This window comes from Coregonus lavaretus, assembly GCF_964263955.1.
Source record: "Coregonus lavaretus genome assembly, chromosome: 23".
Classification (NCBI taxonomy): domain Eukaryota; kingdom Metazoa; phylum Chordata; class Actinopteri; order Salmoniformes; family Salmonidae; genus Coregonus; species Coregonus lavaretus.
This window is the reverse complement of record NC_140010.1, coordinates 35,026,761-35,138,371: the sequence shown is the minus strand read 5'-3', so window position 1 is coordinate 35,138,371 and position 111,611 is coordinate 35,026,761. Positions and strand designations below refer to the sequence as shown.

The 111,611-nt window shown below is 44.6% G+C and overlaps 2 protein-coding genes across 8 annotated transcripts; one reads left to right on the top strand and one right to left on the bottom strand.

The window, feature by feature from the left end:
- Positions 1–12,306: 12,306 nt before the first annotated feature.
- On the top strand, positions 12,307–85,426 carry LOC311099082 (guanine nucleotide-binding protein G(I)/G(S)/G(O) subunit gamma-12-like). 7 transcript variants are annotated; one of them, XM_084139703.1, is made up of 6 exons: positions 12,307–12,571; positions 15,251–15,312; positions 41,941–42,073; positions 83,228–83,274; positions 83,395–83,503; positions 83,748–85,426. In XM_084139703.1, exons 5-6 carry the CDS (start codon positions 83,411–83,413, stop codon positions 83,871–83,873), a joined length of 219 nt encoding a protein of 72 aa, XP_083995829.1. In that variant the 5' UTR covers positions 12,307–12,571; positions 15,251–15,312; positions 41,941–42,073; positions 83,228–83,274; positions 83,395–83,410; the 3' UTR covers positions 83,874–85,426. The 7 variants fall into 7 exon arrangements, with proteins under 7 accessions (XP_083995829.1, XP_083995825.1, XP_083995831.1 ...); XM_084139699.1 differs by lacking the exon at positions 41,941–42,073; XM_084139705.1 differs by lacking the exons at positions 12,307–12,571; positions 15,251–15,312; positions 41,941–42,073 and adding an exon at positions 15,328–15,649.
- A 2,829-nt stretch (positions 85,427–88,255) lies between these two features.
- On the bottom strand, positions 88,256–90,824 carry LOC311150773 (growth arrest and DNA damage-inducible protein GADD45 alpha-like). The gene is made up of 4 exons (XM_084188298.1): positions 90,675–90,824; positions 89,870–89,971; positions 89,508–89,724; positions 88,256–89,149 (listed from the first exon to the last, which is right to left on the bottom strand). The coding sequence occupies exons 1-4, from the start codon at positions 90,722–90,724 to the stop codon at positions 89,036–89,038; spliced, it is 483 nt and encodes a 160-aa protein (XP_084044424.1). The 5' UTR covers positions 90,725–90,824; the 3' UTR covers positions 88,256–89,035.
- Between the last annotated feature and the right edge of the window lie 20,787 nt (positions 90,825–111,611).

The following is a 111,611-nucleotide window of genomic DNA, read 5'->3' as shown; positions in this document are numbered from 1 at the left end:
TGTTGGCCAGGCTTAGCTCCTCTAGAATAATTTGAATAGCTGCCTTATCAAGGACCTGGCCAAAGATCTGGTCTGCCAGACAGAAGGAGTCATGTGAAGTCCCAGATGCTGCAGTGTCTATGCTGCTTAAGGAAGTGAAGCTTCCACTAAGTGATAAGGACAGGGAGCTGTCGTAGGCAGCGTAAGCATACTCATGGATTCCCACTTGTCAAGATCAAGGTAAAAAAATTCAGGTGAAATCCGGTCTGAAAGAAACACCATGGCAACACAAACAAAAAGCTGGATAAGAAAACTGATATTCTCATCCATGACTTTTTTTCTTTCAGATATCATCAATAAAAAGTATTTATTCATGAGACAAGAAATGTAAAACTTTAAATGGTAGTTATGTTTATTTGGTATAGTATAATTGCTTGGTATACAACAAGCACAGCCAACATACCTGGATTATATATATTGTTTTGTTATTTTAATTTGTTATCCCACTTTTACTCAAAAATGTTCTATAAATTCGGGCTTTTTACATGAGATAAAATTAAAATGTCTCACCTGACATGAAATTGTGGTCCACATTTGAAAGCTAACTAATCTTTGGCAAACAATTGTTGCTGTGTCTTTGTTGTGATTGTAGAAGGAACTGAGAGTTTGAGAAAGAACTTCCCCATTGGTCACACACTGGTTTAATCAACGTTGTTTCAACAACTGTCAATACATTGACCTAACCGGACTAACAGGTTGTTACATCAATGTAATTTCAACATAATCATCAGAACTATGTATATGTTGAGATTCCGTAAAAAATTCCACGTAGAAACGTACAAAATCTTTTAAATCCTATATTTGATATTATCTGGCCAGTTTATTAGGTAAACCACCCCGTTCACGAAAATGCATTGCTCCTACAGACAGAGTCACGTGGCCTTGGCTTGCTATATAAAGCAGGCAGACTGGCATCGAGGCATTCAGTTACTGTTCGTTTGAACGTTAGAATAGGCAAAATGAGTGACCTTAGCGACTTTGAGAATGGTGCGACAAACCAAAAACATCCAGTCAGCGGCAGTCCTGTGGGTGAAAACAGCTTATTGTTGAGAGGTCGAAGGAGAATGGCAAGAATCATGCAAGCTAACAGGCGGGCCACAAACAGACAAATAATGGCGCAGTACAACAGTGGTGTGCAGAACGACTTCTCGGAACGCACAACTCATCGATCCTTGTCATGGATGGGCTATTGCAGCAGACGACCACACCGGGTTCCACTCCTATCAGCTAAAAACAAGTAGAATTTTACTGGGTGACTCACTTTTACTTGAGTCATTTTCTATTAGGTATCTTTACTTTTACTCAAGTAACTGTATCCATGTGGAAGAGAGGAGTTGGTCCATAAGGGCAGCACAACATTTAATTTATGGATGTTGTTTGTGTCTATCAGAATAAAAGATCAACACAAACCCTGATCCTTTGGTCATATGTAAGCTGATCAAAACACAACGCAGAGGAAATCTACACCGGTCACACTTACGGATCTACAAGATCATTGCTCGCATGATCGCCGGGTTGCTCCATCACAATTGGACTCCCTTCCTTTCTCTGCTACTGGGCCGTCTGCACTCCGCTGTGTGTGCAAGTCTATGCACCAGAGGTACAGGGCATTTGGCGCGAGACAGAGACATTCAGTACTTTGTTTGGTGTTAACTACAGCATAAAAAAATCATAAAAAGTTCTTGATTTACAGTGTCTGATATTCTATCATTGCAGATATTTGTTTTTCTCAAGTTGTCATGTCTATTTCAGTTTCATTAATGAATGTTTTTGCATGTGAATGTGCATACTGAGTTTTTAATTTCTGATCTACAAACAGTTTTGGGTATTTTGCTTTATTCCATTTAGTCTGTTGATAGCCCCAACTTTTTCTCTCCTTAATTATTATTATTTCTGCATATGAATAGGCATTGTTTCCATCGTGTAATGCTCCAGTGACACTTATGAGCCGAGCCCCGGTAGTCAGAACTTGTCAGTTGGGTATGGGAGAGGTCGTCCAGTTGTTACATCTGGGTTTGGGAGGGGTAGACTTGTAGCCCCATATGAGGTGGATCATCGTGACAGTTAACCAGTCAGTGTTACATTCCCCAGTTGGTCCAGCTGCTAGTTCCACTCCATATACACACACAGCCCCTCACCCTGCTAACGAGGTCATTACTACAGAGGCGCTCAGCGGTATGATTTCTGTCCTAGCCAAACAGATTGGTGAGTCTATCACTGCCAGTATCCACACCATGCACCAGCCTAGTGATAATCAGTCCCAGCCACCAGTCACAGTGTACTGATGTATCAAAGCTGAATGTTTATGTCCAATCAGACATAAAACCACCACCGTTCTTCAGAGGTGACCACACAGATCAGTTCTCAATCCATGAGTGGGAAGAGATGATGACTGGCTACCGGCGCAGAGTGAATTGCGCTGAAGGTGAGATGTTTGTCATACAGAGTAGACTCACTGGTAAAGCACGAGATGTGGTGAAGGTGTCACTACACAGTAACCCTGAGTTGAGGTCTGACAAGAAACCAACTGCTCTTTTTGACATCCTGAAGAGACATTTCAGTGAACTGACATCCTCCAGTATGCCCATGGCAGACTTTTACAGCACCAAACCGAAAGCTGGTGAGAGTGCGATGGATTACTGGATACGTCTGAAGAAGGCCATTGATGTTGCTGATGAGTGTCTGCGCAGGCAGGGTAAGAATGTTGATGACTCCAGTGCTGACCTTGTTATTATGTTCATCTCCCACAGTCCAGACCCCAAGCTCGCCCTGTCTTTCCAGTTTAAGCCTGCAGAGGAGTGGACCGCATCAGAGGTCCAGGGACGGTTGGATGGCCATCAGAGGGATCTGAGGAGAGGCAAAGCTTAATCTGCAGTGCCGCTGTCAGCATGCAGTCAGCCCCTTCCCCATCACAGTGAGCCACGTAAGTCCTCTGAGGTATTCAGCCAGTCTCAGTGCTCCTTCAATACTCCAGCTCCACCACCGGCCCCTCCAACCAGTCTCACCACAGAGGAACCAGGCCTTCGCCATATGGTTGGCATGTTGGACAGAGTCCTCTCACTGTGCACTACTTCTTTGTCACACCAAGCCCAGCCTGAACCACCACCACGCTCACGTCAAGTCCAGCCAAGTCCCCCATGCAAAGTCTGTGGCACCACTGAGCACACAACATATGCATACTGCAGGCAACAAAGGCTCTGTCACCACTGTCTCAGCCCTGGCCATTTCAAGAGAGACTGCCCAAAAGTGTCTCAGCCTCCTGTGACGTCAGCGCTCCCCTCCGACATCAACCCGTTTTTGAACTAGCCAGCCAATGCAGTGCATGGGCAAAGATAAAGTGACCCTCACAGGTGAGCCAAACCTGCAGTCCATCTACGTAAATAGCTGTAGGCTGCTGTCAGATGACCAGAAAGCCATTTTTGTTGGATCTCAGAGACTAGAAGGGGCTAGTGAGCTGTTTTATACCCCAGTACTAGTTAGTGGTCAGTTAATGTTGAATGGAATCTTGGACTCAGGCTCTATGTCATGCACAATCAGTGAAGGGGGAGAGTCGAGACTGAAAGCTGCTGGTGTTCTTCCCTGTTCTCAGCTAGCCCCCAGCAATGTGGTTCTCGTTGGTTGTGGTGGTCTGATTACGAAGCCCAAATGTACACTGCTCAAAAAAATAAAGAGAACACTAAAATAACACATCCTAGATCTGAATGAATGAAATAATCTTATTAAATACTTTTTTCTTTACATAGTTGAATGTGCTGACAACAAAATCACACAAACATTATCAATGGAAATCAAATTTATCAACCCATGGAGGTCTGGATTTGGAGTCACCCTCAAAATTAAAGTGGAAAACCACACTACAGGCTGATCCAACTTTGATGTAATGTCCTTAAAACAAGTCAAAATGAGGCTCAGTAGTGTGTGTGGCCTCCACGTGCCTGTATGACCTCCCTACAACGCCTGGGCATGCTCCTGATGAGGTGGCGGATGGTCTCCTGAGGGATCTCCTCCCAGACCTGGACTAAAGCATCCGCCAACTCCTGGACAGTCTGTGGTGCAACGTGGCGTTGGTGGATGGAGCGAGACATGATGTCCCAGATGTGCTCAATTGGATTCAGGTCTGGGGAACGGGCGGGCCAGTCCATAGCATCAATGCCTTCCTCTTGCAGGAACTGCTGACACACTCCAGCCACATGAGGTCTAGCATTGTCTTGCATTAGGAGGAACCCAGGGCCAACCGCACCAGCATATGGTCTCACAAGGGGTCTGAGGATCTCATCTCGGTATCTAATGGCAGTCAGGCTACCTCTGGCGATCACATGGAGGGCTGTGCGGCCCCCCAAAGAAAAGCCACCCCACACCATGACTGACCCACCGCCAAACCGGTCATGTTGGAGGATGTTGCAGGCAGCAGAACGTTCTCCACGGCGTCTCCAGACTCTGTCACGTCTGTCACATGTGCTCAGTGTGAACCTGCTTTCATCTGTGAAGAGCACAGGGCGCCAGTGGCGAATTTGCCAATCTTGGTGTTCTCTGGCAAATGCCAAACGTCCTGCACAGTGTTGGGCTGTAAGCACAACCCCCACCTGTGGACGTCGGGCCCTCATACCACCCTCATGGAGTCTGTTTCTGACCGTTTGAGCAGACACATGCACATTTGTGGCCTGCTGGAGGTCATTTTGCAGGGCTCTAGCAGTGCTCCTCCTGCTCCTCCTTGCACAAAGGCAGAGGTAGCAGTCCTGCTGCTGGGTTGTTGCCCTCCTACGGCCTCCTCCACGTCTTCTGATGTACTGGCCTGTCTCCTGGTAGCGCCTCCATGCTCTGGACACTACGCTGACAGACACAGCAAACCTTCTTGCCACAGCTCGCATTGATGTGCCATCCTGGATGAGCTGCACTACCTGAGCCACTTGTGTGGGTTGTAGACTCTGTCTCATGCTACCACTAGAGTGAAAGCACCGCCAGCATTCAAAAGTGACCAAAACATCAGCCAGGAAGCATAGGAACTGTCCAAAACCAGTCCTTTATTTGGGGTGTCTTGCTAGTTGCCCATAATTTTCACCTGTTGTCTATCCATTTGCACAACAGCATGTGAAATGTATTGTCAATCAGTGTTGCTTCCTAAGTGGACAGTTTGATTTCACAGAAGTGTGATTGACTTGGAGTTACATTGTGTTGTTTAAGTGTTCCCTTTATTTTTTTGAGCAGTGTATATACTGTATGACCTGGAAGTAAAAGTTTACGAATCAAAGTTCACTGTGCCCACCCTGGTTATCCCTGGCCAACGAGATGAGTTTATCATCGGAACAAACGTGATCAAGTCTGTTCTTCAGAAGATGAAGTCCAACAAGAAGTACTGGGAAGCCATCTCCTCCAGTTACATTGACCCCGAGGGTGAGCAGTTCCTCAAGCTCCTCAGCGGTGTCTCAGGCAGGGCAGGCCCCGAGTCAACAAGCAAGATTGGTATGGTAAGGCTTAGGCAAGCTGTTACTCTCCTTCCACAGCAGGAGTACCTCGTATGGGGGAAGTTGGCAAGTGGTGCTCGTGTGTCACCTGGGAGCACTGTCATTTTTGAGCCCACCTCCGCCCACTCAGCCCCAAAGAACATTCTGGTAGGGAGAGTCATAACACCTATGTGGGGAGATCGCTGGGTCCCAATGAAAGTCCTGAATGCATCAGTGGACCCGGTCACACTGCGCCGCAATGCCAAGCTAGAGGATGTCTCTCCTTGCCTAAAAGTGGAGGACCTGCCCCTCACTCAGGGGCTGCAACATCAGTGTGACACCCCAAGTCCTGCCACTTCTTCACAAGAGTCGGCTGATCCCACACAGCTGCTGAAGGACTGTGGTTTGAGCGATGTGGATATCGAGGCATATGAAATATCTGCTGAATGGAAAGCTAAGCTGGCCGAGATCCAAGGGAAGTACCAAGATGTATTCTCAAAAGACAAGCTGGACTGTGGAGAGGCGAAGGACTTTGTGCACCACATCCACATCTCTGATGACCGCCCCTTCCGGCTTCCCTATCGCCGCGTCCCTCTTGCACACTATCACAAGTTGAAAGAAGTGTTGAGCGAAATGGGGGAGAAACAACTCATCACCAAGTCAGTCAGTGAATACGCCTTGCCACTGGTCATGGTCTGGAAAAAGATCTGGGACCTGAGGATGTGCACTGACTTCCGCTGGCTCAACGCGAGGACCATCAAGGACGCTCTCCCGCTGCCACATCAAGCCAACTGCCTGACTGACCTTGGTGGAAACGCCTATTTCAGCACCATGGACCTCACATCATGGTTCTACAATGTCCCTCTCCATGAGTCTGCCCGAAAATACACAGCCTCTACATTAGCCCTGGGCTTGTACAAATACAATAGGCTTCCACAAGCCTTGTGCAACAGTCCCGCGTCCTTCATGAGGATGATGCTACCTGGATGATGTGCTCATCTTTTCTCCTTCCGAGGAAGAGTCTTTGAGATACCTGAAGTCGGGTTCAGTCGATTGAGAGCTAACAACCTGATCTATCACAGAAGAAGTGTCTTTTTGCGCAAGTCTGTGAGGTTTCTGGGCTATATCATCGACAGCACTGGTGTCTCTGTTGACCAGGAGAAGATCAAGGTAATCTCAGGCTTTAAGAAGGAAGATCTGATGAAAGACGACACCCACACACCATCACAGAAGAGAGTAAGATCCTTCCTAGGGATGGTCCTGTTCTACCAGCACTTCATCCCTGGATGTTCCTCCATCGCAAAGCCTCCTCTTCACCCTGACTGCGGGACAGAAATATGAAGGCAAACAGAAAGGAAATGTTGCCGGAGGTCATAAGAGAGCTGGAACCCAGTATCTCTATTTGCACATAATCTCTTGCACATCTAGCATTCCAGTGTTAATACTATTGTAATTATTCTGCACTATAGACTATTTATTGCCTTACCTCCATAACTTGCTACATTTGCACACACTGTATATATATTTTCTGTTGTATTTCTGACTTTATGTTTTTTACCCCATATGTAACTCTGTGTTGTTTTTATTGCACTACTTTGCTTTATCTTGGCCAGGTCGCAGTTGTAAATGAGAACCTGTTCTCAACTGGCTTACCTGGTTAAATAAAGGTGAAATAATATAAAATAAAAACCTTCTGTGAGCTGACCCCTCAGGACTGGAGGCAGAGCTGCGACACTGCGTTTGAGGAGCTGAAGAAAGCGCTGATCAATTGTGTGGTGTTGGCCAATCCAGACTTCGACAAGCCTTTCATCCTGTCCACCGACACCTCCCTGGATGGACGGAGTGCTCTTCTCTCCCAACTGTGAGATAGCGAAGAGCAGACCGATTGCGTTCGCAAGCAAGTCCCTCAGCTGCAGTCAAGCTAACTACCCTGCACACAGACTGGAGTTCCTGGCCCTCAAGTGGTCTGTGTGTGACAGGTTTAGTCATTGGCTCAAAGGTCACAAGTTCACAGTGTGGACTGATAACAACCCTCTCATATACATCATGACCAAGCCCAAGCTTGATGCATGTGAGCAGCGCTGGGTCTCCAAGCTTGCACCATACTGCTTCTAGATCAAGCACGTTCCAGGGAAACTGAATGTTGTGGCCAACACTCTGAGCAGGGACCCGTTCGTGAAGCCACTGAGTCATTGACTCTTGTCTGAGCCATATTTGGAGCTGCTTAGGAAAGTGTGTGATGTGGAAGATTGATGTGTGCAGGATGCATTACGCCTGACGTGTCAGACGCAAGTCCTAGATAACTCCTCCCTGTGTGTGTCTGCGGATGTGTCCTTGTCTGAGGATGATGTGTCAGCCTTACTCTCCTCTCATGGAGACTGGGAGTCTGCGTCTCGTCAGAGAGCTGCTTCGTTTGTGGGCCACATGAGCATATTAGCACCAGCTGGCCAAGAGACATTCCCCTCCTTGTCCGTAGAAGAGCTCAAGTCCCACCAACAACATGATGCCGCCATCTCCAGAGTGATACACTATGTTGAGAGGAAGTGCAGACATCCAAACGTGAGCGTCACAATGAGAACTAGCTCGCTCTGAAGATTCTCAAGCAATGGGAGAAGTTCACACTGCTGAATGATATATTGTACAGAGTTTCCAAAGATCTGCTGACCAAGAGCAAGAGATTCCAATACGTCCTGCCTGAGACTCTGAGGAAGGAGGCTTTGTCTGGTGTTCATGACTTGGCTGGCCACCAGGGTCAGCCCCGCACCCTCTCCCTCGCCCGTCAGAGGTTCTTCTGGCACGACATGGAGAAAGATGTACTCAACTATGTCAAGACCTGTCAAATGTGTGTCCTCAGCAAGACACCAGAGCCTGCAGCATGACCCCCACTGGAGAGCATCAAGACCACTGCCCCACTGGAACTTGTATACATCGACTTCTGGTCTGCTGAAGACAACAAGAACAAGTCTGTGGATGTCCTAGTGATTACTGATCACTTCACCAAGCTGGCACATGCATTCCAGCAAAGATAGTGGCAAAGAAGCTTTGGGACAACTTCTTCTGTGTGTACGGATTTCCTACCCACCTCCACTCAGACCAGGGAGTGAATCTCCAAAGTGAACTCATTGCCGAATTGTCGAGATGTCTCGGACCTCCCCCTATCATCCTATGGGGAACGGTGGCACGGAGAGGTTCAACAGGACACTAGGCAACATGTTGAGATCCTTGACCCCAAAGTCAAAGCAGAAGTGGCCCCAGATGATCCAGAACAAGTCCTTTGTGTACAACTATACTGCTTATGAGACCACTGGCTTCGCACCCTTCTACTTGATGTTTGGTAGAATACCCAGGTTGCCTGTTGACCTAATGTTCAATAACGTCTTCCAGGACGAGACTGTCTGTGGCTACGAAGTCTATGTGAAGTCCCTGGTAAGTGACCTCCAGTCTTCCATGCGCCAAGCTCAGAAGAAGTCTGCAGTGGAACAGAAACACCAGTCTGACCAGTACAACAAGAAAGTTGAGGGCCAGCCTCTCTCCACTGGTGACCAAGTTATTGTGGCTAACAAGGGATGCAGAGCAAAATGCAAGCTTGCCGATAAGTGGGAACCAGACGTTTACACTATCATGGCTTCAAAGCCTGCACTCCACATCTACAAGATCCAGGGTCGTGCCGGAAATGAGAGGGTGGTGCGCAGAAACCTTCTGCTCCAAGTCAACTTCCTCCCCTTGGAAGAGACACAGGATGTGTCTGACCCCAGCTTCCAGAGTGACAATAGTATGGCAAGTGACGTGACAGATGTTCCTGAGACTGAAGCTTCTGGATTGGAGTTCAACAGTGCAGCAGCTGAGCCTTCCATGCTCTCTCCTGGCTAGATGGATGTGCTGAGAATCGCACTACTTCCTGGGTCTAAGAACAGCCTTCGGCTGAAGACGCTGATGAATACACTGGCAGCCTCAACCCAAGTAATCCACAGATGAACATTCACTCAGATGAGTTTCCTGTGGCTGGTGCTAATGGTGCTGGTGCCCCTTCATCCCCCTCCCTTATCCCTGCCCCTAGATGCCTGCCTGCCCCAGAACAATCTAGGCAGAGCCCCCATGAAGGCAATCACCCCACTTCTAGGTTTGGGAGGGTTATCAAGCTGGTGTGCAGACTGATAGAGTCTATGGTACAACAAATTGTAGACACTAAAGGACATTGATTGGACAGAGTCCCCTGTTGTTGATAAGGGAATCAATTTAGATGTTGAGAAGTTTTAGTTCACGACAGTAGTAGAAGTTATGGTCTAAGTCCGTGTGGTGTAAAAGGCACCTAATTTTTCTATAGGGAGCTCTGAGACCTGATCAATCTCTATTCTCTCTTAACCTTTTATTAGGTAGCAATTTAGCTGATACAGTGGGGAAAAAAAGTATTTAGTCAGCCACCAATTGTGCAAGTTATCCCACTTAAAAAGATGAGAGAGGCCTGTAATTTTCATCATAGGTACACGTCAACTATGACAGACAAATTGAGAAACAAAAATCCAGAAAATCACATTGTAGGATTTTTAATGAATTTATTTGCAAATTATGGTGGAAAATAAGTATTTGGTCACCTACAAACAAGCAAGATTTCTGGCTCTCACAGACCTGTAACAACTTATTTAAGAGGCTCCTCTGTCCTCCACTCGTTACCTGTATTAATGGCACCTGTTTGAACTTGTTATCAGTATAAAAGACACCTGTCCACAACCTCAAACAGTCACACTCCAAACTCCACTATGGCCAAGACCAAAGAGCTGTCAAAGGACACCAGAAACAAAATTGTAGACCTGCACCAGGCTGGGAAGACTGAATCTGCAATAGGTAAGCAGCTTGGTTTGAAGAAATCAACTGTGGGAGCAATTATTAGGAAATGGAAGACATACAAGACCACTGATAATCTCCCTCGATCTGGGGCTCCAGGCAAGATCTCACCCCGTGGGGTCAAAATGATCACAAGAATGGTGAGCAAAAATCCCAGAACCACACGGGGGGACCTAGTGAATGACCTGCAGAGAGCTGGGACCAAAGTAACAAAGCCTACCATCAGTAACACACTACGCCGCCAGGGACTCAAATCCTGCAGTGCCAGACGTGTCCCCCTGCTTAAGCCAGTACATGTCCAGGCCCGTCTGAAGTTTGCTAGAGTGCATTTGGATGATCCAGAAGAGGATTGGGAGAATGTCATATGGTCAGATGAAACCAAAATAGAACTTTTTGGTAAAAACTCAACTCGTCGTGTTTGGAGGACAACGAATGCTGAGTTGCATCCAAAGAACACCATACCTACTGTGAAGCATGGGGGTGGAAACATCATGCTTTGGGGCTGTTTTTCTGCAAAGGGACCAGGACGACTGATCCGTGTAAAGGAAAGAATGAATGGGGCCATGTATCGTGAGATTTTGAGTGAAAACCTCCTTCCATCAGCAAGGGCATTGAAGATGAAACGTGGCTGGGTCTTTCAGCATGACAATGATCCCAAACACACCGCCCAGGCAACGAAGGAGTGGCTTCGTAAGAAGCATTTCAAGGTCCTGGAGTGGCCTAGCCAGTCTCCAGATCTCAACCCCATAGAAAATCTTTGGAGGGAGTTGAAAGTCCGTGTTGCCCAGTGACAGCCCCAAAACATCACTGCTCTAGAGGAGATCTGCATGGAGGAATGGGCCAAAATACCAGCAACAGTGTGTGAAAACCTTGTGAAGACTTATAGAATACGTTTGACCTGTGTCATTGTTTAGTTTGCAAGGCCCATAGGTTATACTGTACATCGCACAATATTGTATCGTTATCTAACTAGACGATTGTTATTCTTATTTGCGGCCCTGTCTACTGTATCCATGCGGAAGAGAGGAGTTGGTCCATAAGGGCAACACAACATTTCCTTTATGGATGTTTGTTTCTTTATCAGAATAAAAGACACCAACCCTGATCCTATGGTCATATGTAAGCTGATCAAAACACAACGCAGAGGCACACCAACATCCCTGTGGAACGTTTTATGAAACCTTGTAGAATGCCCCGAAGAAGTCAGGCTGTTCTGGAGGCAAAGGGGGGTTCGACCCGGTACTAGATGGGTGTACATAATAAACTGTCTGGTGAGTTGGGTGGTTGAAATGTATGTATGTTGAATTTCATATTTGATTAGACATATGCTATTTGACCTTGTTTCAATGTTGATAGTAAAATGGTATGTTTGAATTAACGTCATTGTTTCAACGTCATGCCATCAACCTAAATAAAGAGATATATTGAAATAAAAAGTAAAGCTGCAGTCCAATGATTCCTGCCTGAACAGTGACTCCTACTGGTATATGAGGGGTAATGCACTTCTGTGAGAACAAGTTGACCATCCAGATGCCTAACTCTTATGTACCCTACTTAGCTTTAGAAACAAGCTGTGTTCAATTCAGCTGCGCTATCATGTCAACACATTTAGACATTGATCAGCTTCCATACTCATGTGTAGACTACCTAAATAACATTGAATAGTTTAAAGTAACACCTCTAACTTTTCTTACACAAGCTGTATGTGAAAGTAAATTCGCCTGGAGTGAGGTTGGGTTTATGTAGGCTACATTGTCATCTGATTTGCCCAAAGGACACCATTTTAACGTGAAGCTATGTATACTATAATTTGTCTATGGTTGATTGGATCTTTGGAAGTTTAGAAGTAGTTACCATTAGCCTTATAAATAAGATTCCAACGAGCCATTAGTGCTTACAAAAAGACGCTAATAATGTTGCCATCTAAAGACTTAGTAAATACTGTTCGAATAGAAACGCTGTTGCGCAGACAGAGTGCGCCTGGGAGGCGCCAATAAACAAAGGAGCAGAGACTGCAAAACATAACATTCTCAAACATCCACTATGCTCCTTCACACTATTCTGTGAATCTCCATTTCTCCACCCTTCTGGGTTCGTTTGTTTTCGTCGCAACGCGGAGGAGAGTGTAGTCCTAGGGTCAAGTAGGTGGAGAAAATAAAAAGTTAACGATATTGACGATAAGCGACAGACAACAGTGAGAAAGTGGCACCAGTTGGCATTCCCAAAGACCGTCGTTTGATCTGAGTGAGGTCTCCTGAGGAGTGATGGGTGATGGGTCATGCGCACAAGCATCGGCTCTGAGAGCCGGCTCTTTGTAGTGAATCAGAAGAGCCGGCTCGCATCGAGTGAGAGCCGGCTCCCAGTTTTTTGCCCATTCGCTGCTTAGGTTTCACTTTCACAGAGGTCTGTTATGATTGGCCAGCATGGCGACCAGCATGCGGCATTCACGTGAGAATTAAGGATGTGTAAACAGAGAGGGGGCGGGGCAGACACACCACTTGACTCCACTGCAAGTGAAGAGAGAGACAGAGCGGACTGAGGAGCGTGTGTGCGTCTTGCATTGTCGTGTCGTTTAACTATGAGTGACACTAGAAAGCGAAGCAGCATCTGGCTGCAGTTTAAAGATATTGGGAACAAGAAAGCAGAGTGCCTTCACTGCAAAACGAAGGTCACTATAAGAGCAGGTTCCACCACAAACCTGCATAGACATACAAGAACTGTCCATCCTACAGTGCAGTTAGAGGAGAGAGGGCAAGCCAGCTCACCATCTACTGATCCTGGTGTGTCTCATACCAGAACAACAGCTGCTGTAACGTCTACTGCCATCCCCATGCGTGCAAGTATAACCTCTCCTACTGCAACTCAAAGCAAAATAAGTCAGTTTTTACCTAAACTGATGACCCCAGCCAAACAGCACAGTATTGATGATGAGTTGGCTAAAATGGTAGCTTCTGATTTTCAACCCTTTTCCATTGTGGAGGACAAAGGAATGAAAAACTTTGTCAAAGCCCTAAATCCCACATACACTCTACCCAGTAGAAAAACACTTTCCCAAACAATGATCCCAAAACTATATGACACAGAACGTGCATTATGGCAAGAAAGGGTGACAAAAGCTCCATCAGTTTGCCTGACAACTGACTGCTGGACCTCCAGAACAACCTGCTCTTTCATGTCTGTCACTTGCCACTTTATTGAAGATTACAAGATGACATCTTGCCTTCTGGACTGCTTCGAGTTCACCGACAGACACACTGCAGAAAACTTGGCAGTGGAGCTACTAAGAGTGGCAAAAGAGTGGCAAGTAGAGGACAAAGTGGTGTGCTGTGTGAGTGATAATGCTGCAAACATCACCAAAGCCATAAAAGTTTTGAAGTGGACCCATCACCCATGTCTGGCGCATACACTAAACCTGGTGGTTAGAGATGCTCTGAAGGTGATCAAAACAACCGTGGATAAGGTGAAGGCTGTTGTGGAGTTTTTCCACAAAAGCACAGTAGCAGCACAGAAGCTAAAGTCCACACAGCGCCAAATGGGGATTCCTGAACTGAGGCCCAAACAAGAGTGTGCCACCAGGTGGAACTCAACATTTGATATGTTGAAACGAATGCTTGAAATAAAAGATGCCATCATCTCCACCCTGGCCCTCATCAACGCATCTATTGAGCCATTAAGCCAAGAGGAATGGGAGCTGGTGAAAGAGGTCTGCGCCGTCCTGCAACCATTCCAGGAGGTGACTGTGGAGATAAGTGCAGACAGGTACCTAGAACCATTGAAGCATTGTTTTCTCTACTACTATTCAGTCACTATTATACATTGCAAACACAACACATACAGTATAATGCATCACGTATAATATGCCACATACTTTTAAAAAACTAAATTCTAAAAGTTGCTGTTTTCTCTCCTTCAGCTATGTCACAGCCTCGAAAATGCTCCTGCTTTGCAAAGGTCTGCAGCTGGTGACAGCCGAGAACCAATGGACAGTAACTGTGCAGAAAGTGAAGGAATTAGTTGCAGCTCTTTGTTCAGCCATGGACCGCAAATTTCTGCGGATGGAGTACAACACTGTCCTTTCAGAAACTACCTTATTGGATCCAAGGTTTAAAAAACTTGCCTTCAGTGATCGTAGAGCTGTTGATGAAGCTCTTCAGAGGATTAGTGCAGCAGCAGCAGCAAAATGCACCCCCAGCAGCCAGCCAGCTCCACCATTACAGGGCCAAGTGGAGGAGGAGCAGCAAACCTCTGCTGTTTGGAGGCTTTTTGATGACAGAGCTACAGGAGATGCTTCAAGGAGAAATCCGACAGCTGATGCTATAATGGAGGTGAGGAGCTACCTTGAGGAGCCCCTCATCCAGAGAGCAGAAGACCCACTGAGCTGGTGGCAGGCCAAGGCCTCAGTCTTTCCACTCCTGGTGAAGGTGATGGAGGGGAGACTATGTATTGTTGCCACATCAGTTCCTTCTGAGAGAATCTTCTCCAAAACAGGGCAGATACTCACGGAGAGGCGAAATCGTATCAGCCCATCCAAGCTGAGGCATCTGATCTTCCTGAATGCCAACCTGCCCTGAGGACTAATGCTGTTTGCTGGAGTTTGGTTCTGGTTTTGATTCTGTTCTGTGGATTTGTTTGAAGTTTATTGTTAATTTGTGCAATAAAAAAGTTTAATTGAAATAAACAAATGTAAGAGTGGTTTTGTCACAGAATAAATGCACAGAATTAGGCATTATAAGGTCTCTCATAAAAACACTGAAAGCAAAAGGGTTTTCAACACATAAACCATGATTTTTTTTCAAAGTTAAGGTAAAATATAGGCTACAAAAGATCCTAAATAAAGAGCCGTTCGGGAGTCGAAAGAGCCGGCTCTTCTTTGGGAGCCGAGTCAAAAGAGCCGGCTCTCAGAAAAGAGCCGAACTTCCCATCACCAGTCTCCTCCTAGTTGGTGACGGTTACAGTAGGCGACACGGAGCCTCTACATTACCCTGGCCAGGTAAGTGTGTCCTGTCAGTGTACGGTGGAAGTCATAAGGGGTAATCAATAGGCCTATAACATTCACAGTATTAAGCGCTACGAAACGTTCAGAAAGTTAACTGTCTTCATTTATACTCCTGCGTCACCTGTATCGATAACATAAAATATTGACATTGTTGCCAATTTTGCGTGGATTCGGACAGAATGTGTCACATTTGTAGCGTGCGTAATATGCGCATAACAGTTATTGCCGTGAGAATGCCATGCTACGATTTTGGGTGTCGACAGTAATCGCACTTCTGACCAAGAACGAATTGCAATAGCCTTATTGTGAAATAGGAACCGCACAATGTACAGTGAGTCTTTCCAATTCGTCTATCGACAGACCATGTGGGTCGACTTGTTAGCGCAACATTGTTAATCATATGCATACAGTAGAAAATCTGATCTCTTGTGAAAAGTCAATAAATAGCCTACTGTAGTAAACCAGTTAGTCGAGCAACCATTACATGGCATTAGTCGACAAAATTAAACTCCAAGAGTTACGATGGAGTTGAGCGGCGACTAGTGTGGGCGGACTGGAGCTCCGATATCACATACAATTATTTTTTGATCGAAAACTACGGATTTCAGCACCCAAAGAATATCATGCAATATTGTCCGATTACAGTCCGCCCACACTAGTTGCAGCACTATATCATGTCCAACAGATTATCTCTCTCGAGGAGTACATGTGTAGAACAATGTGAAGAGCTTCATTCCAAAATGCTATATATCCAGTTTCAGAAATGTTTGTAAATTAGATTTTTCTTTGAAGAATTTATGGAAGAGATTGGTTTGTTTTTTCTCATCTAATCATGGCATGGGGTTGTTAAATGACAGACTGTTTGAAACATCACTAAATGGTTTTATTTCAGAGAGACAAACAATCATGTTTTATCGCAAAACAAGATATATCCACCTCACTCTGAGAAAAAAGTAGCACTGCAAGGTTTTACACAGTCAAACGTGACAAATATTTATATTTTTAATAAAGAACTGTACAAATGATACATTTGTGACGTCAATGTTAAAAAAACATATATATTACCAAATTAATCAATACAGTAATGTGAGATCTGGGCTCTGGTCAAAAGTAGTGCACTATATAGGGAATAGGGTGCCATTTGGAACGAGACAAACTAACCAAACACTATTGAATGAGGCTAGATTAATGATGGGTTTAATTAAATGTTAAAGGGTAACTCTCAACCCCAATTTCAGCCTTTTCCCAACCCCTTCAAATAAAATAAAAAATGCACTCAGGTGAGAAGTTGTGGGTGGGGGGCAATTGACACTGACACACTCTTATAATAAAATTATGTGCATTGCGAACACATACAGCACTGGACAGTTAGCTCACAGTGGTAAGGCGTAGAGTTCCTGACATCTATTATAACTTGTGATGTAAATTTTAATCCCCCATGGGGTGCAAAAAAAAAAGTTTTAAATGTGAACTCACATTTATTGCGGGATTGTGGTGGGAAGAAAAGTGCAATCATCATCTTGAAGATGAAGATTATGGGGTCAATTCAATCCGCATTGCAGTATTTACGCAGTAGCTCTTTTTCAAATTAACTCACAGATTGGTCTTGGGTGCTGTATAAAAACCTACAACTACTACCAGGGCGACCCCTATCACATGTATGCATTCACTTTTCAGAATTAGAAGTGTGTGGGCATGGGATAAATATTGTAAATAAAGGATTTAAAAATAAATTGTATCTGCCCCATGTGGGATTAGAACTCACAACCATTGAATTATGAGCCAAACTGTTTAAGCAGACTGCACCCTCAATCAGAAAATACAAAGAGTTGACATGACGACCATTGTCATCCATTTCTTGTTATGATGGACGTAGCTACAAATATAAACGTATAATCCTCATAGCCTGCATGTTACTTTTTCTTTGTAAAAGCACATAGATGTGTATGAAAGCAAAAACGTTGAATGTGGTCACATGCGAAAATGAGCCTTACTGTCTTTTGAATCTTTGCACACTCAACTTACCAAGACCATTGCCAAAAAGGCACGCTGTCACCTGCTTTTATAGTAAGCCTTGAGGTGGTACCACCCAGCACATCTAGAAGGGAGTGTATTTCATAACGAACCCCTCCCTTGAGATGACATAGTTGTACCGCTAAGGGCAAAAAGACAGATTTACTACCTAAAGACCAAAATATATAACTTTTTCAACGAACTGTCAAAATGAAGACCAGAATTGACATGTTTCACTATAACATCGGGTTTTCGATGAAAAAAGGATAAGAACATTCCATTCCAGCTAAAAAAAATTATATATAGCATTTTGCATCAAAACCCATTATTATTTTACGCACACATAAAGTACCCATAAGCATTCATTTCTGTAGTTCTCAGGTTTGTGTACGAGGAAGGCCGAGCTTAGAGAATTAAACATTGTTTAGGCTTAGGCTATGTTTCCTCATACTGCAATGGATGCCATGCAATCTTTGCTCGGTTGTTTGTTTGAACTTGAGGCCTCAAGTTCTTGTTGATACAGTTTAATACTAACTGTCTTGCCAATAATCCAAACATGTGTTAACACACTCTCTAACTCACTTCCTCTCTTCCAGTTAGTCCACGTTTATGTGGGTGATCGATTAACCTTCCTAGTAATTAAATCTCTCTTTCACTTGTCTAGTATTAGTCAGAGTATATGACTGCTCACTCCACAGCATAATGAAATCCATCAACTGGTGTCCCCAAGACAATATCATAATACACTAATACAAATAAAATGTATTTTTTTCGACATAATGTGGAACTAAGCCCTTTGTCATCACACACAAATTGCATTGACAAAACAGTGCAACATCAATAGCACCTTTTCAGCTGAGTTTAAGTTTAAGTTGAGTTTAAAAATGAATCCCAAAGACAATTAAATAAATCCAACAATAGATTATTAGCTTTTATTAGTGCTTGCAAATCCAGAGTCACATTTCGTCTCATGTTTTTAGTGGTTGGTGCAGTAGTATGCTAGGGAAAATCTGTCCACCCCACCGAAGAACATAGATGAACCAACACGGGTGTTGACATTACGGATTTACAGTAGTCACACCCAAAACGATAGATTTGCCTAAGGAAATCAGTCAATTCAAATAAATTAAGTAGACCCTAATCTATGAATTTAACATGACTGGGAATACAGATATGCACCTGTTGGTCACAGATACAGTATCAATGCCTAAGGTATCAATGTACCAAGAGGGTGATATTTAACAGACAAAATTGTGTTATGACAACCTTTGTGCCCTGAGAGTTGTTCCCCTTAGAAAGTAACGATTTTATAAAGAACTACATACAGTGAGGGAAAAAAGTATTTGATCCCCTGCTGATTTTGTACGTTTGCCCACTGACAAATAAATGATCAGTCTATAATTTTAATGGTAGGTTTATTTGAACAGTGAGAGACAGAATAACAACAACAAAATCCAGAAAAACGCATGTCAAAAATGTTATAAATTGATTTGCATTTTAATGAGGGAAATAAGTATTTGACCCCCTCTCAATCAGAAAGATTTCTGGCTCCCAGGTGTCTTTTATACAAGTAACGAGCTGAGATTAGGAGAACACTCTTAAAGGGAGTGCTCCTAATCTCAGTTTGTTACCTGTATAAAAGACACTCTTCACAGAAGCAATCAATCAATCAGATTCCAAACTCTCCACCATGGCCAAGACCAAAGAGCTCTCCAAGGATGTCAGGGACAAGATTGTAGGCCTACACAAGGCTGGAATGGGCTACAAGACCATCGCCAAGCAGCTTGGTGAGATGGTGACAACAGTTGGTGCGATTATTCGCAAATGTAAGAAACACAGACTGTCAATCTCCCTCGGCCTGGGGCTCCATGCAAGATCTCACCTCGTGGAGTTGCAATGATCATGAGAACGGTGAGGAATCAGCCCAGAACTACACAGGAGGATCTTGTCAATGATCTCAAGGTAGCTGGGACCATAGTCACCAAGAAAACAATTGGTAACACACTACGCCGTGAAGGACTGAAATCCTGCAGCGCCCACAAGGTCCCCCTGCTCAAGAAAGCACATATACAGGGCTGTCTGAAGTTTGCCAATGAACATTTGAATGATTCAGAGGAGAACTGGGTGAAAGTGTTGTGGTCAGATGAGACCAAAATCAAGCTCTTTGGCATCAACTCAACTCGCCATGTTTGGAGAAGGAGGAATGCTGCCTATGACCCCAAGAACACCATCCCCACCGTCAAACATGGAGGTGAAAACATTATGCTTTGGGGGTGTTTTTCTGCTAAGGGGACAGGACAACTTCACCGCATCAAAGGGACGATGGACGGGGCCATGTACCGTCAAATCTTGGGTGAGAACCTCCTTCCCTCAGCCAGGGCATTGAAAATGGGTTGTGGATGGGTTTCCAGCATGACAATGACCCAAAACACACGGCCAAGGCAACAAAGGAGTGGCTCAAGAAGAAGCACATTAAGGTCCTGTAGTGGCCTAGCCAGTCTCCAGACCTTAATACCATAGAAAATCTGTGGAGGGAGCTGAAGGTTTGAGTTGCCAAACGTCAGCCTCAACCTTAATGACTTGGAGAAGATCTGCAAAGAGGAGTGGAACAAAATCCCTCCTGAGATGTGTGCAAACCTGGTGGCCAACTACAAGAAATGTCTGACCTCTGTGATTGCCAACAAGGGTTTTGCCACCAAGTACTAAGTCATGTTTTGCAGAGGGGTCAAATACGTATCTCCCTTATTAAAATGCAAATCAATTTATAACATTTTTGACATGCGTTTTTCTGGATTTCTTTGTTGTTATTCTGTCTCTCACTGTTCAAATAAACCTACCATTAAAATTATAGACTGATCATGTCTTTGTCAGTGGGCAAACATACACTGCTCAAAAAAATAAAGGGAACACTAAAATAACACATCCTAGATCTGAATGAATGAAATAATCTTATTAAATACTTTTTTCTTTACATAGTTGAATGTGCTGACAACAAAATCACACAAAAATTATCAATGGAAATCAAATTTATCAACCCACGGAGGTCTGGATTTGGAGTCACCCTCAAAATTAAAGTGGAAAACCACACTACAGGCTGATCCAACTTTGATGTAATGTCCTTAAAACAAGTCAAAATGAGGCTCAGTAGTGTGTGTGGCCTCCACGTGCCTGTATGACCTCCCTACAACGCCTGGGCATGCTCCTGATGAGGTGGCGGATGGTCTCCTGAGGGATCTCCTCCCAGACCTGGACTAAAGCGTCCGCCAACTCCTGGACAGTCTGTGGTGCAACGTGGCGTTGGTGGATGGAGCGAGACATGATGTCCCAGATGTGCTCAATTGGATTCAGGTCTGGGGAACGGGCGGGCCAGTCCATAGCATCAATGCCTTCCTCTTGCAGGAACTGCTGACACACTCCAGCCACATGAGGTCTAGAATTGTCTTGCATTAGGAGGAACCCAGGGCCAACCGCACCAGCATATGGTCTCACAAGGGGTCTGAGGATCTCATCTCGGTACCTAATGGCAGTCAGGCTACCTCTGGCGAGCACATGGAGGGCTGTGCGGCCCCCCAAAGAAATGCCACCCCACACCATGACTGACCCACCGCCAAACCGGTCATGCTGGAGGATGTTGCAGGCAGCAGAACGTTCTCCACGGCGTCTCCAGACTCTGTCACGTCTGTCACATGTGCTCAGTGTGAACCTGCTTTCATCTGTGAAGAGCACAGGGTGCCAGTGGCGAATTTGCCAATCTTGGTGTTCTCTGGCAAATGCCAAACGTCCTGCACAGTGTTGGGCTGTAAGCACAACCCCCACCTGTGGACGTCGGGCCCTCATTCCACCCTCATGGAGTCTGTTTCTGACCGTTTGAGCAGACACATGCACATTTGTGGCCTGCTGGAGGTCATTTTGCAGGGCTCTGGCAGTGCTCCTCTTGCTCCTCCTTGCACAAAGGCGGAGGTAGCAGTCCTGCTGCTGGGTTGTTGCCCTCCTACGGCCTCCTCCACGTCTCCTGATGTACTGGCCTGTCTCCTGGTAGCGCCTCCATGCTCTGGACACTACGCTGACAGACACAGAAAACCTTCTTGCCACAGCTCGCGTTGATGTGCCATCCTGGATGAGCTGCACTACCTGAGCCACTTGTGTGGGTTGTAGACTCCGTCTCATGCTACCACTAAAGTGAAAGCACCGCCAGCATTCAAAAGTGACCAAAACATCAGCCAGGAAGCATAGGAACTAAGAAGTGGTCTGTGGTCACCACCTGCAAAACCAGTCCTTTATTGGGGGTGTCTTGCTAATTGCCTATAATTTCCACCTGTTGTCTACTCCATTTGCACAACAGCATGTGAAATGTATTGTCAATCAGTGTTGCTTCCTAAGTGGATTTCACAGAAGTGTGATTGATTTGGAGTTACATTGTGTTGTTTAAGTGTTCCCTTTATTTTTTTGAGCAGTGTACAAAATCAGCAGGGGATCAAATACTTTTTTCCCTCACTGTATTACTTCACAGGAAATGACACATAATAGATAAACACATCTTCCTCTCTGCAGGATGCAGGAAGTGTGTCTGGGCTGATATTTTAATCTGATTTCAATGAGGACCAAACGTGTGCTGCGCTAACTGGGGGTTGTCGTAGCAACTGTCTGGGATGGGTAAAAGCCAACTTCATTTTTCTTCCTAATTTGTGTAGTCATCATCTCCGGTGTTGTGTAACATGTTGTGTTTCGTCCTTACAAGCCCTGTGTGACACTGTCTAGTGTAATGTATTCTTCCTCCCTTTCTAACCATTTCTCTCGCTATCTCCATCCGCTACATTGGTCATGTATTCTATTCTATACTGAACAGAAATATAAATGCAACATGTAAAGTGTTGGTTCCATGTTTCATAAGCTGAAATAAAAGATCCCAGAAATGTTCCATACGCACAAAAGTTCCAAAAGCGTATTTCTCTAAAATGTTGAACACAAATTTGTGTACATCCCTGTTAGAGTATTTCTCATTTGCCAAGATAATCCATCCACCTGACAGGTGTGGCATATCAAGAAGCTAATTAAACAGCATGTTCATTACACAGGTGCACCTTGTGCTGGGGACAATAAAAGGCCACTCTAAAATGTGCAGTTTTGTCACACAACACAATGCCACAGATGTCTCAAGTTTTGGGGAGCCTGCAATTGGCATGTTGACTGCAGGAATGTCCACCAGAGCTGTTGCCAGATAATTCAATGTCTCTACCATAAGCCGCCCAACGTCGTTTTAGAGAATTTGGTCGTATGTTCAACTGGCCTCACAACCTTAGACCACGTGTAACCACGCCAGGCCAGGACCTCCACACCTCCACAAAAACTAATTCTGATTGGGTGGGCCTGGCTCCCAAGTGGGTGGGCCTATGTCCTCCCAGGCCGACCCATGGCTGCGCCCCTGCCCAGTCATGTGAAATCCATAGATTAGGGCCTAATGAATTTATTTCAATTGACTGATTTCCATATATGAACTGTAACTCAGTAAAATCTTTGAAATTGTTGCATTCTGCGTTTGTATTTTTGTTCAGTATAGATGCTCATTCACTGTCTTTGTTGTTCTCCTGGAGTGAAAAAGCCCCCGTTCATGAAGTTGAGTGGATAGTGTTTGTTTGTGGAGCAGAATTGTCATTGTATTCTTGAGTCCAACAAGTGGTTCAACCACCATACAGATCCTCATTCTCTCCCAGTTTATTGAGGGTCAATCTCTAAACATTTCATGATTTTCCGATCAACCTCCAAACATTATTTGATTTCCCCAAGCAGAATTCCAACTATACTGAACAAAAATAGAAATGCAACATGCAACAATTTCTAAGATTTTACTGAGTTACAGTTCATATAAGGAAATCAGTCAATTGAAATAAATAAATTAGGCCCTCATCAATGGATTTCACATGACTGGGAATACAGATATGCATCTGTTGGTCACAGATACCTTTAAAAAAAGGTATGCGCTTGGATCAGAAAACCAGTCAGTATCTGGTGTGGCCACCATTTGGCTCATGCAGTGCAACACATCTCCTTCGCATAGAGTTGATCAGGCTATTGATTGTGGCCTGTGGAATGTTGTTCCACTCCTCTTCAATGGCTGTGCAAATTTGCTGGATATTGGCGGGAACTGGAACACGCTGCTGTACACGTCGATCCAGAGCATCCCAAACATGCTCAATGGGTGACATGTCTGGTGAGTATGCAGGTCATGGAAGAACTGGGAAATGTTCAGCTTCCAGGAATTTTGTACAGATCCTTGCGACATGGGGCCGTGCATTATCATGCTGAAACATGAGGTGGTGGCGGCGGATGAATGGCACAACAATGGGCCTCAGGATCTCATCACGGTATCTCTGTGCATTCAAATTGCCATAGATAAAATGCAATTGTGTTCATTGTCCGTAGCTTATGTCTGCCCATACCATAACCCCACCACCACCATGGGGTACTCTGTTCACAATGTTGACATCAGCAACCCACAGATTCATCAGCTGTCCGGGTGGCTGGTCTCAGACGATCCCGAAGGTGAAGAAGCTGGATGTGGAGGTCTTGGGCTGGCGTGGTTACACGTGGTCTGCGGTTGTGAGGCCAGTTGGACGTAATGCCAAATTCTCTAACACGAATTTGGAGGTGGCTTATGGTAGAGAAATTAACATAATTATCTGGCAACAGCTCTGGTGGACATTGCAGTCAGCATGCCAATTGCACGCTCCCTCAAAACTTGAGACATCTGTGGCATTGTGTTGTCTGACAAAACTGCACATTTTAGAGTGGCCTTTTATTGTCCCCAGCTTCTTGATATGCCACACCTGTCAGGTGGATGGATTATCTTGGCAAAGGAGAATTGCTCACTAACAGGGATGTAAACAAATTTGTGCACAGAATTTGAGAAAAATACGCTTTTTTTTGCATATGGAAAATTTCTGGGATTTTTTATTTCAGCTCATGAAACATGGGACCAACACTTTTACATGTTGCGTCAATATTTTTGTTCAGTGTAAAATACCCTTAAAAAGTAATTTGAAGATGTCCATTAGAAAGGGGGATAGGAGGAAGAGAGGATGGATGAGAAGACATAGAAGGGAGGGATATGACAATGGGTTATTTCTGGATGCATGCAGCATTGTGCCATGTGACGTTGCCGTGACCACATAAGTGGTTGCCATGTAGAATCTGTCCTATGCAGAGACCTGTTCAGTGGATGAGCTTTGTCTTCCACCTGGTGCTCTCTCTCCCTCACTTTCATGTACTGTACAGTCATGGTCAAAAGTTTTGAGAATCACACAAATACTAATTTTCACAAAGTCTGCTGCCTCAGTTTTGATGATGGCAATTCAGATGAATTGCAATGTCCCTCTTTGCCATGAAAATGAACTTAATCCCCCCCAAAAAAACATTTCCACTGCATTTCAGCCCTGCCACAAAAGGACCAGCTGCCATCATGTCAGTGATTCTCTAGTTAACACAGGTGAGAGTGTTGACAAGGACAAGGCTGGAGATCACTCTGTTATGCTGATTTAAGTTAGAATAACAGAATGGAAGCTTTAAAAGGAGGGTGGTGCTTGAAATCTTTGTTCTTCCTCTGTTAACCATGGTTACCTGCAAGGAAACATGTGCCGTCATCATTGCTTTGCACAAAAAGGGCTTCACAGGCAAGGATATTGCTGCTAGTAAGATTGCACCTAAATCAACCATTTATCGGATCATCAAGAACTTCAAGGAGAGAGGTTCAATTGTTGTGAAGAAGATCGTCTCCTAAGGTTGATTCAGCTGCGGGATCGGGGCACCACCAGTGCAGAGCTTGCTCAGGAATGGCAGCAGGCAGGTGTGAGTGCATCTGCACGCACAGTGAGGCGAAGACTTTTGGAGGATGGCCTGGTGTCAAGAAGGGCAGCAAAGAAGCCACTTCTCTCCAGGAAATACGTCAGGGACAGACTGATATTCTGCAAAAGGTACAGGGATTGGACTGCTGAGGACTGGGGTAAAGTAATTTTCTCTGATGAATCCCCTTTCCGATTGTTTGGGGCATTCAGAAAACACCTTGTCCGGAGAAGACAAGGTGAGCGCTACCATCAGTCCTGTGTCATGCCAACAGTAAAGCATCCTGAGACCATTCATGTGTGGGGTTGCTTCTCAGCCAAGGGAGTGGTCTAAGAACACAGCCATGAATAAAGAATGGTATCAACACATCCTCAGAGAGCAACTTCTCCCAAACATCCAAGAACAGTTTGGTGATGACCAATGCCTTTTCCAGCATGATGGAGCACCTTGCCATAAGGCAAAAGTGATAACTAAGTGGCTCTGGGAACAAAACATCGACATTTTGGGTCCATGGCCAGGAAACTCCCCAGACCTTAATCCCATTGAGAACTTGTGGTCGATCCTCAAGAGGCGGGTGGACAAACAAAACCCCACAAATTCGGACAAACTCCAAGCATTGATTACGCAAGAATGGGCTGCCATCAGTCAGGATGTGGCCCAGAAGTTAATTGACAGCATGCCAGGGCGGATTGCAGAGGTCTTGAAAAAGAAGGGTCAACACTGCAAATATTGACTCTTTGCATAAACTTAATGTAATTGTCGATAAAATCCTTTGACACTTATGGAATGCTTGTAATTATACTTCAGTATACCATAGTAACATCTGACAAAAATGTCTCATAACACTGAAGCAGCGAACTTTGTGAAGACCAATACTTGTGTCATTCTCAAAACGTTTGACCATGACTGTACTTATGGTGAAGGAATGGTTCTCATTGAATTTACACATGCACTGACACCGCACACACACACACAGCTGATATGAAACAATGGAATTTTCATTTAATTGAAGGCAGTCTATGGGAAGCTCATATCGAGCCCTAGGCAGTCATAGGCATTTTGAAATCATCCGAGTGAGGTGAGCAGCTGTGGATACTCAGGGGTGATGCCAATGATAACTGATTGCTTGTCCAAACCCAGGGAGGATGTGTTATTAATAATTATAAACTGGGTGGTTCGAGCCCTGAATGCTGATTCAGCATTCAGGGTAAGACAAGACATTTATTTTTACCCTTCTAATTACATTGGTAACTAGTTTTTAATAGCAATACGGCACCTCGGGGGTTTGTGGTATATAACCACCTCGGTGGTTTCGAGCCGTAGCTACTTGAGTGGATGTTGAACACATTTCTACCGGCAAATGTGTTAAATTATAGTCATGGTATAAAAGGGATAATCAACGAGGGGCTATGCGTTCTACGCAACATTTGTCATAGAACGCACAGTCCCTCCATAGAACGCATAGCCCGTCGTTGATTATCCCTTCTCTGACAGCATTTTGTGGGATTGTGAGAAGGCTAGTAGTAGCTGAGAGAGTGGAGGGTGGCTGTATGACATAGCACAATAAGGAAATGGACGGCAGGCTATCTGGCAGTGTTTGGATAATGATTTATAACCGCTGAGGTTGATATAGTGGATCCAATCCAAAACAGGGATCTCAGGAAGTGTGATGTTCATTCCCTAAAGGCAGACACGTTGAACCAGTCTGAGTGGGATACAATATTGCATTTTAATTTGTGGTTCCTGTCATAACAGTTGAGTCTCTCCTCCGGTGAGCGGCTCAGGCTAATGTCAAGCTAACGTCAACATCCTTCTGTTGTTGAAATGGAGCTCTGGCCTCAGACCACGACAAGTGTCCTCGGTCACTGTTCTAATGCTTTTTCTTCTTCTTCATGTTGGAAGACTAGGGCCAGGATTCAATCTAAGGCACGTTATAGAGTGGCACATTGCTCGACTTTTAAAGGTAATTTACACTTGAGCTGACATAAATGCGCAGCGTTTTCCATGAAAGCGATTTCCGAACCTCCTTGCTGTAAATCCTGGCCTAGAAATAGTGTTATGCCACAAGTTGCCAGGATAGGTCAGAGCCAATGTAGACTTGAACTGGGTACAAAGTTAAATAGATATAGCACAGCACATGTTAGATTACACAGCAAACTAGCACAGCAAACGTGAGGATGCCACACAAAAGTTGCAAAGTTAATCACAATAAGTACAACTACTAAATATTAAGGCTCTAGGCCAGGGTTCTTCAATTCCGGTCCTGGAGGGCCGAAACACCTCTGTTTTTCATCCTCTGCTTCTAATCAGGGGCTAATTCAGACCTGGGACACCAGGTGAGTGCAATTAACTACCAGGTAGAAATAAAAAACAGAAGTGTTTCGGCCCTCCAGGACCGGAATTGAAGAACCCTGCTCTAGGCAAATGTAGAATGTAGCCTTCCGCTTTAAGCGTACACAGCATGAAATGCAATAAAAACTGTGCGCTTTACCTAGTTGTTCTCCAAGTTGCCAAGCAACAACCAATACTCTTTACCTTAATATCACTTTAACAATGACGCTCAATAACAACACTAAAAATTGCCCTTGCGGGAGAGCGGCATGGCAGCTTGGATCCCACACCATAAAGGGAGCTCAATTACATGTAAACCTGCAAGCAGGGAGACAAACATAGTCAATCACAGAGCACATTCAAAACAAATGCTAAACTGTATGGATTATGCTAAATATGCAAAATAGTGTGCTATACAATGTGTTAGTCATTGTATTAAATTACGTAATTAATATGTTGTGGTGCTGTCTAGAAATAATTCCTAGCCCTGGCCCCGGACACTTGTGTAGATCTGAAAATATTGGATCGTAAAATTAATATGGCAGAAGTTCCACTTGGTCTGTCGGAGGGCAAAATTGAGCTTTTACCATTATTGCTTAAAACCGATCAACACGAGTGTCGTGGCTAGCTAGGGGTTGTTTCTGTCTCTGTGCTCCTCATGGAAAAGTGATTTTACTGTGGAACTTTGTTGCTGAAACTTGAGTCTCAGACTATGGATCCCTGCATACAGCCCTCGAAAGGGCCACTTACTCAAAGTTAGTAATTCTTTAAACATTGTCCTGACATGAAATTTACTTAGGAGAAACATAGGTAATAATGAAATTAACACTTTATTTTCTTGAAGGTCCATTGCAGCCGTTTATATCTCAATATCAAATAATTTCTGGGTAACAATTAAGTACCTTACTGTGATTGTTTTAAATTAAAATGGTCAAAAAGAAACAGAAATAGCTTCTTAGCTAAGAACAATTCTCAATCAAGACTTTTGCTAGGACTATCTGGGAGTGGGGAGGGGAAAACTAAAAACTAGCTGTTATTAGCAGAGAGGTTTGGAACTCTCTTTCTTTCTTTTTGGTCTATTTACTAATTTACCATCTGGTGATGTCACCAGGCAGGTCAAAACTCCATCCCACCAAAACAGGCAGAAATTTCAGGCGTTACACTAAAAGGGCATTATCATAATTTTCACAATTTCACTGTATTATTCCAACCTCAGTGTGGAAATTAATATAAAACACAGGAAAATCATGTTTTTGAGTGCACTGGGCCTTTACAATCAGCCGGAATTAGCATGATGGTTTAGGTTAGGTTTGGCATGGCTCATGTAGCAATTCCTCTTTATGGCCACTTAGTGGCGCAGTAGACCACATTCCCTCCTGTCTCACATTGTCTTTGTAATCAGGCAGTCTAAAATGTTCCTGCAGCAGAGCATTGTATCTTGCTTATAATGAGCTATGTCAACAAACAACAAGATATCCAAATATTATAATACATACATCATTCTGATGTTGTGCGTATGTGAGGATTTGCCGCCTTGGAAGAGAAGTGAGTAGTGTGCGTAAATGTGGCTTAAAGAATGTAAATAAACTAAAGTCACAACCTTAGACTAAATAAATACCAGAGGTGGGACCAAGTCCCTATTATTCGACTCACAGGCAAGTCACAAGATCCGATTCTCAAGTCGAGTCCCAACTAGAATGGGTCGAGACTCGAGTGGCGCAGTGGTCTAAGGCACTGCATCGCAGTGCTAGCTGTGCCACTAGAGATCCTGGTTCCAATCCAGGCTCTGTCGTAGCCGGCCGTGACTGGGAGACCCATGGGGCGGTGCACAATTGGACCAGGGTAGGGTAGGGGAGGGAATGGCCGGCAGGGATGTAGCTCAGTTGGTAGAGCATGGTTGTGGGTTCGTTTCCCACGGGGGGCCAGTATGAAAAAATATATATATATAATATATGCACTCACTAACTGTAAGTCGCTCTGGATAAGAGCATCTGCTAAATTACTAAAATGTAAATGTAAGGCCAAGTCGTGCATTCTAAGAGGAAGTCGAGTCAAGTCAGACATTTTCAAGTCAAGTAAAAAAAAAATATATACATGCAATGACTTGTTGAACTTCAAAACTTTGGCTATTTATTAAGGCTACCATACAGCCCTTTTCATTAATTTGTCTACAACACATTTTGATTATGTAATTGTAAAATAGGGACCTTGTAGCAGTCATAAGGGCATGAAATCAGCAGACGGCAGGTTGACGTGCTCAGAGTGTAGATGTATTTACAGGTCTTGGTGATCCAATGGTGAAAGCGCCGCCGCCATATCATCTGAACAGACACAGGTAGAGGGAAGCCCCTCCCAGGATCATACAATTAAATACCCAATTGGCAATTACAACCAATAAACTGGTTCTACAATGTAAAAGGCAATTTCCACATCCATTGTTACATAGGTACATTCGTCTTAATCAGACTTAATGATTATTAATGATATTTCATCACCATTCATACATGGAACAATAATTTTCTCTAATTCAACGTACTGACTCCAAAGCTAGCCTATTTCGATGCGCGCTCCTATCACACACAACCAGAATGACAGAGAGACATAGATGCGGTAAAGTAGTAAATCAAACTCGACCAAAATGGAATTGCCATGGAAATGCATGGAGGAAAGGGCTGTGGGGACAGATCCCCAGTCGCCTCATTGCCCCTCGCAAAATTAGTGAGTTCGCATTTAGCAGTCACTTCTAAACCTGAAAAGGGACAACTTCTACATGTTATGCAGCGAAAACAGCCAAATATATCCAAATCGGACTTAAGTAACCACATTGTGGGCCTGTTACAATAAATCAATCATGACGGATTTGACGAATATCCACTTAATTAGATCAGATTTGTTGAATGTGCGCCAAACTGGTCAATGGAATGTCTGCGTTCCATTGACTCCTTTACCGCATCAAAGGACACATCCTGCGTTCAAAACAACTCAGAAATATCACATATGAGTGACATAACGTTACAAAACCTCGCCAGATAAAGTCGTCAAATTAGAGTCCCGAGTCTGGAGTCTCCAAGTCCAAGTCAAGTCTCTCATGTTATTTTATTTTCTATCAAGTCAAGTCTCAAGTGATCAAAATTGTGACTCAAGTCCAAGTCATTTAACTTGAGTCCACAACTCTGCTAAATACTCAAGTAAATACTTGAATGAGCTAAGGTGTCCTATGCCCCCATTCTTGAAACGAGGCTGCTTTGTTTGGTAGAGGACAAAGTTAGGTTAATGTGCATTAAGATCAATGCACTTAGTCAGTAGGGTAAAGTTATGCATTGTGGATTTCTTTAACCCCACACCACATGTTACTATGGAAACAGGGACAAGGGGCTTTACTACAAGCTCCAGGTGTCCTGACAATCCCCCTCTCCCTCCCTCCCCGTTCTGCCAGCTTGGCATTGCCAGGTGGGCTAACTTCAACCTTTACTGAGTATACTCATCCACTGCCCTTTCATATTGTTTTCTCTCCTATCCTCTCTCAAACACACACACACGTTAGAGTAGTGTGCGTCTGTGTGTTATACAAATGACAGTTGGGTCACTGAGGTAACGTTTACCCTGTCTGTGTATCCGGGCGGCCTGGCGCCATTGAAGGAGCCTCTAGCAGCCCTGCAGTGAGTGTGTATAGTGTGTGGAGTGTGTGTTTTTATCCCGGAGGACTCCCCACGCTCCTAGAGATATGTGTCTCTCGTTTATTGATCCCACTATGCTGTCACCAGCTCTGATAACACTGTCGGTTGCCGGTGGATCAAATGGTGTTTCGTTTACTCTAAGAACACATGTGTACACTGTATAGTAGGCCTATAGCTTTGTGGTTTGCTTGATAAAACACTGGCAGGTGTTGTTTTCTATTTTAGAACTCAGATTGCCAATGATAACTTTCTCATGAAATGTGTTAGGCTACTGTCATTTTTCATTTTCTCTTGGGGATTTGAGATGTTGTGTTGCGAGTGTTAAATTTTGCAGACCCAATTGCATTCACCTGTGATTACCACTAACACATTTCCTGTCAGTTTGCAATTTGCTCCTTTTTGGATCCATACATTTTGATGGTTTATAGGTCTCCTTTGTGTAGGCTGTGTCAGAGTTGCGTAAAAGGCTTCCTGTGAGTGTGTCTTTGGGCCCAGAGTTATGTAGACTGCTGTCAGGGCGACACAGGAAGACACACCTTTCATAAAGACGTCAACTCTAACTTACCTGCACCAATATTAATATTGACCCTGGCCTGTACACTACAGTATTTCATAACCCTATTTTCCTTATATGGGCATTTCCCCCTAAGGGGAGGAGCCTCTAGCAGCCCACATTAACTTCCTGCCAGAAAGGTAAAGGTAAATGTCATACAGTAGATATGACTTCCTCTGGGATGGGCCGATCAGGAGGAAGCAGTATCAGTAATAACAATGACGATGCATTTTTAATGCTGACATTCAAATACAAAGGAAGTTCAAAGGTACAAAGGGTGGCAGGTAGCCTAGCAGTTAAGTGCGTTTGGTCAGTAACCTAAAGGTTGCTGGTTTGAATCCCGAAGCCCACTAGGTAAAAAATCTGTTGTTGTGCCCTTGAGCAATGCACTTAACCCTAATTGCTCTGGATAAGAGTGCCTGGTAAAATGACTCAAATGTACATGACAGTCAGTCAAGTTGGTAAAAGCATGAGCAATGAAAGTGATACAATAATGAGCTGAAATTGAAGTGTTTCTTGTGTTGCCAATTGGCAGTGCCATCTTCTGTAAACTATTGTCTCTTTGTGGAGCTCAAGCTTCAGATTGCTCAGAATTGATGTCGGTTTGTTGATTAATTTCATTTCTTTAGAGACTTCAGGGAAGTCGACTGGCAACCCAAACAAAGGGAAGAATGTGGGTAACTTGTGGGTCCTTGTTCAGGCCTATTCATTGACCCTGTGGTTAGAGTGTCCGCCCTGTGATTGGAAGGTTGTGAGTTCAATCCCTAGCCGAGTCATACCAAAGACTGTGGTCCTCTGTAGCTCAATTGGTAGAGCATGGCGCTTGTAACACTAGGGTAGTGGGTTCGATCCCTGGGACCACCCATACGTAAAAATGTATGCGCACATGACTGTAAGTCGCTTTGGATAAAAGTGTCTGCTAAATGGCATATTATTATTATTACTGTAAAAATGGGACCTGATGAGTTTTCGCTTGACACTCAGCATTAAGGAGATAGATTGGGGCTAAGGCTCTGCGATAGACTAGCATCCAGGGGGTGTACTTGTAATCAAGCTGTTTCATGCTACAGAAACAGGAGATAGGCTCCTGCCCTATGAGCTGATTGTGCAAGGCTTCTTATGTTCAGGCCTGGGATAGTTTTCAGCATTCTGTGTCTAAGGCAAGAAATGAAATGGCTCATATGGAGGTTTATGTGAGAGGGGACATCACCCTTTATGCTCCTTGGGCCCCAAAGGTGTCTCTTCTTCTGTGTTGAAGAGGCACACACGTGTCAGAGATGCACAGACACTCATGTCCATCTCATCCTACACAAGTCAGGTTCTGCAATGACATTCATCCACATTCAAAGTGCACAAAACTTGATTTGCAACTCATAGAATCCATTCTGCTGCCTTAAGAGAGTGTGCTTGTACACTAGCACCGTATATTGGCCCAGTGTTAGTAGACACTCACTTTCTGTGAAGGTCGCCATCTTTAAACAAAACTTGCTACATCTTTATGGAAGTGTGAAAGGGGCAGCCTTGACCCAGCCTCATGTAGCGGTGCAGAGAAAAGACAAGAGAAAAGGGTTAGGGGATGTAAATCATTATGACAGATATCAGGGTGGTCTCTCCAGGAAGTGACCTCAGTTTGACCCCGTGGTGTCCGCCCCCAGTCCCTTGGATCCCTCACGTTACTGCAGGAGGAGGAAGAGGAGCCGAAAACAGAACCATTCATCTGGGCCCCACCTACACTACCCCACCAGTGTTTCCTCTAGATAAATGTGTAGCGGGGGGGGGGAAGGACTAAGAAAGGTTAGGAGTTGGGCTTGTAAGGCCTCTTGGTTGGATAGGAAGGATGTGGTGGTCTGGAAGGGAGATACAAAAGGAAAACATTAAGTACACCACATAAAAAAGGTAAACTGAGGACTACCAACACAACTAAAACAAAGGAGCCATAGCATTTAGCGTCAATAGCAAACTTAGGACATGGCTATACAAAGGGATATAACATAGGGCAACAAGTATACTGAACAAAAATATAAACGCAAACATTTAAAATATTTTATTGTGTTACAGTTCATATGAGGAAATCAGTCAATAAATAAACAAATTAAATAGAAATGGGCCTCAATCTCCTCACAGTATTTCTGTGCATTCAAATTGCCATCGATAAAATGCAATTGTGTTTGTTGCCCGTAGTTTATGCCTGCCCATACCATAACCCCACCATGGGGCACTCTGTTCACAACGTTGACGTCAAACCGCTCGCCCACACAACGCCATACACGTGGTCTGCGGTTGTGAGGCCAGTTGGACGTACTGCCAAATTCCCTAAAACGACGTTGGAGAGAAATTAACATTCAATTATCTGGCAACAGCTCTGGTGGACATTCCTGCAGTCAGCATGCCAATTGCACACTCCCTCAACTTGAGACATGGCATTGTGTTGTTTGACAAAACTGCACATTTTAGAGTGGCCTTTTACTGTCCCCAGCGCAAGGGGCACCTGTGCTGTTTAATCAGCTGCTTGATATGCCACACCTGTCACGTGGATGGATTATCTTGGCAGAGGAGAAATGCTCACTAACAGGGATGTAAACACATTTCTGCAACATGTTAGAGAAATACGCTTTTGGAACTTTTGTGCGTATGGAACATTTCTGGGATCTTTTATTTCATCTTATGAAACATGTTGCATTTATATTTTTGTTCAGTGTATATATTATTTAGGACTTCTCCAAACAGTATAATAACAAAGAGCACTTACTTCATCTCACGCACAATGGGAGGAAGGATAGGGCCGCCCGTGGCATCACCAAGCATAAACTGAACTAGTAGGAAGGAGCATGCAGCTTATATGGGGAATGAAAGTGATCTTTTAACTAGTGTGGCGTACCGCGGACAAGCCACCAGGGGGAGACTCGTCGAGGCCTGGTGACAGACAGTCTACAACACGCGGCGGTGGCTCCCTCTGCTGGACATGCCAGGTCTCGACGGGTCCTCTGGCCAGGACTAATTGGGGCTGATTGAGGCTGGTGAGAAATCAAGGGGCTGATTGCTCACCAGCCGTACGGGGCCCATAAAGCTGCCAGGAGGGCAGCACACGGGAGGGTTGGAGGTAGTGAGAGGTTGCTACCGGATAGACGTCCTCACGTTCTGATAGAACCAAGGGGCTCGGTGTTCTACCCCAGAGGAGACAGCATTCCCCGGAGCCCAGAAGGCGGTAACCCGGAAGAGGTCTTCTGGAGACCAGTTTATTTTCTTTTTCTTTGTTTTAAATAAACACCCTTGAAACTGAGGTATCACACTTGTGTCTGATCTGTGTAAACGTCTGATCTGTGTAAACCACAAGTGGTGGAGAATGCGGGCAAGTCTGACAACGTGGTCAGACCAGGATTAACGTTTATGCAGTATCAGCATGGACGAGTTGATAGCTCAGCTCGTTCGGGCCCAACAAGCGCAACAGGACATTCAGGAACGAACGCTGGAAGAACAGTGTCTACAGAATGTCCGCCTGCTTGAGGAAGTCAGGAAGCTGCGAGGAGAAACGCAGACCGAATCGCATCCCAATCAGTTTTTAATCAAGCTAACGGAGGATGACGACATCGAGACCTACCTCTGCACGTTCAAACGGACAACACTCCGGGAAGGATGGCCCAAGGCGAAGTGGGTGAGTCTGCTGGCCTCGTTCCTGTCTGGAGACGCCCAAAAGGCATATTATGACCTCAACACCGAACAGGCGGCTAACTACGACTGTCTCAAGAGGGAGGTACTCAGTCGCTACGGGTACAACCTGGCCCGTCGGGCCCAACTGGTCCACGACTGGAGGTTCGTGGCCGAAGCTTCCCCCCGAGCACAGATGAGCGACCTACTATGCATCACCAGGGCATGGCTCCTCACCGACATAGCCACCCTCCCCGTTATCGACAAAGTGGTCATAGATCGCTTCTTACGGGCGCTACCTCACGACATGAAGAGGGCGGCGAGCCTACGTGCGCCCCAGACCTTGGAGGACCTCTTGGGAGCCGTGGAGATACACCAGAATACAGAGGCCCTGCTGAAGGGGACGCAGGCTGAGTCCGGGAGCCGTCGGAGGGGACAGAAGGACGACCCCACCACCGTACTCCCCAATCCAACAGTCAGCTGGGCTAAAGGACTGCAGACCCGCGGAGAGACAGCCGGTGGAGAGTTGACCCGCCGCCGACGACCCCAGGTGGATGAAGACCAAAGGAGGTGTTTTGAGTGTGGCGCCCGGGGACACCTCGCACAGAATTGCCAGGGTCGAGAGGAGTCGATGCCATCAGCGGGCCCCAGAGACGAGCCGGGCCACGCAGTAAACTACGTCACCTCCTGTTGGGCCCACAGCGATCCACCAGCGCCTATGGTCCCGGTGAAAGTCGACGGTCATGCTCTGTTGGATTCCGGGAGTGTGGTAACGCTTGTAAAAGCGCGCCTGCTGGCCCATCCGACCGACCGTGGTGAGGCGATGTCCTTCTCCTGTGTCCACAATGACACCAAGAGGTATTAGACCGGGCAGGCCACCATCGTGACGCCACAAGGGAGCTGCCAGATGGTGGTGGGTGCTGCATCTGAGTTGCCGGTACCCCTCCTCGTGGGATGAGATTGTTCGCTGCACTGTGGAGGCACGGGCTGGGAAAAAGAGTACGAGCCGGCAACCAACGAGAGCGGGGATGGACCGTCGCCTGCGCTGCCCGGAAGCAAGCAGTTGCCAACCCCATGTCTATGGACCCAGAGTCCGAGGGGGCGCCAGAACCAACCTCACCTGGTAAACAACTGGAGGAGGAGCCTATGCTCCCCCTCCTCAATTTTGAGGGACCCGCCGAGACACTTGCCCTGAGCCCCCTGAGGGGACAGTTTGGGACCGCCCATTGGGAGGATCCGAACTTGAAAGCCGGCACGGCCTAAGTGATAGCGGTGGATGGCCAGCTTCTTCCGGGGGTGAGTGACTGGCGATTCCCCCATTTTCAAATCAAAAATAACCTGTTGTATCAGGTGTCGCATGAACAGGGGCACTTCGAGAGGTGCTGTTGCTACCCCGCCGGTACTTTAGAAACGTTCTTCAGCTGGCCCACACCCATTTGTTGGGGGCGCACCTGGGAATGGAGAAGATCCGGCAAAGGATTGCCACCCGATTCCACTGTCCCGGGATGTGGAAGACTATTGCCGTGGAAGACTATTGCTGCAGCTGCCCGGAGTGTCAAATCACCGCCCTAAAAGCACACACCCGGAACCTGGTTCCCCTACCGATCATCGGAGTGCCGTTTGAAAGCATCACCATGGACATAGTGGGCCCTCTGGTAAAAACGGCCCGCGGACACTGGTACATCCTGGTTATAGTAGATTATGCCACCCGATATCCCGAGGCCATTCCCGTACGGGCGGCAGGGTCCAAGGGAATCGCCCAGGAGCTGTTCCACCTCTTCAGCCGGGTGGGCATCCCGAACGAGATCCTAACCGACCAAGGTACCGAGTTCATGTCCTGACTAATGAAAGATTTGTGTGCTCTCCTACAGATAAAGCAGATCCGGACCTCCGTCTTTCACCCGCAGACGGTTGGGCTTGTCGAACGGTTCAATAAGACGCTCAAACAAATACTGCAGAAGGTCATTGAGCGTGACGGGAAGAACTGGGACCAGCTACTACCCCACCTAATGTTCTCGATCCGAGAAGTGCCCCAGGCCTCCACTCGGTTTTCCCCTTTTGAACTCCTCTACGGGAGGAGATCACGTGGCCTACTGGATCTCGCCAAGGAGGTGTGGGAAGCCCAGCCAACCCCCTTACGCAGCATGGTGGAACACGTAGAGACGATGAGGGAGCGGATGACAGCCATATGGCCAGTGGTAAGGGAACATATGGAGAAGGCCCGGCTCGCCCAAGCCAAGGTCTACAATCGGGGTACCCAGCCCAGAGAGTTCCATGTGGGTGACAAGGTGCTAGTTTTAATCCCCACCGCAGAAAGTAAGTTCCTGGCTACATTGCACGGGCCGTACAAGGTGACAGAGAAGCTGGTACCCGTACATTACTGCGTACGGCAGCCGGGGAGACGGAAACCCCAACAGATTTACCACGTGAACCTAGTGAAGAGGTGGCACGTGAGGACAGTCTTGGCCGTGTTGTGGCCGTGTTGTGTGACGTCAACGGGACCAGTGGTGGTCCCGAGCAATGAGGACCTCGAACCGGCCCAGAAGCAAGCGCTCTGGGAGCTCATCGATCGGACACCGCCGAGAAGCCGGGCCGAACAACCCTCATTGAACACCACTTCCGCACCCGGCCAGGAGAAACGGTACGAAAGAGGCCATACCGGATCCCCGAGGCCCGAAGGAAGGCCGTGAAGCAGGAAGTGGAGGCTATGCTGAGGATGGGAGTCATCGAGGAGTCCCCCATCGTGTTGGTGCCCAAACCGGATGGTAGTCTGTGTTTCTGCAATGACTTCCGGGGGGTGAGCGACATCAGTTTGTTCGATGCCTACCCCATGCTGAGGGTGGATGAGCTCATCGACTGGTTGGGAAAGTCCCGGTACATCAGCACCCTGGACCTGACCAAGGGATATTGGCAGGTACCCTTGGCAGCCTCCTCCTGGGAGAAGACTGCATTCTCGACACCGGACGGCTTATACCAATACCGGGTCCTCCCGTTCGGTCTCCATGGGCCCTGCCCACGTTCCAGAGCCTGATGGACCGAGTCCTCCAACCCCACCAACAGTACGCAGCGGCCTATTTGGATGACATCATCATCCACAGCCAAGGTTGGGAAGAGCAGCTGACGCGCCTCCAGGCGGTACTGGACGCACTCAGGCAAGCCGGGTTGACAGTGAATCCCAAGAAATGCAAGCTGGGGTTCGAGGAGATGGAGTACCTGGGGTATTTGATCGGACGGGGAATGTCAAGCCACAGGAGAGGAAGGTCCAGGCGGTTCGTGACTGGCCCGTTCCCCGCACCAAGACACAGGTGAAGTCCTTCCTGGGGCTGGCGGGATACTATAGCCGGTTTATCCCCAACTTTGCGGCTATAGCCTCCCCCCTTACCGATCTGACCAGGGCCCCCCTCCCCAAAACAGTGAAGTGGTCGGATGAGGCCGAAGCGGCGTTCAGGCGCCTGAAGGAAGCCCTGTGCTCCCATCCGATTCTCGTGACGCCCGATTTCCAGGGACCGATGCTGGTGCAGACGGATGCCTGCGACACGGGACAAGGGGCCGTCCTGTCCCAGGTACACGATGGGGGGAACACCCCATCATGTACATAAGCCGGAAGTTGATACCCCAAGAAAATAAGTACTCGATTGTCGAGGTAGAGTGTCTAGCGTACCACAGACAAGCCACCAGGGGGAGACTCGTCGAGGCCTGGTGACAGATGGAGTCTAGTGGTCTGGTGGTGGCTCCCTCTGCTGAATGTGCCAGGTCTCGACGGAAGAGGTCTCCTGGAAGAGACCAGTTTTTTAAATTGTATTTATTGTTTTAAATAAACACCCTTGAAACTGAGGTATCACACTTGTGTCTGATCTGTGTAAATGTCTTGATCAAACCCCCTGGCCTGCCAAACTAGTTAGCATCCTATTGATTAATTTTATGCCCCAAAAAAAACGGGCATAAAGACAGTGAATATAATGTATTACATGTTAGTGCAGGGTTTCCCAAACTCGGTACTTGGGACCCCAAGGGGCTTACGTTTAGTTTTTTTGCCCTAGCACTACACAGCTGATTCAAATAATCAACTAATCATCAAGCTTTGATCATTTGAATCAGCTGTGTAGTGTTAGGGCAAAAACCTAGGACCGAGTTTGGGAAAAGCTGTGTTAGGGTAACTTGTACTTTTCACAGAAACCACTTAGTCACCATTTTCCCCCCAACACTTTTCCTGATTACCACTACTCTTCCTCAACTAAAAATGTAATCTGTCTCATCACAATTTTTTAAGTCACTCCCCAAAATTATTTTGAGGTAGGGTGGCATTTTACCCATATTTACCCTACAATTGACCCATGTTACATTTAGCCCCAATCTCCCCTATGCACTCACAGCTAATTGCAGAGGGGTAACATGCTTAACCATGGCACTGCTAAAACCTCTGGGATTAAAAATATGCAGTTTGTGCATATTTAGGAGTTGAGAAATAAATAAAGTAGGAATGGAAAGCTGGGATTCCCCTCTTTTTAACAAAGGCCATCAAAACAGCTGTTTTCAGTGCAATTGCAAGATGGCACTCATAAATTGAGTATGCCTTGAGAGGAATATTTATCTTGCATAGAACACAACAAAAAGCAAACTATGTAACTGGATAAACTATTCTACTATGGGGTAGTCAGATTTTTCTATTCATTACTCGTTTTGTTTGCAGAGGAAAAGTAAATGTCAACTGTTCTAGGATCTTCAAAGTGTGCCTCGGCAGAAATAATTGTTCATGTTCCATATTTTTGGGGTGTGGCGGCAATGATTTTGCCATGGCGCAGCGCCACATATAAATGACTGCAGCGGAAACACTGTACCCCACTGTCTCTGTCTGGCTGGCGGGCTGGCTTGCTGCTAACCTGCCTGCCTGCCTGCCTGCCTGCCTGCCTGCCTGCCTGCCTGCCTGCCTGCCTGCCTGCCTGCCTGTCTGTCTGCCTGTCTGCCTGTCTGTCTGTCTGTCTGTCTGTCTGTCTGTCTGTCTGTCTGTGTCTGGTTGTCTGTCTGTGTCCCTGTGTGTCTGGTTGGCTATCTGTCTGTCTGTATATTTGTCTCTGTGTCTGGTTGGCTGTCTGTTTGTGACTGGTTGGCTGACTGGCTGTGGCTGGCTGTACACTGATGGATCTACAGCTGAACCAGGGGTCCGAGGGGTCAAGGATTTACCGCTGATGCAAGATAGGGAAGGCATGGTGTATTCTCCCTTTCTTTGTCTTGCTCATGCTTTTTGTCTCTCTTTCTCTTTCTTTCTCTCATGTCTGAAAAGCAAATCCAAAAGTGTTGTTGTAGCCTACAACTTCCTTCCTCTGGGTCTCTTGTCCTCCACCTCAATGTCTGAAAAGCAAAAGCTTTGACATGTTTTCTATTATTCTGTAATATCTGTGGGATTTTGAGCAGGTGATACATTATTGGAAACTTAATGTGAAACCCACTTGAAAACATCTTGAAGTCTTGGCACATTGGTTGACAGTCCTAGGCCTACTTTCTTGTTCTGTTACATTCTTCTCCTTTCGCTTTCTGTTTTCCCTTAGTCAGATGTTATTGGGTTAGACTCTCATGACCTGACCCATTCTCGCTCTTAGTTTCAAACAGTCCCTGACCTGTCCTTGAACCTGTCGTAAAATCATAAAATCTGTAACGTGCCTTTAACATAGCAGCTGTGTAGTACCATATGAATACAAACACACTGACGACATGATATTGCAGCAAATGCAATACGGCTGCTCTCTATTTTTATATTTCTACCTTTTCTGCTGTGTGTTGACTTTGTCAGTGTTTCACCTAGATGTTTGCATAGGCGAGGGGCAAAGGCACCTGAAGCAACTTTCATGGCTGCCATGCCAATACCCAAAACCTTCAGTTGAGATCAAAATAAGCCAATTTTATTATTTAATAGGTGGGGGCAACTGTAATGGTAGGGCAAACACTTCTCAGAGTGACACTTTTCTTCCTGATACACTAATAACCAGGGATTTCCATTGATAGGTCACAGTTCACGCATGTCCTACAGTAACTCTTGAGTCCTGACTGACTCTTTCCTGTTATGGGATCCGCCTTGAACATTCCTCATGCCAGTTAGAGCATGGCTCTACAATGTATAGCAGATGTTTTACTGGCTCCTGACCTATTTTGTGTGTTTTTTTGCGATGATCTTAGTGATGCACTATGCAGAAACCGCACCGCTATTTCCTATTTATGTGAGAAAAGTAGCAAGTTTAGTGTAGAGAATCATTGTACCATTTAAACCGCTGTGAAATATATTTTCCATAACCAAACATATTGTATTTTCAGCTGTTTGAAGCTGGTGTACAAAACCGAAAGTAAAAGACGCAGAAATGAAACTTAAGAACGGGAAGCATAGAAATAGCGCACATAGAACAGATCTACCGCTTCTTAGACTTGCTTTCAATGAGAATGACAGATCTATAAGTCACATTTCAATGTGAATTTGGTCGGTTTGCCCAAAAAGTTACATATTGCAGCTTTTTTTGTACATAATGTTTCCGCTTCTGGACATCAGAACAGCGATCACTTACCTTGATTTGGGTGAAGATTTCTACTTCAAGGAGTCGGAGGCGCAGGACATGCTGCTCACCCTGGATAAGGCCCTAATCCCAGAGACTCGAAAAAGACAAAGGCGGCGTAATAGAGGCCGAGGTGGCGGCACCTTGACGAAACTACGTCGGTGAGTACATAAACCGCCTCGACCCTCCGTTCTATTGGCCAAAGTACAATCACAAACTGGACGAGCTCTGTTCGAGACTATCCTATCAACTAGACCTGAAGAACTGTAATATCCTATGTTTCTCGGAGTCATGGCTGAACAAGGACATGGATAATATACAGTGCATTCGGAAAGTATTCAGACCCCTTGACTTTTTCCACATTTTGTTACGTTACAGCCTTATTCTAGAATTGATTAAATTGTTTATTCCCCTCATCAATCTACACACAATAACCGATAATGACAAAGCAAAAGCAGGTTTTTAGAATTATTTGCAAATTTACAAAAAAATGAAAAAAGAAATAGCACATTTACATAAGTATTCAGACCCTTTACTCAGTACTTTGTTGAAGCACCTTTGGCAGCGATTACAGCCTCGAGTCTTCTTGGGTATGATGCTACAAGCTTGGCACATGGGGCGGCGCAGAATTGGCCCAGCGTCGTCCAGGGTAGGGGAGGGAATGGCCGGCAGGGATGTAGCTCAGTTGGTAGAGCATGGCGTTTGCAACGCCAGGGTTGTGGGTTCGATTCCCACGGGGTATGAACAAAATAAAAAATAAAAAAACATGTATGCACTCACTAACTGTAAGTCGCTCTGGATAAGAGCGTCTGCTAAATGACTAAAATGTAAAATGTATTTGGGGAGTTTCTCCCATTCTACTCTGCAGATCCTCTCAAGCTCTGTCAGGTTGGATGGGGAGTGTCGCTGCACAGCTATACAGCTTTACAGGTTCTCTCAAGAGATGTTTGATTGGGTTCAAGTCCGGGCTCTGGCTGGGCTACTGAAGGACATTCAGAGACTTGTCCTGAAGCCACTCCTGCGTTGTCTTGGCTGTGTGCTTAGGGTCTTTGTCCTGTTGGAAGGTGAACATTCACCCCATTCTGAGGTCCTGAACGCTCTGGAGCAGGTTTTCATCAAGGATCTCTCTGTACTTTGCTCCGTTCATCTTTCCCTCGATTCTGACTCATCTCTCAGTCCCTGCTGCTGAAAAACATCCCCACAGCATGATGCTGCCACCACCATGCTTCACCGTAGGGATGGTACGGGATTTCCTCCAGACGTGACGCTTGGCATTCAGGCCATAGTTCCATCTTGGTTTCATCAGACCAGAGAATCTTGTTTCTCATGGTCTCAGTCCTTTAGGTGCCTTATGGCAAACTCCAAGCGGGCTGTCATGTGCCTTTTACTAAGGAGTGGCTTCCGTCTGGCCACTCTACCATAAAGGCCTGATTGGCGGAGTGCTGCAGAGATGGTTGTCCTTCTGGAAGGTTCTCCCATCTCCACATAGGAACTCTGGAGCTCTATCAGAGTGACCATCGGGTTCTTGGTCTCCCTGACCAAGGCCCTTCTCCCCCGGTTTTTGCTCTGACATGCACCGTTAACTGTGGTATCTTATATAGACAGGTGTGTGCCTTTCCAAATCATGTCCAGTTATTTGAGTTTGCCACAGGTGTACTCCAATCAAGTTGTAGAAACATTTCAAGGATGATCAATGGAAACAGGATGCACATGATCTACATTTCGAGTCTCATAGCAAAAGGTCTGAATACTTATGTAAATAAAGTATTTCTGTTTTTTATTTTTAATACATTTGCCAACATTTCTAAGAACATGTTTTCGTTTTGTCATTATGGGGTATTGTGTGTAGATTGATGAGGATTAAAAAATATATATATATTTTAGAATAAGGCTGCAACGTAACAAAATGTGGAAAAAGTGAAGGGGTCTGAAAACTTTCTGTATGCACTGTACATCTAGCTGGTTTTTCTATGCATCAGCAGGACAGAACGGCAGCAACGGGTAAGCTCAAGGGGGGAGGTGTGTGTCTCTTTGTTAACAACAGCTGCTGCATGATCTCTAATATTAAGGAAGTCTCAAGGTTCTGCTCGCCTGAGTTAGAATACCTCATGATAAACTGGAGACCCATACTATTTACCAAGAGAGTTTTCATCTATATATTTTGTAGCTGTCTAATTACCACCGCAAACCGATACTGGCACTAAGACCACACTCAACAAGCTGTATAGGGCCATAAGTAAACAAGGCCATAGGGTTGCATCAACAGCATCATACCAGACACTCTGTACCCACTCCAATTCGCATACCGCCCCAACAGATGATGCAATCTCTATTGCACTACACACTGCACTTTCCCACCTAGAGTATAGGAACACCTATGTGAGAATGCCGTTCATTGACTACAACTCAGCGTTTAACACCATAGTGCCCTCCAAGCTCATCACTAAACTATGGACCCTGGGACTGAACACCTTTTGCAACCGAATCCTGGATTTGCTGATGGGCCACCCCCAGGTGGTGAGGGTAGGCAACAACACATCCGACACGCTAACCTTCAACATGGGGGCCCCTCAGGGTTGCGTGCTTAGTCCCCTCCTTTACTCCCTGTTCACCCATGACCGTGTGGCCGCGCACGACTCCAACACTATCATTAAGTGTGCTGACGACACAACGGTGGTAGGCCTGATCATCGATGACGGTGAGACAGCCTATAGGGAGGAGGTCAAAGACCTGACAGTGTGGTGCCAGGACAACAACCTCACCCTCAACGTCAGCAAGACAAAGGAGCTGATCGTGGACTAAAGGAAACGGAGGGCTGAGCACGCCCCCATTCTAATTGACGGGGCTCTAGTGGAGCGGGTCGAGAGCTTCAAGTTCCTCGATGTCCACATCACTAATGATCTATCGTGGTCCACACACACCAACACAGTCATTAAGAGGGCACCACAACATCTCTTCCCCCTCAGGAGGCTTAAAGGATTTGGCATGGGCCCTCAGATCCTCAAAAAGTTATACAGCTGCACCATTGTGATTATCTTGACTGGCTGCATTCCGCTTGGTATGGCAAATGCTTGGTATCCTACCACAATGCGCTACGGAGGGTAGTGCGTATGGCCCAGTACATCACTGGGGCCGAGCTCCCTGCCATCCAGGACCTCTATACCAGGCGATGTCAGAGGAAGGCCCTACAAATTGTCAAAGACTCCAGCCACCAAAGTCATAGACTGTTCTCTCTGCTATCGCATGGCAAGCGGTACCAATGCAAGTCTGGAACCATCCGGACCCTGAACAGCTTCTACCCCCAAGCCATAAAACTGCTAAATAGTTCAATAGCTACCCAGACTATGACCCTTTTTGCACTTTATTGACTCATCACATACATTGTTACTACTTTTTAATTATCTGTCACTTTATTCCTAGTTATATGTATACTGAACAAAAATATAAACGCAACATGTAAAGTGTTGGTCCCATGTTTCATGAGCTGAAATAAAAGATCCCTGAAATTTTCCATATGCACAAAAAGCTTATTTCTCTCAAATCTTTTGCACAAATGTGTTTACATCCCTGTTAGTGAGCATTTCTCCTTTGCCAAGATAATCCATACACCTGACAGGTGTGGCATATCAAGAAGCTGATTGAACAGCATGATCTGTACACAGATGCACCTTGTGCTGGGGACAATAAAAGGCCAAAATCAAATATTCAAAAAAAGTATCGTAAAAGTATAGTAAATTGTACAGTTCCGTTACACAACACAAATTATTAGCACGCTGACTGCAGAGAATTTAATGTTAATTTCTCTACCATAAGCCTCCTCCAATGTCGTTTTAGAGAATTTGGCAGTATGTCCAACCGGCACACAACCACAGACCACGTGTAAAAACGCCAGCCCAAGACCTCAACATCTTGCTTCTTTACCTGCGGGATCGTCTGAGACCAGCCCCCCGGACAGCTAATGTAACTGTGGGTTTGTACAACCGAAGAATTTCTGCACAAACTGTCAGAAATTATCTCAGGGAAGCTCATCTGCGTGCTCGTCGTCCTCACCAGCGTCTTGACCTGACTGCAGTTCGGCGTCGTAACCGACTTCAGTGGGCAAATGCTCACCTTTGATGGCCAGTGTCCTCTTTACGGATGATTCCCGGTTTCAACTGTACCGGGCAGATAGCAGACAGCGTGTATGACGTCATGTGGGCGAGCGGTTTGCTGATGTCAATGTTGTGAACAGAGTACCCCAATGGTGTTTTCCCAATCATTTGAAATCCATAGATTAGGGCCTAATGAATTCATTTGAATTGACTGATTTCGTTATATGAACTGTAACTCAGTAAAATATTTGAAATTGTTGCATGTTGCATTCATATTTTTGTTCAGTACATACACTATATATACAAAAGTATGTGGACACCCTTTCAAATAAGTGCATTTGGCTATTTCAGCTACACATGTTGCTGACAGGTGTGTAAAATCGAGCACACAGCCATGCAATCTCCATAGCCAAACATTGGCAGTGGAATGGTCTTACTGAAGAGCTCAGTGACTTTTATCCTGGCACCGTTATAGGATGCCACCTTTCCAACAAGTCAGTTTGTCGAATTTCTGCACTGCTAGAGCTGCCCGGTCAACTGTAAGTGCTGTTATTGTGAAGTGGAAACATCTAGGAGCAACAACGGATCAGCCGCGAAATGGTAGGCCACACAAGCTCACAGAAAGGGACCGCGGAGTGCGTAGTGCGTACAAATCGTCTGTCCTCGGTTGCAACACTCACTACCGAGTTCCAAACTGCCTCTGGAAGCAACGTCAGCACAAGAACTGTTCGTCGGGAGCTTCGTGAATTGGTTTCCATGGCCGAGCAGCAACACACAAGCCTAGAATCACCATGCGCAATGCCAAGCGTCGGCTGGAGTGGTGTAAAGCTCACCGCCATTGCACTCTGGAGCAGTGGAAACGCGTTCTCTGGAGTGATGAATCATGCTTCGTCATCTGGTAGTCCGACGGACTAATCTGGGTTTGGCAGATGCCATGAGAACTCTATTTGCCCAAATGCAAGTTTAGTGAAGGAGGAATAATGGTATGGAGCTGTTTTTTATGGTTCGGGCTAGGCCCCTTAGTTCCAGTGAAGGGAAATCTTAATGCTACAGCATACAATTACATTCTAGACGATTCTGTGCTTCAACTTCAAATCAAATCGAATACAACAGGTGAAGACCTTACCGTGAAATGCTTATTTACAAGCTTTTAACCAACAATGCAGTTCAAGAAATAGAGTTAAGAAAATATTTACTAAATAAACTAAAGTAAAAAATAAAATAACAAGTCTATATACAGGGAGTACCGGTACCGAGTAAATGTGCGGGGGAACAGGTTAGTTGAGGTTAAGTAGGGTTAAATTGATTATGCATAGCGAGTCAATTTAATAAACAGCGAGTAGCACCAGTGTAAAAACAAAGGGGGGGGGGGGGGGGGGTCAATGTAAATAGTCCGGGTGGCCATTTGATTAATTGTTCAGCAGTCTTATGGCTTGGGGGTAGAAGCTGTTAAGGAGCCTTTTGGACCTGGACTTGGCGCTCCGGTACCGCTTGCCGTGCGGTAGCAGAGAGAACAGTCTATGACTTGGGTGACTGGAGTCTTTGACAATTTTATGGGACTTCCTCTGACAGCTCCTAGTATATAGGTCCTGGATGGCAGGAAGCTTGGCCCCAGTGATGTACTGGGCCGTACGCACTACCCTCTGTAGTGCCTTACGGTCGGATGCCGAGCAGTTGCCATACCAGGCAGTGATGCAATTGGTCAGGATGCTCTCAATGGTGCAGCTGTATAACTTTTTGAGGATCTGGGGACCCATGCCAAATCTTTTCAGTCTCCTGAGGGGGAAAAGGTGTTGTCGTGCCCTCTTTACGACTGTCTTGGTGTGTTTGGACCATGATAGTTTGTTGGTGATGTGGACACCAAGGAACTTGAAACTCTCGACCCGCTCCACTACAGCCCCGTCGATGAGAATGGGGGCGTGTTCGGCCCTCCTTTTCCTGTAGTCCACAATCAGCTCCTTTGTCTTGTTCACGTTGAGGGAGAGGTTGTTTTTCTGGCACCACACTGCCAGGTCTCTGACCTCCTCCCTATAGGCTGTCTCATCGTCGTCTGTGATCAGGCCTACCACTGTTGTGTCATCAGCAAACTTAATGATGGTGTTGGAGTCGTGCTTGGCCACGCAGTCGTGGGTGAACAGGGAGTACAGGAGGGGACTAAGCACGCACCCCTGAGGGGCCCCCGTGTTGAAGGTCAGTGTGGTAGATGTGTTGTTGCCTACCCTTACCACCTAGGGGTGGCCTGCCAGGAAGTCCAGGATCCAGTTGTAGAGGGAGGTGTTTAGTCCCAGGGTCCTTAGCTTAGTGATGAGCTTTGTGGGCACTTTGGGGTTGAACGCTGAGCTGTAATAAATGAACAGCATTCTCACATACAGTGAGGGAAAAAAGTATTTGATCCCCTGCTGATTTTGTACGTTTGCCCACTGACAAAGAAATGATCAGTCTATAATTTTAATGGTAGGTTTATTTGAACAGTGAGAGACAGAACAACAACCAAAAAATCCAGAAATGTTTTATGAATTGGTTTGCATTTTAATGAGGGAAATAAGTATTTGACCCCCTCTCAATCAGAAAGATATCTGGCTCCCAGGTGTCTTTTATACAGGTAACGAGCTGAGATTAGGAGCACACTCTTAAAGGGAGTGCTCCTAATCTCAGCTTGTTACCTGTATAAAAGACACCTGTCCACAGAAGCAATCAATCAATCAGATTTCAAACTCTCCACCAAGACCAAAGAGCTCTCCAAGGATGTCAGGGACAAGATTGTAGACCTACACAAGGCTGGAATGGGCTACAAGACCATCGTCAAGCAGCTTGGTGAGAAGGTGACAACAGTTGGTGCGATTATTCGCAAATGGAAGAAACGCAAAATAACTGTCAATCTCCCTCGGCCTGGGGCTCCATGCAAGATCTCACCTCGTGGAGTTGCAATGATTTACATTTTAGTAATTTAGCAGACACTCTTATCCAGAGCGACTTACAGTTAGTGCATACATTATTTTATATTTTTCATACTGGACCCCCGTGGGACTCGAACCCACAACCCTGGCATTGCAAACACCATGCTCTACCAACTGAGCTACATCCCTGCCGGCCATTCCCTCCCCTAACCTGGACTAATTGTGCACCACCCCATGGGTCTCCCGGTCTCGGCCGGCTACGACAGAGCCTGAATTCGAACCAGGATCTCTAGTGGCACAGCTAGCACTGCAATGCAGTGCCTTAGACCACTGCGCCACTGTGGAAACATTATGCTCTGGGGGTGTTTTTCTGCTAAGGGGACAGGACAACTTCACCGCATCAAAGGGATGATGGACGGGGCCATGTACCATCAAATCTTGGGTGAGAACCTCCTTCCCTCAGCCAGGGCATTGAAAATGGGTTGTGGATGGGTATTCCAGCATGACAATGACCCAAAACACACAGCCAAGGCAACAAAGGAGTGGCTCAAGAAGAAGCACATTAAGGTACTGGAGTGGCCTAGCCAGTCTGCAGACCTTAATCCCATAGAAAATCTGTGGAGGGAGCTGAAGGTTCGAGTTGCCAAACGTCAGGCTCGAAACCTTAATGACTTGGAGAAGATCTGCAAAGAGGAGTGGGACAAAATCCCTCCTGAGTTGTGTGCAAACCTGGTGGCCAACTACAACAAACGTCTGACCTCTGTGATTGCCAACAAGGGTTTTGCCACCGAGTACTAAGTCATGTTTTGCAGAGGGGTCAAATACTTATTTCCCTCATTAAAATGCAAATCAATTTATAACATTTTTGACATGCGTTTTTCTGGATTTTGTTGTTGTTATTCTGTCTCTCACTGTTCAAATAAACCTACCATTAAAATTATAGACAGATAATTTGTCACGATCGTCTAAAGGAGCGGACCAATGCGCAGCGTTGCGAGTGAACATGATGACTTTTATTAAATCAAGCAACCACGAAAACAACAAATGACGATACGTGAAGTCCTCTGTGACACCGACAGAACATAGAACACTGGAACAAAAACCCACAAACACAAGGTGAAAAACACACAGAATATATATGGCTCCCAATCAGAGATAACGAGCCGACAGCTGACACTCGTTACCTCCGATTGGGAGTCATTAACCAATTACCAAAAACACAAACAAATGAAACTCACCCATCCCCAACACCACCAAATGAAATACACCCTGGCTCAATAATCAAAGTCCATGGAGCCAGAGTGTCACAGTACCCCCCCCTAAAGGTGCGAACTCCGGGCGCACCAGCATACAGTCTAGGAGAGGGTCTGGGTGGGCGTCTGTCCACGGTGGCGGCTCTGGCACTGGTCGTGGTCCCCACCCCACCATAGTCACTACCCGCTTTAGTAACCTCCTCCACATGACCACCCCCCAACTAAACCCCACAGGATTAAGGGGCAGCACTGGACTAAGAGGCAGCACCAGACTCAGGGGCGGCACCGGACTCAGGGGCGGCACCGGACTCAGGGGCGGCACCGGGCTAAGGGGCGGTACCGGACTACGGGGCGGCACCGGGCTAAGGGGCGGCACCGGACTCAGGGGCAGCACCGGGCTAAGGGGCAGCACCGGGCTAAGGAGCAGCACCGGACTAAGGGGCAGCACCGGGCTAAGGGGCAGCACCTGACTAGATGGCGGATCCTGGCTGGCTGGCTCTCGCGGATCCTGGCGGGACGGCTTTCGCGGATCCTGGCTGGACGGCTCTGGCGGATCCTGGCGGGACGGCTCTGGCGGATCCAGGCTGGACGGCTCTGGCGGATCCTGGCGGGACGGCTCTGGCGGATCCAGGCTGGACGGCTCTGGCGGATCCTGGCTGGACGGCTCTGGCGGATCCTGGCTGGACGGCTCTGGCGGATCCTGGCTGGACGGCTCTGGCGGATCCTGGCTAGACGGCTCTGGCGGATCCTGGCTGGACGGCTCTGGCGGATCCTGGCTGGACGGCTCTGGCGGATCCTGGCTAGACGGCTCTGGCGGATCCTGGCTGGATGGCTCTGGCGGATCCTGGCTGGACGGCTCTGGCGGATCCTGGCTGGCTGACGGATCTGGCTGCTCATGGCTGGCTGACGGATCTGGCTGCTCATGGCTGGCTGACGGATCTGGCTGCTCATGGCTGGCTGACGGATCTGGCTGCTCATGGCTGGCTGACGGGTCTGGCTGCTCATGGCTGGCTGACGGGTCTGGCTGCTCATGGCTGGCTGACGGGTCTGGCTGCTCATGGCTGGCTGACGGATCTGGCTGCTCATGGCTGGCTGACGGATCTGGCTGCTCATGGCTGGCTGACGGATCTGGCTGCTCATGGCTGGCTGACGGATCTGGCTGCTCATGGCTGGCTGACGGATCTGGCTGCTCATGGCTGGCTGACGGATCTGGCTGCTCATGGCTGGCTGACGGGTCTGGCTGCTCATGGCTGGCTGACGGATCTGGCTGCTCATGGCTGGCTGACGGGTCTGGCTGCTCATGGCTGGCTGACGGATCTGGCTGCTCATGGCTGGCTGACGGATCTGGCTGCTCATGGCTGGCTGACGGATCTGGCTGCTCATGGCTGGCTGACGGGTCTGGCTGCTCATGGCTGGCTGATGGTGCTGGCTGGGCGGCTGGCGGTGGAGGCGGACCCCAGCCTCGGATTGCAGTCATCACCTCCAGCAGGGCGGCTCCCATCTGCAGGAGCTGCTCTTGCTGGTCCCGAACCTGAGCTTCCAGTCTAGTATGGGCTGCGTCGGCTCCTGCTGATTCCATAGCAGGTGTATGATTCTGTCTGGCGGAAGGCTCTAGCGGCTCCTGTCTGGCGGAAGGCTCTAGCGGCTCCGATCTGGCGGACGGCTCTGAAGGCTCATGGCAGACGGGCGGCTTTGCAGGCTCAGTACAGACGGGCGGCTTATGCAGCGCTTGGCAGACGGGCAGTTCAGACGCCCTAGGGCAGACGGGCAGTTCCAGCGCCGTTGGGCAGACGGGCAGTTCAGGCGCCGTTGGGCAGACGGCCAGTTCAGGCGCCGTTGGGCAGACGGCAGACTCTGGCCGGCTGGCGACGCACATCGTGGACCTGGTGCGTGGAGTAGGAACAGGCCGGTCCATACCGGGAACACACACCACTGGCCTTAACTGGGGATCAGGAACGGGCCGGACCGGACTGGTAACACACTTCAGTCTCTCATGCCGTGCCACAACAACTTCCCTCCCTCTACTCGCCAATGGCTCCCGTAATCCGATAGCCTTCTCTCCACCTCTCCCTGTGGCAGCCTCCTGCTGCCCAGGCGCCCAAGTCATGTGCCCCCCCCAAAAATTTTTTTGGGGTTGCCTCTCGTCCTTCCGACGATGGCCCTGCTGATGCCGTTGCTCCTCTCCTGCCAGGTTCTCCCCCTTCATCGCCCTCCGGTACCGGACGGCCTCCTCCTGCGTAATATGTCCCCAGCCGAGGAGGACATCCACCAGCGTTCTCTCCATACCTGGCTCTTCCTCCCCAAGAAATTCTTGGGTAGTACTCTCGGGCTTCCAGCCTTGCCTCCGTGCTGCCTCCTCATATCGCCGCCTCTCGGCTTTAGCTGCCTCCCGCTCTTCACGAGGACGGCGATATTCTCCCGGTTGATCCCAAGGCCCCTTACCATCCAGAATCTCCTCCCATGTCCATGAATCCTTTATGGGAGTCCATAAATCCTGTGTAGGTAGGTCCTGTTGCCGCTTGACACGCTGCTTGGTCTTTTTGTGGTGGGTTTTTCTGTCACGATCGTCTAAAGGAGCGGACCAATGCGCAGCGTTGCGAGTGAACATGATGACTTTTATTAAATCAAGCAACCACGAAAACAACAAATGACGATACGTGAAGTCCTCTGTGACACCGACAGAACACTGGAACAAAAACCCACAAACACAAGGTGAAAAACACACAGAATATATATGGCTCCCAATCAGAGATAACGAGCCGACAGCTGACACTCGTTACCTCCGATTGGGAGTCATTAACCAATTACCAAAAACACAAACAAATGAAACTCACCCATCCCCAACACCACCAAATGAAATACACCCTGGCTCAATAATCAAAGTCCATGGAGCCAGAGTGTCACATAATTTCTTTGTCAGTGGGCAAACGTACAAAATCAGCAGGGGATCAAATACTTTTTTCCCTCACTGTACAGTACCAGTCAAAAGTTTGGACACACCTACTCATTCAAGGGTTTTTCTTTATTTTTACTATTTTCTACATTGTAGAATAATAGTGAAGTCATCAAAACTATGAAATAACACATATGCAATCATGTAGTAACCAAAAAAGTGTTAAATAAATTAAGCTGGTTGAGAGAATACCAAGAGTGTGCAAAGCTGTCATCAAGGCAAAGGGTGGCTACATTGAAGAATCTAAAATCTAAAATATATTTTGATTTGTTTAACACTTTTTTTGTTTACTACATGATTCCATATGTGTTATTTCATAGTTTCGATGTCTTCACTGTTAGTCTACTGTAGTGTCGAGATAACGATGCTGAGATGCTGTGATGACAAGAAATCCGCTGACACTCCTTGATTATAATAGTTTATTACATCGAAGATTTCAGCGTCAATTTACAGATTCCTGCAGAAAATCCGGAGAACAACCAACCCAATCTCTAATATGTTGTTCCTCCCCGTCCTTTGTTTCAACCATGGTATTTATAACATGTAACATAATATGGTTGTTTTCCCATAAACCAATCCCAGGAAGCCACATAACAGACTTCCTCTAACACACCATTTGCAAACATCAGCAAAGTCATAAACTGTTTAGACACTACACTACAATGTAGAAAATAGTACAAATAAAGAAAAAACATTGAATGAGTAGGAGTGTCCAACTTTTGACTGGTAGTGTAAATACACAACACACACTTATTCTGCAAACTTGTAAATAGGTTAATTTGCTTCTCCACTTTTACCGATTGCAGAGGAAATGGTGCCAACATGGAAACATGTACTTTTTTGTTTTTGACCACCATTTGCCCTTTCATAGAGTTCTGGAAAACTATTGTTTTTAGAGGTGAGGTTTGTTACTTTATCACTTTTCATTGTGAGTTTAGTGGCCCAGTGGTGTGCTTAGTGCTTGTCTAATGTTCTTTTAATGTTTGGCATGATTGTGCTTGGCAGAGGCTGCAGCTGAAGTTGTCTCATAAAAGGTGATGAGGACAGGCTGCACACACTCTCTCTCTCTCTCTCTCTCTCTCTCTCTCTCTCTCTCTCTATCTCTCCCTCTCCCTCTCTCTCTCTCTCTCTCTCTCTCTCTCTCTCTCTCTCTCTCTCTCTCTCTCTCTCTCTCTCTCTCTCTCTCTCTCTCTCTCTCTCCCTCTCTCTCGTGTCCATCTGTAATTAATGGTTTAATGGTTCCTTTATAAACATATGCTAAAATGATAATGCACAAGATGCTGTGGTATATCATGAATATGGCTGGATAATGTGGCTGGGCTTACATTGAATGTTCCTTGGCCAATCAGCAAGCAGGAGCGAACTATCTAAGACCCATCTGGTATGCTGATGTGCATTAAAGTCCTTAGTTGGCTAGCTCCTACTGTATTCCTGTCTGTCTTCTCCTCCCCTTTCAAACCTGTTCCACCTTTCTATTAAGCCAACTTCCTCTCAACATGGAAAACAAACCCGATTGTATCACGCTCCCTTTGTTGTCCTCCGCTCAGTATGACGTGTATATGCCATTATTCCTGTCCCTGCTCCCTCGCTCTCTCACCCCTAGTCCTGCCCCGGATGGAGGGAGTAGGAGGGAGAGGGCGGAATGCAGGGTGCACCGTGGACCTTTAGCCTTATAAATGCCACCTACTCTCTCTGGAAACAGTAATGTAGGAATATACATGAAGCTGGACTAGCTCTGGGAGTGGAGAGAAAGAATGCTTTGTTTATTGTTCCATACAGGCAGGGCTCTCTTATGGCGAGAGATGGAGATTGGTGTGGAATTGTAAAATATTACTCCGCCTGCATCATGAATAGCGGTATTCAGTAGAGGGGAGGTGAGAGCAAGAGGGCACAATAGCTTTAAGTTTTATGGTGCTACTGTTGCTGGAGCAGATTTTGGCGCGGGGCCTACGGCAACACACACACAGCTGCAGAGCTTGCCTTCCCTAGATGAACTCTCTATCTCGCTTTCTGCTCCCTCTGTTTCTAACTCTCCCTCTCTCTTTCTCTGCTTCTCTCTCTTTCTGTCTTCACACTTATTCTAATTTTCACAGTGTCTCTCCACTTCGTTCTCTCACACCCCCACCTCACACTTCCCCTTCCCTCTTTCTATCACTCCATCTCCTCTTCTCTCAAATTCCTCACTCGTTATTTCTCAAATGTTTCCTCTTTTCACAAAAAAAAAACCCATTCGTCACTACATTATGATCATTTCCAGCTAACTCAACTATTTTCTCTGTGCCCCTGGTTTATAGGCCTAGTTCTGTATATGCCTAGTTTTCAAAACAATGCCATTTGTTTTCCAAAGGGCTGTGAGGCATTGCCTCTGCCACTCGACTGCCGTGGCTCCTGCATGTCACCCTCTTGCGTCTGCGGTGACGTCTTAGGGACATTATCTCCCATAACCCTCTGTTTGTTTTGGCTGCCTGGGACCTGATAATGGCCCCATTACTGGAGAATCAGGGCTCCTGTGCACTTTGCTGGAAGACCCACTGTCTGGAATCTGGAACCTACCCAGCTGGCAACTCCTCCTGTTCCCTACTGACTCCATGGTCGCTAGCCAGTGGCCACTGGCCAGGCTATTTTTAGGACAACTGCATGGGGCTATTGTGCTTATGTTGTCATCGCGTTGGCTGGGTTCCCTTTCAGTCAGTCAACTTCGGTACAACATACTATGGGGAGTCACACTGTCGTGACTTCGGTTGAAGGATCTACATTCACGCTTGACAAGGCCAATGAAAACCGTGCCTCGCTGGAAGCCCCGCCTTCCACAGCTGATAAGCGTGAGGCTCGGATTCATTCCTACAATTATTCCGCTCTTCACCTCGGTGTGAACAGGAATGATTCATGCTACTAAAACAAACAATTGGAAAACTAGACGGTCTTATGTTGCGCCAACTAAACTGTCCCATAGTGGTAGAGCGTGTTCACCCCCTGGATGTTGTGTGCTGAAGTTTGTTACTCTTCAATTTGCTGGAGGAATGAGTAAGATGGCTAAGAAAGCAACCGAGACGACGATGGCTATGCTGGATTCGGTGTCGAGATCATGCCCCCAGTTATGCGGTTATACTATTTCTCTGAAAGAAACTCACAATTTATGTATAGTTTGTCGGCTTGGAACATGCTTAGGCAGCCCTCGCTCGAACCAGTTTGTGTACGCATTGCCACGTACTGTGTGCAAACTCCCTGGAAAGGCGTGTAGCATTGTTGAAGAAGCTTGGCGACTTTCCTTTTCAGGATGCTGGTAGCGGAGAGTGACTTGGAGCTGTGGTCAGAACAGGTGGAACTAGCATCCCAGAAGGGAGATAGTGAGCCGGCTGGTTACATACAGGGCCCAGGTTCGAATGACGACTTGGTGTCTCTGGACGGCTCTTGGGGTTTCTCGGGTGATGAAGAGGACTTAGTTCCGGGACAGCCACCTCCTCACGCTACGGGAGTAGCGGGGGAAACCCTGGTATCCAACACATCGTTCATAGGACTGTGCTGTAGGGCGGCTACATGTTTGGAGGTGAAGTGGCCGTGTTCACCCCCGCAGCATCAAGTCATCAAGGTTCAGTGGGAAGTACCTGTCCCCTGTGGCTGCCACAGTCAAGCACCACCTACCCCTGTTTCCGGATTTCGTCAAAGAATTGACAACAACCTGCTCCAACCCACATTAACCTAAGCTGATGCTGCATGGGTGTGCCCCCTTCATGGATCTGGAGGGGGCAGGGCTGGTGCACACGCCTCCAGTGGATGGCAAGCTAGCTGGTTACCTAGCCCTCTACCTAGCCCGTGGCTAATACAAATCCAATGTTCCCTAACAAGCACTGTCGCTTTTCGGATGCTCAGTTGGATAAGGTGTATCGTGCAGAGGGAGTGGCTGCCAGATCCCTGTCGTCTGTCATTATGCTGCAGGTCTACCAGACTGAATTGCTGGAGGAGCTGGGCATGGCTTTGGCCGCAGGAGAGCCCCACACAGAGCTCCTGGATGAGATCCATGTTACGGCCGACTTCATTCTGCACATGTCCCGGTGCACCGTTCTGGTGCTTGGGAAGAGCATGGGAGCTACTGTGGTGGCACAGCATCATATTTGGCTGATGCTTTCACAGGTGCCGGAGAGGGACAGACAGATGTAGCTTGATGAGCCGATTTTTCCCACAGGGTTGTTCGGTTCGGCCCTGGAGGCTATGCAGGCCCAGTTCGGGGTCAAAAAGAAGCAGGTAAAGGCTCTGTGCGCTTTTCTTCCTCTGAGGTCCTTTGGATGCCGGGGAGAGGCACCTTCCAGAAGGCCAACAGGTGTACCTCCGCCGGCTTAGCGGGCTGCACCAGGGGCCGGGCCCAGCACCAGGTCGACCGGCCTGATTCCCAGGCGCAACGCTGGTCTGCCTAGCACAAGCGCCGCCCCCCTTCCAGGGGCGAGGTGAGAGATGGTCCTGCCGTGGCGCAGGGAAGGAAACAGTCCCTGCCCACCTAGCTTGGGGATGGGGGGTGGCACGGGATCGGGTCCTCCCTTCCCAGCTGCCCCAAACACCTGTTATGATAACAGTACCCCCAAGTGGCATGGCCAATCGGGGTACGTCACGCAAATGACAAGGTCCCTCCCCCTTCTCACCTTGGCTCACTCCCTGTTGCTGTGGAGCAGTGCGCATTTCCTCTCACTTCGAGCAATGCATGTTCCTTGTTGCCTCAACTCGGGTGCGTATCTGCTATCCGGGGGGGCCATCTTCCTCAGCAGTGGAGGCTACACCCCTGAGTGTTTGCCCAGATATGGAAGAGATTCTGCAGGGCTGACGTAGATCTTTATGCATCGCGAGAAGACGCGCAGTGTCGTCTATTTTTCTTGATGAAGGACCCGATTGCCCAGTTGGGAAAGTACACACTGGCGTACCAGTGGCCTCGGACCTTCTACTCATTTCCGCCAGTGGTTCTAATTCAGCCCACGTTGGAGAGGGTGCACAGGGAGGGCTTATCATTGATTCTTGTGGCTTCTCATTGGCCCAGGTAGCCTTGGTTCGCAGAGATCATTTGCCTTTTAGACGGGGACCCGTGGCAACTCCCGTGGCAAGCGTTTGAACTCTGGTGACAAGATAAAGGACTTGTTCATTTTCAGTGCTCTGTGAGGGACATCCTTATGTTCCTACAGGAGCTTTTCGAGCAGGGGCGGGCATTCTCCATGCTAAAAGTGTACATGGCCTCTATCTCAGCCTGTCATGTGAGAATTGACAGAGCCTCACCGGGGGCTCACACCCTGGTTGTGCGGTACCTGAAAGGTGTACAACGTTTCAGACCGGTCTTTAAACCTATTGCGGCCACATGGGACTTGGCACTGGTTTTGGAGGCACTGTGTGCAGGCCCCTTTGAGCCTCTGGAGTTGATGGATCTGAAGATCCTCTCGTACAAAACCTTCCTGCTTATGGCTTTGGCCTCGGCTAAACGTGTTGGGGACATCCACGCATTTTCCGTACACCCTTCTTGTACTAATTTTGCTCCGGACGACTCTAAGGTGATGTTGCGTCCAAATGCGGCCTTCACACCGAAAGTCATGGCTATGACCTACAGGTACTTAGCTTTTGAGCTATTTTCCTTTTCACCTCCTCCTTTTGTTTCGGGAAGAGCAACAAAGGTTACATGCCTTGTGTCCGGTGCGAGCCTTACGCACGTACATTGAACAGACCCGGGATATCCGGTTATGTGACCGGCTTTTTGTCTGTTTTGCTAATCCAGCTCGTGGCAGGGTGCTCTCTAAGCAGCGTCTCTCCCACTGGATTGTGGAGGCTATCAAATCAAATCAAATCAAATCAAATTTTATTGGTCACATGCGCCGAATACAACAGGTGCAGACATTACAGTGAAATGCTTACTTACAGCCCCTAACCAACAGTGCATTTATTTTAAACAAAAAAAGTAAAAATAAAACAACAACAAAAAAAGTGTTGAGAAAAAAAAGAGCAGAAGTAAAATAAAGTGACAGTAGGGAGGCTATATATACAGGGGGGTACCGTTGCAGAGTCAATGTGCGGGGGCACCGGCTAGTTGAGGTAGTTGAGGTAATATGTACATGTGGGTAGAGTTAAAGTGACTATGCATAAATAATTAACAGAGTAGCAGCAGCGTAAAAAGGATGGGGTGGGGGGGCAGTGCAAATAGTCCGGGTAGACATGATTAGCTGTTCAGGAGTCTTATGGCTTGGGGGTAGAAGCTGTTGAGAAGTCTTTTGGACCTAGACTTGGCACTCCGGTACCGCTTGCCGTGCGGTAGCAGAGAGAACAGTCTATGACTAGGGTGGCTGGAGTCTTTGACAATTTTGAGGGCCTTCCTCTGACACCGCCTGGTATAGAGGTCCTGGATGGCAGGAAGCTTTGCCCCAGTGATGTACTGGGCCGTACGCACTACCCTCTGTAGTGCCTTGCGGTCGGAGGCCAAGCAGTTGCCATACCAGGCGGTGATGCAACCAGTCAGGATGCTCTCGATGGTGCAGCTGTAGAATATTTTGAGGATCTGAGGACCCATGCCAAATCTTTTTAGTCTCCTGAGGGGGAATAGGCTTTGTCGTGCCCTCTTCACAACTGTCTTGGTGTGTTTGGACCATGATAGTTCGTTGGTGATGTGGACACCAAGGAACTTGAAGCTCTCAACCTGTTCCACTACAGCCCCGTCGATGAGAATGGGGGCGTGCTCAGTCCTCTTTTTTTTCCTGTAGTCCACAAACATCTCCTTTGTCTTGGTCACGTTGAGGGAGAGGTTGTTGTCCTGGCACCACACGGCCAGATCTCTGACCTCCTCCCTATAGGCTGTCTCATCGTTGTCGGTGATCAGGCCTACCACTGTTGTGTCGTCGGCAAACTTAATGATGGTGTTGGAGTCGTGCCTGGCCATGCAGTCATGGGTGAACAGAGAGTACAGGAGGGGACTGAGCACGCACCCCTGAGGGGCCCCGGTGTTGAGGATCAGTGTGGCAGATGTGTTGTTACCTACCCTTACCACCTGGGGGCGGCCCGTCAGGAAGTCCAGGATCCAGTTGCAGAGGGAGGTGTTTAGTCCCAGGATCCTTATCTCCCTGGCATATAGCAGCAAACGGCAAGGGTTACCTAGCAGTGTACGCACCCACTCCACCAGGGGTCTGGCGGCGTCTCGGGTGTTGTTTAAAGGGTTGACAATAGGAGATATTTGGGCATCGCCACACACGCTCCCAGTCTAGTCATGTTGTACCGAAGTTGACTGACTGAAAGGGAACGTAACGTTATGACTATAACTACTGTTCCCTGAAGGAGGGAAATGCGGTACAACACCTGTTTGGCCCCGCGCCGCCCGTTCCAGAGCTCGGTGAAGAGCGGTATTAAATTGAAGGAATTAATCCGAGCCTCACGCTTATCACCTGTGGAAGGCTGGGCTTCCAGCGATGCACGGTTTTCATTGGCCTTGTCAGGTGTGATTGTAGATCCTTCAACCGAAGTCGCAAGAGTACGACTCCGCATAGTATGTTGTACCTCGTTTCCCTCCATCAGGGAACAGTAGTTATAGTCATAATGTTCTCCCGAGTGGCGCAGTGGTCTAAGGCACTGCATCGCAGTGCTAGCTGTGCCACTAGAGATCCTGGTTCAAATCCAGACTCTGTCGTAGCCGGCCGTGACCGGGAGACCCATGGGGCGGTGCACAATTGGTCCAGGGTAGGGGAGGGAATGGCCAGCAGGGATGTAGCTCAGTTGGTAGAGCATGGCGTTTGCAACGCCAGGGTTGTGGGTTCGATTCCCACGGGGGGCCAGTATGAAAAAAAATATATATAATGTATGCACTCACTAACTGTAAGTCGCTCTGGATAAGAGCGTCTGCTAAATGACTAAAATGTATAATGTTACTTTCCCTTTCAGTCAGTCAACTTCAGTGCAACATGCTATGGGGAAATATAGTCACGCCCCAAGCCATAACTTTACATGTTGTATCAGTGTTTTGTGGTGTAGTAGGATGGTTGACATCATGTGTGTGAAGCTATGAGATGCGTCTGAAGATTTTGTGTAGGCCTACCAGTGGCGATTTTAGCATGTCAATCTTGGTGGGGCAAACCCCCCAAAAATGTGGGGGATGCATGCCAGCAAAGCCACTACACTACACAACACTAAACAATACATTAATTGCACTATAACGGTGACAAACGGTGCCCACAAACTGTTAGGGCCTACATAAAGCTGTCCCAACAGCAGAGTCCCAACAGCAGTCCCAACACTTTACCACTGCTACACCTGGCTATCAGTGGAGCCTTGTCAGGCAGCGAAACAGTTCATTCAGCCTAATTTACTGCCTTTAAAAAAGCCATAGCTGATATGGCTGACTTGCTTAAACAAATGTGGTTTCTACTGACAATTGAGGTGTACAAACTATGGCATAAGGGGACGATAAGCGGATAAGAGGCAATCTGTAATTTCAATTAAGACATTAATGAGCGAGCTAGGACGGACGTAGTCACTATTACTATTTGTTCAGCACGTTTGAAATGTACAGCGACAGAATTCAGAACATGGGCTGTTCTTACAGTGTTCTCCCTATACACCAAGTCAGAACCGTAGGATATATAAAGGGGGCATATAAGTAGACAATGAAAGCTCTTACAATATTCAATGATTACTTTTCTCTAAAACAGGTTATAGGCTACATGTGCACCACCAAGTCAGAACAGTAGTCGAAATTACGAGGGGAAAATTGACCAAATTATTAGGGTGGGGCACATGGGCTACTAACAGCTGAATACACAACATACACTTAGTATTACTTTCTTAGCTACAGTATACTTATCTCCCTGGCATATTACATCATTTATGCAGCAGCATGCAATACATTTTTGGTCTCACCTTGTTGTGCTGTGCTCACTTGAACAGGAAGGTGGCGCGGCGGTCCTTCGTGGGCAAATTTTGTCATCAAACTTTGTCATCAAAGTCTGGCATTCTCTGGATTTATGGTGCTTTCAAGACAACTGGGAACTCTGAAAAAAACAAGGTTGAATCATGATGACTTCAGTGATCTTCAGGTCGTAGCTCTAGAAAGATGCCCAAGTTCTCCGAGTTGGATGACCGTTCAAAATGTATTTTCCCAGTCGGAAACTCACTGAAGTCAGATTTCCCAGTTCTGAGTTAACAGTTGTTTTGAGCGCGGCAGAAATCATGCTGGATTGAAGGCATGGCCAATGTTGAATGTTTATCATTTTAAGCTTGGAAAAGAGAACCTTAAACCGAGAATTGGGACCACACACCCACTCCACTGAGTAGCAGGCTAGTGACTGCTTTGCAATGCTTGCAGTTAGCCACTGATTCCTTCCAAACCACTCATTACTGAATTTGTGCTTTCCAACTTGCTGTGTAATGTTTATGTCCAATGGCCGATGAGCACCGATACGTTTTATCTATAATTTCTCTTAACTATTTATCTTCATATGACAAGGATTAAAAATGATTTGCCAGTATATTGTCGAATTGATTCATGATGATGACTGCTAGCTAAGATTTTGAAAGTATGATGTTGACATGATCAGTCCAATCAATGCGACTGTAGATATAACATGATTTGACGTCATTTTATCTGTGGCCAATGACTTTGAGCCTTCTTGGATGGGCACTTTTCTGCCCCACCTTCCCTGTCGCCACAGAGGCCTACTGAAGAGACGTTATGTTCATGTACTAGGTTTCTGTTTAATCTAGGCCTGTGGTGCATATCCTGTCCACTGGAAAGAATGTGAACAACTCAGTTGACAGTTGCATCAATAAAAATAGAAAATCCTCTCTCTTTCGTTCTGGGCAATTCCATAGTAACAGAGTGATACACAGACACTCTCTTTTTCACTTTAAAATGTATGCCAAGCAAAAACCATTGATTGCAAAGTTTAAGAAATCATACACCTATATGCAGAAGTCTACTTTTAACGATTGCCACTGAAGATTTTACTAAAACACATTTACGTTTCAAGTTTTGATGTCACATGCGCAAGTACAGTGAAATGCCTTTCCTGCAAGCTCTAAACCCAACAATGCAGTAATGAATAACAATACAATACTAAAAATAACAAAAGGTAGAACGAAAACACACAAGAAATAAAAATAAGAAATAAGAAGAACACAAGAAAGTATATAAGTATACTACAGTGCATTCGGAAAGTATTCAGACCCCTTCACTTTTTTCACATTTTGTTACGTTACAGCCTTATTTTAAAATAGATTCAATTGTTTTTATTCCTCATCAATCTACACACAGTACCCCATAATGACAAAGCAAAAACAGGTTTGTAGACATTTTTGCAAATGTATAAAAACAAAAAAACAAAAACCCTTTACTCAGTACTTTGTTGAAGGACCTGTGGCAGCGATTACAGCCTCCAGTTTTCTTGGGTATGACGCTACAAGCTTGGCACACCTGTATTTGGGGAGTATCTCCCGTTCATCTCTGCAGATCCTCTCAAGCTCTGTCAGGTTGGATGGGGAGCGTTGCTGCACAGCTATTTTCATGTCTCTCCAGAGATGTTCGATCGGGTGCAAGTCCGGGCTCTGGCTGGGCCCCTCAAGGACATTCAGAGACTTGTCCCGAAGCCACTCCTGCGTTGTCTTGGCTGTGTGCTTAGGGCCGTTGTCCTGTTGGAAGGGGAACCTTCACCCCGGTCTGAGGTCCTGAGCGCTCTGGAGCAGGTTTTCATCAAGGATCTCTCTGTACTTTGCTCCGTTCATCTTTCCCTTGATCCTGACTAGTCTCCCAGTCGCTGCCGCTGAAAAACATCCCCACAGCATGATGCTGCCACCACCATGCTTCACCGTAGGGATGGTATTGGCCAGGTGATTCCGGTGCCTGGTTTCCTCCAGACGTGACGCTTGGCATTCAGGCCAAAGAGTTCAATCTTGGTTTCATCAGACCAGAGAATCTTGTTTGTCATGGTCTGAGAGTCCTTTAGGTTCCATTTGGCAAACTCTAAGCAGGCTGTCATGTGCCTTTTACCGAGGAGTGGCTTCCGTCTGGCCACTCTACCATAAAGGCCCGATTGGTGGAGTGCTGCAGAGATGATTGTCCTTCTGGAAGGTTCTCCCATCTCCACAGAGGAACTCTGGAGCTCTGTCAGAGTGACCATCGGGTTCTTGGTCACCTCCCTGACCAAGGCCCTTCTCCCCTGATTGCTCAGTTTGGCTTGGCGGCCATCTCTAGGAAGAGTCTTGGTGGTTCCAAACTTCTTCAATTTAAGAATGATGGAGGCCACTGTGTTCTTGGGGACCTTCAATGCTGCAGAATGTTTTTGGTACCCTTCCCCAGATCTGTGCCTCGACACAAAGCAACACTCGGGTGGTTTAAGGGGAAACATTTAAATGTCTTGGAATGGCCTAGTCAAAGCCCAGACCTTAATCCAATTGAGAATCTGTGGTATGACTTAAAGATTGCTCTACACCAGCGGAACCCATCCAACTTGAAGAAGCTGGAGCAGTTTTGCTTTGAAGAATGGGCAAAAATCCCAGTGGCTAGATGTGCCAAGCTTATAGAGACATACCCCAAGAGAATTGCAAAAGTAAGAGACTTGCAGCTGTAATTGCTCTACAAAGTATTGACTTTGGGGGGGTGAATAGTTATGCACGCTCAGGTTTTCTTCAAAGTGGTAGGCATGTTGAGTAAATCAAATGATACAAACCCCCCAAAAATCAATTTTAATTTTAGGTTGTAAGGCAACAAAATAAGAAAAATGCTAAGGGGGGTGAATAGTTTCGCAAGCCACTGTATAGACAGGTGTGTGCCGTTCCAAATCATGTCCAATCAATTTAATTTACCACAGGTGGACTCTAATCAAGTTGTAGAAACATCTCAAGGATGATCAATGGAAACATAGCAAAGGGTCTGAATACTTATGTAAATAAGGTATTTCTGTTTTTTTGTTTTTAATAAATTTGCAAACATTTCTGAAAACCTGTTTTTGCTTTGTCTTTATGGGGTATTGTGTATAGATTGATGAGGAAAACAATTTATTTAATCAATTTTAGAATAAGGCTGTAATGTAACACAATGTGGAAAATGTGAAGGGGTCTGAATACTTTCTGAATGCACTGTATATACAGGGTCAGTCAGTTCCAGTACCATATTTACAATGTGCAGGGATACTTGAGTGATAGAGGTAGATATGCATAGGGGTAAGGTGACTAGGCATCAGGATATATGATAAACACTCTGTCCTTTCCTCCTTGTGATTATGGTCTTGTGATGTGGGGCAGGTGCCTGCATTCCCCTTCACTGAGGTCACGGAGAAGGAACTGTCAGTTGACACAAGCTATTTATAACTCAATTCCATTAATGGTTCAATGGGAAAATTCCATGCTGTTTACACCCAACACTGAAGCAGAATTCTAGTGCAATGATTCAATGGCCTTAAATACCCCTTCTCCACAGTCTGGGAAAAATGATTCTGCTCATAAATGTAGTTCTTGTGGAAAACAATGACAGCACTGTGTGTACAGTCTCTAGTGCCCTGTTAAAATATTAAACAATGCACTTACTTTCTGGAAGAAATCACTGGCTGGAATGCTGAAAGGTTGGAAACTTTGCATTTATAAGATGCTTAGGCCTACATCAAGTAAAGGGTGAAGAAGGATGCGTTTTTATAAGAGGGTAGTGCTGAACAATTAACCGATATGTCAGTCATTTTTGTTTTTTTAGACAACTAATTGACCGACTATTTGAATTCCATTTTGTTCGGTTTTTTTCTGTGAGCTCAATGCACACATGTGCTGCAGTAAATCATATCCTGCCCGAACTGTGCGATGTAGTAGGGAGTTGTGGTTTCCAACAGGCCAATGTTCTACATAGTTTAGCTTTGTTAATGTTCTACATAGTGTTCCATTGCGCGGTAACTTGTCTGGTCTGTGTTTATTTTATGCCTGCTACATAAGAGACAGAAGAATGCTTGATCTAGAGGGGATACATCGAGAGCAGTTGCTTCGCAAGGTATTGGTATTCAGTAGCCATAAAAGTATGCCTTATTTACTTTGAAGAACTACTAAAATAGTGATTTTGTCAGACAGCATAGGCAGCAACTCTATAGAGATGAGATCATGACTAGGAATTAAATAATAAAGTCATCAAATAAAACAAATATAATATACACAACAACTGAAATATTTTATTAAAGTAATGTGAATAACTGATGGTTAATAAGTGATAAGCAGTCATGGGCAGTCACTACCATCATGGGACTTGTATTAATTGTTTTATTCTGTGTGGTTACAGCATACAACCCACATAATGCATAGTGCATTTCATAAAATAAAATAAAATCAACACCAAAATCGGAAATCTTGAATAGTTTTTAAATAATCGAATCTAAAACGAACCGACCTCAAAAAGCACCAATCGCTCAGCACTATAAGTGGGCGATTCCACGCCACCGGGAGTGGAAAATATTTTTGGTATCTCAGATTGTTCTGGCAATTCTCACATAGGAGCTTCATTGGGCAGAAGGATATTTAAAATGCTTTTTACATTTTGTTATATCTTTTTTATCATGGCAATTTTAGCTCCTTTTTAGAACTATACGTCTCCTGTAAGACTCTATGATGTGTGAACCGTACATGATACAGACAACATCTTGGTGTCATTATGCTCCTTATAGCGTGCTCTCAATTAAGAAGTACAGTGGGGAAAAAAGTATTTAGTCAGCCACCAATTGTGCAAGTTCTCCCACTTAAAAAGATGAGAGAGGCCTGTGATTTTCATCATAGGTACACGTCAACTATGACAGACAAAATGAGAAAAGAAAATCCAGAAAATCACATTGTAGGATTTTTAATGAATTTATTTGCAAATTATGGTGGAAAATAAGTATTTGGTCCATAACAAAAGTTTCTCAATACTTTGTTATATACCCTTTGTTGGCAATGACACAGGTCAAACGTTTTCTTTAAGTCTTCACAAGGTTTTCACACACTGTTGCTGGTATTTTGGCCCATTCCTCCATGCAGATCTCCTCTAGAGCAGTGATGTTTTGGGGCTGTCGCTGGGCAACACAGACTTTCAACTCCCTCCAAAGATTTTCTATGGGGTTGAGATCTGGAGACTGGCTAGGCCACTCCAGGACCTTGAAATGCTTCTTACGAAGCCACTCCTTCGTTGCCCGGGCGGAGTGTTTGGGATCATTGTCATGCTGAAAGACCCAGCCACGTTTCATCTTCAATGCCCTTGCTGATGGAAGGAGGATTTCACTCAAAATCTCACAATACATGGACCCATTCATTCTTTCCTTTACACGGATTAGTCGTCCTGGTCCCTTTGCAGAAAAACAGCCCCAAAGCATGATGTTTCCACCCCCATGCTTCACAGTAGGTATGGTGTTCTTTGGATGCAACTCAGCATTCTTTGTCCTCCAAACACGACGAGTTGAGTTATTATCAAAAAGTTATATTTTGGTTTCATCTGACCATATGACATTCTCCCAATCCTCTTCTGGATCATCCAAATGCACTCTAGCAAACTTCAGACGGGCCTGGACATGTACTGGCTTAAGCAGGGGGACACGTCTGGCAATGCAGGATTTGAGTCCCTGGCAGCGTAGTGTGTTACTGATGGTAGGCTTTATTAGGCTTTTTTGGTCCCAGCTCTCTGCAGGTCATTCACTAGGTCCCCCCGTGTGGTTCTGGGATTTTTGCTCACCGTTCTTGTGATCATTTTGACCCCATGGGGTGAGATCTTGCGTGGAGCCCCAGATCGAGGGAGATTATCAGTGGTCTTGTATGTCTTCCATTTCCTAATAATTGCTCCCACAGTTGATTTCTTCAAACCAAGCTGCTTACCTATTGCAGATTCAGTCTTCCCAGCCTGGTGCAGGTCTACAATTTTGTTTCTGGTGTCCTTTGACAGCTCTTTGGTCTTGGCCATAGTGGAGTTTGGAGTGTGACTGTTTGTTTGAGGTTGTGGACAGGTGTCTTTTATACTGATAACAAGTTCAAACAGGTGCCATTAATACAGGTAACGAGTGGAGGACAGAGGAGCCTCTTAAAGAAGAAGTTACAGGTCTGTGAGAGCCAGAAATCTTGCTTGTTTGTAGGTGACCAAATACTTATTTTCCACCATAATTTGCAAATAAATTCATAAAAAATCCTACAATGTGATTTTCTGGATTTTCTTTTTTGAATTTGTCTGTCATAGTTGACGTGTACCAATGATGAAAATTACAGGCCTCTCTCATCTTTTTAAGTGGGAGAACTTGCACAATTGGTGGCTGACTAAATACTTTTTCCCCCCACTGTATGTCTAGATTCTGAAATAAAAAAAATACGTTCATTTATTCAACATGCAAAATACAAATATGTCAAAAGTACCCTTTTTGATTTAGCGTATTTTTAGACATATGATTTGTAGCAATATACTCTTCAAACACCTCACATTATTATTCCTGATAAAACATTTAATAACAAATAAGCACATTGTGTGCAGGATTCATTCATCGGTATCATAACAATCCAATTCAATGTATTCAATACAAAGGCTGGTTTGCTCATTGTTTTGAAGACTTTCCAATGGTGCACAGAAACACAATCCACAATAGAAATTAGGGAAGGTGAATACAATGGAGAAAAACAACTGATATGAATGTATAGGCCTCAATCTACACCAAAACAAAGCTCTATAATGGAAGGTCACATTAGCTAGGTTTCCATCCAATTGGTAACAGATTTTCATGTGAATACTCTAAAATCCGCATAAAGAAAATATATTATACACATTTTCCCATCAGTGGTGTATTTCGACCGAACGGACTTGTTGCAGATAAAAATCAGTGCCTGATGACGTAGTGCACACAAAATGTACTTTTTCGCTGAAGTTTTCATGTACCGAATAAAAATCTCAAGTTCAATGTGTTTCCGTCACATTTTCAACTCTACTGATAGTTTTGTCACAAAAGCTGTTGCGTTAATATTAAATGTGCCTACTCTGGGATTGGCACGTGCGCTCTAGCCAACAGCTTGCAGATACAGTGCGGAAAGGCTGTGCGGGTAGGCTAGCATACATAATGAGATTATTATGGATAATGTTTTTATTTGTCAAATGACAGTCAAGCATCGATCCTCACGTCACCAGAATCAGACCCTCAATATTTATTGGAAAGGAGCATCAAGATCACCGTTCACTTTCACCACCCTGTGAAGTTCATCATAAGTTATTTAATCGTAGCCTAATAAACTGCATGATTTCCCGAGTCATAGTGGGAGGACCACACACCATATCATCGCGTGACATATCAATATTTGCGCATAAAGCCGCCATTTCTCACATAATCATTATTTTATCCCATTTTTCTCCCCAATTGGTAGTTATGATCTTGTCTCATCGCTGCAACTCCCCAACGGGCTCAGCAGAGGCGAAGGTCGAGACGTGTCCTCCAAAACATGACCCGCCAAGCCGCTTCTTAACAAACTGTTCGCTTAAACCGAAAGCCAGCCGCACCAATGTGTCGGAGGAAACACCGTTCAACTAACGACCAAAGTCAGCTTGCAGGCACCTGGCACGCCACAAAGAGTGGCTAGAGCGCAATGAGCCAAGGAAAGCCCCCCCCTGGCCAAACTTGGACGGCGCTGGGCCAATTGGATTGAACCCCAGGCTGTAGTAATGCCTCAGCGCTGCGATGCAGTGCCTTAGACCACTGGACCACTTGGGAGGTTGCATAATGCATCTTACCGACACAAAAAGATCTCACCATGTCGAAAGAACCAATTATCTGTCAACATTTATAAAATTGTACAGAAGCTTCCTGTTTCCATCATAGCTGTCCTGATTATTTTCTATTCGGTATGACTTTACATAAAGCTGTGGATGAAAACGTGGTTAGTGTCAAGGATGATGACTTATGTGTAACCCAAAGTTACTTAAAAGTAATACAACTTTAACCGTTTTTGATTTAACCGACCTGGAAGACCAGGTGTGTTGAATTTAGGCAATCACTGAACTGATCAATTAGCTCAGTTGGTCAGGTGGGGTGCCTAGTTGGAACAAAATCCTGCAGTACCTGCAGCACTCCAGGAACAGGGTTTCCTACCCCTGAATTACACAGTGTCCATTGCCTAGATGTTTCCATATATTCTACATGGTATGATACTGATGGGGGCGATTTAGAATTTTGTGTAGTAGCATTTACTGATTGCCGGAAACAGTGAACACAATTGCACACATTTCTCTTCTGAGCAAAACAATGTATTATATTCTGTGAACAAACCACTTAACAGTGAATTTTGTATTCACTGATGACATTTGTATTTAACGTTTTGCAAAGGGTGGTCTAAGATATGCAAGTCTGGTACTAAGGCAAGAAAATGATCAGAAGTTCTGTAAATGTATTTGAGCATTTGATCATCGCTGTTCTGCTATAGATAAGTTTCAACACAGATCGAAAAATTGCTTGTGCACGACTGAGAAACATTGTAAAACCTAGTTTTATCATGTTGAATGTGAAGCAAGAACAAGATGAGTTTAAACTCATATCCGTTTTACATGCCAGAATGCAGTTCTATTACTGCTTACTGACTCGGTACTGGTACTCCCTGTATATAGCCTCGTTATTTTATTGTGTTACTGGGGCAGAAAGTAGCCTATGGGAATTTGGGATTTGTGGATTCTTCTGAAATGATTTCAGTCTAGAGGCAGTTGTCTAGACAGAGCTGTGTTGTGCTGCTGGACCAGAGCTTACTGAGCTTTGGGTGAAACCTCTAAAAGCAACAGGACCATTTTCAATAAAGAGAGCCTGTGTGCATGTATGTCTGGAGGTATGTGTGGACAAGGAAATTACTGTATGTGTACAGTACTGGACAAGTGTCTTTTGTGTGTGAAACAGAAATATATCAAGTAATCTTCCATAGTCGGTGGAGGTAGTTCACTGGCATAGCCTTGCATGACGAGCAACCAGGTCTGAGACCTGAAGACTTGTGTTGTTAGCTTCCAGAGATAATATCAAGACTTAAGGTCAGCAGGCTAACACGGTCTTGGGGTGGTTATGCCAATAACACAGGCCCCTTATTACTCGTCTGCCACCAATGCTAACACCAGACTGGGTGGGGTCACCCAAGCTATCTCTGGAACCATGCCCTCTTCTTTGGGTGGTACACTTTTTCTTTTCTTTACCCTATGTCTCACCCCTGCAGCCTTCTGCTGTGAAGCAACTAACCTACTAATGGTACAGCTCAAATAACCACCACGGTTTATAAAGTCACTGAACTCTCACTGAACTACACGCTTCCAAGCACTGAAATCTTGTGAGTTGTCTGCATGATGTAATCTTTCTATTTTTAACATCCACAGACTACTGTTAGAGTTGTCCAAGCTATTTGATTGGCCTAGGTTACAAAAGGTAACCAACAGAAAGACTGGACCAGTGCAGTCCCAACCAGTGTGCATGACAACAGTTGCTTGGCAAGCTAAAGGCTGAACAACTCTGAGCAGCTTTTCTGGTGGGAATGGAATGATGTCATCCTCTCTAGCTCCTCAGTGCCTCAATGTTTCTCACACTTCAACAAAAACAAGCTCCTACCATCAGCAACTTTTCTGTTTCTCTCTCATCGACTCGTAAAGCTATCCTACTTTACTCAGCAAAACCAATGGTGTCTTTGTTATGGGGTTGGATAAACTGGGTAACCAAGTGAACGCAACTAAGTGTTTACTGTAAACGAGTGATTTTTATTTTATTTATTTTTTATTTCACCTTTATTTAACCAGGTAAGCCAGTTGAGAACAAGTTCTCATTTACAACTGCGACCTGGCCAAGATAAAGCAAGTGCGATAAAAACAACAACACAGAGTTACATATGGGGTAAAAAAAACATAAAGTCAAAAAATACAACAGAAAATATATATACAGTGTGTGCAAATGTAGCAAGTTATGGAGGGAAGGTAATAAATAGGCTATAGTGCAAAATAATTACAATTAGTATTAACACTGGAATGCTAGATGTGCAAGAGATGATGTGCAAATAGAGATACTGGGGTGCAAAAGAGCAAAATAAATAACAATATAGGGATGAGGTAGTTGGGTGGGCTAATTTCAGATGGGCTGTGTACAGGTGCAGTGATCGGTAAGGTGCTCTGACAACTGATGCCAGCGGGGCCGATCTTCTATTAGCCACAATGATGGTATTGTAGGAGAAAAGTATTTTATTTTATTCACAGACTCAGCTGGAAAATGCTCATACTGGCAAAAGAGCACGGGTCCAGTGATGTGAACAGCTACTTTTAACTTTCGCCTGCAGACAAGGGAACTCCTGCAGCAAACATACAGTTGTAGGATCTTAATTTGAGTCGAATTTGTTACAGCAGGAAAATAATCCTTCAACAACAGGAAATGTGAATTATTATGTGGATTTGCATTAATGGACATTTTTGTAGGGGTTGATACATTTTTCATAAGGGAAAATCAAGTTAGAAATTTCAAATTGGAAATAAGAAACTTCAGAAGCCTTTTTAAACCTCAAATACAGCACCAGTTTTAAATGTCCTGCATTGCAGGAAAGTTCTCCTGCAACAGGGGGATCAAATTAAGATTCTACATCTGTAGAGTGAAACTGTGGGTGTTTCTCAATATGCATACCACCGTGCTCCACGCTCATGCTCCAAGTGCATTCTCCGAGGACGTTCTCTTGAGTATGTTTTTGTGAGGGTGAGAGTGTGGCGAACGCATAAAATAAAACATTACATTTGAGAAGCACTCGCAGATGGCAATAGAGACTAAACAAGATATACACAAAGCAAACATTTTACGTCATAATTATCCAGTGTCCAATCAAAAACGCATATTTTGACAAATGGGTCAGGGCTCTGTGTAGGCCAGTCAAGTTCTTCCACACCGATCTCGACAAACCATTTCTGTATGGACCTCGCTTTATGCATAGGGCCATTGTCATGCTGAAACAGGAAAGGGCCTTCCCCAAACTGTTGCCACAGAGTTGGAAGCACAGAATTGTCTAGAATGTCATTGTATGCTGTAGCGTTAAGATTTCCCTTCACTGGAATTAAGTGCCCTAGCCCGAACCATGAAAAACAGCCCCAGACCATTATTCCTCCTCCACCAAATTTTACAGTTGGCATTATGCATTCGGGCATTTAGCGTTCTCCTGGCATCCGCCAAACCCAGATTTGTCCGTCGGACTGCCAGACGATGAAGCGTAATTCATCACTCCAGAGAACGCGTTTCTACTGCTCCAGAGTCTAATGGCGGCGAGCTTTACACCACTCCAGCCTACGCTTGTCATTGCACATGCTGATCTTAGGCTTGTGTGCAGCTGCTCGGCCATGGAAACCCATTTCATGAAGCTCCCGAAGAACAGTTCTTGTGCTGACGTTGCTTCCAGATGCAGTTTGGAACTCGGCAGTGAGTGTTGCAACCGAGGACAGACGATTTTTACACGCTACGCGCTTCAGCACTTGGCGGTCAAGATTGTGTGGCCTACCACTTCGCGGCTGAGCCGTTGTTGCTCCTAGACATTTCCACTTCACAAAAACAGCACTTACAGTTGACCGGGGCAGCTCTAGCAGTGCAGAAATTTGACGAACTGACTTGTTGGAAAGGTGGCATCCTATGACGGTGCCACATTGAAAGTCACTGAACTCTTCAGTATGGGCCATTCTACTGCTAGGGCTGTTACAGTGACCGTATTACCGCCACACCGGCGGTCACGAGTCATGACGGCAGTCAAATTCCACGTGACCGTTTAGTCACGGTAATTAGGCTTCTCCAAGCTCTGATGCTGCTGATGGTCATTAGTAGCCTACCAAACTTGCTAACTGCCTGGTACTCAGCAATCTATTGTCCCTCTGATCACTCTGACGTTAATGCAAATCTAATCAAAAATCTAATCAAACACTTCATGAGAGCACATGAGCTCATGTTGCACAACATTTCTATAGGCTATGCAATTGCGTGAGAAAACAGAGTGATAGCCTCTATTAAAAAGAGGATCCCATCAGCTTTCTATAGGCTAGGCCTACTATATTTATTTCTCAACTTTCCTAATATTAAGCACATTGCTTCACTCTACAACAGGAGTATAGCCTACCTGGCTGGCATGAAAATGAAAATGAACCACGGGAAAAGCGTCCTCCATTCGCTATTTAAGTGCATGGATGACATGTATTTTTTCCTCCTGCCCCTGTTTCGAGACAGGTGCATGATAATGGTCCAATCTAAATCAAAACACATTTTATACATATATAATTTATTATATGTAAAGACAAGATTAAATCAAGAATAGTCTGAGGGGTGACAATATTAGTCTATCACTTGTGAATTATATATTATCACTTGTGAATGATGCCCAGCTTAAGGCGCATGCCTTCTTTCTGCGACTTTTTCAAATCGCAGTCGCACACCTCATGTAGTCTAGCCCATAGGCCTATATGTTTTGATAAGGTTTGGATCACAACAAAAGTGGCCAAATAACTTCTTAAAATTAAGCACATTAATCCGCAGGGCGTGAGTTTCAAGTTTGGGGAAGATAACTTTCACCATAAAAATGCACCTTTATAATTTACATTTTAGCAGACGCTCTTATCCAGAGCGACTTACAGTTAGTGAGTGCATACATTTTCATACTGGCCCCCCGTGGGAAACGAACCCACAACCCTGGCATTGCAAGCGCCATGCTCTACCAACTGAGCTACAGGGGACAGTAATAAAAGCATTACATGCATAATCACATTTGCGGTCACTTTTGAGAATGGTGTTTTCCTGCTAATGGAACATTCACGCTTATACCCACAACTGTCCCAGAATATGTTTGGAATATTTATTTCTCGCACAGAATAGAATAGGTAAACTTTTATACTATAGGGGATAGTAGATTGACATAGGCTAGTGCTTTTGCTGTTCGTTAGGCCTACTCATCTTGTTGGTTGATGAAAAGTAAATGTGGACAGTTCTTCCAATATCTTCATGCGCCTTGGAATTGGATAAGGAAGCGTGCAGTTGAGTCCCCGATGTGTCTGTCTTCACTTGTAGCCTGTGAGAAAGACCCGATCACATGACGGAGAGCCATTTGACTGAGAGGTGCTTTGGAGCATGCAGCCGGGAGAAGGGAATTATAATTATTATATTCAGCCCAAGGGCACAACGGCCACTGGCCGCAAAATTGTGAATGAGAGATTGATGAAGTGTGTACAGCCTGCGCAAAAAACAAAGCAGAGCTCATGCCTTTCATGCAACTTTTTTCAAATCATCATTAGAGTCGCATTATGCAGCCTTAGAATGTATTAAAAATCAAAACATATAGCCCAACGTTTGTATCACAACTAAAGTTACATAAATAACTCTAAATTAAGTGTATTAGAGTACCAGAAATATTATTTCTATTTTATTCAGCTAGGTCCAATTGTATTCTTCATACTGTAAAATAATATAAAATAATGCCACGAAATTCTAAGCAAATGTTGTCTGCTAAATGAACTAGTGCAGCCCACAGCCATATGGCATAGCCAGGTCAGGGCCTAACATAATGACAACTTGGAGTATGCTATTCTGTTCTTCTGAAATAGACTACATGTTCTTCATATCATGTACCTTTGGACCTGTCTAAAAAAAATAATGGATTTATTGTGATGGTGTAGGCTATATTACATGGATTTATTATACTTTTTAACATTGAGATGTTACAAAGGTCTGCATCAGTGGCTTGTAAGCTATGCGTGGAAGCCAGGAGATGCTAAATTTGTTTATGTTAATGAATGGTCAATTACTGTGAGACCGGCAGGTATTTGCTTGACAATCACAGGCTGACAAAATTTCACGCCCGCCACATCCCGATCTACTGCCGATGTTTGTCTATGGAGGTTGCATGGCAGTGTGCTCGATGTAATAAAGCTGTCAGCAATGGGTGTCACCACTAATTTGAAGGGGTGTCCACATACTAGTGTATGTTAATTGTGTAGATAATCCTCTAAGAAAACCAATGGTCCAAACCTCATGTCTCTATCATAATCCGTTCAAACGTGATTGGAGTTTTACCCTTGTTGGATGGCCAAAATTAGTGTGACTAAATCAATGGAGGCCAGAGAAAAAAAGTGGTAAAAAATAAGGAAAATTGCACAGCTAGGATGGATGCTGTGCGAGAATGAACTACCTAACAGGCTCATATTCCCGTTGAACTCGTCATCCTTCTTCTCGAAGACTTCTCACAAAAACAAGCGTATCTCTGTGAAATGTCAACGGAGCACTGAGCGTACCGCAAGCTTTTTATTTTCAAAGCCTTTTACATTTAATTCAGCTCGTCATGCAAATGTTGCTTTTTGCGACCTGCGGAAACAACTTTTAAGACGATCAACACAACATGTAAAATCTTCAAATTTGCTGCGAGAAAGCTGAGCTCTTATTATCAGATGTATTCCCTGCCCATCTTCCGAAAACATCTGAAATGCTACCTCTTCAAAATAATCCCACAGCACCCCCCCTCGCACCCCCTCCTCACGACCAACCCTGACCACCCCCTCCTCACGCCCGACCCTGACCACCCCCTCCTCACGCCCGACCCTGACCACCCCCTCCTCACGCCCGACCCTGACCACCCCCTCCTCACGCCCGACCCTGACCACCCCCTCCTCACGCCCGACCCTGACCACCCCCTCCTCACGCCCGACCCTGACCACCCCCTCCTCACGCCCGACCCTGACCACCCCCTCCTCACGCCCGACCCTGACCACCCCCTCCTCACGCCCGACCCTGACCACCCCCTCCTCACGCCCGACCCTGACCACCCCCTCCTCACGCCCGACCCTGACCACCCCCTCCTCACGCCCGACCCTGACCACCCCCTCCTCACGCCCGACCCTGACCACCCCCTCCTCACGCCCGACCCTGACCACCCCCTCCTCACGCCCGACCCTGACCACCCCCTCCTCACGCCCGACCCTGACCACCCCCTCCTCACGCCCGACCCTGACCACCCCCTCCTCACGCCCGACCCTGACCACCCCCTCCTCACGCCCGACCCTGACCACCCCCTCCTCACGCCCGACCCTGACCACCCCCTCCTCACGCCCAACCCTGACCACCCCCTCCTCACGCCCGACCCTGACCACCCCCTCCTCACGCCCGACCCTGACCACCCCCTCCTCACGCCCGACCCTGACCACCCCCTCCTCACGCCCGACCCTGACCACCCCCTCCTCACGCCCGACCCTGACCACCCCCTCCCAAAAAAAAGAACTTACTTGCTCTGACTTTGCTGATAGCTACTTTATTGAGGAAAATTGTACTTACTATGACTGTGATATGTGGTTGTCCCACCTAGCTATCTTAAGATGAATGCACTAACTGTAAATCACTCTGGATAAGAGTGTCTGCTAAATTACAAACATTTTGTATTTGTTTCCGAAATCCAACTTTTTGAATATATTGTTTATGAAATGTTAGAGAAAAACCCCACTGAACGATTCACAAGATTAATAATCATATTTGTCTTGGTAAATTTTATTTTATAATGTAAGGAAGTGATATTTCATCACCAATGCGTGTTTTCACCCACTCTGGGCAGAGTGGGTGGACACCATACTATATGTGAATTGTAATAATCTAGCTAGCCAGCTAGTTTAACAGCCAAAAATGACCTAAAACTAATGTTATGCAAGGTAGATGACTAACTGTCAATTCTTCATGGCTAGCTTGCTAGCCAGTTAGCCCTCTTGACTTACTATGGGCTTGTGATCTACGCACACTACAGTGGGTATTGTAGGCAGGTAAACATGCCAAAATTAACACAGTATATACTAATTAATGTATCAAATATTGTAGTAAGGCAACATATGAGCTGTGAGAGTTTCTTTTATTTAGCTTCAGCTAAAATAATGGCTTTTGTCAGATGTTACTTTTCGTAGCAGGTGAGGAGAATTTACGCAGCAGGTTAGGTGCTCCGTTTTGCATACTTTGATTTGGACTCATACTCCGACCCTCCCATGCTTCAATGTGCGTGCTTCGGAGCACAGTAGTATGCATATTGAGAAACAATGTGTGTGTGGGAGAGACCGATTTTGGCTCGCAGCCCAGGGCTTTGAACTCAGTTCAAAGAGACAAGACTTCTGTCTAGACTCCAAATATTGCGCCATTATACTGTTTCCATGCAAAAGAGGAAACTTTGGCGTCACCACTTTTTGGGCAGATGCCCATAGCCTCACACGATGTCTATAGACAACTTATATGAACACATTTCATATAATCATGATGACGTTATATGATAAATAAATAAAACTTGTTTGTTTATAAGTCCTGGCTTCAGGCAAAGCCGTACAGCTGCACACATATTGTCAGAGGTGTCAAGTAATATATATAATATAAGCTATTTACCAGATGCTTTTATCCAAAGTGACCTACAGTCATGTATGCATACATATGGGTGGAATCAAACCCACTATTGTGGCGTTGCAAGCGCCATGCTCTACCAACTGAGCAACAGAGGACCACATGCTACCAACTAATGCATGCTACCAACTAACGCATGCTACCTACTTTTGTACACTGTCACATTATAAAGGACCACACAACTAGTTGACACAGTCCATTATCTTCCAATACTCTTCCTATTAGTCAACAGCAATAGCATTCACAGTGGCCTGACTATATTACATTACTTAACACAGCCTATTCATAGCAAACCCTATTCTTTCTAGTGACTCACAAGAACTCCCCAGCATTGTGCTTGGAACATCATGTTAATTAATAGCGTGTGTGAGTGTGTGTAAGGTACAGTAGAGTAGTGGGCCTGCTGTATTCAGTGCTGTTGGTGGTCCTGTTGAGGTTGACATGTGAGGGCTGGAGGGTGGTGGGGGGGACGATGGGGTGGTCCTCTCTCTGATCCTAGGTGATAGAACTACTGCATGGTGAAGCCTGTGTGGCCCCGTGCCTAGGAGTTACTGCAGGGGTATGGGGGTGCCCTCACAAAGTCAATTAAGATGCTGGTGGTTGGCATCAGATTAGAGGCTTGCCAACCTGACTCACTTGGGCAGGTCTGAAAATTCCCTTTCACTGCAGACTGGTTGAACTGGTCTTTCAGAAGAGTTTCTATGGTTTGGGGGCGACAGTTAATTCAGGTACCATCGCTGTACGAGGCTACGGTATCCAAGACCAGCTTACCTCTGCTACACACAGTCATTTGGTAAGCTGGTCCTGTATACCATATTCTGTTATTTGTAAGCATGCACTGTGAATTTCTAAGAACTTCTAAGTGACAGCCAACATCAACTGACTGCAGCTCTATCAGAATCAGCAGAACCCAGTTCGACCTAGGTAATGCAGCACTCTCTTCCTTTTGCTAGGAACAGCAGAACACAATTAGCTAAACTCCTCTGGCCTACATTTCCTTCTTTCCAAGAACAGGAAGTAAATATCTGGTCGCTGTTTACTGCTCCCAGGAGGGGTCTTTACTTTAGCCAGTGATACCCTAACGGCATTCTTTAACTTGTTGACTGTAAACAGGTTGCTCTCTTTTCATTGTGGCTGTATTTGCCCTGCTCTGAATATTACACAATTAGTCTCTCATCATGGTTTCTAAGAGGACCAAGGATGCTGGAGTAATTTATTCGTACAAGGAAGAGCTAGTTATTTATTACCAGAATATGGAAAATTATGTTATCATGCTTTTGTCTGAGGAGGATGTTACATACTTTACTCCTCAGGTCATTGACTGTTCAGCTCTGTTAGCTTGTGTCATTATGTCAGTTAAACACCAGGAAATAACCCATCAAAAACCTTACAAGGTGGGAAAAGGGAGTTTTTTTCCTCTCAGAACTCTTGGACAGAAGAGTCTCCGGAAGAGTTAATAAGAAGCATAATTGCATAGTTTTTTTTTTGTTTCAGATTGAATTAGCTTCACTGGCATGCAGGGTTGGCAGAGACTGAACTTGTGGCACTGACCTTTCCATTGATTGTATTGTACCGGGGAAGCTAAATCAAGAAAGTCATTGAAAGTATCTGACATATTTATTGCAGCAACAAAGCTTTGAAGCTCTATCATTGTCCAGATATACACTATTTCAAATGAGCTATTTGGAGCGTCATGCTTTAATCAGTCAGGCCAGGAAACAAGAGTCCTCCCTCCTTCCTGGACACTAAGAGAGATACAGTGGACTCCTGTTGTAGCATCAAATCCTTCAGAAAGGACCACATCCTGTTGGGCACAGGGGTCAAACAAAACAACCAAATCACTCTAACCAATGGAGGAACAGGAGAACTTGACTCCCAGCTCTGGCCCTGTGCACATTTTTGTATTGTGTGTATTTGCATTCAGATCCTTTACTTATTCTATGCATTTCTTTACAACATGACATTCTGAAGACTGCACTGATTGCAGACAATAGTTCTTACATTTCAGTCTGCAGTAATTCCTCCACAGTGTGTTTGGAATATGAACATAGGACCGTTAACACTGGATTCTGATTGGCTTAGTTGAAGATTTGAGCAACAAGAATGTTCTCAGCTGATAGGGTATTTGGAATAAGGCAGACCTTATTTTTTTAATGGAAGTAGCGCTCCACTTACAGTGGGGAAAAAAAGTATTTAGTCAGCCACCAGTTGTGCATGTTCTCCCACTTAAAAAGATGAGAGAGGCCTGTAATTTTCATCATAGGTACACGTCAACTATGACAGACAAAATGATTTTAAAAAATCCAGAAAATCACATTGTAGGATTTTTAATGAATTTATTTGCAGATTATGGTGGAAAATAAGTATTTGGTCAATAACAAAAGTTTCTCAATACTTTGTTATATACCCTTTGTTGGCAATGACACAGGTCAAACGTTTTCTGTAAGTCTTCACAAGGTTTTCACACACTGTTGCTGGTATTTTGGCCCATTCCTCCATGCAGATCTCCTCTAGAGCAGTGATGTTTTGGGGCTGTCGCTGGGCAACACGGACTTTCAACTCCCTCCAAAGATTTTCTATGGGGTTGAGAACTGGAGACTGGCTAGGCCACTCCAGGACCTTGAAATGCTTCTTACGAAGCCACTCCTTCGTTGCCCGGGCGGTGTGTTTGGGATCATTGTCATGCTGAAAGACCCAGCCACGTTTCATCTTCAATGCCCTTGCTGATGGAAGGAGGTTTTCACTCAAAATCTCACGATACATGGCCCCATTCATTCTTTCCTTTACACGGATCAGTCGTCCTGGTCCCTTTGCAGAAAAACAGCCCCAAAGCATGATGTTTCCACCCCCATGCTTCACAGTAGGTATGGTGTTCTTTTGATGCAACTCAGCATTCTTTGTCCTCCAAACACGACGAGTTGAGTTTTTACCAAAAAGTTATATTTTGGTTTCATCTGACCGTATGACATTCTCCCAATCCTCTTCTGGATCATCCAAATGCACTCAAGCAAACTTCAGACGGGCCTGGACATGTACTGGCTTAAGCAGGGGGACACGTCTAGCACTGCAGGATTTGAGTCCCTGGCGGCGTAGTGTGTTACTGATGGTAGGCTTTGTTATTTTGGTCCCAGCTCTCTGCAGGTCATTCACTAGGTCCCCCCGTGTGGTTCTGGGATTTTTGCTCACCGTTCTTGTGATCATTTTGACCCCACGGGGTGAGATCTTGCGTGGAGCCCCAGATCGAAGGAGATTATCAGTGGTCTTGTATGTCTTCCATTTCCTAATAATTGCTCCCACAGTTGATTTCTTCAAACCAAGCTGCTTACCTATTGCAGATTCAGTCTTCCCAGCCTGGTGCAGGTCTACAATTTTGTTTCTGGTGTCCTTTGACAGCTCTTTGGTCTTGGCCATAGTGGAGTTTGGAGTGTGACTGTTTGAGGTTGTGGACAGGTGTCTTTTATACTGATAACAAGTTCAAACAAGTGCCATTAATACAGGTAACGAGTGGAGGACAGAGGAGCCTCTTAAAGAAGAAGTTACAGGTCTGTGAGAGCCAGAAATCTTGCTTGTTTGTAGGTGACCAAATACTTATTTTCCACCATAATTTGCAAATAAATTCATTAAAAATCCTACAATGTGATTTTCTGGATTTTCTTCTCTCAATTTGTCTGTCATAGTTGACGTGTACCTATGATGAAAATTACAGGCCTCTCTCATCTTTTTAAGTGGGAGAACTTGCACAATTGGTGGCTGACTAAATACTTTTTTCCCCCACTGTATGTGGGCCTCTTTGTTGCACATGTGATGTTTCTGTTTATTACACAATATATTCTGAGGAAAGGTTTCCTGTCTCTTGCAGTAAAAAAATAAAGTGTGTATGTGTGTGTGAGAGAGTGAGAGAGAGAGAGGGAGAGGGAGTGAAAAAGACACCGAAACCAGAGATCCCAGGAAGCCGAGTAGAGGATGTGTCCAGGCATGTTCCCATTATCCCTGTAAATGATTACCAGGAAGTGGAATTATAGCTCAGAGAGAATGTCTCGTCCAACCAACTGTGAACTTCACCCCACTGTTCATGACCACTCAGGACTATACTCTCTGCTCTAGACCCACTGCTCTACTTTGGTGCACTTAAACTACTTTCTCTTATGTAAAGGGTTATCTTTTTGCTCAGTTTGGCAGTTTCCACCACCTGACTTTGGGGCAGTTGCTCTAGGCTTGGATGTGTGTGTATGTTTGTCTTAACTGTTTGTACTACCGATTCTGGCATCGTGTGTCTCTGTGCACAATGAGGAAGCCCTTGTGATGTAACTTATGGGAAAAAGCCTAAGAAGAGAAAGTGTGTGAGCAGAAGCCGTTGACCTTCATGATTAGCCTTGTTGCAAAGCGCAACCAGCTGCAGTGCCTATTTAAAGTCTATCCTACCAATAAAACATGGTTATATCATGCAAATACATCATGGAGAACTGATTGACATCGCGCTTTGTTGACACAACAGTAACACTCCTCCGCAAAAGCCACCATCACATTGTGCTCTTTCGTTATATTATTTGTTTACTGTATGGTCCCTTCACCGACATATGATTGGTTGGTTATGACATGCTCTACCGTACCGTGATTTTTCAAGCGGCTGGCAAAGTGTCATAACTGCTTCTCATTCGTCAAAGATGTCTTGGTCTTTACCGTCAGATAGTAGGATGTATGTCTGGGGCAAGATTGAGGGGGGAAATGTTCTGTCCTTAATGCTTGCTTTAAAGAGAGTGGTTTTTTTGCAGGTTTTTCCCCAAGATTCAATAAGGTTAGATTTCAAGTCTTTGACTAGGTAAGTGTTGTCCAATTTGTCTATATATTTGCAATACTTTTGCCATATTTGTGTTTTTTAATTACACATTCTATTCTATGAGGCACTTTTGTTTTTCTCTTGCGTACTTAATGCATATAGTGGTGTGGAGGCCAAGATGTCATCGAAGATGCCAAGCTCTAACAACATAGCCCAGGCCAGGAGGACAGTACAGCAGCTGAGGATAGAGGCCAGTATTGAGAGGATAAAGGTATGGCATGCTGAAAGTTAAACTGAGTAGAAAGCAGTGTTGAGTAACAATAAAGTACATTTTCTGGTCCTTCTCGAAATGTCTCCCAAAATGCACACCAACTTGCAGCTAAGGATGATCTGTTGTCAGTGAGTGTCTGCGCGTGCTAGTGGGTGGGTGGGCGTGTGTGTAGGTGTGTTGATGGAGTGAGTCTGTGTCAGCAGAAACCCTCCCATTCACACACTCATATCTCTCTGTCCTGTAGGTATCCAAGGCCTCGGCGGACCTCATGCACTACTGTGGCGAACACGCCAAATACGACCCTCTGCTCATGGGCATCCCTGCCTCAGAGAACCCCTTCAAGGACAAAAAGCCCTGCACTATATTGTAGTGAACGCCTTTCTATTTATCTGTTTGCTTCTTAATGTTGCCTGTATTTTATTATCTGGGGAGAATTGTGATCTAAAACCATTACTCATCCATCAATCTTGCCTTAAAGCCTGTGACGTTACCCTTTAATGAAAACGCTGTATTTTATCACTCAATTTGAACTTGCCATGACATACAGTAAACAGTTTGAATATACGTTGGGACAGTGACTGTTAGTGTCTGTCTGATTTAGCTCAGTGGATGTAGCCGTGGTTTCCGTCCATCCCTTTAACAAGTCTGTTATATGTTTGTCTTAAATCGTATCTGCTGTCATGTGTGTTACAATGACTGAATTTAATGTATTTCAGGCTTTGGAGTCATGGTTGGGACATGTGACTGTATTATCCTCTCCCCATTGACTCATGCTGTTTATTAATAACTTCCTGGTTTAGCAGGGAGTCACCTGGGTTGTCAGTGACCAATGGAGGAAGTAGACATCATCAGAGCCTTCTATTAATGTAAAGAACAGAAGTGTTTGGTTAGTGCAGAGGAGATGTCAACTCAATGCCAATTGTCGGATAGAAACCTGCAATGTATTGCTGATGCAGGTCATTCACCTAGACAACCTCAGTATACAGCACTCCTCCCAGCCATTTAAGCCAGGTGTTACATAACCTTACACTGTGAGCCAAGTCGCCTTACTTAATATTTATGATAGTGATCATATAATTAATGTATAGTTTGGTATATTAAAGAGGAGTTTCAGGTAAAAGTATTCAGTTGGGAGAGACCATAGAAGGTGCATCGGCTGGGCATGTGGGTTGTTATTAACAATGTAATAAATGATTTTCACTCCAAATGTTTACTATGTCATGTATTCAAGGCTGACCCCAATGTCCAGAGATAGTACTAAGTGTCCTGTTGAACAGTAAAGAATAGAATGTCCTGTATGCCCTGTCGTTCAGCTGTTGGGAACATGTCCCCCGTGACAAATCTAGACGAACCGAACCAGATGTATCTGTGTGGTTAGCACAGATAGGCTGGAAAGTAAAATGATTTTTGGGAACAATGTATCTTTAGGTGCTGAATTTGTGATTTCTAACTGAATCGTGCCATCGTTATGTCTACGTCTTGTCACTAGCAAAAGAGAAAAGAAAACATGTCGTACTTATCTGGTGCTACTGTTTGTATTGTTGGTGTCAGCCTCCCTCCTCTAAAAGGTACTTCATTAGTCATAAAGGTCTTGAAATCAGAGACAAGGAAACCCAGTAATCCATTACCAATTATTCAGTGATAGCAATTGTATCTCGACTAAGTTTCTCTCTAACAATGGGTTTTATTGCCATAAACTTAGTATGCTAAATCAGGCTGCTGTTAATTTGTGTGCCGTCACCAGATAATTGATTCAACCAGCATACCAGCAATGGCCTTAATGTACCTTTTGGGAGACTCTTAAGTGACCCTTGTGAAACTGGTGGATTAAAGACATCTGTATGTGGCTTTGTTCTCCATAACACATGATGGAGACTTTGTTCTCTCTTTCCTACTGTTATTAAACATGGTTTTATTATTGCACCTTTTTTTGTCTGCTCTGCTTCTTTGAAGTCTTCCCTCTTTGTTATTTTCTCTAGTAAGATGCTAGTTTTCCTCAGGGAAGTATTTTTTCATTCGTTAGTCTGATGATGTGTACTACCACAGTCCATTGTGCCCATTATGTTCGAATAATCGAAAAATGAATCTCAGAAAGCATAACATTCAAATGTAGCATCCAATGTCACTCATATCCGAAGGGAATAATTAACAAATGCATAGGGGATGCAGACCAAGCTCATCCATAAGACTCAGCAGTTTGGTTCAGCTCCAGCCATGTGGCCTAAAGAAAACTACTGAGAGTTATCTATGGCCTAGCCTTGCTTCCTCTCATTACGTGGGGTCCAGCGGACATGTATTTATACCTCAACATGGAGAGAATAGAATAGGCCTTGGCCCACGGCCGTCTGGGCCCAGTGAACAGGAGAGAGCTAAACATAGAAGGTGCCGAAACCCTGGTTTCCACTCTTCGAGAGAGGAGGAGCTATTTTGGGGATTTGTCGGCATAGCCTGAAGCTTGTTCCCCTTGATTTGCTGTCCTTGTTTTTGGGCAGCTGGTGGGTAAACATGTTTTTTTCACTATGAGGAAAATGGTGGATCATAACCGAAAGAGACATCTTAGCTATTGTTCCCTCTTGCACAGGGTTCATCTCTGCAGCTGGGAAAGCTAGGCACAGTTTTACTATCTTACAGTGGAAGCCTTAAGGCACAGTGTCCTGCAGAATCCAGCCTGCACAGTAGCAGTGTATTGATATCAGCTCTAAGCAGACGTATCAGCCATGAAGCACACAGTGTAATCCTGGTGAGCGCAATATCATTGTGTTCCAGAGCGAGTCTGGTGGGCACATTGCTAAGGCCGACTGACCACGTGCCTCCCTCTGTGAAAGCTTGGCAGTTACAGTGTCAGTGTGTTGGAATGTGCTGATGTGGGGGAGCCGGGGAGGGGGTGGGGGTGGGCAGTGTCGATCCAATCTCTGCACTGTTGGCAGTCCCACCCCCACACAGCCCCTCGGTTAGACCGAGCCACTCACTCACCTATTCAGCAGTGCAGTGGACCGTGCCAACCATGGCATCTAATCTACTGGCTCCTACCCCCAGTGCACCCTCATGATATTATAACACTGTTGTTACACAGGTTATTCAACTTTTGTGTTTGGTTTGTTCTTTTTCTGTAGAGATCTACACTGTTATTGTGAAATACTTATTGTATTAATAGTGTTCTCTGTTGAGTAAGTGTAACATGTTGAGTGTAATCTGTTGAGGAACTTGTAGATGTAAAACATTGTCTCGAGATTCCTTCTCCACAGTTACATTGAGTGAAAAATATGATTCTGCTTCATTTGAAACCTGTCATCACCTGACTCTTTATTGCCCTATACAACCTTCTAAAATGTGTGTTGATTGTAATAACCTGAATGCACAGGGGTACCCAAGGAGCAGGTTGGGTAGATACTAAAGCCTGGGGATTGTCAAATCCCTCCTGTTATTGCATGAACTCCTCCAGTACCAACATAACACTTACATAAACCCTACCCTAATTATATATAAAAATAACCTTTTCCCCTACACCAACACAATACCACATGACATCAGTGTCAAACCCTCCACCGGTCGGTCATACACCTTAGTTACGTCATGGTAACCTTCAACACAGTGCGGTCGGGAGGGTCTACCCAATCCAGTGTTATTTCTATATAATATACAATATTATTGATGAAAATATAATAGCATCCATGTGAAACAACTTTTTTGTAGTTTGTGCTAGAAAAATAAAACTATTAAAAAAATTAAAAATACATATCTTTGAGCTAGGGAAATATCTTGAGTTTAAAAATAAATATTTAACAGTATTCCAAAAGATTCTTAAAGCCATTTACAATGAACACACAACAGCAAAATATAATTCTCCTCATGTGGGAAGAAAATGGGTTTTGCTGTGCAAAGGTGACAAGCTCTTCTCATGATCATAATTAAACGGGGGGAAGCCTGCCTTACATGATCTCTGACATCATCCACACTCGACACCAGCGTCACTTGTGAGCATGTCACTCAATAGCAAGTGGAGAAAGGAGTGGGTGGTTTATACAACCTGCACCCATTGCAGTCTCCCTTACAAAACTTTCCAAAGACTTCTAGTCATGTGCTCTCTACCACACCTTCCCTGTGACAGACTAACCAGCTCAAACAGCCTTGCAAGCATCAGGTGTTTGATAACTGGGGTAGAGTTTACACTATTACCTACCCCAGCAGAGGTTTTGTAATATGTTGCAATTGTATGTAATATGTCCCCTCTGTCCATACACTATTAGTTGAAGCAGTGAACTTTGTTTCTTTTTCCATTCTACCTTTATTCACCTGACCACTCACTATTGTCTCGTTCAATAGATAGTTTTGCATGCAAGTGAAAAATCAAAGCATGTGTACTGAGCAGAAACCTGGATTGTCAAATGTGCACATGTGCACTGTGTGTTAGCAATACTTTTCCTAGTGAGGCAGCAGGCAGGTGTAATGCATTCAAAGAGGTATGCAGGAAGGGCACTCAGCTCAACCGTGGGTTGAACTCAGGACGGGTGAAAATGGGAAGCCGTTCGGATGAATGAGCACGGTCTTGCTGACCCAAGCAGAGCAAAGCGTGGAGCGGAGGGGGGCTATTATAACCCAGCATGAGGATGTCACTGAGTCCATGGAGGCCAGTGTGACCTCCATGATCCACACGCGATTCCCTATACAAGTGTTAGAGGGGTCAAAGCTCAACTAGCTTTGTTACATTACCAGAAATTAAGAAAATAAATGAATGAGAAGGACCATCAAGTTCTGGCTCCAAAAATACTTTTTATTGATGATAACAATAATACATCTGTGCCTTTGCAGACAATTGCAGATAGATAATGGTACAAAAATTGCTAACATAAATACATTTAAATATCATAAGAAATAACTTAACTGTAAAAAAAGAACTATTCACTTGTGTAAAAAACTGTTGGCATTGGAAACACTGACTGAATGCATAGTATCTTCACTGTTCATTGGATATTTAGCCCTTCCTTTTTAAATAATTATATAACAACAATAGTAAAGACAACATCAACAGTGTGAATAAAAAATAAAATTGCAAAAGTCCAGTGTTTCTACAAGTGCTCATGTTTCGGCAAAGAGAGAGGCCTTTGTTGTCTTAACAGTGCCTACAAAAGAGCTCATATTTTAGTTTTTCTCCATCTTTAAAGTCCCCACAAGGTGAAGTGCTCTGCCATACATGATTTTATCCTTCTGTACGGTGTGTCCATCTTCCGTTAAAAAGCACAGACTTCGGTTTCGGTCTCGTGACCGAACATAAAAAGTGCCTCGTCATCTCGTCTCGACTGCCATAGCCGAGAGTTCAACTCCACCAGTCCCAGTGGAAATCCATCCCCTTTTGTTTCCCATCTAGATGGCTGGATCTGATCTTCTTTTTTTCTTCTCAAAATGCTTTATTTTGTTGTTGTTTATCTTCTTTTTCCTCCATCAGGAATTTTCCCAGGGTAGTGTGTCCATCAGGGATCACTCTACTCCCGTACAGAGAGAGTCCTTCACAGGTCTTGCTGTTGGGGGGACCCTTCATCGCTCAGGGAGGTTGATGATGGGTACCCACTGGTCCATGCACCGGCTCTCCCTGCAGAAGCGGTTCACTTTGCTCAGGGCTGGGTCTTTCCAGGAGGAGGAGTGTGGGCTCTGCAAAGACAAGAGAAAAAGAGAGAAAGAGTCAATAGTTGCAAAAGTATCCTAATGCCTGATTTTATGGCCTGTAGGCATATTATGTCAACTTTCAATAAATAAATAGAAACCTGGGGGTTTCAAGACTATGAGCAATTCCACAGAAGTCATTAGTGGCAAGACTGAGTGGTGCGGTACAGGACACGAGGAGTGAGTAATTAGTGGGTGTGGGCATGTACTGGCATGTCCAGAGCATGAGTGTCTGGTGCGCCAGTAAAATAAAATAACTTTTGAGCCATTTTTAGCACCGGTTTGCGTTTGAAAGTTAACATATTTGAGTGAATATGAGGTGAATAAAGTGGGAATAGATACTTACAGTGACCAGGACACAGTGCAGGTCCATGGGCTCTCCCCCCTGTTTCCCTCCCCCGCCGAGGATCTCTGCCAGACGCCTGGTGTTGTTCACTCGCAGGATGCTGATGTCATTCTCACAGCAGAATGCCTGGATCAGGGTGAAATGGATCTGAAGGGCCACGTCCTTTACATCCTCGTCATCTGTAGCCAGGATGCACAGAACCACATTATCTGGATCTCTAATGATGAAAGTAACAGATCTGTGGTTAGTAACACAGTAACAGCACATGAACTGCAGACATTCTAAACAGGCATGCATAGACAAAAACTACATCATTGGAACTTTGAACTTTCATTGGTTTTAAAGAAGCGTAACCTACTTACACATTCAATGATTTTGCTGCTTCATAGACCCCTACTGTTATGCATCCCTGGGGTAATGCCAATGAGAGAACCTCTTCCAATGCTTTTGCCACTGTATCCATCCTAAAGCAGAAAAAAATATTAATTATTAAAACTAACATCAAACTCACATCAACTTTCACATATGCATGGCCAAAGCTTAACTTCTTGAAAAGGAGGGCATGCCAGGGCAAGTCTATCTGAACTGGCAGACTGCCGTTACTGCCAAGCGCAGGAGCTGGCTATCGTGTACTACTAGCATTAGCTAGCTAGCTTGGTACTGTACCTTGAGCTAGCTGCGAGTCCAACTGACTGATTTGCAAGTTCAAACTCTGAAATCGCGTTTGATTTTCGGTGCATGTCACTCCATAATTGATAAAACCCCTATTGTATTATGAGTACAAAGATAGTCAATTACACTGAATTTTTTAGTTCAGGTCAAAAGTGTTTCCCTAAAATTACCTGACACCGGTGTTACAGTGTCAGGCTAACTGCAGATTTGCTGGCCGGAACGCGTCTCGTGAGCTCAACAGAAAAGCTGGCGTTACATATTCGAATACTGCAAAAACGTCAACCAAGCCAAGCAACCTAGCTAGGTAACTAACCAAGTCATAGCATAGTTGTCAAATTACTTAGATAACGTTACAGCAGTTAAATATCTTAATAAAAATACATTGAAGTTTTCCGCATTCTTTTTCAAATGTTAATGCATGCATTGCTTGCCAAGTTAAAGTGACACAGGAGAGTTGCACTGGCATTGGAAAAAGCGCTTAAAATTATAGTTTACCTTTCTGCAGAATAATCCCCACTTAGTTCCTCAAATGTCATTTTGCACATAAAATCAAAATCGAGACAATTATTTTTCTTGCTGATATGTCACTGTTAGTGCTAGTGAAATTTTGACACTGTAGCTACTCTGTTTATCGCTGTTGGAAATAAGGTAACAACTGGTGTCCACAGATAATATCGCAAGAACAATGCAAGTGCATAGCGTGACGTCAGATATTTGCATACTTAACATCATTGGCCACATGCTAATTTACCAAGACCTTCCTGGATTGGGAACGGCTGTAAAATGAGTGGCAACAGTAATGAGATAATTTGATTGGAAGACTATTTTAGAGAGGCGTGGTCTGTCTCCAGCTGTTGCAGCTACTTTATGTGAGGTTCTGTACCTCGTCAGGAAACCGGTCAAAATGTGTTATTCAACGCCAATTTAGTTATTCAAGATAAAATAAATAAATATTTCAAAAGTTTGATAAAAATGCTTGATTGTATCCCTATCTGTCAGTGCATTTGTGCATTTTGAAACAGAAGAACACAAAACACACATATACAAACGTAAGGGTCTTAAGAACATGACAAACGATGAAAAGTAAAGAAAGCATATCAAGTGGCAAGTTGCCCTGAACTACTAGGCTACTCTGTATGCTAAACTCATAGGATGACATGTCTGTCAAGAAATCACCTTCATAAACCAGAAGAAAAAAAACGTTTATCAATTGTATTATTGAAAATGGAAATGGTCTACATCTGATGACCTGATCCCCTGTATTTTGCTAGGAAAATTATGCAACCTCACCTTTCATGAGAACGAGCCGGGTATGAAGACATAGCAACGAGACGCTACCAGTTTCTGATTGGACAGTCGGCAGAGCGTGCGAAACCGCGGCTCCTGGAGATGTGCATGCAGGAAGAAAGATATGGATGGGTCAAGGAATAAGATTGTAAAAAAATTTCCCTGATGAAATTCAACCGATTAAATAGTCTTAATACACTTTAATAATTTTTATAAAGGCCTACATTTCAGAGACCCATCTTCAAATAGAAAAGGTGAAAAAAAAATATTATTAGGCCTATGTTTATCTTTAAATTGGAATAGTACTATCTGAGATGAGCTGGGAATGATGGTTGTCAATATTAATATATTGGTAATCTTTGGTAAGATTACAATAGAAATACAATTTACCTCTAAAGGATCAAATGCAGTGCTTCTTTTGATTACTGTCTCTCTATGGGAGTGTTGGTTTATGGCCTCTGACAAGAGATCTTATGGCCTCTGAAAAGAGGTCGGGCCTTATGGCAGAGGTGACACTGCACTCGTTCCATTATTACAGTCGTGGTCAAAAGTTTTGAGAATGACACAAATATTAATTTTCACAAAGTCTCCTGCCTCAGTTTTTATGATGGCAATTTGCATATGCTCCAGAATGTTATGAAGAGTGATCAGATGAATTGCAATTAATTGCAAAGTCCCTCTTTGCCATGAAAATAAACGTAATCCCCCAAAAACATTTCCACTGCATTTCAGCCCTGCCACAAAAGGACCAGCTGACATCATGTTAGTGATTCTCTCGTTAACACAGGTGAGAGTGTTGACGAGGACAAGGCTGGAGATCACTCTGTCATGCTGAGTTAGAATAACAGACTGGAAGCTTTAAAAGGAGGGTGGTGCTTGAAATCATTGTTCTTCCTCTGTTAACCATGGTTACCTGCAAGGAAACACGTGCCGTCATCATTGCTTTGCACAAAAAGGGCTTCACAGGCAAGGATATTGCTGCTAGTAAGATTGCACCTAAATCAACCATTTATCGGATCATCAAGAACTTCAAGGAGAGAGGTTAAATTGTTGTGAAGAAGACTTCAGGGAACCCAAGAAAGTCCAGCAAGCGCCAGGACCGTCTCCTAAAGTTGATCGGGGCACCACCAGTGCAGAGCTTGCTCAGGAATGGCAGCAGGCAGGTGTGAGTGCATCTACAAGCACAGTGAGGCGAAGACTTTTGGAGGATGGCCTGGTGTCAAGAAGGGCAGCGAGGAAGCCACTTCTCTACAGGAAAAACATCAGGGACAGACTGATATTCTGCAAAAGGTACAGGGATTGGACTGCTGAGGACTGGGGTAAAGTCATTTTCTCTGATGAATCCCCTTTCCGATTGTTTGGGGCATCCGGAAAAAAGCTTGTCCGGAGAAGACAAGGTGAGCGCTACCATCAGTCCTGTGTCATGCCAACAGTAAAGCATCCTGAGACCATTCATGTGTGGGGTTGCTTCTCAGCCAAGGGAGTGGGCTCACTCACAATTTTGCCTAAGAACACAGCCATGAATAAAGAATGGTACCAACACATCCTCCGAGAGCAACTTCTCCCAACCATCCAAGACCAGTTTGGTGACGAACAATGCATTTTCCAGCATGATGGAGCACCTTGCCATAATGCAAAAGTGATAACTAAGTGGCTCGGGGAACAAAACATCGACATTTTGGGTCCATGGCCAGGAAACTCCCCAGACCTTAATCCCATTGAGAACGTGTGGTCAATCCTCAAGAGGCGGGTGGACAAACAAAAACCCACGAATTCTGACAAACTCCAAGCATTTATTATGCAAGAATGGGCTGCCATCAGTCAGGATGTGGCCCAGAAGTTAATTGACAGCATGCCAGGGCGGATTGCAGAGGTCTTGAAAAAGAAGGGTCAACACTACAAATATTGACTCTTTGCATAAACTTAATGTAATTGTCAATAAAAGCCTTTGACACTTATGGAATGCTTGTAATTATACTTCAGTATACCATAATAACATCTGACAAAAATATCAAAAAATCCTGAAGCAGCAAACTTTGTGAAGACCAATACTTGTGTCATTCTCAAAACTTTTGACCACGACTGTACATAGTTGCTGGTTCCCTCCTCAATCGCTATATAGGTGGCAACAGTGGGATACTGGCCTGTGCTCTGTCAGGCCTTTGTTTCTCAAGAGATAGTTGAATAGTGTTGCTTCTATGTATGTGGGTGTCCAGTATAGACATCTGCTTATAGGTCTGCTTAACTTGCCCGGGCTGTAATCATCTTTACTCATTTGTATCTACATTTGGCATAACCATCCTATTTTAAGACAAATGCACGCCTGGAAAAATGAGTTCAGGTGGTACCAAATTTTATTTCATTGCCCTCTGCTGAGTTTTCAGGGGTATTTCACTACATGGAGGCATGGAAGTTCAGAGGGCTGAACAAAACTTGAGGGTGAGTTAAACTCTATCTTAAAGGGGCAATCTGCAGTTGCTACATACAGTTTTTGACTTATAAATTAATTATCTGTACCCATTCATTCTTGGGGCACTATTCAATCTGTATGGCTGAACGTTACAGATTGTGCGATAGAAATGTAAAGGTAATTTCCGATTGAGCCGACATATGCAGCGTTTACCGTGAATGCAGTCTCCGCTAACGCGGGAACATTGCCTTTACATTTCAATCACGCTAGAACGCTGCATTTCTGCAATACAGATTGAATAGAGCCCTTGCAGAATATAACTAAGAAATGCCTCATGAATTTAGTTCATGGTTCAACTGTCGACTCGTACTGCATCAGAACCCAAAATATAAGCTTGTTTGTAAACAAAGTAGATGTAAACAAATATAGCCTCAAAACATGGTTAAAACTTTAATTTTGAAATCATGGATGGATGGTCAGTTTCTGCATCCATAGCTCTGAAAATGAATTTGAAAGTGGTTACATTTACAGCCCCATCCCTCAGGTTCTTACCGAAAAATGGCAGGGATTATGCTTTGTTATTGTTTAAACTGCTTTCATGGTTTTCTGTGGGACTTTAGTAACTTGGTCACTTGGTGTACAAAGCAATATGATGATAGTTTAGATTTTTTGTTTTATAATTAAATGTAGTTTCTTCTAACTCTACAAATGTATAGTCCTTGAAAGTTGGATCCGTTCATGTAATGTCCCTTTTTGTACACTAGAGGGAGATATAGCTTCATTGCTCATAGAGCAGCATGGAACTCAGTTCTAGAGAACAACTTTGATTTTGGTCTTTTGAAGCCATTCGTTTGTCTCAGAGAATATTCGGCACTACTGCTTCAAGCCTATCTATACTTTAGTTTCAGTGGGCATTTGGTTACACATTTACACATTACTATTTTATTTACTATATCAAGAAAACATTACTTATTTTAAAAAACGTATTTGACCAAGTCATGTTACCAGCAGACTGTGTAGGCTAATAGTATTATACCTATAATAGTATTTTTTATAAACATGAATTATTATAATTTTTTTCTAATGCTGTCCCACTGGAAATGGTAAAACATTTGATATTTTCCAGTGTTTATTGTGTGACTGCCATTGTGGGATATTGAGCGGCCCTTACTTTACATGTGAAGTGCATACAATCAAAATATGACAGTACATCATATGAATGTAATTACTGAAGGGAGCCCATGCAAGCTATATCAAACTTAAAGCTTTTATGAGTCTAATGAAAAAATAACCCCAGGGAGTGTTTTATAATGGGCAAAAGCTCAAAGCTCCCCTCTAAGCAGGGAGCTGTAGTAGCTACAGTACCCTTGAAGTACCCATTCTTACTTTAGTCTCTCCTCCAGCCTGCAGCCTGGAACAAGGGCAAGGTTAACACTGTGGCCTGGAGCCTACACCAGTCTACACCAGAGAGAGGGAGCCTAATGTACTTCCATACAGGACCATCAGATGATAAATCACACTATTGTACAGCACAACCGCCACCACTTCAAATCAAATCAAATTGTATTTGTCACATGCGCCGAATACAATAGGTGTAGACCTTACAGTGAAATGCTTACTTACAAGCCCTTAACCAACAATGCAGTTTTAAGAAAAATAAGTGTTAAGTAAAAAATAGAAACACCTCAACTTGTGTTATATTAGTGGTTGGCTAACACTACTACTGAAAATGTGCTTTAAGGGCTTCATAAAATTACAGACAATCATTTAACTAAATCAAAATAGAGAAACTTTTAAAACTATTAAATCAACTAAATCAGCTGAGGAGTCACATACAAAGGTATGTAAAAGCAAATACAAAAATGCAAAACAAAATACAAAAAACTATTTCTCAAATATAGAGCTGCTTGTACAAAACAAATGAAAGGTGACATGCTCAAGTTATACTGTATAAGCACATTATTAAATATACATACATAAAGATAAACAAATAAAGATGGATTTAGGCCTTAATCAATAAAAATATAAGATTAAACATTTATCTGTGAATATGTGTCTAAAAATTACCTCAACATAAGTTTATCAACTATGGCTTTAATAAACATCTAATTCAAACATTGTAACTCAATAGCATTACACATCCTTTTTCTTGCATTAGTAAGATGGTGCCACACTGAGATAAAAATGGAGCGTGGCGTGGAAGTTGAAGAGGATAGTCTAGGTGACACCCATGATAAATGCATCAGGTGCTGACACCACTATCGAAAAGACAAAATATACCTTTGTCTTGTCACAATAATCCTAATCTGTTTGGTGATAGGGGTACATTAAAACGATAAGCGAGAGAAGGGGGGAAAACACATAAAAGAATGGGACCGCCAGTCGCGGATGATAAATGTGGTCTCGGCAATAGAGAAGCTGTGTACAACATTTCTTTCTAATGGCCTGATTGCTCAATTAATTCCGTAGCTGGTTCTTTTTCAGCCCTCTTTAATGTGGAAACAGTCATATTTCCTCTCAGATTAGTATAGATACAGGCTGACAGTCTGCACTGCTCAAGGTATTTGGGAGGCATAATTCATTCATAATGCCACAATGCGCCCCATCTATCATCTCAGGTTTTTCCTCCGCCACCTCGATCCCTCTTCTCATTCCCAGCTCCTGGCTCTTTGGCCCGGCCTGGGCCCCGTGGTGTGGGCGGTTGGAGTGTGTGTGTGTGTGTGTGTGTGTGTGAGGTTAGAGTGTGTGGGCGGTGGTGTGTGTGTTGGGGGGGGGGGGGGGGGGGGGGGGGGGGTAGAGAAGGTTGGGAGGTCGGCAGCTTCTCTCCCACTGATGTATTAGCTGGCATATGCAAGCGATGAATTACCAGGCGAAGGGAGTCAATTATCCACTGTAAAAAAAACTAGTGACTGGGCGCCCCGGTGGCCCCAGGGCCCCTTTTCCAATTCAGGGAATGATTTCCCAAAGAGTGGGAGAGGAGAGGAAGGAGGCTGTGAGGGGAGGAAGAGGAGGAGGAGGAGGAGGAGGAGGAGGAGGAAGGAGGGAAAAGAAACGACCCGTGTCCACTACTCCACTTTCTTCACCCTTCTTTCTCTCCACTCGAATCCAGACCACGGGAAGCTGTGTGAAAATGCTAAATGCTATTATCACCCCTTCAGAGTACATAAACCTTCACTTATGATGGATGTGTATGGGATTTGGAATGGATTTTGTCAAACAACAGCCATTTCCCCCTCTTACCTGGTTCTCTCTTTTTCGTTGTATTGAAATCGGGCCCCTAGTTAATCTGGCCTAGCTATTAAAGTAGAATATTTGAGTAGTCACACACACTGTCCCTCGCCACCTTGCCATGTAATATTTGGTTGGCCACTGATTTCTCTAACCTCTTTTTGGTGGCGAGAGGGATGAAGGGTAGGGAGCGGTATGGGGTACTCCAACCAGACCCCTTTTGAATGTACACCAGCGCAAGCGTCCCTGCCGCTGACTGACACAGGTGACACTTAGGGAAATGAGGTCATTAGCTGGATTTACAGGGGGTTTTGATAGCTGGGTAATGGGTTTTAATGATAGAATTTAACATACAGAGCCACCTGGGACAGACAGCATGCACAGGCAGACAGGTCGTTTAATAAAGTGAGAGAGGAACCGAGTGTGGAGGAGAGAGAGGGGAGAGAGATCAGGATAGAGAGAAGAAAAAAGGAGAGAGAGAGAGAGAGAGAGAGACTGCATTGAAAAAATCCTCAGTACTGAGCTCTGTATCAGAAGAAGAGGAAATGTGATCGACTTTCCAAGTCAGATAACCGCCCTCATTGTCAGATCCCCATCTGTAAAATAAATTGACTTTGTATGCGTAATGGTCAAATGTGCACACCATCGGCAATAGGCACATTCAAACACACAACAAACTGTGTGAAGTTTTATAAGTAACATGAGTGTCTAAATACAGTACAGAATATGCATTGCTTTACAATACCATTGAAGTACTCTTCACCAAAAGTAAATCACTTGTTGATAAGGTATGACTTCCTTTATCCATTGCATTATGAATAGTAGGACATTCAAAGAAACTCAACTAATTTAAGAGAAAAGAACCTAAGCCCAGAGTCTGCAAACACAGCCAAGTCCTAGAGTTTTAAGTCTTAAAGTTTAAGATTTTCAAATGGAAACAGATAATAACAAAAGATTCTTAAGTTATAAGAGAGGATGCAGCCATAAGCCTGGCCAGAATTGCAAATGAGTAAAAAAGAAAAGTGGCAGATTTAATGCAAAAACAAAGGAGACTGGTATCCAGTATTTAAGCTGCATAAAAGCTGCCAGTTGGGGTGGGTTTTAGTGGGGTAACACTTTATTTGAACTACATTATGCGTAAAAAAGACAACAGAGTTATATAATACACAACCGTATAACTATCCATGAAAGTTAAAAACAAATTTACTTTCAATGTTTACTGTCAAACAGAAAACTTTGTCCAAGTTGTCACAAAGTTGTCCAATATACATTTGCATTAGATTTGGAAACGAGGTCATGTAATTTTCATTTACATTCCCATATAAAAGAGACTATTTTATACAGACCGCCGCTAGGATAGAAACAGTAGTGGAAGTGGAGGATCTACGTATATAACCTCTGACCTCTATCCCCTACAGAGGAGGGCCTTCTGATTGGCCAGACTGCCTCTCTCCACAAAAACCCAGGATTCAAATCAGGCCAAACAATCCAAATCCCGTCTTGAAGACCGAGAGCCACATTCATGCAGCCCACCGACCATCGAGCGCCCGCTCTCTCACCACAGGCGAGTGGAGAAGGGCCCAAGAGGATAGATGGAGAGTGATGAAGCCAGTTTGCCCTGGGCTGGGCTGCTACCAAAAGAGGTTGTCTTTGTAAGAGAGAGAACAAGGACTGACCCTGGTCCACAGTGGATATTTTCCTAAATTGTATCATACGTATGTGTATCAGCCAATACCACTAATCTTGAGGAAGTAGTCAAAGGTTTTTGCTAGTGTTATCTGTTACACACAACCTCAAGTCAAATTTAAGCGCTAATATTCTGTGACAGAATGCTTGTATACCACCTACTGTATACAATAGAATAGTACCTGGCTTCCCCTAACTACTGTACCTGTGGTATTTCTGTAAAGTAAATACCCGAGCATTACAGATCTGAGCAATCCAGCAACAACAGAAGCCGTGCTGGTGCATTATCATATTCCTCTGTGCTCAGGTAGTAGGAGGTGCATTAAGAATGGAGTGATGATTATTACTGAGGCTCTGGGAAATAGCTCTGCTACTAAAATAATTACGTTTACATCAACATTTATTCACTCTTCACTCAGAGCCACATGGTAAGATACAATCTCACAATGCATTTACAGTATGTGTTTTTAAATGGAGCAATTTAGTAACGCTTTATGTTGGGTTGATAAAGCAATATGTTTTCCGCCTGTACAAGCTTCTATTGGTATGTTGTTGGACTACACACACACACACACACACACACACACACACACACACACACACACACACACACACACACACACACACACGGTTGGTTCAGTGTTTTCCTACCAGACCAGCGGAGGCAGTAATGGCTTGTTGAGCTGCTATTAGGTCAGACCCGGGGGCCAACAGGAGCCATATCTCAGAGAGTATTGACCAGCTCAGTGGCTCCTCCCCAGCCCTCCCTCCCCATCCCTGATCCTGTAAAGTAATAACTGTACTCGTGTCAGGGAGGTAATTATCATTGATCTGCTGCAAAAGGTGACAAATTTCACTGTCGCTCCGCCCGGTGATTCATGCCCTGTTGTGGTTCGCTGCCCTGTTGTTACAGTGGATCTAGGGTCTGGGTCTTCTTACTAGTGATGGGAAGTTCAGCTCTTTTTACTGATTTGTTCAGTCATTTCGTTCATTTGAGTCAGTAATGCCCAGAGCACGCAGACGCAGGACCCCCTACCTATACCTCAGTGCCCCCTACCGGCAAACGATGAACTGAAAACTTGAAAGAGTTATGATTCTACGAGCCTCTCGTTCACATGTTGTTCACCATAGGGGGCTTATTGGAGCTGTGATTTGTGACTGAGACTTGTAAACGTGTGCTTTAAAAAATTTACATTTGTTGCTTGCTAGGTAAACAAATACGATTATTTCTTAATACATTTGAAACAAGGTCTAGTTGTGGCCACAAAATACATTGTTACAGTTGTTGGTTAGCTAGCTAGCGAATTTTTGCCATATTAGCATATACTTCACCATAAGGCCAATGGTGACTTTAAAACAGTTACAGAGTTTAATGGCTGTGATAGGAGAAAACTGAGGATGGATCAACAACATTGTAGTTACTCCACAATACTAACCTAAATGACAGAGTGAAAAGAAGGAAGTGTGTACAGAAAAAAAATATTCCAAAGCATGCATCCTGTTTGCAATAAGGCACTAAAGTAAAACTGCAAAAAATGTGGCAAATAAATTAACTTTTTGTCCTGAATACAACACATTATGTTTGGGGCAAATCCAACACAACACATCACTGAGTACCACTCTTCATATTTTCAAGGATGGTGGTGGCTGCATCATGTTGTGGGTATGCTTGTCATCGGCAAGGACTAGGGAGATTTTTTAGGATAAAAATTAACAGACTAGAGCTAAAATCCTAGAGGAAAACCTAGTTCAGTCTGCTTTTCAACCGACTCTGGGAGACAAATTCACCTTTCAGCAGGACAATAACCTAAAACACAAGGCCAAATATACACTGGAGTTGCTAACCAAGATGACATTGAATGTTCCTGAGTGGCCTAGTTACAGTTTTGACTTAAATCGGCTTGAAAATCTATGGTAAGACTTGAAAATGGCTGTCTAGTAATGATCAACAACCAACTTGACAGAGCTTGAAGAATGTTTTAAAGAATAATGTGCAAATATTGTACAATCCAGGTGTGCAAAGCTCTTAGAGACTTACCCAGAAAGACTCACAGCTGTAATCGCTGCCAAAGGTGATTCTAACATGTATTGACTCAGGGGTGTGAATACTTATGTAAATGTTATATTTCATTTTCAATACATTTGCAAAACTTTCTAAAAACGTTTTTCACTTTGTCATTATGGGGTTTTGTGTGTAGATGGGTGAGAGAAAAAAATCTATGCAAAAAAAAATGTGGAATAAGTCAAGGGGTATGAATACTTTCTGAAGGCACTGTATGTCTCTTGGACAAAGGTCTTTGGTTTGCAGTCATGATTATGACCATATTCAAAGGACAAATTATAGAGAATATTCCTAGTATGTTCCCAAATCATGGTCTGTAATTTACATTTAAACTCAAAAGTATTGTGGATTTAAACTGCAATTAAATCCTGTTGAGTATGTAGCCTACTAGCCTACCGCAAACCATAAATGGACAAAGTTGCCTTCGGACACCAGAACTAAACAAATCAAAACAAGGAAACATTTTGTCAGCCTCTTGGTCTTTTTGAAGTTGTCATCCCACTTAGCTGCTGGACCCTACTGGCAACAAGTCGACCAAGCCTCCACTGTGTCACATCATAACAAATTAGGCAGACAGTGCAACAGGGTGGGAGATTGCTACATTCATCATGGGAGAAATAGATCATGTCATCAAAGCTGTGGAAAACCTCTCTGCTCCTGTGGGTCTATGGACGGAGCAGCTATATGGTAGCAAATCGAATACAGCTACAGGAAACTGCAACAAGGTATATTGTGTAGCACTATAGGAAACGACAGAAAACTGTTTGGCAAGGTAATTTTGTTGGGTTGTAAACAAGAGATGTTTTATTTTTATATACCAGAGTTACGTTACTTTGACTCTTGACACTTATTTTGAGTGGACTGTGTCAATCAGGTCCCTTTAGGAGTTTTTTAATTTCTGAATTAATTCTCTATTGCTTTATTTACCATACATGTTTTACTATGACAATGTTGGTGTACTTTTCTACAACCAATGCAAATCTCTCTGTATCTATCATCGGAGTTTAGCAGAGCTGGTATAAAAAATGAAAATCAAGAACTGAAGAATGGTTCGTCCATTTCCTGTGAACCTGTTGCATCACCCATTTTACTTTCCCTGTTCCCACCTACCTGGACAAGGTAAACTGTATTCATCTGCTCTGCTAATTCTGTGATCAAAAGTGTATAAATATCGCTTTGTGTCCACCAAAAAAAAAGGGAAAATATGTTACTTGTCAACTTTATTTACACATGGGCTCAGATTCTGCTTGTTTAGAATGTTATTTTTGTACATTAGCTCAATGGAATGTTCACCATAATCTTGAGCACAAGCTGCTGCAAGCTCAGTTGGTGTTGTTGTTAGCATTCGCTAGCTATGCAGCTTAGCATGTTAGCATTTCCGCAATGCTGCTGCTACTTTGGAAAAACAAGTGGTAGCACTTTATATGGCTAGTCCATCTGTAGATGCTCTACAAACTATCAGTGATATTTCAACTATCTACTAACCCTAACCTTAACCTTAACTCTTATCCTAACCCTAAACTCAACCCTTACCCTTACCCTAAGCCTAGCCCAAACCCTAACCTTAACCCTTATTCTAAACCTAACCCTAACCGTAACCTTACCAATCAGTTGCTTATCAACAGATAGTTTGTTGATAGTATGACATGCTCTACAGATGGACTATCGGGACTATCCAAATAAAGTGTGACCAAACAAGTATATTGTATTCCCACTTGTCAGGCACTGAGGGTTATATTCAGGGGTGAAGGTGAATATAAGCTGGTCCAGTAATGAGTACCGGTAAAATATATAGTGGCGGTATGCTGTACCGGTTCAAGATTAGCCTATCACAATAAAAAAGATTTCAATGAAACCATAGGATTCTATACTGTAATTTATTAACGCATGTCAGCCGCATGAAAGATGTGCGAATGGACTTGAAAAAAATTTGGTTTACGTTCCAAAATGTGGTGTGGGTTCATCTCTATGACGAGAACACTGTGAAATTTCGCCAAGGCAGAAACGACACGGCGAGACCGAGACACGTGCAGACAGCAGTGGACGCATCAAACTAAACTCAATCCAGGTTACAAGTGTCTCAATCGCCAAACGTCATTACACTTTCTGGCATTTTTCTAGCATCTTTCTTTTTCCATTAATCAAATGGTTGGTGCGCTTGGATGCTGGAATTATTTTAATGTGGATGAACATGTACAGATAGCCTACGGCGCTAAAGTGATTTGTTTGACAATCAGATAAAAAACATTATGACTGGTTCTGCTTACTAGTATGCCACATATTAAAAGGTAATACATTTAAAAAGGGACTAATTAATAATTAGGCCTTACCATTTTTCACAATTTTTATTTTAAATTTTTACTAGTCAATGGGGAGACCATGAACTCCAACAACACCGAGACACAGTGTCCTCCTCAGTCCTGTGTGATTCATTCAGCTCTCAGCTGCTTGACATATGTCATCGTTTTGCATGCCAGGAGTGTCCGTATACCCTCTCCCCGCTAACTATTTGTTTCATTTCACCTGGAGAAGATTGACCCCAAGAGACACATGTAAGAAGGGGTGTGTTATGATGAGCCTCTGTTGGCAGTCAGGGACAAAGTGGAGTTTTTATTACATTTTGTTAAAAAATAATATGACATATTAGTAAACCTGTCCACTTTACCAGTAGTATGCAAACATTTGGTGGCAGAGAAAGAAAGGAAATGTTGTGAGTCTGGTAAAATAATCTGCGGTATTGTGATTATTAGGCTATAGCAGTGTTTTATTAGTTAGCAAGGGTTTGAAGTAGGTGTATCTAGCCGTCTTATTTGTATATGTTCAATGCCTAAATTTATTTCATAAACTATATTGGATATATGCTGTAGGTTCGAATCGACCCAAGATGATGAACCCTGAAGATGGAACAAAGTGCATGACAAGGTGGCCCAAAGGAAGCCAGCTGTTCTCAACCCATACATTGCCCCATTCTTCCAAGAGTTGACTGAGTTTGAATGAAGACCTTTAGTGAGGTAAGTACACACACACACACACACACACACACACACACACACACACACACACACACATCTCAATATCTTATTCTATTCTTTCTTTTTCTATGCTTGTCCTAATTAAGGGTGAGAAGAGCTATCAAACTCAGAACTGAGGAGGATTGTTACGGAGCCCCATGAGGAACACCTACAGTAATGCTGCGCTGAGTTCTCTCTCCTGCCCAAACTGTCCCGTTGTGTGTTTCACCACCTTTGAACCCCCTTACCCCGAATAGAGTTGCCCCTGATCATAGATCCACGATTGTACCCAATCCCCCAACCCCCCCCCCCCCCCCCCCCCCCCCCCCCACACACACAAGATAGTTTTTAGATTAGTGTTGTAATGATGCTCTTTTTTGGTTACATATGTGTTAACTGTTGTTACTTCTATTGTCAATTATGTTATTCATTTGTTGTTAATGTTGTTACCAATTTGAATAACTGTACAGTCGTGGTCAAAAATTTTGAGAATGACACAAGTATTGGTCTTCACAAAGTTTGCTGCTTCAGTGTTTTTAGATATTTTTGTCAGATGTTACTATGGTATACTGAAGTATAATTACAAGCATTCCATAAGTGTCAAAGGCTTTTATTGACAATTACATTAAGTTTATGCAAAGAGTCAGTATTTGCAGTGTTGACCCTTCTTTTTCAAGAACTCTGCAATCCACCCTGGCATGCTGTCAATTAACTTCTGGGCCACATCCTGACTGATGGCAGCCCATTCTTGCATAATCAATGCTTGGAGTTTGTCAGAATTTGTGGGTTTTTGTTTGTCCACCCGCCTCTTGAGGATTGACCACAAGTTCTCAATGGGATTAAGGTCTGGGGAGTTTCCTGGCCATGGACCCAACATTTCGATGTTTTGTTCCCCAAGCCACTTAGTTATCACTTTTGCCTTATGGCAAGGCGCTCCATCATGCTGGAAAATGCATTGTTCGTCACCAAACTGGTCTTGGATGGTTGGGAGAAGTTGCTCTCTGAGGATGTGTTGGTACCATTCTTTATTCATGGCTGTGTTCTTAGGCAAAATTGTGAGTGAGCCCACTCCCTTGGCTGAGAAGCAACCCCACACATGAGTGGTCTCAGGATGCTTTACTGTTGGCATGACACAGGACTGATGGTAGCGCTCACCTTGTCTTCTCCGGACAAGCTTTTTTCCGGATGCCCCAAACAATCGGAAAGGGGATTCATCAGAGAAAATGACTTTACCCCAGTCCTCAGCAGTCCAATCCCTGTACCTTTTGCAGAATATCAGTCTGTCCCTGATGCTTTTCCTGGAAAGAAGTGGCTTCCTCTCTGCCCTTCTTGACACCAGGCCATCCTCCAAAAGTATTCGCCTCACTGTGCGTGCAGATGCACTCACATCTGCCTGCTGCCATTCCTGAGCAAGCTCTGCACTGGTGGTGGCCCGATCCCGCGGCTGAATCAACTTTAGGAGACGGTCCTGGCGCTTGCTGGACTTTCTTGGGCGCCCTAAAGCCTTCTTCACAACAATTTAACCTCTCTCCTTGAAGTTCTTGATGATCCGATAAATGGTTGATTTAGGTGCAATCTTACTAGCAGCAATATCCTTGCCTGTGAAGCCCTTTTTGTGCAAAGCAATGATGACGGCACGTGTTTCCTTGCAGGTAACCATGGTTAACAGAGGAAGAACAATGATTTCAAGCACCACCCTCCTTTTAAAGCTTCCAGTCTGTTATTCTAACTCAATCAGCATGACAGAGTGATCTCCAGCCTTGTCCTCGTCAACACTCTCACCTGTGTTAACGAGAGAATCACTGACATGATGTCAGCTGGTCCTTTTGTGGCAGGGCTGAAATGCAGTGGAAATGTTTTTGGGGGATTAAGTTCATTTTCATGGCAAAGAGGGACTTTGCAATTAATTGCAATTCATCTGATCACTCTTCATAACATTCTGGAGTATATGCAAATTGCCATCATAAAAACTGAGGCAGCAGACTTAGTGAAAATTAATATTTGTGTCATTCTCAAAACTTTTGACCACGACTGTATTTTATGTACAAATGTATTGTTTTTCTTACATTTAGATTTCAGGGTGAATTTACTGTAAATTTACAGCATTATCCTGGCAACCCCCAGAGTTGCCAGTTTAATACTGTAATTTTGCTTTACAGCAGATATGCTTTAATATATTTCACAGTACTATTTTCCTTATTGTAAAACATTACAGCATCCCTGTAATACGTTTTTACAGTAAGGAAAATATTACTGTGAAATATATTACCGTTTTTTTACAGGAAAAGTTTTACAGTGTATAGCTCTGCTCAGTAAGAGAGAGAGGGGTAGGGAGAAAGAAAGAAAGAAAGAAAGAAAGAAAGAAAGAAAGAAAGAAAGAAAGAAAGAAAGAAAGAAAGAAAGAAAGAGAGAGGGAGGAGAGGGTGAAAACGAGAGGGAGAGGGACAGGCAATCATTTCACTCTTTGCGGGCGGCAGAGCGGGGAGGCGTGCAGATGAAACCCCATTTTCCTCTGATTAAGTCCTCCGAAAATATTCCATTTGTCAGTGCCATCGTCGTGGCGACAGGCCCGGCCCGCGCAGCCAGCCGACTGTGTCTGTTGACTATGTAGCGCCGCGATTTACATCGGTCACTGACAACATCATCTCTCCCGCTAATGTCCTCCTTCACTCCTGTCTCCTAGGCTACCCCCCTCACCTCCCCACCTCCTCGAACGTCCGCATCCACCATCCCCCCCACTCCCCCCATTTCATCCCGTCCGCGGCGCTCAGTACCCCCCAACAGCCTATTTCTGTGTGATCTGCCCTCATTGCAAGGTTGACTGCTACCAAAGAGAGGAGCGTAAAGGGACCTGTCTCCATCATAGTCATTTTCAATGTCATAAATTTCAATTTCCAATCTCTCTCCTTTTTCTCTCTCTCTCCCCCTCTCCAACCTTAGCCGCTCTCCCCTGCTCTCCCACTACCCCATCAGGGAATTTGTCGTTTCTCCCTCTCTCACTTTCTCTCTCTCACTCCCTCTCTTCTAGGCTACACACCTATTGCCCATTATCCAGTCTCGCTTTCCAAGGCTTTCGCCAAATAGAATGCAATTTCCCCCGGCCGCCTTTCTGATGATACCCAAATGAAAGATCATTAATATTTTGTTTTAAAAATTGGATTGCATCCCCTGATTTTTAATATTGTTTTTTTTTCTCATTTCCGTGCTTGTCGCGAGGTGAAGTGTTCTATCACACCTTCGTGGCACGCGGCGGTCGCATATATGAAGTCCTGTTCAATAATGACAAGACTTGCCACCCCGCCCGCACCCCCCTAAACAACCAGATTGTAATACAAACAGGCAACTCTCTCTCCCTGTTCAGTCCCTTAAAAGGTCTTTAAAATCGAAATGGAGACAGTGGTTGAATGGGTCTCTCCGGTTTTGTCAGGGTAGGGAAGACGGAGTGGAGTCGTTTGCGCATTGCCAAACCCGGCCAGACGCTCTCTGTGTTTGATGCAAAAGACAGAAGAATCGAATGTATGAGCTGACATGGTAATAATGAGTATCGCACTCTGTCTCGCTCAATCTGTCTGACTAAAGAAGAGATGGTAAGTCCCAACTCCCATAGACACTGTCTCTCATGGCAAATACTCTGCTCTGGTTTAGGTAGGCCAAGACCACAGATAGGCACAAATAGGCAGATAGAATGGCTGAGATTCCAACACTTGGTTGTTCTTTGTCATTAGCCCCTTATCATCAAATGAGAGCCTTTGCCCTTATTGGATTAAATACACAATTTCATTATGTGCCTGGATGTCAGGCATGCAGACGTCCCTAAATTCCCATAATGGGATACAGTGGTGTAAAGTACTTAAGTAAAAATACTTTATAGTACTACTTAAGTCGTTTTTGGGGGTATCTGTACTATACTTTACTATTTATATTTTTTACAACTTTTATTTTTACTTCACTACATTCCTAAAGAAAATAATGTACTTTTTACTCCATATTTCCCTGACACCCAAAAGTACTCATTACATTTTGAATGCTTAGCAGGATAGGAAAATGGTCTAATTCACACACTTATCAAGAGAACATCCCTGGTCTTCCCTACTGCCTCTGATCTGGCGGACTCACTAAACACACATGCTTAGTTTGTAAATTATGTCTGCGTGCTGGCCATCTGTAAATTAAAAAAACAATACAATTGTGCCATCTGGTTCACTTAATATAAGGAATTTGAAATGATTTATACTTTATTGTTGATACTTAAGTATATTTTAGCAATTACATTTACTTTTGATACTTAAGTATATTTAAAACCAAATACTTTTAGACTTTTACTCAAGTAGTATTTTACTGGGTGACTCACTTTTACTTGAGTCATTTTCTATTAAGGTATCTTTACTTTTACTCAAGTATGATAATTGGGTACTTTTTCCACCACTGCTGGGATGCCAGGTAATCCAACGTGGTCTCAAAGCATTTAGTATTCTGTACATACAGTGCATTCGGAAGGTATTCAGACCCCTTCACCTTTTCTACATTTTGTTATGTTACAGCCTTATTCTAAAATGGATTGAATAAAATAAAATCCTCATCAATCTACACACAATACCCCATAATGACAAAGTGAAAACAGGTTTATAGAAATTTTTGCAAATGTATTAAACCTAAAAAACAGAAATACCTTATTTACATAAGTGTTCAGACCCTTTGCTATGAGACTCGAAATTGAGCTCGGGTGCATCCTGTTTCCATTGATTATCCTTGAGATGTTTCTACAACTTGATTGGAGTCCACCTGTGGTAAATTCATGAGATCGAAGGAATTGTCCGTAGAGCTCCGAGACAGAATTGTGTGGAGGCACAGATCTGGGGAAGAGTACCAAAATAATTCTGCAGCATTGAAGGTCCCCAAGAACACAGTGGCCTGCATCATTCTTAAATTGAAGAAGTTTGGAACCACAAAGACTCTTCCTAGAGCTTGCCCAATGGTCACTCTGACAGAGCTCCAGAGTTCCTCTGTGGAGATGGAAGAACCTTCCAGAAGGACAACCATCTCTGCAGCACTCCACCAATCAGGCCTTTACGGTAGAGTGGCCAGACGGAATCCACATGACAGCCCGCTTGGAGTTTGCCAAAAGGCACCTACAGTGAGGGAAAAAAGTATTTGATCCCCTGCTGATTTTGTACGTTTGCCCCACTGACAAAGAAATGATCAGTCTATAATTTTAATGGTAGGTTTATTTGAACAGTGAGAGACAAAATAACAACAACAAAATCCAGAAAAACGCATGTCAAAAATGTTATAAATTGATTTGCATTTTAATGAGGGAAATAAGTATTTGACCCCCTCTCAATCAGAAAGATTTCTGGCTCCCAGGTGTCTTTTATACAGGTAACGAGCTGAGATTAGGAGAACACTCTTCAAGGGAAAGCTCCTAATCTCAGTTTGTTACCTGTATAAAAGACACCTGTCCACAGAAGCAATCAATCAATCAGATTCCAAACTCTCCACCATGGCCAAGATCAAAGAGCTCTCCAAGGATGTCAGGGACAAGATTATAGACCTACACTAGGCTGGAATGAGCTACAAGACCATCGCCAAGTAGCTTGGTGAGAAGGTGACAACAGTTGGTGCGATTATTCGCAAATGGAAGAAACACAAAATAACTGTTAATCTCCCACGGCCATGCAAGATCTCACCTCGTGGAGTTGCAATGATCATGAGAACGGTGAGGAATCAGCCCAGAACTACACGGGAGGATGTTGTCAATGATCTCAAGGCAGCTGGGACCATAGTCACCAAGAAAACAATTGGTAACACACTACGCCGTGAAGGACTGAAATCCTGCAGCGCCCGCAAGGTCCCCCTGCTCAAGAAAGCACATATACAGGGCCGTCTGAAGTTTGCCAATGAACATCTGAATGATTCAGAGATGTTCATCCATTTTATATGAAATGTTACGAATTACAATTCGTATGATATGTTACAAATTGCAATACGTACAAAATGTTACAATTTGCAAAACATATGATATGTTGCGAATTCCAATTTGTTGTTGCTAACGTTAGCTAGCTCTAGGGGTTAAGGTTAGGAGTTAGGTTAAAGGGTTAAGGTTAGGGGAAGGGTTGTTTAAAACGGTTAAGGTTAGGGATGGGGGAAGGGTTAGCTAAAAGGGTTCAAATGCTGAAGTTGTCCATGATGAGATTCCAACACGCAACCTTTTGGTTATATGCCCACCCATCCACCCTCCTTTCGCGTTTGCCTTAAGTAACCTTCTATCTTGTGCAACCATACCAAACGTAACATATCATTTTGTGGCCAAAGCATAAATTGGAGAAAATAAACACTTCAAAAACCCCATCTCAAACTTGTATCTAAAACAGACTCTTTCAAAAATGCTTGCTATTCGTCATAGACAATGATTTCCTCCTGCTGAGGAGGATGAGCTGGCCAATCAGCGGTCTACTCACATGAATATTTTTAATGACCAGTATACGCACCCACACAATTCTGTTGTTGGGGTACGCCCATACCATTCCAACACAGAAAAGCTGCTTTGTAACATACGTCATTATAATTTTTTGGAAGGAAAACTATTTCACTCATATTGTAATTAATTATAGGTCATATTTCATAGAAACCTGAAAACACTGGACAGTTACTTTAAACTTGTTTTCTAGTCTGAGCCAAAGTATGAGTTAGTTAGTTAGTGCCTCTTATTTCTACTCTGCTCATTAATCCTGTGTCTACAGGACCATAAAGACAATAAAGTGCAAGTTAACAAGAAACAATACAACAAAAACAAAGGAGGGAAAAGAGAGCGAGAGAACGCGTGTGGAACGGTGAGAAAAGAACATGAGCGAAGTTGTGAAATGTAATTTGGGAATCAATCAGCATCTATTAGGCTGCGGGGCCTTCTCTCGTCTGTTTCTTTCTCTTTCTCTCTCCATCTTTCTCTTTATTTCTCTCTGTTGCTAAATGTTCCTTCTCTCAGCATGGCCGCGTGTGTACTCACTGCTCACCCAAGCGGCGCCCGTTCGCCCGCTGTCTCGCCAGCCCGCTCCCTAACCAAACTTTACCCCCTGCCTGCCTGCCTGCCTGCCCACCTCCCTCCCCGCTCATTAGCATGCCATTAGCATGTCATTTGCATGCCTTCAATCTCTGCTCTGATTCTCACATCCTTTTCTGTTCTTTTTTTTAGGAGAACTTCCCTCATCTGCTTAAATTATGCCCTGACACTGGAAGGAAAGGAGGGAAAATGTGCTACAGCCCATATGCATGTGTGTGTGTGTGTGTGTGTGTGTGTGTGTGTGTGTGTGTGTGTGTGTGTGTGTGCGTATCTGTTTGTGTTAGATATACCATGGGTATCACAATTCTTTGGGCGGTCATTCCCTCCTCGTTATAGTCCAGACACTAAGAAACAGGAAAAAACAAGAGCAAAGTAAGTACAGTAATCTAATCTATAGCATTCTAGACCTCGACAACTAAATTCACAGCAAACCGATTGCCAGTCCTCTACCCTAATCCAAAATACTGAAGGAAAACTCCTGTACAAAGACTTTGAGAGAATCATTATTTTCTTTTTGACAGTGTCAGTCCCCTCACTATTCATGCCAATAAAGCTCCTGGAATTTGAATTGAACTGAATTGCGAGCCCTAAAGACAGACTAATTAGCCAGGTGAATGGAGAGGGCGGGGTCACAGCCAGGCAATTAGAACAGTGACAGCCCATCCAGTACAGTGACAGCTAAGCCTGGGAG

Excerpts from the sequence above, each read along its gene's own strand:
- LOC311150773 (XM_084188298.1), bottom strand. The coding sequence starts at position 90,724 with ATGTGCAAAATGACATTTGAGGAACTAAGTGGGGATTATTCTGCAGAA. Across the intron at positions 89,972-90,674 it reads GGGGATTATTCTGCAGAAAG|GATGGATACAGTGGCAAAAG; the intron begins GTAAACTATAAT and ends TTTCTGCTTTAG. Across the intron at positions 89,150-89,507 it reads TGCACTGTGTCCTGGTCACT|AGCCCACACTCCTCCTCCTG; the intron begins GTAAGTATCTAT and ends TTGTCTTTGCAG.
- LOC311099082 (XM_084139699.1), top strand. The coding sequence starts at position 83,411 with ATGTCATCGAAGATGCCAAGCTCTAACAACATAGCCCAGGCCAGGAGG. Across the intron at positions 83,504-83,747 it reads CCAGTATTGAGAGGATAAAG|GTATCCAAGGCCTCGGCGGA; the intron begins GTATGGCATGCT and ends TCTGTCCTGTAG.